Here is a 121896-nt window from a genome sequence, read left to right on the forward strand (position 1 = left end):
AGAATTATTTTGAATGTATATGAGTATGAACTTTATTTTGTCCTTACCCATGCATTTCTATAAATTTGAGTAGTTTCACAATCAGCATGCCCATGAGATTGTCTGATGGGAGAAAAAGAAAAATCTGCAGTATGCCCTTTGTTTATGGAAATCTCTCTCAGAGGCACCAACCTACTTTTGTTTTTGGATTCCTTTTTTATTGTGGTGGTGGTGCTATTATTGGTAAACATACCCGGTGGCAATTTCATGACTTGTGTACCCAAATCATGCAATAAATAATTAAAGCTAGCATTAAGTATGCTAATAGATCTACAGGGTAGTTTCTTAAAATAGTTACACAAGTAATATAAAAAGGTTACAGCAAGCAGATAGGCAAAGCAATCATACTTGAGATTTGATCTTATTTCTAAAAAATTCACAGTAGCTCTGCTATTAAAACTAGTGGGAAAACCTTCCTCTAGGGACTACTTTTGTAGTTCATTCTGTACCCTGCTAGCATCGACCAAAAAAAAGAAAAAGAAAATGGACTAAAAGCACAAGATTCTATAATAGGAGTAAATCGCAACACACCTAATACATATTTTGGGCAACTGAATATTGTATATTTTGCCAATAGCAAGCAACAATCCCCTTTTGCTTTTATTTATGCAGTTCAGACAGAATTGAAAGAGAAAGAGAATGTGCTTTATCATCTGTTGCCGAATTTCAATTTTCTCTTTCAAGTACAGTTGAATGCATTTTCTTTGCAACCCAAAGACAGAAGATCTTGATTACTGTTGCAAGAATAATCTCAGCATTTGTGTGAAGAAGATAGGAAAAATAAATAGTCTCTCTGGATGACGTGTCAGCTTGTGAACTTACAAAACAAGATATATTCTTGGAGGTAGGGAAATTAAATTAAGGTGAAATGGGAGACCCATTAAAATGACAATTGAAGACTTATTTTGTGGGCCAGGGCTGGCTTCCCAATTGTCCTTTGTCCTTAGCCTCACCCCAGGGGCACAGACAACAAAACCAGAAACAAACAGGGTCAAGACAGGGGCAACTGTCTGGAAATACAGGTCACTCAAGCTGTGGGCACTGTTGTGAACTGCTAGCTTTTTTGTAAAAATTGTTTCCAACTCCTTTCTCCCCTGCCTTCCTCTACACCACTCTTGTTTTAGGTCTTTAAAACAGAAAAGGAGGTGATATCTCTTCAGATTTCTTCTCGTTTTTATCCATGTGAAAAAGATAACATTTCAACAACAGTTCGGTTGGTATTCTTTCTCTCTGTAACAGGAAAATGCTAAGACAGAGAAATATTACTTGGACTTCTGCTAAGAAACAAAGTAGTTATTTAACCCCAGTAGTACTAGAAGACACTAGTTTAGGAACCAGCCCATTACCTTCCACTCTCAAGTGACTGGGTTCAGGGCAGGCCACCCCAAAATATGCCCCTTTGGCATACTAATTATTTTGAATATAAGTTACTTTAAAAAAAAACCAGCTAGTACAAGAAGGACACTCTGACCCTCTGTCCCCTGAAAAGCAGGAAATAAATCTCCCATAAGAAAAGTATCATCCATGAACCAGGAGATAGAGAGACATCTACATCACTAGAGATAGGGAATTCAGAGCCAAGAAAACCATACAAACAAAATATTTCTTCCTCACTAATTTACTACCCCAAGCTCAGATTTCTTCTTCTTGTCAATTCTTCACAAATTTGTTTTGTAAAGAAAAAAATGTTGCCTGTCATTCCAGTTCTACAAAGATCAAGTCATGAGCCACCGCAGCTGCCCACCAACAGTGCACCCTGAGGGACATTTAAGATGCAGAAAAGCAAAAAGCATCCTGTGCTTTGGATATATTGGCCTCTAGATACTCAAAATGTATATCTAAGGAAAAATTTCAATGACCCCATATTCTTGCATCTTCCCGTACATATAAAAGCACTAAAATCATTAACTTGAGATGTCTATTCTTTGTGATTAGCAATAATCTTTTCATGCTTGACTACATGTTTTTCCCAGCAAATAAGTTCATATGGATCCTGGCTCCTACCGTACTTCTTGGGAGCAGCTCCTCAGAGCTATTTATGAAGCTGTCTTCTGGGCTATAGTCTTCCATAAGGTCCCTAAATAAAACTTAACTCACAACTTTTTGTTGTGTGTTTTTGAGTCAACAGTTTTGGTGACTGTGAAGGGACCCAGAACAGAATTCTCTCCTTTGCCTCAGCCAGGATCCAGAGCCTTGGTACCAGCAAAGGTCACTTGTGCCAGTCCACCTCCTCAGTAAGTCCAAATGATTGGGCAAATATCTCCTAGGTCTTAGATCTCCTGCTATGGGCTGATGATCCCAAGTTTTTTCCAAGATAAATAAAAAAGATACCTGACTCAGCTGAGAGAGAAGGAAAATGTATCCAATTTAAAGATACTGGGGGGGGGGGGGAAGGGGGCAGTTGAAAGATACTGGGATTTGCTTAGTTAAAAGACACTAAGCCATGTCGACTGGGTAATTAGGTAGGAAGCTGACCAAATGCCTTTCCTAAATGAGGGGCATCAGAAAGCCAGCCTCTGACCTAACACCCCACCCAGATTCATGTACAATACATACAAAACATATTTGCAAGTACTTACTTAATTGGGAACTAAGGAACTCTCACCTTGAAAATGGCCAAGATGGGACTCTTTTTGACATTCCCAAACTGGTTTTTGTGTACACAGCTACAGAAGCTAGCCTGATAAAACATCTTTCCAAAATTCATATTTAAAGGAAGAAAAACCTTTCTAGGAGGAGCCTGCATTTCTCTCCCTATGCCTTTGAGATGTAAATGTTCTACAAATTGGTAAATTTCTAGAGAGTTCTCATTATAAACAGCTATTTTATTGGTACCTATGAAAAAAATAAATTAAAAGGTGGATACAAAGAAATATAGTTGACTAACCTTAAAAACTCCCTTATTTTAAAACAAACTAACCAAAAAAAAAAAAAAAAAAAAAAAGGTTTGGGAAGACTTTTTTGTGGTCTCAGCTTCCTTTCAACAGTCTTACAGATGTTAATAAAAACATTAGGTTAACTAATGTTAATCAAGATAATGAACAAGGTAATAGGAAGAAGTTAAGGGGAAAGTCAAGCAATTTCTTCCCAACAAGGTGGGAAGGGACTCATCCCAAAGGATGGAAATCTTTAGATGGTCATTTAAAAATGAAATAAATAAAATGGACATTGATGGGATTAAAACAAAGGCTGTGATACAACACTACCGAAGGCTGAAACGGCCAAAGGTTCCCCCTACTGATCCCCAACATTAAAGGGCCCCGAACAAGTCTGCTCTACTTAGTTCAGAAAAAGTTTAAAAGGCTGGAAGAAAAAATTACACTGAGATACCCGACCAGCAATTGCTTGGTACAAAAGGCCAATTAATCAAGTTAAAGACTGACAAAAGGGCCTGGGTCGCTTTGCTCAGCCCCTCAATGGGGACCCCAACACCTTTTATACAAAATTAGGTTAAATGGCCAGGGGATCAAAGGGAAAGTTTCTGGGACTGCTTGTAGGAATAAGACTTATTGGTGGGGTCCTAAAAGAGGCTAAAATCAAGGTATAAGAGTTGACAGAATTGAGATGAAATTTTATAAAAATTGGTGTATTTGAATGGGCTTTATATAAGACAGTTAAATCTCTCTTGCCTAATAATATTTTGGAACACACATTAAGTCTCACGGGGGAATGCTCCTCTGCCTGGTGTTATAAGACAGGGCATACAAATCTGCCCCTCAGGCAGTATTAGTTAAATATACTAAAGGAAACCAACAGGGTAACCTGAACTTATACAATATGAAGTAAAAACTGGGGACTAGTATTCAGGGGCTAATAAAGGTAATAATAGAGGGGGTTTTGTTGTTGTTTTTGGCCTCAAGGGTGAATTGCTCTGGGTTTAACTTCTGCACTTAGAAAGAGGGCCTTTGGTTGAATGCCTTGTGCAAACTTTTGAAGGCATGACAAAATGAACCCTAAAGTTCTAGAACATAGAACTGATTTACAGTTTAGTTGGAAATTCTCACTGATACAAAACAGCAAATTAAAGAAAATGTAGCTAGGCAAATCAACTTTTTGCCAGCATTTAGGCAGCAGACCAGTTCTTTGGAGAATTAAAAGCAACTGTCTTTGTCTTGCAAATCTCTACAAAACAGAAATGTAAATACAGCCCACAATGACCTGAGACAGAGCCTAGTTAACTCAATCAGGTAGAACCTGAAACCAAAGGGAAAAAAAAAAGAGGAAAAGAAGCCTTTTTAAAAGCACAAACCACTGAAAAGTCTCCCTTGCCCAAAATCTAATTCACAGTTTACTTAAGGATCTATCAAGGATCTATTTTTTAAAATAAACATCTTAAAAGTCCACAAATAGTAAAAAGCCTTAGTCATCTGAGCAAATAAATTTAACTTATTCCAACTGTTATTTATAAATTAGTAAGTTTATATTGTAATCCTTGATTTATGACTAAGTTTTAAAATGAAGCTATGAGATCTCTGGTTATGTCTGTTTATATATGTCTGTGTGATGTTATAAATATAATATGTCTCCACCTCTGGATAGCATTATCAAAATTAACTTATAAAAGAGCTCCATTTAACTGACTTAAAAGTAAGTGCTTATAAATTAAATACTTCTAAATGTAATAGAAATTAATCCAAACAAATTTCAAGTTCACGTGATCTGAGAAATAGTCAATATTAAATTAATATGTGGTATTAAAGTTTAAGTTTGTTGGTTTAGTTAATACAGACATGTCTTACTTTTATTGTATCTATGTTCACTAAAAGTCAAATAAGGTCATACTACCTCTGTTATAAAATGTATCACCAAAAAAAAAAAAATAGTTTGGCATAATGGCTGACTTGGTCTAATGTCTCATAAAATTTTCATGACTAATCTAAACATAACTGCTGAGAACAACTGAATTAAACATATAAATGGGGAAAGAGCTTTTAGGTGAACTTGTTAAGAATAATTATGTTTTACGATATGCCTACTAAAAAATAGTTTCTTCTGATATTTACTAGAGTTTTATTAAGTTAAATGATGGAAATGATGGAAACTTATTAAATACCTAGATCATTCCCAAATAAAGTAATATACTAAAACATTAATTACAGTAATTAAGTTAATTAACATTAAATTAATGTTAAAACAGTAATTACTGAACATAAGCTTCCATTTAAAGAGAAACTAAAGATATTTAGGACTATTGATAAAAATGTTTGGTGCCATACTGAAAAATTTTCCTTAAAAAAGTACATTTTAGAAATCACGGCCAACAAAAATTAATTATATTGGACTGAATGAACTGATAAATATAATTTATAATTTTATGACCTTCTGTCTAAAATATTACTGGCTTTTCATCTTTGTTTTCCAGAAAACCTTCTTATGCTAACTATGACCAAGAGCAAGTCAATATAGTATACCTTTATAAACGAAGATGAAGCATTTATCTTTTTCTCTCTACCTGAGCCCTCCAGAATGGGGCTTCTCCAGCTGGCTCCCTTCTGGACCTGATGGCTTACTATGATCCAGACTGCACCTAATTATACTAATCATTGTTTTAACTTGTTCTCTCTTTGTTGTTTTTAAGCTGTTTATGCTTTGTCTCTCTCTCTGCTGTGCTACAACCTTACTGATAAGCATTACTAGCTATATTACTTATATCTTGTCTATTTTATAAGATTGTTATCTCTTCCACTACCCATTGTGTAACCAGCCCTTCAACAGCATAATGATGGCTAAACGTCTTGAGACAACTGATCATTTACCTCTATATAAAATTAATTATAATAATGCAACGCTAGATATGGGAAGAAGCAACAAGGGAAAAGCATTTCCTGGATCATAATAAACTAGTAGGACAGATGTTCCAGAGAATTTTAGTTTATTAACAGAGCCTAATCCAGACACAGCACATAAATGGCCTATCACCAAGATGCATCCTCCCCTAACCTAGGAGTAAGTTACTAGGGCCATGGGACAAATTAGTCATGAAATGTCTCCCAAACCTTGGTCAAATCTATGACCAACAGGGGTCAGTGTAAAGAAAAAAATATTGCCTGCCATTTCAGTTCTACAAGGATTAAGCCATTGCCTTGGCAGTGCCCGCTGACAGTGCACTCTGAGAGGAATTCAGGACGGAGAAAAACAGGAAGCATTCTGTGCTTTGGATATGCTGGTCCCTAGAGAGTTAAGACACACACACACACACACACACACACACACACACACACACACACACACACACAGAAAAATTTCGATGATCTCATATTTTTTGCATTTTCCCATACGTAGAGAAGCACTAAAAACATTAACTTGAAATGTCTATCGCTTGTATTAGCAGTTATCTTGTAATGCATGACTATACATGTTTTTCCCAGCAAAAAAAAACAAAATCATGTATATCCCTTACCTCTTCAGAGCAGTTCTTCAGAGCTATCTGAGAGGCCATCTTCTGGGCTAAAGACCTCAATAAGATCCCTGAATAAAACTTAACTCACAACTTTTACACTGTGTTTTTATTTCAGTCCATTTTCTTTGCCTAAACAGTATAAAAGCCACCAGCTTTGGTCACTTCTTTGAGTCTCATCTTTGGCCCATGTATGTACAAAATTAAATTAAATTTGTTTTTCTCCTGTCAAGCTCTTTTATTTTTTCATCTTTTACTTTTTTAAAGACTTTTTTTTTTTTTGATGTGGACCATTTTTAAAGTCTTTATTGAATTTGTTACAATATTGCTTCTGTTTTATGTTTTGGTTTCTTCACCGCAAGGCATGGGGGATCTTAGCTCCCCAACCAGGGATCAAACCCACACTCCCTGCATTGGAAGGCAAAGTCTTAACCACTGGACCTCCAGGGAAGTCCAAATCTCTCTTTTATTATAGAGAGTGTCTCAGCCAAGAACCTAGAAGGGTAAAGGGAAATTATTTTTCCTCCCCTTCACAAGTATTTTGCTGTCTCAAGCACCTCTCAGGGTGTGCCCTTTGGGTGCCAACTCAGCACTGCCCTCCTATCACCACCCACACTGCTACCCACCCTCTCTCCACTGCTCAAACTAAACAGCTCATTCACAATTAACTTGACAAATCATTCTTCAATAATGTGTAATGGCATTTTAATGTGCAAATTCATATGGATATAAGAGTTTAGGCCTCCTCACTGAACACCCACCCCACCTTGGGTAATACTTTAAACTTGAAGATTAATTAGAATTTCTCAGTCCTCATTTTCTTCTACTTCACAAGAAAATTTCATGTAGTTTACCTTACCACACGTAGCGTAATCCCTGACAGTTGGGTTTTCTATTTTTTGTAATGCAAGTGCCTGACTTAAGGTTTGACTGCCCAGGCATCCACTTCAAAGAGGCATCCCCTTCAAAGATGGCTATCTCAAACACAGTCAGTCACACAGCTACATAAGGAGCCAGGCCTCACCCCAGGCTCCTTTGTTTTGAAGATCTTGGTTGATTTGGATAATTGCCCATTTGAGCCCATTGGTTTTTCTCTTCCTCCACTTTGAATTCCTGCTCTTAACTTTAAATTCACTAGTAAGGAGTGAGCCTGCAAAACCCTAGGCCTCCACGCTCAACCCCAGTAAAAGCAGAACCCCAAATCCATGTACTTGCATTGCATGCACCCTCTCTCCTCTCCCCCCCCACCATACTGTACCCTGACTGCATGGCCCCAGATGTGCCATGCAATTTCCAAGACAAGCAAGTAATAAACTTTTTTTTTTTTCAAAGTTTCCTGAGTTATTGCTGAGGACATCTTGCAATCATAATAAGAACCACAAAGGCGGTCCAGCCACAACATTAGTTATCAATAGGCTAAGAGCAGCATACAACACCACATTAACCTGACATCACAATTTTTTCAGCTTCCCTAACTATACTGGCTATGTTCTCTGACCTTCACCTTGCTGCTTCTTCTCCTAATCCTCTGTGAGCTACTTCTCTAAAATATACTCTTTAGCCTTATAACTCAGAAGGCTTACTCACTCTCATGACTGCTACCACCTTTAGGTTGGTGAATTCCAAACCTTTATCTCTTGCGTAGAATTCCAGTAACATATGTTCAGTACTTATATAGGGATTTCTCTCCTATATATAGCCACTGACCAACATTCAAATATGCATAAAGATGAATTTGCCTCTTTCTCTTCCAAATTTATATACTTTTTTCCAAATCTTGAAGCTCTGAGTTACCTCTTCCCTTCCATTCATAAATTAAGTCTAAAAGAACTGTTGATTCTTCTTTTGAATTCTCTGTTCAAAAAAGTCAAAATTAAATTAGATGTTCTCATCATTTATTGCTTAGATTATTCAACTCTTTCCCTAGTTGGTCTTCCTGACTAAGGTCTCTCTCCATTCAATTTATCAATGACCAAATTTCATTACTTTCACTTTCTGGTTTAAAATTTCTGCTGATCCCACATCAGCAACTATCTTAAACTCTTTGATCTAACCTGACAGGTTCGTTGCTGACAGCATATCTCCTTCTGTTCTCTAATCATAAAAGTAATCAATGAATCACAGTGTACTATAAAATTACTACACTGTAAAATCATGAAAAAAAGGGGGGGCTGTGCATCACTTGTTTATCGCTGTTATTTCTCTATACTTGGAGAAAAAAGTTATTATGGGATCAAGAAATAGCTTTAGTTCATATTAATTTCCATACCTGATATGCTGTCTTCTTTCTTTATTTCTTATAAAAAGCAAGGTTCAAATCCTGTACTATCTCCTCCAATAAATATTATCAATCCTCTGACCTGTATTGCTCCTTCTCCTTTTTCAAATACTATAGCTTTACAATATCCTATATTCCACTTCACCTGAAGTAGCCTTGCTTCTCTAGCTAGATATTATTGTATCCTGTCTATTTGAAAATTGTCATCATATTAGACAGGAAATAAAACGAATTTGAATCCTTATAACTAGAATCTAAAAGATGAGTTAAGAAAGGCAAATGAATAAGAGATCATCTCCCAGTTACTGGGTTTAGCTGCTAGTAGGGAATAAAGTCTCAATGCCAAATCCATTGTGATAAAGCTGTGGAGAGAAGAGAAACCAAAGTGTACTCATATGTGTATGGGGGTGGGGGGTACTCTTTCACCAAGAAGGGAAAGAAAGTGAGTTGTGAACCAAACAGTGGTCTTACTTGAGGAAAATGTAGATTCCTCTCTGCAGATTTCAAGACTCATGATAGACATCAGCCAAATTTCAACCACAAATTCATTTTGTAAGTGAAATAAATGAATTTAAAAGTAATTTCCATTTTAATGATTCCTTCTGCAACATAGATATAGGCATTTTTATATCTTAAAATAATAAACATAATAATTATTATAATAGCTATCAGTTGTGAATTATTTGCTATGCCCCAAGTATAGTATTAAAATCTTTATCCAGCAGAAATGACAGAAAAATCATGTAAGGGATGTGTGGGGAAATAAAACATTTCCTACAAAAAGTCCAAGCCTCCTGCAATATGAAAATGAATTCACTATAAAGTTAGGGGATCCTTTCTTTCATTTCTCCTAGCAACATTTTCATATATCATAGGATTAAATCTGTAGCCATTTGTTTCCCCAATGATGGTACTAAATTGCTCTGATCCATACAGATAATAAAACTTATTTCCGCCAAAGCCAAAAGGATACATCCTAGGATAGGTTCCTAAGTACTGGATGAAAGTACTGAGGGGACCATTCCTAGGTATTTACATTTCAAGGAGGAATGAGACCCAGGACTTAGAGACATCTCTCAGTATGAGGTACACAAGGCTATCTGACTTCTGGGGAGATTTTATCTACATGCCAAAGTATTATAGTTATGAATTAGGCCCATTATGTTTCCAAGGAGACTCTTTAGGGAAGGGAGGAAGACAGTTACCTCCTTACCCGTTATTAAGCAGAGAAAAAAATTTTTTTTTCATGTTTTTCGCCTACAGACAGTTTGGCTACTTGAGTGGAACAACTGACTTGGCTCTCATTGCGTCACCAGAAATGCAAGGCCAGGAGCAGATGTGGGGGTGGTACTTTAATTAGTAATAACAACGTCACTGATACACGGCATCCAAGTGCTCATTCAGAAGAAAATTAATAAAGATGAACATTAAAAACCCAGAACTCAACATGATGTGACTTTACAGTCTTGGCAGTTCTAAACACTCAGGTGTACAATACATAACTTACTTTATTTCTACATCTCACTATTTCTGCTTCTGAGAACTTAACCTAACACAAAACTTCAATTTTGGTTTTTAAATTTAGACTTTCCTGTGATTTCACACTCTGATTTCAGAAAAAGTATATGTAAAATTAAGGCATCAAGGGTGGTATGCATATGATCCTTGCTCATTTTTCTGGAGATACCTTGTAGAGATACAACTTGCATGTATTCCCTCCACGCAGCTATTAAACATATACTGCTATTGAGCATGTATTGAGTGTATTGAATGGTGATGTCCTTGCTGACTTGATTCCCACCTCAGTTATGAGGCACAATCTAGCATCTGCAATTTCAGTTCAATCACCCCATCGTCCTTATCATGTGCTTCCCACCTTGGTAGAGGTGGAGGTGAGGAAGATCAATAATTGGCAATCCTACTCAATTTCTGAATAATTAAGAAATACAAATTAGTTGGCTTTTTGGGAAGTCCAAATATTACCTTTGTGTCTGATTAAAGCAGAAGGTGGAGAGTGTGATTTATCCATTACCATGTTTGCTAGTACTGAATCCAAAATTATGCGGGTTTCCCTTTTAGTCTCAGCAATATGGTATGGGGACAGTCCTTCTCCCACCCTGTAAAATGGGAGAGCGGAGCAGCTTCCTGAAAACAGTTCAATCCCAAGAACAAGCAGAGATAAAGGGGCCCCCAGTTTCTTCTTCTCAATTCAACTATCAAATAACTCCCTGAACTATTGAGGTAGAAGTTAGGTTGAAAGGCCACACATGTTATGACAATGGATCTTACATATAAAAGAAAAATAAGAGGTGGGGAAAAAGCATTCTACAATTCCTTCCATACACCAATATTCTCCAGCATTCTATTTCTTAAACCACTGAGCTTAATCATTAAGCTTCCCCCAGCTGGGGGAGTGGCTTCCCCCCAGAGAAAGGAATCAGCAGCCTATCAAGACATTCCTGCTCCCACCCCAACTATGACTTCAGGTATCCTTCTGGAACCGCTGTTGGCTGTTTAGATTTTCAAGCCCCAAATCCTCCAAAACAGGTCAAAAATCACATTAACTAAATTAAATCTTTAGTCATTCTAAATCTAGAGCTGAATATTTATTCTCAATTCTATTTCTTATGCCAAATTTTCACCATTTCTATCAGAGGTCCTGCAATTATATCAATTGTATCAATGGCTTAAATTCTAAGAATAAAATTCTGACATTATAGACATATCCCAAATTTGAAAATAACCTCTTTAAATTATTAAACTCCCAAGGAGAAATTAAAATCCAAAGATTAGATCACCTTGAAAGTTCAAACACAAAAAACCTTAAGGTTCAAGGGAATTAACATCTATGGTCAAATTCTCATGCCTTTGTGAGCTGCAGCTTGAAAATGTTAAAATCAGACTGTTAGGAGAAAGTCCAAAACTCATGTTGACGAATTTCTTCTACTTCCTCTCAGTCAGAGGTATTCCCAGTGTCTGAAATGGGTATATTTCCTTCAGGGATTCATAAATTGTATCATACAGGTTTTTACTAGCTACATTTTAGAGTCCAAAGAATAGTCATCTGGAAAAAAAATAGAGGTGACTCTATATCATACTCCATGACCACTGATAAACTCAAAAAGAATCAAAGATTTAAATGTATGAAGGAAAAAAATGCAACCATGAAAGTACTAAAACAGACAAATTCCTTTATAAACTTGGAGAAATACATTTCTAAATATGACTCAAAACCCATAAAAGAAAATATTGATATATTTTACTATATTAAAAAAAATAAGCAGGGTCAAAACACAAATGACTGACATGGGAAAAAACATCTGAAACATCACAGGCAAAAGGTAAATCTCCCTCATATAAAAAGAGCAGCTAGATATCAAACAGAAATAAAACACTAAAAGTTCCCTAGAAAAAGGGCAAACAAGAGCCAGTTCACAGAAAAAGAAATTCAAGCGGCCCTTGAACAAATGGAAAGATTCAACTCATTTGTATCTTATTATTAAATAATAAATACAAATTAAAACAACACTGAAGTAACATTTTTCACCTATCAGATTGGCAAAAATCTCAACATTTCATAATACTCTGTTAATGAGGCTATGATGAAGCATAGTGTAAGCTGAATGCAAAATGGTAAAAGACATATGGGATTTGGCAATATATAAACAATGCGACATGCATTCATCTTTTGATCCAACAATTCAAGTTCTCAGAATTTATACTATAGGTATACCTGCCCAAAATGACAAGTATATAAGCTTATTTATTACCACCCTACTATTTTAATTGCAAAAGAATGGTAATCACCCAAGTGTCCATCAACAGGGGAATATTTAAACAAACTATGATACATTCACATAACAAAATACTACTACTACAGCTATATTTATACTTTATATAATGAGAAAGAATGAGAAGCTCTCTATATATTGATATGGAAATATTTCCAGAATATGCAATTAAAAGAAAAAAACAAGGTGCAGAATAGTGTATAAAATTTGATTTCTTTTGTAGAGAAAAAGAAAAATTAAGAATATATATTCATATTTGCATGCATTTGCATTTTAAAAATGACACAGGTAGCATACCTAATATAGGACCTACTAAAGAGTTTACCTAACTAGTCTGACTCAGACCAGACTGCTTGGGTCTGTCTCTCTCACTTACAAATTAATTAAACTCTTTGAGCCTATCTATAAAATTGGAATTATAAGAATTCTTTTCCTATAGGACTGATATACAAAATAAATGAGTTGGGGCTTCCCTGGTGGCGCAATGGTTAAGAATCTGCCTGCCAATACAGGGGACACAGGTTTGATCCCTGGTCCAGAAAGATCCCACATGCCATGGAGCAACTAAGCCTGTGCACCACAACTACTGAGCCTGCACTCTAGAGCCTGTGAGCCACAACTATTGAGCCCATGTGCCACAACTACTGAAGCCTGCACGCCTAGAGCCCGTGCTCCACAAGAGAAGCCACCGCAATGAGAAGCCTGCACACCACAACAAAGTGTAGCCCCCACTCACCTCAGCTAGAGAAAGCCCTCACAGCAACGAAGACCCAATGCAGCCAATAAATAAATAGACAAATAAATAAATTTAAATAAATAAATAAATGAGTTAACATTTGCAAAGTACATAAAACAGTACTGGGCATTTACTAAGTATTATAGAAATGCTTGTTAAATAACTAAATAAGTAAAACTTGCAGGGGATAGAACAGAAGTAAGATTTATCAACATTTTTTTTTAGTTTTTGAGCTATTACTTTTTGAGTTTTGGATGTATGGTTCAAAAACAATAGTAAATTAATATATAAAATTAAAACTGGCCCCACAGCCACAAAATTTAAATACAAGACATTCCCAGATTCTAGAATAGACAACACCCCCCCCCAAAAAAAAACAGTGTGTTCTTAAAAACCAGAATTGAATGTCATCTAAAGGAAGAAGGAGACCTGGAAATATTCTTGGTTTCAGTTTCACTGGGATACTTGTAAGTTTGTGTGAATACCGCAGATTCCAGAAACCTGCTGTTAGTACATTAATTCTGACACTATGGCTTCATGATATCTGGGAGCAAAATGAGCTTAGGATACCACTGCCTCTCTGAAAGAATGACATTTGAAACATTCCTGCCTTCCAGAAAAGTTTAAAAATTTGCAATCAAGATCACCAGATTTTATTGAAAGTACAATTTTCCCCTCTGCAACATATTTTAAAAACCTCTTCATTTCTGTTCCCTCCTTTAATTCTCAGTTTTTGGCGCTCTGGTCCTGCTGGAAGTGCAGACTCTATCTTATAAAACAAGCCCTACTATCTCCAGGAAGCAGATATTTCCAATCCTATACCACAGTGGCTCTTTCCACTGCCTCTTGTTATGGAATTGCTAAGCTGGTGAAACCTGCCTCTCAGGGAGGGCTTCTTTCTTATCCTATTTGTTTTGGCTGGAAAATCACTCTCAACAGATTCCTAAACTGAAGCTGCGATTGACGCTTCTGAAGCCGCGATTGACGCTTCTGAAGCCTGAAACCCTAGAGGCCACTGAGAACTAATACCCTTTCCATATGCTCCTGTAGGCAGTGTCTTTCATCACTGAATTGTTCAGACCTTGAAGAGTACTTTTTTCTGCTACAGATTTTTCTGCAGCAATGCAATATGCCTCTAGTTTTTATTTTCATCTATCCTTCTCCTACACCTTTCAGAAAGTACTAGTTAATTTTTTAACCATTTAATCTGTTTAAGAAGTTGAGTTTCTAATTGTTTAACCTGCTTATTAATTTGGTCTCCTGCAAAATACAAAGAATTATTGTAGTTTGCTGGAAATGAATACCTGCTTTCTTTTTTATCTTTTCTAGACATCAGTTTTTTCCTAATTTTTTCCTCTATTTCTTAAGTTCCAGAATCATTTCTATCATCAACGATGAAATCATTAACTTCTGAGTTTACTAACAGTATCTACTGTTGAAACAAATCTCTTCTCCTCCACTTCCCTGAGATGGAAAATTCCACAAAAAACCTTTTCTCCCATTAGACTGATATCAAGCCCATTCATGTTCTTGCCTTGCTCCTTTTAATATTCCTTATCTTGCTGAGCTTTCCTTGTCTTGAGTCCTAATTCTTGGGTATGTTCCTTTGAGGCACAAACTATACCTCTCTGCAAACCTACAAAGACTATATTATCTGAAAAGCACCTAATGATACAGATCTTCCTAGTTTTCTCACTGTTTAAGATTCTGTTCTAATGCATTTTACATCATTTCTTATCTGTGACCTCTCAATAGTTTCCTGTTTCTTGACTCTCTTTGAAGTCTCTTTCTCTTTTTGATTAATTTGGGACATGGGGACCCTATTTCAATCTAGTAACAACTAAACACCTCTCCCTTTTCCAATACTCTGTTGTACACCATTTAGATCCCCTTGAATCTCCATTTCTCTCTTATAGATGTCTACTGGAACTTCAAAGTGTTATTTTCTATGTCACCTTTGTCAATTCACTCCCTAATTTCTCAAGTTTTCTTCTAAAAAAAGGTTTATTTTCCTCCAGCCTATTTGTTCTTTTGTTTCCATTCTTCCATTGTTCTATATTAATCTGAAGCACAAATTTTAAATTACTCTAACACCTCAAACTCCTAAGCAAAATCAATTATTAGAACCAGAGCATCCCAAGCACAAGCCTTTTTGACTTGCTTTCTTAGCCACTATTTTTGCAATAATTTTATTTAGTTGTTTCTCATTCTGAATTTAAGAAGAAACTATATGCTCTTCACAGTAAGGGTCCCCCCCCTTTTTTTTTTTAAATTTTGATATCCATCAACCTCCTATGGGTAGAGTCACAGTTTGAATCTCAGCAGTGAAAAGTCATGGTCAGATTGTATGAAATTATCAAATTTAGAGCCACCTGAGATCAAGAATTACGAGCAACTTTAAAAGATAGGGACAAGTTACATGACTCCTCCAACGTTTCCTCTCTTGACTTTAAAGGGGACTCGAAACAATGTAAAAGATAATCAGAATTTCAGCAAACTTTCTCTGCCACCAACCTAAGCCTGGCACCAAATAAGTCCTGCAGATACTGCTGGATACAATAGAAACACTTTGAGGCCTAAAAAAAAGGCCGGTACATGAAAAGACTCTCTACAATCAAACCCTTGTCTCAGACAAGGCTACTTAGAAAAAGTAAGGTATGCAGAATTCAAGGTCAAGCAGCAACAACGATTTCGTTAGGACGCATTTAGCAAGGATATCTCAGCGGTACTGGTCAGATTTTGCTTGTTGAGCCCGTCAAAGCTTGCCTGCCTTTGCTTACAGCCCAAAGCATACAGACATGCCTCTACAGAAAAGTATTTGCTTATATAAAAACAGCCACTCTCCTGTAAACATAATCGCCATACGCTGCAACAACCCACCGCAGTCGAAAATATATGGTCAGTGCCTAGTCTAATACTCACCAAGTTTAACACCTCCCACCCTAGCCACGGCATAAGCACACACTAAGATTTACTCCATAAACACTCTACAACAAAGAATTCCTCTTTTTCGTTCTCTTTATCGCCACTCGATATACCAGACGTTGGGGTGTGAGGAAGGTCCGGTAAGTAACGTCTCTCTTTTACCCAGACAGAAAAGAAAAAGAAGAAAAGAAAAAAATAACGCAACAGGGAAACCAAACTATTTCCTTATAAACGCTAGCGAAGATGTTCAAGACTATGGTTTATAAAGGCAGGTTTGCTGATACTGAAATCCAGAATTAGACAGACTTACCAACGATGGCACAGGCAGCGGCCAACAGCAAGATGGCGCGAGGCAAATTCCGCACCTGTCAACTTCACTGCCTGAGGGGGGCGGGGTAAAGCGGGCACTTCCTAGAGACGCTCCTCCCTAAGAGGAAAGGAAGGGGTGGATCTCACGCTCTTTCTCTTTCAAAATTGACCAATCAGATAGCTGATTGCTGGCTGCACAGGAAGAAGTAAAAAGAGAAGCGTTAAGCGTGTTGTTCTTATACATGTTCCTCCGTAGTGAAGGAAACAGTCTTGGGACAAGGTGTTCCGGTTCCTCTACGTAATGCATAGTCTCTCGGGCGGGAATCTTTTCCTTTCACGTCCCAGCCATCTTTTGGCAAACTCACTGGTTCTTTCTTTCTGTTACGTCTTAATCCCATGGGGCCGCAAGGCCACTTTGAGATTGCCTGACACCAGTGAGTGAGCTGCAAGTCTTGCAGCGTGTGAAATATGTTTTCCAAACCATGGCCCTTGAAAGTGAAAGGGGGCAATAAAATTAATTAAAATTATAAATTTTTGAGATTTTATATTGGTGGATTTCTGTAGAGGACAATTCAGAATTCATTTTGTAAACTACAATTATTTTTAAAAATTAAAATTATTTCTAAAAAGCATATTTAAACAAAACTTTAAAATATCTTCATTATAATATGAACATTAAAAATAATAGAATGATGATTCTTGGCACATATTAATGTATTTTAATTAGTGTTTCAGCCTTTATCATTTGTAATACTGGTCACTAATATTTTTCTGAAGAATACATTTTTTTTAACATGGTGTTAGTGTTTTTAAATTTTTTTAATTGCCTACAGTCTTCTCAAATATGTATTTTATGAGTGATATATAGGAAATTTTGACAACTTTATTTGTCACTGTAGATGATAATATTTTAAACTAAGAAAATAAACTGAGAGAAATTATGCTAAACAGAAAATCTCATTTCTATTTTTTCTTAAAATATGTAAATTTTTCAGTCCAAATATTTTCCCAAGTACTGTCTTTTTGCCTCTACTCAAAGTAACAATCTTCACCAAACATCCGTATGACACAAGCTTCAGAAAATAAGTTTTCTATTATTTATGATTCTTTTGAAGATTTGGCCAAATTTAGATGCTGCAAATTGAAAAGACTTTAAAGTTCATTTTATTTCTCTAAGAACGTGAATTTATCCTGTTATAATAGGAGCTCCATGAAAAGATTCTTCACATGGGTTAAAATATCCCAAGGAACAGTTAGAGACTTTCAAAATTAATCTTATATTGTTAGGGAAACCACTGACTGAAAACGCCAGCCCTGGCCAGGCACTGTAGTAACCACTTGCAAGAGTTATTGTAAATAGGAGGTCCTAGTAAGGAATGTAGAACTAACAAGCTATCACCAACCAGAAGAATTTGAGAAATGTTTAAAGGAGAGAAGAGATGCCAGTCCATATGGCCTACCAAACTCCCAGAATCCTTCTTGCTGGAATGCAACTTGGCTGAACGATGTGCATGCCATCAGGAAGGACCCTGAGTCAGAATGACTGGCCAGAGATAACCTGGAAACTAATCTCATCACCATAAAACCCAAGACTGCAAGCCTCATGGCAGAGCTGTCCTCCTGGTTTCCCTTATCCTTCTGCTCTCCAACTGGGTGCCCCTTCCCAAAAAAGTCTCTTGCTTTGTCAGCACGTGTGTCTCCTCAGACAATTCATTTCCAAGTGTTAGACAAGAGCCCACTCTCAGGCCCTGGAAGGGGTCCCCCTTCCTGAAACAATATTATACAGAATTTAAAATCCACTTGAACTTGTTTAGGTTATTCCTTGATTTTTGCAGAGATAAATTTAAACATCTTCCTTGTGTCACAAGCTTTTTTTCAATAACTGCTATCTACAAAATCTTCAAAATCTGAATTTTATTAGCACATTTTTTGTTTAATTAAAATTTCTAAATGATTTTAAAACAATGCAACAAAATTCTGTAAATTTTGTTTATAAAAAATTGAACAGCTTTGTAGACCATTTAAATTTATTTGTAAGATGTATTTTTAAAGAATTAAATACTCTTAAAATCCTATTTTGGAGCAACCAAGGGGGAAAAAACATATGTTATTATGTTTGAGTCTTTTTTTTTTCTTTTTTGGTACTCAATTCTGGTTTTATCACAAAAAGTTTTGCAGTTTGGTTCATCAAACTGTTATATACAGTAGTGCCTTGGTATCAATGGGGAATTGGTTCCAAGGACCCTTCCACCCCCAAAGGGTACCAAAATTCACAGATGCTCTCGTTCCTTGTATAAAATGCCATCGTATATGCATTTAGCCTAGCCTACGTACATTCTCCCATATACTTTAAATCATCTCTAGATTACTTATAATAGCTAAAACAATGTAAATGCTATACAAACAGTTGCCCATGCACTGAAAATTTTGGAATTTTTTTTATTTTTCAATATTTTTAGTCTATGGTTAGTTGAATCTGTGGATGTGGAACCCACAGATACTAATAGCCAACTATATACAGGCATACCTTGGCGAGGTTGTGGGTTCAGTTCCAGAGCACCACAATAAAGCAAATATCAAAAAAATAAATCAAGTGCACAAATTTTTTGTTTTCCCAGTGCATTAAAAGTTATGTTTACACTATATAGTAGTCTGTTAAATGTACGCTAGCATTATATCTTAAAAAAACAATGTATGCCACAAGAGGATAGAAAGCAGTATCAGCAGTATTTCGTCTTGTGGAACTGAAAACCACAGCCACAGAAAGACAGAGAAAATGAAAAAGCAGAGGACTTTGTACCAGATGAAGGGACAGGATAAAACCCCAGAAAAACAACTAAATGAAGAGGAGATAGGCACCCTTCCAGAAAAAGAATTCAGAATAATGATAGTGAAGATGATCCAGGACTTTGAAAAAAGACTGGATGCAAAGATCAAAAAGTTTACCAAAGACCTAGAAGAATTAAAGAGCAAACGAACAGAGATATGCAACACAGTAACTGAAATGAAAAATACGCTAGAAGGAACCAACAGCAGATTAACTGAGGCAGAAGGGCGAATAAGTGACCTGGAAGACAGAATGGTGATAATCACTGATGTGGAAAAGAATAAGGAAAAAAGAATGAAAAGAAATGAAGACAGCCTAAGATACCTCTGGGACAATGTTAAACGCACCAACATTCACATTGTAGGGGTCCCAGAAGAAGAAGAGAGAGAGAAAGGACCCGAGAAAATACTGGAAGAGATTATAGTTGAAAACTTCCCTAACATGGGAAAGGAAATAGCTACCCAAGTCCAGGAAGCACAGAGAATCCCAGGCAGGATAAACCCAAGGAGAAACACACCAAGACATATAGTAGTCAAATGGACAAAAATTAAAGACAGAGAAATGTTATTAAAAGAAACAAGGGAAAAATGACAAATAATATACAAGGGAACCCCCATCAGGTTAACAGCTGATTTCTCAGCAGAAACTCTGTGAGCCAGAAGGGAGTGGCATGATATATTTCAAGTGATGAAAGAGAAGAACCTACAACCAAGAATACTCTACCCATCAAGGATCTCATTGAGATTCGACAGAGAAATCAAAAGTTTTACAGACAAGCAACAGCTAAGAGAATTCACCACCACCAAACCAGCCCTACGACAAATGCTAAAGGAACTTCTCTAAGCGGGAATCATAAGAGAAGAAAAGGACCTACAAAAACAAAAACAAAACAATGAAGAAAATGGTACTAGGAACATACATATCAATAATTACCTTGAATGTAAATGGACTAAATGCACCAACCAAAAGACACAGACTGGCTGAATGGATACAAAAACAAGACCCATATATATGTTGTCTACAAGAGACCCACTTCAGACCTAGGGAAACATACAGATGGAAAGAGAGGGGATGGAAAAAGATATTCCATGCAAATGAAAATCAAAAGAAAGCTGGAGTAGCAATACTCATATCAGATAAAATAGACTTTAGAATAAAAAATGTTACAAGAGACAAGAAAGGACATTACATAAAGATTAAGAGATCCATCCAAGAAGAGGAGATAACAGTTTTAAATATATATGCACCCAATATAGGAGCACCTCAATACATAAGGCAAATGCTAACAACTATGAAAGAGGAAATGCAAGGCATAAATAGAGATACAGATGTAGAGAACAAACACATGGACACCAAGTGGGGAAAGCAGGGAGGGTTGGGGGAGGGAATGAATTGGGAGATTGGGATACCAAATTGTACACTCTAAATATATGCTGTTCATTGTCTGTTAACTGTATCTCAATAAAAACAAACAAACAAACAAAAAAAGCAGTGTATGTACCTTAATTTAAAAAATATTTTATTGCTAAAAAATGCTAACCATCATCTGAGCCTTCAGCAAGTCACAGTAGTAACACCAAAGATCATTAATCCCAATCACCATAATAAATATAATAAAATGAAAATTTTTGAAATATTCCAAGAATTACCAAAATGTGACATAGAAACATGAAGTGGTCAAATGTTATTGGAAAAATGGCTCCAATAGACTTGCTGAAAGGAGAGTAGCCACAAACTTCCAATTTGCCACAAACCTCTACAAAACACAATGACGTGAAACACAATAAAACAAGGTATGTCTGTATGTTTTAGAGCAATATATGTGAAGTTTGACTATTACAGCCTATAAATTAATTGCAGTTTGGATGCATTTATGAATTGTGTACACACCACAGTCAATTCCAAGGATATAGTTGTTGCATACATTGTCAATAAAAATTTTTATTTTTTACTATGACCTTATGTCTTGCCCATTTAAATTCATATTAGTACAAATAACTTATTTTAAACATAATCCTTTTAACTTAATACAAAATAACATTCACATAAATAGCAGAGATTTTACTTCTGAGGAATGAATTTTCAAGTTTTAATGTGATTCCATGAGCTGAACAGGAAAAACAAAGAAAAGCATGGGAAGTTATTTAACTTAGTTTCTTCTTGAAGCATCTGAGAGCAACAATATAAAACTGGCCTTATGTAACAGCCAATGTCTCAAACTACATACACGGGAAAATTTGGGATTAAAAATAAGAAAAACTAACTAGATGAATAGTCTTTACTCTAAAGGAAAACGTCTATTTCACAATATGTACATGTATCTTCTGCAGCCATATGTGTGTCCATTTTTTATCTTCCAGTACAGTATTCTTAAAATAACTACTAACCTTTGAAGTAGATGTGATGATTCTTCTGAAAGTCTGTGTCTTCCAGTTTTCATAGTGATATCACTAACGTTATGGTGGATGATAAATAGCGTCACATATTTTGTGTACTTATTATCAACTCTCTTAAAAACAGAAATTTATTATCTAAAATCTCATTAAACGTGCACTTTCCTTCTTAAAATCTCATTGCTCATGAAAAGGCTTATCGCAAAATTGATTTTTAATTGCTATGCTATGATTCTATGACCGTCACACAGCAATTGTATAATTTCAATACAATAAAAAATGAAACAAACATTGGAATTTTGCGGAAAAAGTCATAAAATAATATGTTTTGGTCAAGAAACTATGCACATTTAAAATAATTATCTAACTATATTAGCACTTGTAAGGTGTGTTTAGTCTATGATACCATCCTTTCAGCTTGACCATCCACACAATTTTTTGAGAGATTCTATGCTTCCTGGGAAGCTTTTGTTTTTATTTCTTTATAACTGATGCTTTGCAGGTTACTTGACAGAACTGACATCTCCATTTATTTAGGTCATATGAACTGCTTGTCTAAATTTGTGATACTGCACCTCAGAAACTAATTTAAAAATTTCCTTGTTTCAAATTGCCACTTAACTGGCTCAATTGCCAGCTCACTAAGGTCTGGAGTCAATTAGCTAAATAGAGGGATGGTTAAGGGGATGGTGTAATAGCAGCAGAAGGCTATATCTCCACTGTCACAATCCCAAAGCTTGGAGTCCCTTCACTTAATTATGCTACCATTTTTAGCTAAGATTTAGGAAGAAGCCACTCTGTCCTGGTAATTCTTTTCCCTGGAACCTGAGTGACCTCTCTAATTTTTACACCCTGCTGAGAGCAACACGTGTGAACCAATTCTCTTACAATCTTGTTCCATGTGCTATAAACGTAGAGATTCGTATCCTCTATGGATTTTATTGAAGGCCGATTGTTTCTTCCTCTATGTCCTGTCCTCTGGATTGATGTTTGACTATTAGGTAATGGCAGTGCACACAACAGCACATGAAATGACACAGGTCAAAGGGGAATAAGGCTTGGGTTATTTTTTCATAGGTCGAAATACTGTACTGATTATAAATATAATTACCCAAATATTATGTTTTTTAAAATATCTCAATGTGGCGAATCTAGGGCAAATGTATCTAAATTCCACAGAGGTCATCAACTGCCAAGAAGTCATGAAATGTTGGTATTCATTAAATAGGCCACTGAATAATGTTAATATGCATGACTGATTAAAGATGGATACAATTCTTTGACACTCTTCTCATTGAGAGATAAGGTCTGAGTCCCTTCTTCTTAAATCTGAGAGGACTCTATTTTGACCTATAGAATATGGCACAAGTGCTGTATTTGTGCCAGTTTGTAAGATGAACATTAATAGATTTGCTGCTTCCACTTCCTGTTGCTTGGAATGCTTGCTCAGAAGAAAGCTAGCTGCCCTGTAAGAAATGTGATTTATGAGACTGCCATGCCATGGAAAGGCACAAGGTAGCCACATACAAAGAGAAATACCCTCAAATAGCCACCACGATTGTAGGCCTCTCAGTCCAGGCATCAGGCCTGAGGGTAAAAATAAGTTCCTATGACTCCATCCTTACCAGTCATTTGACTGCAACTCCATGACAGACTCCAGCTGAGAACCACTCAGTTGAGCCAAGAGAACAACAAAGAAAAATAATAAATGATCATTTTAAGCCACAGAATTTGGGGGAAGTTTGTTAAACACCAACTGATAACTGGGAAGAAAACCCATCATGTACTGAGCATGTAAATATGAGCCAAATACTTTTCAAAACATATTTATATGAATCAACTCATTTAAACATTAAAATCACTTGAGGTAATTATCCTTATTTGACTGATGAGGAAACTAAAAAGCAGTGAGAATAAATAATATGCCTAGCATCAAACACTACTAAGTGATAATATGAACCTAGAGCCCCTGGACCAGCACTATGCTAAGCTACCTCTAGGTAGTATATTGCCACCTTACATATCTCAGTTTGTAGTCTCCCATTTACAATATTGTGTGTGTGTGTGTGCACGCCTGCCTAATAATTTGTGCCAGCATGCATTGAACTCACTGAAAATATTTTCAGCTTCATCATATCAGATGGCAAGATGTATATAAACGATGAAAACACTATAAAGATTAAATTTAAAAGTAAAAATCAATACTATTAATACAAAAATATATCTATATCATATACATATGTTTCCATTACTTACATAGTACCAGACATGCTTCTTCCCTCAAATGAGAAAAACTGGTGAACAAGAATCACTGGTATAAGCTCCCATCACCATGTAGTCTTAAGAGTAATATTGAAACATTGAAAGTAAAATAAAATACTGGATCACATGTAGTCTGTTCTTGAAGCATTCTCAGCCAGGAGTAGTTAGAATTCCCAAAGATGAAGGCAGGCTGATACGAGGAATACAACAGTTCACTTTTTAAATTAAAAGTGTTAATTTTGTTTTTATACACCTCATACCCTCAAAGCATATCTTCCCTTACTGTTTTTATTTCCACGGTTTCTTTCCTATATTTAAATTATTCTTACATAATAATATAAAGATCAATTTGTATTCTAAGAAAGTTATTTTTTCCAATCAGGCATCAGGTAGGACAAACAACTGATTTAGTTTTGCATTTATAGCCACAAAACCAGCCAACACTAGATCAGCAACAATTTGATTGTGTCCACACCACTAAACATCTATGTTTCTGTGCAAACAATTCAGAAATAAGAACAGCAGCAAGCTTGAATATGCATCACTTTATACTAATTGAAAAAGACTCTTCTCATTCTGTTTTCTCCAACTTATTGCTGTAGCCCAAGGTTAACTTTTAATTGTATAAGACTTGAAAACTGATCTAAAAGTGGTAGAATGGCATCCCTGCTTTGTAAAGTATTTCTTTTCATTCTACTCCTGGCCAACTTTAAAAACTCTTGTGAAACTTCTTTCAAAATACTTCTTACCACTGTTTCTAATTTTTCTCACTATCTTACCTCTTTGATACCATTTTTCTCTTCCTATTCTCACTACAAGAAGAAGTTTGGTTCACACCATGAGCAATGCACTGAAGTAAGGTTTTAAAGTCAGTGTTCTGTTCTAAAACAAGTGTAACCAGTTCTATTCTATAGTTACTTATCAGAATACTTATTTCAAGACAATTTATATTGTCCGAGTAAGGCGTGATTTTAACTCAAAGAATGATTATTGTCAAAGAATCACAAATGAGCACTTAAATGGCAAATAAAAATTCTCAGGGGGTATAAATAGTTTTCAACCATGATATGAGGGTGAAGCTGATCCTTTTTATTTTCTTTAGGTATGTTCTTACCAAGTGGCAAGTGGGGAAAAAACAGTCAAGTTATATTTATTACCTAAGAAAAATATACAACCCAACAACAACTTTGAAATATATAGGTCTGAGTCTTTGTCCAATTGCTATCAACTAAATGTTGAATTATAATTATAGCGTCATGATAAGACCTTTAGTTAAGAGCATTTAAAAATGGTTGTTTTACAGATGAATGGATAAAGAAGATGTGGCACATATATACAATGGAATATTGCTCAGCCATAAAAAAGAATGAACTTGAGCTATATGTAATGAGGTGGATAGACCTAGAGACTGTCATAAGAGTGAAGTAAGCCAGAAAGAGAAAAACAAATACCGTATGCTAGCTCATATATATGGAATCTAAAAAAATGGTGCTGATGAACCCAGTGACAGGGCAAGCATAAAGATGCAGATGCTGAGAATGGACTGGAGGACACAGGGTTGGGGGGGTGCGAAGGGGAAGCTGGGACAAAGTGAGAGAGTAGCATAGACATATATACACTACCAAGTGTAAAATAGATAGGTAGTGGGAAGTTGGTGTATAACAAAGGGAGATCAACTCGATGATGGGTGATGCCTTAGAGGGTCAGGGCAGGGAGTGTGGGAGGGAGTTGCGGGAGGGAGGGGATATGGGGATATATGTATAAATACAGCTGATTCACTTTGGTGAACCTCAAAAACTGGTACAAGAGTGTAAAGAAATTATATTCCAATAAAGAGCTAAATAAATAAATAAATAAAAAAGAAAGCTGCATTTAAGAGAAAAAAAAAATGGTTGTTTTGATTCTTCTACATGTAGCTGTTCAAACTGGACTACTCTCTCACATCACACACAAAAATAAATTCAAACTGGATTAAAGATTTAAATGTAAGCCCTGAAACCATAAAACTTCTAGAAGCAAACATAGGCAGTAAGCTCCTTGACATCAGTCTTAGTTTTTTTGCTTCTGTCTCCTCAGGCAAGGGGGAAAAAAGCAAAAAGAAACAATAGGAACTATATCAAAGTAAAAAGTTTTAGCACAGTGACAAAAACCACCAACAAAACAAAAAGGCCACCTACTGAATGGGAGAAAATATTTGCAAATACTATATCCAATAAAGGGTTAATATCCAAAATACACAAAGAATTCATACAACTTAACGTCTAAAAAACAACTGAATTAAAAACTGGGCAGAGGATTTGAATAGACATTTTTCCAAAAAAAAACATACAGATGGCCAACAGGCACATGAAAAGATGCTCAACATCACTAGTCATCAGGGAAATGCAAATCAAAGCCACAGTGAGTTATAACCTCACACCTGTCAGAATGACTGTTGTCAAAAAAGACAACAGATGATAAGTGTCGGCTAAGATGTGGAGAAAAGGGAACCCTCCTGCACTGTTGGAGGAAGTGTAAATTGGTGCAGCCACTACGGAAAACAGTATGGACAATGGAATATTACTCAGCTGTAAAAAGCAATGAAACTGGGACATTTGTAGAGACATGGACGGACCTAGAGACTGTCATACAGAGTGAAGTGAGTCAGAAAGAGAAAAACAAATATCGTATATTAACACATATATGCAGAATACAGAAAAATGGTAGAAATCAACTGGTTTGCAAGGCAGAAATAAAGACAGAGATGTAGGGAACAAACATATGGACACCAGGTGGGGAAAGCGGAAAGGGTTGGTGGGGAATGAATTGGGAGATTGGGATACCAAATTGTACACTCTAAATATATGCAGTTTATTGTATGCTAATTGTGTCTCAATAAAACTTCTTAAAAAAGAAAAGAAAAGAAAACGGTATGGAGATTCCTCAGAAAAATAAAAATAGAAAGACCATATCATCCAGCAATTCCACTCCTGGATATTTATCCATAGACATGAAAACAATAATTAGAAAAGATATATACACCCCTATATTCATTGCAGCACAATTTACAATAGCCAAGACATGGAAGCAATCTACATGCCCATCAATAAACAAATGGATTTAGAAGATACACACGCACACACACACACATACACACACACACAATGGAATATAACTCAGCTATAAATTGTAAAAAAGAATGAAATCTTGCCATTGAGGACAACATGGATGGACCTAGATGATATTATGCTAAGTGAAATAAATCAGACAAAGGCAAATACTATATGATTTCATTTATATGTGGATTCTGAATGACAAAATAAATGAACAAACATAACAAAACAGAAACAGAGTTATAGATACAGAGAACAAACAGGGGAGAGGGGAGAGACATGGGGGAAAAAAGAAATAGGTGAGGAAGATTAAAAGGTATAAATTTGCAGTTGCAAAATAAATGAGTCGGGTATGAAATGCACAGTATGGGAAATACAGTCAATAACTGTGTAATATCTTTGTATGGTGACATATCTTAACCAGATTTATCACGGTGCTCATTTTGAAATGTATAGGAATATCGAATTACTATGTTGTATAACAGCAACTAACATATATTGTAGGTCAATTATACTTCAAAACAAACAAACAAACTCATAGAAAAAGAGACCAAATTTGTGGTTACCAGGAATGGGGGGCTGGGTGGAAGGGGAATAGGATGAAAGCAGTCGAAATGTACAAACTAGGTATATTATAAGATAAATAAGGTAAATAAGTACTAGGGATGTAATGTAGAACATAATAAATTAACATTACTGTATATTATTGATGAAAGTTGTTAAGAGAGTAAATCCTAAGAGTTATCACAAGGAAAAATACTTTTTATTCTATTTCTTCAGTTTTATATCTATTTGAGATGATGGATATTCACTAAAATTATTGTGATAATGATTTCATGATGTAATGCTGTACACCTTAAACTTGTGCAGGGCTGTATGTCAATTATATCTCAATAAAACTGGGGGGGGGTTTCCATATTTAAAAATGGGTTTTTTCATCATAGGACACAATCTTAAATTGGAATTATATGAAGGAACTTGTTTATCCTACTTCTTTTAAATAATTACATGTTATTTTATCAAAATGTATAAAGTGAAAGCTATTATTGGCATACTGTCCTCTTTAGCAGTCAATTAAATTCAAATTATCAAATAAACTAAACTTATAAATTGCCGAGCACTATGCTATGATCCTCAGTTTGTTATAAGGCAATGGGTACATTCATTTTAATCTTGTTAAACTTACAGGATAAAACTGAACTTGTGATCAGGGAGCATAGCCCCTTCAACGATTATCCAAATATAGTCACTTCTCAAAAAAAAATGTTATCAAATAATCATAATTTCATATGAAAGTTACTATAAAAATAGATATAGGAAATTTGGGGAGATGCCATGAATTAATTATGCTAATAAGAATCAGAAATGCACTCAGTGAGTAGGGATATTAGTGCTGTGATTTATATGAGGTCATCAATAAGACAAGAGCAGAAGAAAGGCAATCACAGCAAAGGATTTAGGTTGAAAAGACACCAATGTACAGTCTTGCATATGTCTAGAGAATTTCATGTTGTCCTGGGTGGCTAGATGGTAGAATTGGTGGAAGGAGAGAATGAAGGTGACATCAGAGTTGGATTGTGTTGGGCCCTGAATGTCATGGTCAGGATTATTTTATTCCAGAGGTGATGGAGAACCAACCAATAGCGATTTTTTTTTTAATTAATTAATTTTTTTATTGGCTGCGTTGGGTCTTCGTTGCTGCACACAGGCTTTCTCTATTTGCTGCGAGTGGGGGCTACTCTTCATTGTGGTGCACAGGCTCCTCATTGTAGTGGTTCCTCTTGTTGTGGAGCACGGGCCCTAGGCGCGTGGGCTTCAATAGTTGTGGCACATGGGCTCAGTAGTTGTGGCTCACGGGCTCTAGAGCACAGGCTCAATAGTTGTGGCGCATGGGCTTAGTTGCTCCATGGCATGTGGAATTTTCCCAGGGCAGGGCTCAAACCTGTGTCCCCTGCATTGGCAGGCGGATTCTTTACCACTGCGCCACCTAGGAAGTCCCAACCAATAGAGATTTAAAGTTAAGTGTAAAATGAACTGAAGTATTCTGACATCAGCATGTAGAATGGGTGGGGCTGGAGGGATGAGATCAAGGAGCTTAAATAAGGCTACCACTTGAGCAGAAATGCAAGGAGTAATTGTGTAATGAAAAATGGATTACATATCACTCAAACTTTATGATGAATGTCAGCATTTTTTTTTAATGCCAGCATTTTAGATCTGCTCTTTGAAGGATATAGTTGAATAATTCACTTAGCACAGTCTTTACAGGGCATTTTCAATTCTATGGTTTATTCTTAGATTGGCCAGAAGGTATTATTCTATTCACAATGCATTCTTTTCCTAAATAAAAAGCAATAGCTTTTCCCCTCACGTTTGCTTCTCTGCTAAAAGACACATTAGACTGAGTCTTACTTATGAGTAAGAATGTATTGTTCTCATTTATAGGGGAGTATTATGTATTATATGATGTATTGGTTAGAAAATTATGCACTTGAAAATATACAAAAATAGAATGATGACTTTACCCTTCTCATTTTGCATTCAGGAGAAAAGGGGGTTTTTATTCCCTTCTCTCCATGACACTGGTAGGAACACTGTAAACTATGAGGGAAGGAATTTTGGCACTCTAAGTTTACACTAGTGAGTGAGCAGGCAAAATGCAGGAGACTGAAGGAAGAAATGGCAAGGTATCAGAATGTTGGAGTAAATGCCAATTGCGTTATCTCCCTCTGTTAAGAGTACACATGTATCAGTCTGCTTAGTTTTTAACTATAAATGCATGTGGGGCATCTTGACAATAATATTATTCCACAAGCAGACTTATGGGCCTTACTTAATAAATGATACCACTGATTAGCATTTATCTTAATGCTAATGATACAGATTCCTGAATTCATTTGCCTAGAATACCAAGTTGATGAATGTTACCCTGAAGTGTTTTCAAATGAGAATATAATCCAAAACAATGTTAAATGGATGACATTATTTTACATCCTCCAGAATAAAATGAAAAAGATAACATTTAAGAACGCACATGATGGATGCATATTTGACATAAAGAAAAATACTACAATATAGTAGCAAGAATTTCATACAATTTTCCTCAGGAGAGAGATTAATTTTCAAAATGCATAGAGAATGTTAATACAGATTAGATAACATTGTAAATAAGTTCACAATTATTGAATCGCCCCAGGGTATATTTTCATAACCAAGTAGCCAGCATTGAGCTTCTGCTTCCAATTAGTCAGAAAGAATATTAACCTTTAAATATGAGCTATGTAGAAATTATTCATAGAAGATTAAGACAAATGAAACTAATATAATTTAAACAATTGATGTCATCCAATTTGAAAAGTCATAATACCTCTATATGTTCCATTAACTTATTTTTCTTACCTCTCTATTCATGCTTGTGTTTGAGAATAGCTTTGTTTATTTGATTTTGACTTCAACTTTCTTCTACATTAGCTATACTTCTCTATAATCAATATTGACAATAAAAGGCAGTTACTTTCTAACTAGTATTCAGTTCAATTGGAAATAGGATCTGGTGATCAATGAGACTTTCAGAAATTAAAAAAAAAAGCATAGCACAAATCACTACACAATAAAGGGGCTATATACTTTAAATATTAAAAATTTAATAGAAATATTTTCACAAGAGTAGGGAATTGCCTTAGTTAGTTCAGGCTGCCATTACAGAATACCATAGACTGGGTGGCTTAAGCAACAGAAATGTATTTCTCACAGTTGTGGAGACTGGAAGTCCATGATCAGGGTGCCCGCATGGTTGGTGGGATTCTTTCAGGTTGCAGACTGCCAACTTCTTACAGTATCTTCATGTAGCAGAGAACAGAGAGTGGAAGCAAGTTCACCTGACTCTTATAAAGGCAATAATCTCATTTATGAGGGCTCCACCCTTATGACCTCATCTAATCCTGTCTCCCCAAAGCCCCTTCTCCTAATACCATCACATGGCTGGGTAGGGTTTCAACATATGTATATTGGGGAGACACAATCAGTCCATAACAAGAATCATATTTAACTGAACAAAAACAAGTGTGAAGGGGACTTAATTAATATGTTGTAAAAGTGTACAACACAAAAGGAAACTACTTATACCATGTAATTTATTGGTATGCATTAATATATGAACGTGTGTGTATGTGTATGTTATGGAAAATTTGTGGTTAACTTTTTTTCTCTCAGCATGTTCTCTTTTTTTTAAAGATATAAATCAAAAAGCTGAATTTTTCTTCAGAAAACATTTGTTTTAGAACAAGAAGGGTTACATTAAAATGTTTCATGGTACATTATAAAATATTAAAAAAAATTTCATTAAAGACCATCAGAATGTTCAAAGTGCTTAATTTCATCAAAATAATTATGCTATTACTCCAAGCTAGATATTTAAAAACATAAGCTCACATATTTTTATGTTAGCATTGTTCAGTTTCTCAGAACTTTGGTTTCACAAGTTAGGATTAAGTCCTAGATAGCTGCACTTTATTAATTTTGATTCATCAGAAAAGAAATTTTATATATATATAAATATAATACATACAATTGAAACCCTTTTAGTTAATCAAAACCACATAGTTAAAGGCTTTTATTGTGCTACATCTGATCTCATGGGCCTTATAAATTTTCTTCATCCAAGTCACCCACAAAGAAATTTCCCAACCATGAGAATTTGGCAAAACTACAATGTAGATGATGGTATTGGTTATGCAGGGAATTAAAGGTAATTAAAAACAGGGCTCCAAAAGTGAAATATCATGTCAGAAATGATACTGTGACCAATGTAAAGGAAGAACATTTATAAATAGAAAAAAAATGTTCTTAAGTCCCCCAAATATTTCAAAGATATTTATGTTTATTGTTTTCAATTTAAATAGAAAAATTGCATTAGATGGATACAATGATTGTATTTTAGTGATTTCAGCATTGAGCTCCAACATATGTACCTTAAAATGTAAGTATCTGTGATTAAATTTTATGGAAATTTTAATCCTTATTACTTTAAATACTCATTCTCCAGTGGAAATTGAAACTTGAATTATTTTTCATGTTATGCTCAAGTATAAACTTTGTTTTTAAGAAGCAAAGGAAGATCATTACTACCAATAATGTTTAACATTGAGAAGCAAGGAAGTCAACTTAGAGACAGAATTTAAAAAATCATTTACTGATGAATTATTTAAAAATACTAAACCAACATTTGATAATATTCCTCTTTTCAAAATAAATCTGCCAAAACAAAGTCATAATGACTATGTGCTCTTCATTAAAATTTACCTCATTACAATTTATAATATTCTTAAGTAGAATAAAATCATCAATTTTTTGGGGGGGAGCAAATGTGATTGCTGTAAGCTCCAGAAATGTGTAATTTCTAAGAAAACTATATTCCCATGAAATCAAAACACCTGTATCAAATTTTGAACTGTTTAAATGTCATACTTTATTATCTGCTATTCTGACTGAGCAAGAACAATGAAGCTCAAAGGATTACAAAATTAGGTTTTATGATATAATAAAATATGTGTTATTATTGTTCTTTACTTTCATGATAAGGAATATTTTCAATTGTACAATTAAGCAAACAACTTAAAATTATTCAGAGGAAAAGCAGATAAGCTTTTATTCCTCGGTTTGTGCAACATTCCATTGGAAATCCAAACTATGATTCTACAGTTTTCAACATTTTTAGCAGGAAATTGTTAAGAAGATTTCATCATTAAGCATAAACCAGTGGAAAATTTAACTTCTTATTCACTATAGGCATTCAATGTCTTATAACATAGGGTATGGCTTTGCGTGAAAACTTAGGATTTTGATTCAATTTACAGTGAAACTTTCTTAAAATCATAAAGCCTTACCTCATCAACCAACAATGATTTGTACATATCTTGAAAAATGAAAGCTCTGATTTATTGTATATATGAACTAGGAAACAGTATATATAACAGTAAAATGACAAGAAACATGCTCCTTTATATCAGCAAACATCTGCAAAGATGGAATGGACTATCATTCACAAATACAAAAATGGCTGAGAAAGAATATGTCAGTCAACAGTTAACAGCAATAATATTCAATATTTATTTTCTATTATTATAGTATCTTTTCCTTCCCCAGAGGGAAATACTTTCTATCAACTGTGTTATCACAGATTTAATCCAGTTTTAATACCTGATTCCAGTGATGCCTGATAAGCAGAAGGGAAAAACCGCATAGCTCTGGTTGTCAGTAAAAGATATCAGCAAAAGATAATCTGGTCCACCTTGATCTCATGGAAATAAAAGTGACAGATGGATTCAATTTAAAAGGGTGACATAAAAGCATTTATAATTCACTCCTCTCCTATGAAATCCTTCCAAAAATAACATAATAATGAAAAATTGGGAAGAAAAATGAAAACCACATCTGTAATTACAAGTAATTGGCCATAAACTATAATAAATAGCTTTCAAATGGAAAGACATTTGCACTAACAGGAGAAAGAATATTGACTGGCACACATATCCTGATAGGATGTAGATTTCACCGAGTGTTATGGTCCTGAGGTATCCTCCAAAGACTGAAGCCTCCATGACATGGAGTGTGAAAAGGCTAGAGGAAAACATAATCCTGTCTTCATAGGCTTCCAGTTATTTACTCCCAAATGGTAGAATATAGGGGTAAAAAAATATTGCCCTCATGCCAGTTAGAATGGGTATCATCAGAAAAGCTACAAACAATAAATGTTGCAGAGGGTGTGGAAAAAAGGGAACTGTCTTGCACTATTGGTGGGAATGTGAGTTTATACAGCCACTATGGAGAACATTATGGAGGGTCCTTGAAAAACTAAAAATGGAATTACCATATGACCCAGCTATCTGAATACTGGGCATATACCCAGAGAAATCCATAATTCAAAAAGACATATGAGGGTGCCAAGGGCACAGCCTGGAAAGAGCAATGTGCTCTTGAAACCATCTGAACTGGATCAACAGGTGACTCAACCCCATTAAGGCCTCTTTATAAAGTCTTAAGCTGTAGTTGGCAGGAATGGAGGTCTACTCATCTTGCGGCCACCAAAGACAAAACTATTCTGTTCTATTGGTGATTGAAACAGAAATAGAAGCAAATCCAGCCCTCAAGAATCCTCCAAGGAAAAATATAAGTGAGCAATCATTTTCTGAAAGGCAAGAAATTTGAGAGGTATTCAACACAATTTAATGTGGATCAAACACAAGGAGGAAGAGGAGAGCATCCTATAGCAAACCGTCTTTGGACTCAAACTGCAGTGCCTCCCTGCATCTCTATCTTGTTGCCTACCCCTTAGATCTCAGACTTACCAGGCCTCCATAGCTGCATGCATTAGGAATATATCAAATGATGCAATAAATCCCACAGAAAACCAGCTGAACACTAGCAGAAGACTTTGGACACCAGAAAGGACTGCAAGCATGCCAACATAACTGGTGACCTCTGGAGTCTGGATTCCTTGACCAGAAGTCAACTCAGAGTCTCTGGGGAGGGAGCACCGAGTCCAGGATGCTAGACCACTAGAGAGTCCTCAGCCCAGGGCCAGATGGACTCACAGGCGAATTCTATCAAACATTTAGAGAAGAGCTAACACCTATCCTTCTCAAACTCTTCCAAAATATTGCAGAAGGAGGAACACTCCCAAACTCACTCTATGAGGTCACCATTACCCTGATACCAAAACCAGGCAAAGATGTCACAAAAAAAGAATATTACAGGCCAATATCACTGATGAATATAGATGCAAAAATCCTCAACAAAATACTAGCAAACCGAGTCCAACAGCACATTAAAACAATCATACACCATGATTAAGCGGGGTTTATCCCTGGAACGCAAGGATTCTTCAATATGTGCAAATCAATCAATGTGATACATCATATTAACAAATTGAAGGATAAAACCATATGATCATCTCAATAGATGCAGAAAAAGCTTTTGACAAAATTCAGCATCCATTTATGATAAAAACTCTCCAGAAAATGGGCATAGAAGGAAGTTACTTCAACATAATAAAACCCATATATGATAAAGCAACAGCCAACATCATTCTAAATGGTGAAAAACTGAAAGTATTCCCTCTAAGAACAGGAACAAGACAAGGGTGCCCACCCTCACCACTACTATTCAACATAGTTTTGGAAGTGTTAGCCACAGCCATCAGAGAAGAAAACAAAATAAAGGGAATCGAAATTGGAAAAGAAGTAAAACTGTCACTCTTTGCAGATGACATGATATTATACATAGAAAATCCTAAAGATGCTACCAGAAAACTGCTAGCTATAATCAATAAATTTAATAAAGTAGCAGCATACAAAATTAATGCACAGGAATCTCTTGCATTCCTATACACTAACCACCAAAGAGCAGAAAGAGAAATTAAGGAAACACTGCCATTTACCACTGCAACAAAAAGAACAAAATCCCTAGGAATAAACCTGCCTAAAGAGGCAAAAGACTTGTATGCAGAAAACTATAAGACACTGATGAAAGAAATCAAAGACGATACAAAGAGATGGAGGGGCATACCATGTTCTTGGATTGGAAGAATCAACATTATGAAAATGACTATACTACCCAAAGCAATTTACAGATTCAACACAATCCCTATCAAATTACCAATGGCACTTTTTCACAAAATTAGAACAAGAAATTTTATGATTTGTATAGAAATGCAGAAGACCCCAAGTAGCCAAAGCAATCTTGAGAAGGAAAGACTGAACTGGAGGAATCAGGTTCCCTGACTTCAAACTATACTACAAGGCTACAGTGATCAAGACTGTATGGTACTGGCACAAAAGCAGAAATATAGATCAATGGAACAGAATAGAGAGCCCAGAGATAAACACACACACATATGGGCACCTTACCTTTGACAAAGGAGGCAAGAATATACAATGGAAAAAAGATAGCCTCTTCAATAAGTGATGCTGGGAAAATTGGACAGCTCTACATGAAAAAGAATGAAATTAGAACACTTCCTAACACCATACACAAAAATAAATGCAAAATGGATTAAAGACCTACATGTAAGGCCAGACACTATCAAACTTCTAGAGGAAAACATAGGCAGAACACTCTATGACATCCATCAAAGCAAGATCCTTTTTGACCCACCTCCTAGAATAATGGAAATAAAATAAAAAATAAACAAATGAACTTATGAAATATGAAAATAAACTAATGAAATTTAAAAGCTTTTGCACAGCGAAAGAAACCACAAACAAGACAGGAAGATAAGCCTGAGAATGAGAGAAAATATTTGCCAACACAGCAACTGACAAAGGATTAATCTCCAAAATATACAAACAACTCATACAGCTTAATACCAAAAAGGCAAATAACCCAATCCACAAATGGGCGGAAGACCTAAATAGACATTTCTCCAAAGAAGACATAAAGATGCCCAACAAACACATGTAAAGATGCTCAACATCACTAATCATTAGAGAAATGCAAGTCAAAGCCACAATGAGGTATTACCTCACACCGATCAGAATGGCCATCATCAAAAAATCTAGAAACAATAAATGCTGGAGAGGATGCAGAGAAAAGGGAACCCTCATGCACTGTTGGTAGGAATGTAAATTGGTGCAGCCACTACAGAAAACAGTATGGGGGTTCCTTAAAAAACTAAAAATAGAACTACCATATGACCCTGCAACCCCACTACTGGGCACATACCCCGAGAAAACCATAATCCAAAAAGAAACATGTAGCATAATGTTCATTGCAGCACAATTTACAATAGCCAGGACATGGAAGCAACCTAAATGCCCATCAACAGATGAATGGATAAAGAAGATGTGACACATATATACAATGGACTATTACTCAGTCATAAAAAGGAATGAGTTGGAGTTATTTGTAGTGGGGTGGATGGACCTAGAGTCTGTCATACAGAGTGAAGTAAGCCAGAGTGAAGTAAGCCATATGGAATCTAAAAAATGGTACTGATGAACCCAGTGACAGGGCAAGAATAAAGATGCAGATGTAGAGAATGGACTTGAGGACACGGGTTGGGGGCAAAGGGGAAGCTGGGATAAAGTGAAACAGTAGCATTTACATATATACACTACCAAATGTAAAATAGATAGCTAATGGGAAGCTGCTGTGTAACCCAAGGAGATCAACTTGGTGATGAGTGATGACTTAGAGTGCTGACGTAGGGAGGGTGGGAAGCAGTCACGGGAAGGAGGGGATATGGGAATATATGTATAAATACCGCTGATTCACTTTGTTGTACAGCCAAAAATTGGCAAAATAGTATAAAGCAATTATAGTCCAATAAAAAGCTTTAAAAAATAAATATAAATATAAACAAAACAAAAACAAACAAACAAAACACACGCACCCCAATGTTCACTGCAGCACTATTCAATAGCCAGGTCATGGAAGTAACCTGATCAACAGTAATCAACAGATGCATGGATAAAGAAGATGTAGTACATATATACAATTGAATATTACTCAGCCATAAAAAGGAACGAAATTGGGACATTTGTAGAGACATGGATGAACCTAGCAACTGTCATACAGAGTGAAGTAAGTCAGAAAGAGAAAAAGAAGTATTGTATATTAAAGCACATACGTGGAATACAGAAAAATCGTACAGATCAACCGGTTTGCAAGGCAGAAATAGAGACACAGATGTAGAGAACAAACATATGGACACCAAGTGGGGAAAGCGGGTGGGGGGAGAGTTGGGGTGGGATGAATTGGGAGATTGGGATTGCCATATATACATTACTAATAAGAAAAAATTATCAAATTGTACACTTTAAATCTATGAAGTTCATTGTATGTTAATTATATCTCAATAAAAGTTCTTAAAAAAAAAGAGAAGAAAAAAATTGCCAGTGGACTCTATTTGATAGCCATGGAGCAGGCTGCTGGATAATACGGATCACTGGCATTACAGTGGGAAAGCTGGAGGAAGAGGCAATAACCACTAACAACACAGAGAAAGTAAAACTGAGTTCTACACTGTGAGCTACATTGGCCACCCAAATGTCAGAGAAATAATATGGTCCCTGGGCAGAAGATAAAACAGATTTGGGGAGGTGGGCTTGAAACCTGAAATTGAAATAGCTGCTGTGGGCTGATCTGATTCATTCTCCCACCACTTCCCACACTATAGTTCAGTAAATAGCTGGCTTCATTCAGTGATTAATAGAAAGAAACCAGCCTGGAATATAGGCAAAGAACAAAAACACAAGGAAAAACCAGATGAAGTACATATCAGGGGAAAAATTTTTTTAAGGAAACAAAGGAAAAAATTTTATAAATGGTTCTCTGTAGTCTCAAATAAATTATAGACATGATCTCATTAAGAGAGTGAGAAGCTGAAAGATAATATTTGAATAAATAGATTATAAAAACAAACAGAAATAACTGAAAAAATAAAGTGGCACAGACCAAGAAAGCAAAGGAAAAGAAGAAAACCATTGTGAAGCTGAAAATTATAGTAGAGGTTGCAAAATAGAGTAAACACAACTAAAAACTCACTTGGGTTATGATTGATAAAAGTTAACAGCAAATTTAAAAACATAAAAGTGATTATAGAGAATACTGTAAGTAGTTATGGAAACAAAAGAACATTGTGAAAAAAAATTATTCAGACACATAATAGGAAAAAAATATTTCCTGAAATAAAGACTAAAATCTGGGATAAAAAGACACAATATCCCTCAAATCTTTTGCTTTGATTAAACACTATCAAAATTTCAATAATTTCTTAAGTTTTACCTTCGTATTTTTATCTTTAATTTAGATAAAGGTAAATTTAATGTTTTTAAAATTATGTAACAGCATTTATATATGGCATATTTGGCTTCTAAATTTACAAAATTCTGTCTTTTAATCAATCAGTCTTCTTTTTAATATAAACATCTACACAAAAGTATCTGGCATGATATTCATGAAATAGTAACAATTTCTCCGTGGTGGAATTTTGAGACTGTTTTTAATTTTCTGCAATACCTATTTTTATTTTTAACAATCGCATATTATTTTTACAAATGACAATAAAGTCATTGGGACTAAAAAAAGAATTAGAAGGCAAAGATTAATTGAGAGAGAAAAGAAAAAAGAGATATCTCAATTCTTGTACTACCTCTAGATTCATGGCCCTCCATTCCATAGCTCATACAGCAATCAGATGATTTCTCTAAAATAGAAGCGTAGCATGTTCATTTTCATCTTATTATCCTGCAAGATTTTCAATAAATTGCCACTAATCCAGGGTCACATCTAATCTCTTCAGTAATTTACACCAAATTTTCTCTAAACCGTCCCAGCAGGTCTTTCCAACATCAGCAATTCTCTCTTCCCCAGGTTCACCTACCCTCCCAACACCCTGAACTATTTGTAGTAAGAGTTCCCCCTGAAGTTCCAAATCTCTGTCTCTTTTCACACTTTAGATGATGGTAAAAATGTGTTTTTGTTGCTTGTGGAAGTAGGCAGAGGGTCAAGAACTCCCAGTCATCCTACAAAATTCAGTTATTCAGTTGGTCAAAAAGTTCGTTTGGGTTTTTCCATACAACCTTACTAAAAATCCAAACAAACTTTTTGGCCAACCCAATATCTCTGTGAAGGCTTCCCTGCTATCACTCTTTTTTTTCTCCCCATTGACAGTCATAAAAGTACATGCGTCCTTTTTCTACCGTCTATACCAGTGTCATGCCAAACAATATTAGAGCCTGATGCAAAAGGAAAAATTACGAATACTGATCTAATACTTATTCAAAATTTGGGTATTTTGTTCATCACCAATTTTTGCTTACATTTTGATTTTTTTAAATGATTGAAAAGCAAGCTTTCAAAGTTCATTCCAGCTCTGTGCTTTTATCTTTGTCACTAACTTACTTCTCTATGATTCGTGTCCATCTGTGAAAGAGGGTGACTCTTCTCTGCCAACTCGAATTCAAGATTTGTGAGGTCCAATTTAAAGTACACATTATTCAAATGTTCTGTATATACACAAATGCAAGTCATTTTCAACTGTGGATTAATCATGTAAATATATTATCATCCCTAGTCATGCCTGGAGGAAACTGGAAGTAATTATGTAGCAGTTAGCGGCCAACTTGGAGTTGAAAGCTACAATACAGATCCTGGTACTGAAGAAACCAACTCTGAATTTCATCTTTAAAAGACAGAGACATACAAAAGTCCCATTCTCAACCATTCTTCTTCTTTGCAAATTGCCAGGATTTGGGCTCTCCTAATGACTCCTGTGATGTTTTCTTATGGTGAAAGTGACTGGTTTTTCACAAAAGTGTTCCATTTAATGCAGCTCTGAGTTATTGCAAAGATAGAAATGGTGACCAAAATAAAAGATTTAGCTTTGAATTAATTTGATGGAATTAAGGAAAACAAGCTATATATTTTTATTACTAACATTGTGTGCAATTGAAATATTTTCTTTTCATACAAATGATTAAACATTCGGGTCAATTTATTCCTCCAATCACCAAGTAAGAATCCTTAGTTAATTTTTGTCCTTTCTCTTTGGCTACCTGATTTATTTTAAAATCTTCTAATACAAAGGTAAGGAAAAAACTATGAATCCACCTGTATCACTGATGTACAAATCTAAAATCATTTATTTTTATCCCTTTAAAAATCTGTAAATATAGAAGAATTTCTTCTAAAAAAAGGAAGCCAACGAACTATTTCTTAAGAATACGCTAACAGACAAGCAAGGAGTATATTCCTCACCAAAGAAATAAGGTCATTTTGTTGGAATAAAAAACAATCATAGCTTCTGATCACAATTTCAAACATTGTCCTTGAGGCTAGAAATCTACTTATATTCATGAAATAATTTATTATCAGCTTTTTTTGTATAAGTACTCTTTATTAAATATATACACATATACAAATTTTACTGGGCTTCATATTACTGGCATCAATTTGTAAATGAGGGGTTTGGACTGGATGATTTCTAAAGTATTCTTCAGCCTTAAAATTATTGATGATTCAAAGAAATACCTAGAGACATAGCCAAAAAGGAGTTCTCAGATATGACTCACAATTAATATTTGGCATTTGCACATTTTACAGGTCTCATATACAACCATTCCAAGGCAATGCAACAACTAAAAAAAATCAAGGCCAATTAATTAATATTTCTTTCTTAAAAACATAAGAGATCCTGTTTGCAAGGTGGCCATTTCTATCAAAATGTTCCCCAAACATCCAGTACACATTCATTCACATACCTCAGATCAAGAAAAAAGTACACAAGAAAAATATTGGAAGTAAAGCAACAAAAAACTAGACCTAGATTTAGTGGCATAGGACTGCTGCAAGAAATTCAATTAAGTTGTTAAGCCTACCTCATGAAAAAGAAAAATCAGCACATGAAAATCCTGATAAATTGTATAGCAGAGTCTGCAGCATCCTACCCCTGGCTATAATTTTTTTTTCTTTACTCCAGTCCTTTGTTGTTCTTTTAATTTTAAAAAACTCACCTTCATTATGAAACTATACAACCCCCCCCCGCCCCAAATACACACAAAACTGCCCAGAAATAGAGTACTATGGACACAAAAACTCCCTAGAAGCTTAGCATTTCACCAGTTGAAATAGATCTATGTTGGGAAAAGCATCTAAAAAAGCCTTGTACTGAATTCCTAATTCTGATGATTCTGTGGTTCTGATCAAATTCTATTCTGTGATTCTTATCAAATTTGGGACAGGTAATCTATAAGGTCTTACAGTGCCCAGATTTCTACTTTGAGATACACAGTGCTTTTCACTTAGAGAACAACCTGTACCACATTTTCATTATACTTGGAAATCAATGGCTGAAGTTGTGCTAATGTGTACTAACCTCAAAAGTGGCTATGTGAACAATACACTTGTTATCCTCTATCAATATAGGAGAAACAAACATTTTGAAAGTCATCAGACTCTAAATAAATTTCCTCCATTAAAGAATGCAGTGTCCTCTGCTAGTTGATGGTTTGTTAGCATGCATTGACTGTTCTACTATTTGAGTCACATTGCAGGTCAAGGTGAACAAGCTTTTCTAGAGAGACAGTGTCTAGCATAGTGCCTGGAACATGGTAGGCTCTGAATAACTATATGTTGAAAGAATACATAACTGAATGAACTATTATCAAAAGGAATTCATACAATAAGTTAAACTTTGGCTCCAAGCACAAATTTTCAAGTCAACTGTTAAGTCCTGTTTGGCCAACATATGGCAGGGAACACATTTCCCCTGGTCTCTGTCTTCGTTGCAGCAGAGGTTTCACTCTATTGGTCAGTATTTGTTGTGTTCCATTTTCCTTTTTAAAATGTTTCATTTAACAGGGGAAGTCCTTTTCTCGCAGATACTAAGAGGATTTCCAAAGGTCACCGCATATCATATCCGATAATTCTGATTAAGGGCAGTGCCACTGGGAAATTTAGGGTGGTTGGTTGATATTCATAGTGTGTATTAGAAAATGTCATAGTCTGTTTTCAAATTTGAATGCATAAATATGCACCATGGATGTCTAATAGCCCTATTTCTCTTGTCCCAACTTTCCAGGATGGTCTGTATTCCGTCTAATTTGAATGCTGAATTGATTCTATTTAAATCATCTTTCTGAAATGAAAGATGGCTCACTTTCCCTTCACTGAGGAATTAATTAACTCTCCCAATGACTGGCTTGAATTTTTTAAATGGAAAAATTACATGGAATTTTTATTTTAGTAAAGAACAATCGTTTATCTTTAAAAACATTTAAAAAGACATTCTGCATGAAGTTCATCTTTTAGGAAACTACTATAGCAACAAAATTACATCAGACTTTCTGATTTCTCCATGGTGTCCTTAGATAAGTAAACAACCCAATAGACCATATTAAATGCCCCAAATGTTACTGGAAAGAGAATGCGGGCATATTTGTCTATTTTACTTGTGCCAGATCCAGAAGGTGGTGGAACAGAGGGAGCAGTAGTGGCTGACAACTTCCCAGAAGCCCCTATGCTATTAACTGTGGTTTTAATTCGCTCCAGTCTTGATCCAAACACACGCTGGGTAGAAGCAGATCCAACTGGAACTCGTCGGGGCATGTACCCAGTTCTACTAGGAGTAGAAGAAGGAGCAGATGGAATTGCTCTTGCGGCAGATATAGTTTCAGCTGCATTTGCATGGCTGAATGGGTTTGGACTGGATGCTAAGTAAGACTGTGGTGTGGCTTCAGAAGATCCTTGAGCAACCGTGGAAGACTTGCTCGAATGGTTTCCCACCTCAGTTCTGTTGCCAACATCAGATTCAGAGTGAACCAAGGCATTGGCTCTTTTTCTCATGTTCAGATTGGCATTCATGTTCTGAAAAGGTATATTAAAAATTATATTGGCTACATAATTTTATGTGGAGTTATACAAAATTTAAATGGATCAAATAATTACAAATTAGCTGTTTTCATGAAATAAACCTTTATTAATATGCTACAGTCACTCAGCTTGATGTAAAAGCTTAAAAATACCTAACTAAAAAAGGACACGTATATATTTGAAACTCTGAATCAAACATTTATTTCAAAATATTATCCATTCTTATAAAAAATTAGAATTTAAATCTATAGAAAGAAGATTAGGCTTTTAGGACTGTAAACTAGAGCTATACTTGATTTTACTTTCAGAGTTCATGATGATAACTGTACAACCTTTGTTGAGTTTTATTGTAAATAATATTCTCTGATATGCTATATACATCTCAGTGAGTTTGTACATGTTTGCTTTATAAACAGGAAGAACTATATCGATTTTTGTGTGCAGAATAAAAGCAATAATAACCATCCACATGTGTATAACATGTCCTTACAAAAAAGACAGAAGCTCCAAAACCTTTAATTTCCAAATCCCTGGGAATTATTTTCATAATCTTACATGGACATTATTATATAAAGTCTAGAAATCCTAATGCATTTTAGTTTTTCACAACAATTAATAATGCAAATACAGAGGAAAATCATTTTTAAATAAAATGTTGTATCATACACATAAACAGCAGCACTGTATCACTGCATAAATAACTGAGTTCAAACTATTTACCAATAAAGAATGTTTAAATCAAAATGGAATTCACAATTTTCCATAAAAGTATTTTATGTGCAGAACAAGACTGTATTTCATACAGATGGTAAGTATTAAAATTAATTCTTATATTTTGATAGGCATGATAGATAACCACATAGCCAACTATAGATTGTCCATACTAATGAAGGAAAGCAATTGCTCAAATGATTCCCAAAATAGTCATGTCTGTCTTTAGAAGATACTATGATTTTTTGCAACACATTTTCCTCCTTAATTATGTTAGAATATTCTAGGTTATATTAAGGGTATATCATAATTACTTTTTCTGTCCTCTTCCCCCACCATTTTATGAAATAAGTGGTGGGTGAGGAGATGGAGAAGTAGAGGAGAGAGAGGAAGAACAGCTCACAAGTGGGTGATCAGAAGGAGCCAGCCTGCAAGGAATTTTACACATAATATTATACACAACTGCGAGCTCCCTTTACCGAGAAATGCTTATTCCACAAGTAGCACTGTTTTTCAATATTACAGTTATCAAGCAGGTTGAAAGTGTTCAATCCATATCTCATACACTTGTAAATTATGGCTTCAAGTTCCCTGATAGAGAAAGAAGAAAAAGCTTCACAACATGCAGAGCCAAAGCAAGATCTGAGAGGTTTAGAAAGTATTCTTCATGGCCTGGAGTGTTCTTCTAAACAGGTTGTAGCTGAACTCATGAGAAATTGCAGTCTAACATGTGGCACCTAATTCGGGTAGAGACAAGTGAAACCAAAATTGACATCAACATAAAAGCTAAAGGTACCATTATTTACCCTGTACTTTTCCTCTACAGAGTACATTGTAAACACCACCTAATTAAACCTCAGATTTTGAGTCCCTCTTTTCAGTAGGGAATAATCATTAATTAATTAGAATTAATTCTAAAGTGTTATACACATGGTGAAAAATACAAAGAAGGATAAGGTATATCCACAGCATTTAAAGATGTTAACGATTACACTATCATTAGGAAGATAATATGCACACCCACAAATGACACAATCAAAAATATACAAAAAGTAAAATAGAATGAAGGGTCAATTTGTGGCAAGATGCTAAATATACCAAGAAGAGAAGGGAAGAGAGTAATAAAGGACCAACTGGATAAGCAGGAGAGAAATATATATTTCAAATATATTCTGATATTTGCATACTGCCTTCTTCCACCAAAAGTTGTGTTGCTTATAACCATTAAAAACTCATATTTTCCCTCAGCCTAAATTCTGAAAATTGGACATTTCCATTTCTGGCCAAAATGGAGTAATGGGGACTGAAATTACTCTCTTGCAAGAAATGCAAAAAAATAAAAACATTTGTGAAACAACTGTTTTTGAAGACTCTGGGCATTAGACAACATAGGACACAATCATTGAGAGAGAAGAAACAAACGAATTTGCATGCTGTGGAGCCGGAAAGGAGAATCCAGGAACAATCCGAAAGACTCCCTAAATTGAGGAGATGAAGTTTGGGGATGTGAGGAAATCATGGTGGTTGGAATTCTATTACAGGAAAAAGTAACAGAGAAGCTGATGCTGGAAAAAACAAAAAGTCTAAAAATCTGAAGCGTCCCCATTGAGAATTTAGCTAAGCACGGATGCATTTTTGAGTGTAACTACCCAAGGCAGAAAGAACCTGAAAAGATTAGAATAAACAGTACCTAGCACATACCAAGCCAAAAATAGTGCATGTTCCCATCAGGCATAATGGAAAATCTCAACATTCATGTAGCATTTGGTGGAGATCTCAGAAGGGCCTTGCCTCCGTAATACGGAATAATTAGCCTCAAAGACTGCTCTAATCCTGCCTAAGGAATTTTAAAAGGAAGACCTCAAAGGATGAAACTGACTCTAAGTGACTTCACTGCACCCCAGAAAGAAGCACAAGAATATTTACAGGACCCTGTCTTCCTTCCTTCCAGATTAGAATCCTTCTGGAACATCCTGAGAGCCCAACTGTGAATTATGTTCTAATATGGTTGACTGAATACAAACATGGTACCAATTTGTTCTCCCTCTCCATATTTTTTAAGCCCTTTATTGGAATATAATTGCTTTACACTGTTGTGCCAGTTTTTGCTGTACAATAAAGTGAATCAGCTGTATCTACATATATATCCCCATATCCCCTCCTTCCCGTGACTCCTTCCCATCTTCCCTATCCCAGCCCTCTAAGTCATCACCCATCATCGAGTTGCTCTCCCGGTGTTATGCAGCAGCTTCCCACTAGCTATCTATTTTGCATTTGGTAATGTATATATGTCAATCCTGCTCTCTCACTTCGTCCCAGCTTCCCAGTCGCACTCCCCCACCCCCACCCCGCGTCCTCAAGTCCCTTCTCTACATCTGCATCTTTATTCTTGCCCTTCCTCTCCATACTAATGCCCCTTGTAAAGTGAATCTCCCCTCCTTCTCCCATCAAGAGATGGACTCTGTTTCTGCACAGGCTTTCTTATGACCTTCTTTGGCCAACAGTATGTGGTGGAAGTAGTGGTGTGTTATATCTGAGTCTTAGATTTGAGTCCTTGCTTGCTTCCACTCTGTCTCAAAACACTGCCACCAACACCACAAGAACAAGCTGGGGCTAGCCTGCCGGAGAGATCCTTCAGCGCGGAGCCAGCCACGCTAGTGGGGCTATCCTAGATCACCTGATAGATAACTAGCTACCTGTGTCTATCCCTGCTCAGAGACGCTGCACTGCTGAGCCAAGCCTAATCAAGATCAACAGAACTTCCCAGGTGACTCAGATTTGAGAACAAAAATAAATGCTTTCTGTGTGTTACTGAGGCTTTATGGCTGTCTGTTATGCAGCATGATTGTGCCGCTAGACAACGTATAAGACCAATTAAATCAAGGGTCCTAACAGGAGCTATTGCCACACCTCTTGTGAGGGGAAGCTCCTCAGACATTCTGGGATAATTAGAGAGCTAGTCTGCCCAGAATTCATCAAAGACCATTAGGGGACCCTATTGCCTAACTCCATATTATTTGAAAGGGCCAAGGTATTTTGCCCTCTATAATCCCAATGTTAAAGAATAACAATACTTTAAAACGAGGAGAGATTCTAGTGATCAACTTATTCCAGTTTCTTATTTTATAGTAAAGGAGACAGAAGGGTTATAATGGATGAAAGTCATAGAGTGAGTAACTTACTGAGTGTTCTGCCCCGCTGTACAGCCTTTGCAAGCACAAATGTGGAGGAGGCATTAGAGAACATCATAAACCACACCTATCTATTGGAGTCAGTCAAGTATTTGTAATAGTCAAGTATATTGTTAAAAAATTACTCAAGACTTGGAAATCAGAAAGGAGTACAGCATGTCCCTGCAATATCATTATGGAACATTGTTTAAAAAGTCCACCCAAGGATTATTAAGTCTCTAGGGAAATATACTTGAGTTTGACTTTGCTGTTTAATATTTAATATTGGATTTGACCCCAAACACTGTGAAGTTACATATTAACTTATAGATTCCCGTTCAGTAGAAAGGAGCACCAAAGGTTATGGTTTTGATGCCCTGAAGGATATTAACTACTTCTGCATCTAATCTAGCAATCTCATTCAAGTATTCTTTTTTTTTTTTTAACTTTTTAATGGCTACTTGTAGGCATTCTTCAAAAAAGATTTTGAGCCAGTTTTACTACTTAAGTGGTCCCCTCCTTAATTAATGAGTTAGATAAAACTTTGACATAGGTTCATTCCATATTTGCATGACTGCTGTTTTTGAAGGTTTGAAAATTATATTCTGACAACATCCACTGCTGTGCAAGTTATAAATATCAAAGAAATGTAAGCATAGACTTGAAGAATATGTCTGGAGAAAACAGAGACTCCAAGTCAAAGAGAAAGGATCAGTCTAAGGTGATTGGAAAAAAAGAATCAATGAAGCACCAAACTTTACAAAAATGGAGGGAGTGGTATGAAGTGTGTCGCTAGGATTAACATCTGAAAACAAAGGTCAAATCTTTTTATTCCCAGTTTTAAAGTATTGGTGAACTTCTAGGGTATAAAACTATTAATCATCTTAGGCTAATGCACGCAGCAGGCACCTACTTCATTTTTTAATAAATTTCACTGAAATGGATATGATACAGAGTCAAGATTGTTTTTTCAAATTAAAGAGAAAGTGTCAGAAACTTTCTGTCTGACCTTCAGATTATTATTTGTTTGTTTATGTGCATATTTCTAGAATATTGCAGATAGTGCCTAAGGCGTATAAGTTATCCCGACTCGATCCCAAGTCTGACTAAGAATGTCTAAGAAGTCTCAATACTCTGTCACAACCTATACAATAGAAAAGAGAATTAGACTGATTTGAGGCTTAAATCTTTGTTCTCTGCTAGGCAGCCAAACGATATTCAAGTTCTTTTACACCGATGTCTCAAGGTAGACTGTAAAAAGTACTTGTCATTTTCCATGAAGACAAACTATAAAAGGATTGAGAAATCTGCTGACCTACCTGGCACAGGACTCCCTAGGAATAATATTCACACAGCCTTCAAGTTCTGGAACGACTAATGTGTCAGTCAGAGTGATGTTATGTTTCATACCGAGGATAGAGTGGCTCCATCAGTATGCAGCAGACACACAGTGGTTACAAACAAGGAAAGCACCTAAGCTTCATTTGAATTTTAAAAAATGATTTAGTTTGAAATCATTTTGTCATTAGTCACAATAGCCCGAAGCAAGGGAAGCTGGTGGAATAGAGATGCGAGGTGGCAGATTCAAACACTACCCACAAATTAAAGCAGCAACAGGCAAACAGGAGCAAATCCAAGCAATTCATAATCATGACTGTGATCTGACACAATTTCTAAAGAAGTATTATCAACTGCAAAAAGAAAATTCATCTCAACTTATTACTCTAGCAGCAATGAGGTAAAGTGACTACGACGAGGTTTGCAGAATGTGAGCTACTTTCACATCGCTTGCTTGAGAAGCTAATGAAGTTTCATAAAATGTAATTTAACCCTTCTAAATTAAAAACAAACAAGGCTAATAATGAACAGGTTTATCCTCTGGAATATCAATGAGTCACACACCAAAAAAAAAAAAATCCAATAATGCAAACACATTCATTCAAGGCTTGTTCTGACAGGGCTTCGGGGGTTAGCTACACATCTTATTTAATAGGAAATAAACAACTATGGTAGAGCAGCTGGGACTAAACCCCAAGGTAATGAGTTACGGAGGACCATCAGTAGTGTTTTTAAAAAATGCTACAGAACAGAAATGAAAAACATCCCCTACAAATAAACATGCTAAATATTTCATCAATTGTTACCAAGGGATTCTATCACACATTGCACAACAAAATGTAGAAATGAAAATGCCGAGTTCTCTATTTATTGTATTTCATTTCCTCCCAATGTTAGCATTTAATTCAATGTTTGTATTTCCATAAGCTACAGAAATATTACTTTCAATATCTGGCACTGGGATAAAAATTTATGTCTTCAATTTGGAATTACCAGAGAACAAGGTCTTATAGAATTCATTCATTTTGTCTTTACATATTTAGAAGTTGAAAATTTAAAATAGTAGGGTTTCTTGATATGCGATTGTGTGGTTAGTTTTGCTTCATAGTGATTCCTAGTGCTTCTTTTTATTTGCCAAGGCTTTGTATATTAAATATATGGCTCTAGGAGAAGAAATTTCTTTGTCGGAGACTTCACCAGTCAGAGCAGAAGTTCTCTTGATGAAGCGGACTTGGACTTGACCAGAATGCTACCTGGAATTGCTCCAGGAACTGTTCACCAATGCTGCCAACCTAACACTAGAGAGAGTAGAGGGCAAGGCACGCTCCACTCACTTTCTCCAAATACAAACACTGAGCTGGATAAATCTTCTCTCGCTCAATAAAGAAAGTAGCATTATAGTCACTCCAAGTGTTTATAAGAAAAACCTGGGATCTAGATAAAAACAGTCTCAGGGCCTAGTTGGAGGAAGTCTTATTTATTAGTTACACTATTGCCAGTCATCAGCAAGCAGAAATTAGGAAACACTGGCTAAATAGTTAGGATTGTGGGCCATCAAATCAGACACACCTACACTCAAATACTGAATTTACCATTTACTAGCTGTGGGATATCTGACAAGTTACTTAACCTCTTGAAACCTCAAAGTCCTTGTTGAAACAGTACTAATAATGGTACCTCCTCATAAGGAATAAATAAGATAATGCAGGTAAGGCGCTTAGTACATAGCAGGCATCAAAATAATGTTATATAGAAAAAATCCAGAAAGCAAATAACAAGATCCTGACTCTGAAATAAAAAAGTATATCACTCATGAACAAATTATCATAGACAACAAGATTTTAGAATATTTTTTCTATATTTCTATACAAATAAGGCTGCCGTTTCAAATAATCGGAAAGGTAGAGGACCACTGAAGCAAAGGGTAGTCTGTGGTAAAGTCTGTCATGACAAGGATATTGCTGGCTAAAATAAGAATAAATACAAAGAAATACAAAATGCAATAACGAAATTAAAATACATTTTAGGCATAGTAAAGGTAAGAATTAACATGAGAGTAAATCTTATAACTGATGGTGTAAGACAAACATAAAAAGCTGATCTAGGAAAAAAGCAACAGCAGCAATAATGGTTAATTTTTACTGAGTCATTCTTCTGCACCTGGCACTCAGCTAACATGCTTTTAACTAACCAGCTCCCACAAACATATGTCAAACCTACATGTAGGAAAAACTATAGCCACAGGTATTTCAATGTCCAGAAAAAATGTGGGTTATATAAAAAAAAGGCATTTCATCTATTAACATATCAAATCCCTGATCTCTTTCTGGAACTTTCCAACTATCAGTAAAGTATAGAAACTAGTAATCAGGGAAACATCAAAGACCAGAGGAACTGTTGTAATCCAATTTACAGGATGATATTCACACCTCATTATGTTATGAAAAGTCATACATATACTGGGCATATACCCAGAGAGCACAATTCAAAAAGACACATGCACTCCAATGTTCATTGCAGCACTATTTACAATAGCCAGGACATGGAAGCAACCTAAATGTCCATCAACAGACAAATGGATAAAGAAGATGTGGTACATATATACAATGGAATATTACTCAGCTGTAAAAAAGAATGAAATTGGGACATTTGCAGTGACATGGATGGAACTAGAGATTGTCATACAGAGTGAAGTGAGAAAGAGAAAAAGAAATATTGTTTATTAACGCACATATGCAGAATATAGAAAAATGGTACAGATCAACTGGTTTGCAAGGCAGAAATAGAGACACAGATCTGGAGAACAAACATATGGACCCAAGTAGGGAAAGAGGGGAGGGTTGGGGGGGATGAACTGGAAGATTGGGATTGCTATATATACATTACTAATAAGAAAAAAAATCAAATTGTACACTTTAAATATATACAGTTTATTGTATGTCAACTATATAAAACTTCTTTAAAAAAAGTCATACACAGATCATTGGCTCACAATTGGAAATTTGACAACTCAGTTTGGCTGGCCTACTTTCTAAATATTATGGAATATTAAAAAGAATTGTGTCTGTGGATATATTGGTCTGGCATTAAGTATCACTCTTTTCATTTTATCTCTTATTTCAATTATAGTAACCAAAAGGACTTTCGTACACATTTAAATTGGAAGTTGGAAATGGGACAGTGAAGGACACCTGACTGGGGATAGTAGAAGGCATCAGAGAAGGTAAAAAAGTGAAACATTAAGAGGTTTTAATCATTGCTATGGACTGAATTGTATACCCAGAAAATTCATATGTTGAAGTTCTAATCCCTCAAGGTACTATATTGGAGATAAGATCTTTATGGGAGTGATTCAATGAGGTCAGAAGAATGGAGCCCTGATCAGATAGAACTAATGTCCTTATAAAAGTGGAAGAGACCCCAGAAAGCTTTCTCTGTGAGGACATATATGAGCCTTCTCATATGAGCATACAGCAAGAAGGCAGAAGTCTGCAAGACAGAAAGGGAGCTCTCACCAGAAACCAAACCTGCAAGAACTTGATCTTGAATTTTCTAGCCTTTAGAACTATGAGAAAATAAATTCTGTTGTTTAAGCTATACAATCTATGTTATTTGACTATGGCAGTCTGAGGAGAATAAGACAATCATCTAACTTTAATAAACTTAAATTTAAGACACACGTGTCTTAAGATTTTAAAATAGTGAATGTTAACCTTCTCACAGGAGAAAAATAAACAAAACCTAAACAAACTTGCAACTCTGTCTTCTCAGATATTTTCTCTGCTTCTAGTATGTTCTCTCTTCGCTGAGTGAGTATCCTTTTCTGATAACCCCACATCCTAGGTAGAGTTAAGATACTGGACACACAGAGAAATTGAGATGTTTTGACAGGAATTAAGCATTGATTTCTTTGTAATATTTCTAGTTGTCCTTGATGAATGAAAAAACTTCCATATATCCACCAGGGGGCATCTACATCATCTTTCTAAGCTGTCCAAGTTGCCTAGATATGAGTTCTCCAGGATACCGCTTGAGTTCCTTTCAGCTTTTCTTCACCCAAGTCAGAGGGCTTCAGTTAACTGGGATTTTCATTTAACCTTCTAATTTGGACTTAACTCCAGATCCTTCTTTAACTACCCAATATCTTCCCTAGATGTTTTTGCCTCCCTTTCAAATTATGACTTTTATGTGACAGCGTGTGCACATGTGTTGTGGATTTCAGAGCATGCGTTTGTTTAAATATTGGGAAAATATTAATAGCAATTCATAACTTTTTTTCATATTTTATATTAAGAATAGGTTTTAAATCCTTAAAAGTAGGGTTAATATATGTAGATATCTGATAAAATATTGCAAAAGAAATCTTACTACATTTTTCAATTTCTAACTTGGGTGTCCAAACAAATTCATGTTTTTAAGCAATCACATCATCCTATGGAAATGATCTGTTTCAGCCTTAAAATATTCAGAAAATTATATTTGAACTTAGCAAACAGTGCTTTTTTTCTTAATATAGACTTGATGTGATTTGATCATAATAAAACTGTGCTATAATAAATAGCCATCCAGAAAAATTCAGATCCCTGCCAACCCTAGAGGAGGCTGGCATAGCAAGTAGTCTGAGTCACAGTTTTATCTGCATCAGCAAAGGCAAAGGGGGCAATGTCTAAAAAGGAATAATTTATCAAGACCAGTTCTTCAGTATACTTCTGCTTGGGGGGGAAATTTCAAAGTTCAAGAACTATCAGCCAAGTCATTTTGTAAAATCATAGCTATGCTGCATAAGGAAGCCTGTGATGAGGTAAGAACCTTATTTAAAGCAGGCTGAATTTCTTTGGATTTTTAGATAATGTTTACCTACTGAATCTAAACATTCATGATAGCTTTAATAGATTTATTTTTAGGAAAAAGGCCCAAGTCCCATGCTTTGTCTCTTGTTGCAAATGAGTAATAGAAGATCCACGTTTAAGCTCATAAGCAATGAAGGACTTATTAAAGGCACTGATTTACCCAACTAATTAATTCACTCAACAATATGTATCGAGTGTCTAAAATTTTTCAAGCTATTTTGTAGTGCACTGGGAGTATAGAGGTGAAAAAGTACAGGCCTTGCAACTTCTACCAGGAATTATTAAAAAGTTATAATAAGCAATAAATGCTATCAAGAAAAATATTTTAAATTAGGGAGTATATTATGTAGCCTGATTGCTGGGAAAGCCTGTTTGTGAAAGTGACAGCGAAGCTGAAATGTAGGGATGAGTAAGTCTTAACCAGGGGGACAGGGAACTGTGGGGGAAGGGAACAAAGTGTAGGGAAACAACTTTCAAAGATTTCTCTCAGTGGTAGAAGGATAAAGAAGGCCAATAACCTTCCTTGTCAATTAAAATTTGAGATCCCTTGAGGATGTTCTAAAATCCTCCTTTTCTTCTCTTACTCTTACATTGTTTTGAAAGGGACCGTTAAGGAAATGCTTCACATTCAGGGGCTGGTCTAAATAATTAACGTCTGATATTAGCACTTGCCAGACAGAAATCTTGAATCTTTATCAGCATCTCTACTATGTATTGGGGCTTCCCTGGCGGCGTAGTGGTTAAGAATCTGCCTGCCAATGCAGGGGACACGGGTTCGAGTCCTGGTCCAGGAAGATCCCACATGCTGCAGAGCAACTAAGCCCGTGTGCCACAACTACTGAGCCTGCACTCTACAGCCCTAGAGCCACAACTATTGAGCCCACATGCCACAACTACTGAAGCCCGAGCACCTCGAGCCCATGCTCTGCAATAAGAGAAGCCACCGTGCTGGGAAGCCCGTGCACTAGCTGTGCAAAGTTTCTCTTTTAATTAAAGAAAACTTTTCTTCAAGTTGTTTGAAAAAGGAACCACTCAAAACATGCATCTCCTATATGATAAACATATTTTCACGACGTTCTTCTGCAAGGAGGCAACTATGCCTCAACTTCCTTCCACAGACTTCTGCTTAAGTATCAATATAGAATTTTCAGATGTTTACAAAATTAGTACTCAAATATATGGAAAAACCAAAACATCCCCCCCACCCCCACCACCAGTGCATAGGACACCGCAATTTCAACTTTAATTGTAACCCAGGGAAGATATCAACATAAGCACCAGCTCTAGTTTCTTACTTGAAAATGATTCTTCAAACATGTAATTATCTACAAATAATTAAAGTTAATGAAGTTCAGCAATGCATGTGCCAAATTGTGCATAAAGTTAATGTGTGTACACATGTGTAGGTAGCAGAAAAGGACTCATTAAGCACCTATTGTGTATGCTCTTACATTTAAAAATCAATCCCCTTCCCTAGTCTTTACGAATGGAAGCACAGTCAATTGGTCATAAAGCATATGTTGAATTATCCTATTAACACAATTCATTACAAATCTCTATCTATAGTAAAACAGCATATTAAGTCCGCAGAACAAATTTATAATCTACCACGACACCAGCTGTCAAACAGACAACCCCCCAAATAGCTGAAGCCATTTTGATTTTCTCCAGGAAATAATTTGACTTGTCCTGAGGAGTAAGTGCCATGTTATCCGCTGTAGTTTCCAATGAGGCATTAGCAAAATTATTCGACATTTAATAAGGCTCTCATGCTGAAACAACTGTTCATCCAAAGGGAAAATTTTAAAACTTTCTCTGAGCCTAGATAATCTTACTTGAGCTAGAAAATAAGGTATTAGACTCTTTTGCATGTTCTACCACTTTATGATAAGAAAGCCAATTTTGCACTTCAGTAAAGGCAGATTGCAAATTTAGCAGGAATTAAACCAGTAGCTGAGTGGCAATTTATAGCAAATGGCTCCTCAGCACATTAATGTATATCACTAACATAACCACTTCAGCCGAGCAGGCCAGAAACGAAAAGACACAAATATCCCGTAGGCAGCAAGGGAGATGTGCCCTCTGTAGACATCTACAAAACGAATCCTAAAACCAAAAGCTCCCAAATAGCTATCTTTATTTTCATCCTTACTGGCAGTATATTAGGAATGAAAAACCAACGTCAGAACCACAGGTTCTAAAATCAGGTAGATTCACATTTTGGACTCTGCTAAATATTAATACTAGTTGTGTGACCTTGGGGAAGTTATTTAGCCTCTCTGTGCTACATATATCTCCTGGGTAAAACAAGGATAATAATGGTAACTACTTAGAGTTATTGATGGAGTAGCATTCATAAAGGGCTTAACACCCTACCTGAAGCATAGTAAATGATCAACACTTGTTAAATATTATTTTGATATTGTTATTCATATTTTAAGACAAAAATGTATTTAGTCCCTGTGAAATGAAATAGTACAATAGCAATTTCCATTATTTCTATACTCAGATATTCATTATGTTTTTTAACAGAACTAAATGTTAAATCAATACTGTAACTATTCACCTCAGAAAATGTTGGAAATATATGGGAACCCTACATTTTGTGCTCTCTTCAAAATTACCTTATTTCCTATTCCTAAGTGAAGATAATCAGCTCTATTCCTTGGAGCAATGCTAAGAACTATCTAAAACCCAACTTGCCCAGATCTGCCAATTGTAGGAAGAGATAATTAAGGACTCCCATTTAAAAGGTTTCCTTCTGGGCTGATGGATATTTGAAGAGAGCGTAAAATCAACAATCCTGTGGATATTTTTCTACCTTATCATATTAGCAATTTAAAAAATATTTGCACTTTCTCAACATATAACGTACTAAAATATCTCCCATATTATAAAGAAGAAATGAAAATATCAAGTCCCACAACTCCTTAACCTTTGACCCCTTCCAGCTACCACTCTTTCTATCACTTCAAGTTTAGGGAAAAATTGTCTCCATTTAATGTTTCTGTTTCCTCACCTGTCATTTACTCTTCAACCCATTGTTATTTTATTTCCCTTACCTTCTTTCCCTTGAAACTCTTTGTGGATTAATCCAATAGGCACTTTTTAAAATCTGTGTCTTCATACTGTCTTGGCAGCATCTAACACTGCTGATCACGTCTTCCTTCTTTAAATTGGTCCTATAAATTCCACAATCCAGGCATGTTCCCCTTACCTTTCTCAGTTTCCAGTGTGGAATGCTCTTCCTCTACCCAATCCTAGAAAGTTATCTTTCCACAGGGTTCAACTTTCAGACATTTCAGGTTTTTCAATATTCAGGTAAATAAATAAATCTGTCCATTTGCTTGGATTACCATCTTTATATCACTATCATAAGATCAATATCTACTTCCCCAATTTTTCTCCAACCTGAAGACCCATATATCCAGCAGGACATGCACTAGGGGCGTAAAAAACTTCTAATTTATTCATCCATGCATCCATTCATTAATTCATTTGATTAGTCAACAAATATTTATTGAGTGCCTATTTATATGTCAGGCACTGTTCTTGGCTCTGGTGGTATAAAAAATGGGGGAAAAGCCCCAAATTCTTACCCTTAAGGAAACCTCTTGACCAAAATCAAATCTATACACAAATTTATTCATATCCAATGAACCCAATATACTTATCCAAACAAACACAACCCTCCATCTGTCTGCTAGATCTTAGACACTAGCACACGATCCAGTTAACTGTGCAAGCCACAAAACTTCTATGATTCTTGCCTCCCTCTGCCTTATTCTTTTCCATCCAACTTCCTCAGTATTTTTGCAGTCTGCCTATTCCTCAAAGCCATGGAAAGGCATTCAACATTTCTCACTCAGCTACTTTCTCAACATTTTTCAATAGCACAGGCTACTGAAGTTCTCAGACCTAATATCCTTATGAACCTTCCCTCTCTCTACTCTCCTCTGAAATAATATTTACACATTATAACACCGATAATGCCGCTTCCTTGTTTAAAGTCTTTCAGTTGGCACACTATTGTTTTCCTGAAACACACACACACACTTATATGACATAACATTCTACATGACCTGGGTCCTGCCTCCCAGTTCAGCTACATCTCCCCTTTACTCTCAAACCCTCCTCCTAACCACTCTGCGTTTCCTAGTGTAGCATATGCTATGGGTGCTTAGTCTGTGTTCATTTACCCAGCCATCACTCCAGACGGGCTGATGGTGTACCACCTTTTTCTGCCCTAAGGGGTGCTCTGTCTACAGGAGCTTGATTGGAATGGGAGAGAAGGTTTGACCAGAAGTAGAAGAAAGTTAACATATCCTGAATAAACCTAATCCACAAGAGTTAAGAGTTGATAAATAATTCAACCTCAATTTCTCTGCCACCCAATGGGACAATTCTGAGGTGTGTTCCACGCATATTCTGGGAGAGCATCTGGCATGATAAGCGCACAGTGGTAAACCTGCTCATTAGTCATACTTTATTGGATTGTCATCCTTGCCATCTCACTTTCCTCACAGTGCTTCTTGGGATCACCTCAAATATAAATTGCTTGCACACAAATCCTTGCAACAGAGTCTGCTTTGGGGGAAACCCAATTAAAACACCTGGGTTCTAGCCAGGATGTCTTCATTTAGTCCTACAAGGATGAGCTGCATTATCTTGCTTATGGGTCTTGGCACATCCTCTTCTTACTCCCTTTCCTCTAACCCCTTTGCCTCCCTTTGATGTTTTCTGAGATAGTACTTAGCCATCGCTTCTTCTGAGAAGTTTAACGTGACAGCCCCACCATCTCATCAGAATCTCCCACCACAGAGACACTAATGTGGACTATGACGTCTTCACACAATATGCTAAGCTTCTTCCTAGCACGCTGCTTGAGTACCCCTCCCAGCTGTGAGTTTCTTTAGGGCTGCAACATTCTTACTATTTTCCTCTCCCCGCTGACTAGCACATTACCGAGCACTAAGAAGCATTCAATAAAAATAAATCCAATGAATAAATAATAAATAAGTGATGAGTAAACGGTATTGAAATGAATCAATGACAAAATCATTCGCTTCTGTATCCTCAAAACAGCAAAAATGAGTCTCACACAATATGTCTCGAGAGATTAGTAGTTGGCAAAGCTGTATAGCCAAAAGCAGCCCATTTAAATCCACTTGAAAACCAGATGACAGACATTTATTCTCTCCAGATTATACTTCCTGGACCACTACAGTAGTTAATGGACTGCTTAATGAGTCAATCCTGGAATATTAACTGATAACTAGAATTAAGTGCCTTTCCTCTCCCATTTCATACCTTTGCCTGTTTAAAGGTATGGCTGAATGATGGCTACAGAACATTAGAGAGCCACCTCCTGGATCCAGCCCCACCTTCCTCTTGCCCTCTGATGCCACACAGGAAATGCCTGAGGGCCACGGGCACCAACCTGCCTCTCTGGGAGCAAAGTGATGAGGTATGTGAGCCACTCTTTCTTCAGACTGCCTGAAACACGGAGCCAGTGGCTGAAATAGCTTGTTTAACAAGGACTGGATTTTTCCTCTCAATCACAGTTCTAAAGCTATCAGTTATTGAAAAGCTGATTTTCAAAGCACACACTAGAACAGCTTTTCTGTACAGCTGCAATGCTATTTAAATCTTCCATGAATATATCCACAAACCCAAGAAAATACTAAGCTAAAATATTGCTCTTAGAGAGGACATAGTAAAATAAGACTCTAGGGAGGAAAAATCCAGGAAGTGAAATCTGGTCGTTAATTTTAATACCAAAATTATAAAATCAGCCAGATGGCTTTGACTCCTCAGAGCTAGAACACCTGAAATCACTATTTAGAATAGTCAGCCTAGAAGGCATTTTTTTGTGTGTGAGGCTCTTGGGTGAACATTATCTATCTATTTCACAGTCATTCTTTAATAGGTCTCGGAGATGTGGATAAAGGCCTTAGCTTTTGCTGTGATCAGGTTGGGAGTGGATGTAGAATAAGCAGAAAAGGCCATGCTTCAGAGACACTAAATGGATTAATGAAAGGCAAGATCATCCTTGCAAAGAACTGACTTTTGAATTCAGGCTTCTGTTCCACAGTGAATCTCAAGTCCTTGTCTCTAGCACTAGCATGGACGAATTCCCAGGAGCCCATCCGTGATCCTGGCAACACTGAGGTTGTGCTTTAATCTCACGTCACCAGCTGTTTCATTCTCCTGCTGTGATCAAGCAGTCCCACTGAAACCACGTGGGCTGCCTTTGTAGCATTCTATAATGTTGATACTTTGAATTTCATCAAGGTGGAAACTTTTAGACTCTAGCCAGCTATATTGCAATCTGAAACTCCTTCATTTAAGACATTCAGTTTCATCAAATCACCCACCAAATGAAATTATATTGAACATGAGTCACTATCATAAATAATTTGAAGTCATTCATTTAGAAGCTGGTGATGAAAACAAGCTGACTGTACCTAGGAAAGTTCACCAAAATCACTGACCAAAGAAAAACCATGATGAAAATTGTTATGTGCTCCATCAAATATTGGGTAGCCATGTGGTTCATTTCTGCCATCTCTTAGCTCCGATACAATAGGCTCTCCAGGCTGGGGCTAAATCAATGCTTGCTAAATTATTGATTCACTTCAAATAAAGAACTACCATAATATCCCATGGATGTGAGAAGACGATGGTAAGACATAAGGCAAAGGGTCCACGTAACCTCAATACCCAGCACAATGCCTGGCACAAATCAGACACTTGACAAATATTTGTTGAATGAGAAAATAAATGAACGCACATAAGCTGACACCCTAATGTTTATGAAAGACCTACTACACACCAGGGCACTGAAAGTTCCACACACATGTCTGGAGTCATCATTTGACCACAAAGCATGAATAAAAAGTTCAGCAGGGCCAAAGCAAGTTTGGATCTCATCCATATTCTAAAATACTGTGGAATTAATACATGAAAATTTAATGCCATTCTGAGTTCTGGTTCTGCTGTGGAAGCCTGCTGGTTCCTTGGTTTTAAAATACTTTCCCAGCATACTAAAATCAGAACTATTTTTCTCATGTTGTTCTTTCCTTTGTTTCCATAGGAAACAGTGACTTCCAGGCATCCAAGATGACACAACATAGATTGCCAAATTGCATGCCACCCTGCAGTTGCCAAGGAGATAATGTATGTCATTCCTACAAATAACATGTTGCTCATGCCTTCATTTCCTTTATCTAGCTTTTTAAGATATTCTTCGCCTGAACTGAATTCAGATAATGTTCACTGTGAACTGACGGAAACATTTCCTTTTTTAAAGATGTGTTTACCCCTCTCCCCCAAGGCACTCAATCGCAACACACACACTGTCTGCGGAAGGTCTGAGCATATTTTATGCTGATTTTGGAACCAGTGATTCAGCAGCTTTCACTGGAAAAAAAAAATGCATCCTGAATTCTGTCTGCTTGTGTTCTAAGTAAAGGTCCAATTAAATCCACACCTGGCACTAACATATTCCAGTTTAAAATGGCCTACCATAAAAGCAGCTGCACGCTGTTGAATTTACATGGGAAGGAAGGGGAGGTAAGAAGGAAGCAAGCAAAAAAGGAAAAGATGGAAGGAAGGAAGGAAGCAAGGAAGGAAGGAAGGGAGGGAGGGAGAAAGGGAAGGAAGAGAGGGAGGGAAAGAAGAAAGGAAGGAAGGGACGAAGGAAGAGAGGGAGGGAGGGAAGGAGGGAACAAAGGAAGGAAGGAAAGAAGGAAGGAAGGAGAATGGGGTAACTCATTGATGGAGCACCTGTAGTATTCCAGATTAACATCTGTAAGACGAACAAAGAGAATTAGAGAAATTTGAGATCTTGGCTGACGTCATCTCATTAGCAGGAAGTAGAGTCAATATTTGAACTTGAGTATGTCTCACTTAAAAGATGTGTTTTCCAGCCATTTAGTGCTGCGTAACAAATCACCGCAAATGATCATGGCTTTAAACAATGGTAATCATTTAACACACTCTTTCATGGGTTTGTAGGTTGGCTGGACTCAGCTAAGCAGCTCTCATTCATTCAGCATCTCTCACATGGTTTCAGTCAAAGCAGCTGGAGCTGAAGTCACCTCCCTCACATGCCTGGCCACGGATGCTGGGATGGTCAGCCGGAATACCCTACCTGTGGTCTCTGCCTATGGCCTGGGCTTCCTTATAGCATGGTGACTGGGTCCAAGAAAGCAATCCTGAGACAGCCAGCCTCACGGTCAGAAAGCACCACTTCTACTGTGGTCATAGGTCCACCCAGGTTCAAGGGTGAGGGAAAAAAAGAGTCCACCATTCACTGTGAGAAATGCATGTGGGATGGATAGCCTGTGGCAGGGGTGGGGTGGGGTGTGGAGTTGGGGTTCTCAGTGCAGCCACCTTGAAAAATGATTTCTGGCACAACACAATTTTTGCAATATTCACTAATGTCTCAAAAAGCCTGGGAGCCAGGCTTCACAGGCTCTTTTTGTCTGCTTGGTGGAGTAATTAGGGAGGGAACAGTTACAATGATCAGTCTAAAAAGAGGACTGAAGCAACTTTTAATGTCAGCTTGATGAATTAGGGAAAAAAAAATCTGCACTTTGAAATTAAACTTTGGAATGAGTTTCTGATTAAATTTTTGTCCTTAACAGAGGGTCCCTTTTTACTCATGCAGTGTCAACTTTCAAAGCATTTGGGTATCATAAAAACTAACTTTACACTAAAACTAAGTATGTTGTGGAATATTCATTCAGGTTGGCACTATACAGTATTACCAAAAAGTGCTTTTACCTAATTTAGTTTTTTGATTCTTTTTGGTACCTGGATAACTGGGATCTTCCTACCTGAATTACAGGTATATCTGCTCAGCACAGGGAGTGCATATGTGGAAATGGTAGCACAGAACGAATTGTTGTTACAAGGGGTAACATAGTCCACTTGCACATATGTTCTTGTCGTCTTAATCTATCATCTACCATCAATATACCAGGAGGCTTCTGGCTAATGTCTTTACCGTCCCAGCACTGTTTAAAATTGTTCTAGTAGTGAACCTAGCTGGGCCTAGGCCATGGAACACACCCGGCTGATCTCAAACAGCCGTTAGACCACTCAACATCCAATTTGTACTTGAACAACTAAAGTGATCACACTTGTTTATCCTTTGGAAACTTATCAAACTATTATCATAAATAAAGAGAACCTCAGCCAGAAAAATAGGATATTAATGGTGTAAACACAATAATCAGATTGCAGAAAGCATTCAAACTGGGAAAGCACATTATGGCAAGCTAGTGGAAAAACAGTAACAAATAGTGAAAAAACAGTAACAAATTCTTTGGCCTTGCTGGCCTTGCTGAGAGTGTATGATTGTGCTCACTCTACTGTGCTGGCAGATTGGCCTGGAATAAACATATACAACGTTCATATTTAATGTAACTATTGCTGAGATGAACAGCTCTATAATAAATCAGGTTATACTACTCAGTGCAAAATCAGGTCTCTTCGGCAGAATCTCAAATAACAACAGTGTTCTATCCAGAATGTGGCAACTGGATTTGCACCTCTCTCTTCCCAGTACAAGTCCAGCATGTATTCTCATTCAGGCCAACATATACGCTGAAATTTTAGTGCTTCACAGAAAAAAAACCCTAAAAATTGAAGTGCTTAGGTAATACACAAAGCAGAGCCCAGCAAGTGACACAGAAGAAAAGATTTCTTATTCAGTATTTCTCTTCTAACTTTTATACTTCTGATTTCACCCTACATATTTCAGCCCCAAATTTTGCATCTTTCTATATCTTTTTTTTTCCAAAATGAGGAAGACACTCCTATAACAAAATCCCTGAGAATAAAGCGACAGTATCTGTTTTACATTATAGAAAAATTGGCCCCTACTTTGCACAAACAATGAAGATCTGAGATCCTTTTTAGTTCTCTGCTTTCTTCAATATTATGTGTCTTGGGACTTAGACACTAAGATTTTACATAACTTAGATGCTATGACTTCTAATACTGTGAGTGGCTAGTTCCACTTAATGGCTACAGAATGACTGGATAGGAACCAGGAAGTTACTTATAGCCAATAATTATCTCAAATTGTCTCATGAGATTCTGAAATCCCCTGTGGATTGTAATTTTAACCTTTGATTCCATTTTAGCATGCCAATTAAAATCATACATATTCAGATTACTATTTGGAAAACATTTAACTGAAATACTTTAGCAAATTTTCAATACTAGAGGAAGATTGCTTTTTTACATTTGCTCCACCATTAAGGTAACTATCCTTTCTATTGGTCAAACCAGGATACCTTTGTCCAGAACAAATGTTTACCGGTAGGTCAACAGGCATAACCTCGGGTAGTTACAGGCAAAGACAGTGTCAACCTATCCATCATACATTAATTAAAAAAAATAACAAAAATTTCTAATTTGCTAGGAACTTGAAGATCACATAGAAAATAACTGCATGTTCCATTAAAAATTTATTTTAAAATCATTCCAAATTCTATCTCATTTGATGCTCCAATATGCGTCTTTAAAGTATATGTAGTAATGAATTTGATAAAATAAATTTGGCTATGGTACAAACCCATTGCAAATGTGCAAAAGTGAGTGATTTATGGAGTTTTGAAAGATAAATGCAATTCAGTAAATAAACATTGTGGAAAAATAAGAGAAAAAGAACTTAAATATTGAAAGCTACTAAAGGAGATAGTCCTTTGTTTTTTAATTAAAAAAAAAAAACAGGATTCACCATACAAAATCCCCTTCTATTTTTATGAATTGCTCAGGGATACTAATATAACTTTCTGTCAGCAGATCAAGTCTCCATTGACCATAATCTATTTCAGTCCTGAAATGTATTCTTGTTCTGTGGATAATAGGTAACCTCCTTGGTGCCATTTTTAGATCAGCCCGTTGGCAAACATTAAGCAGAAAGCATGTTAACGTTTCTCAGGATCAGCTAAGGCTTTAGCAAAATGGGTTTCTTGCTTGCAGAAGCAGCAAGAATGAGCTCAGCACAGGGGAAAATGCCTGTTGAAGCACCTCATCTGTACAAGCCCCAATAGCTTCAAGTCAAAATCAAATAAACAAATCAACAAAACAATCCTACTGAGAGCATTAAGATGCCCACAGAGAATGTGCCCCCAACAGGCACCAGGAGTACAACTCCAAAGTTTTGACGTTCTCAGCTCTGAAATCAATCTTTGTCTTGAAAACAAATAAATGGATAAATTTTAAAATGCTAATCACTATAATCACTAGCACAATTTCTTACTAATTACCTATTTTGCTGTCAAAAAGAGGCAGCTGATAAAGCAAATTTAAAGTCAGACCTTGGCCTCATCTTCACTTTGAAAGACCATTTGTGATTTTCTAAAAATCGTTTTTAACCAGCAAAAATGGTGTTTTTACACGGTTCAACCAAATAAAACCTGGCTTTTCTCTAAACAAATCACAGGCTCCTTGCTTCATGGAAGGGGTACCCAGAGAAGGTCAAATGCCCAGCTGTCCACTCACGGCTGCTGTCGACATTTCTTCAGTTAGGGATGTGCTCTGAGACTGTAACTAGCAAGTCACTAAATGGTTGTCCAGCTGTTGCTCACTTTCCAGGGAAGCACCTTTCAAGCTCTACAGACCTCTTTTTTTCACCTTCCAAGCAGGATGCCCTTCCCAGAGCTTCTCCATTCAAACCAGCTGTCAGAAGAGTTATCAGTTAGATCCTTTTCCCACATATAACCAGAGAACAGTTTCTTGTTTTCTAGATACAGCCTCAACAGCAGAGTTGAGCAAGCCTCTCATCTCCCATCTAGTGGCTCATCTATATTAGGACACAGAGATAACCCAAACAACAAAACTTAGTCAAAGGCACAGACAATAAAAGGGCAGGGATAAGCAGCTCCTTCCTAGGGAAGAGTTCCAAAGAAACCAGGTAGTTTCGGGTTAATAAAAGTGTTATGCAGATTTCCGTCCGTAATCTCAAAGCTCTGTGTGGGCCTCAAAAATAAAAAAGCAATGCTGGAATGGGTTTATGGGAGGTTTCTCTGTTATTGTTGTCATCTAGGACTTCTCTTTCATGTCATTATTATTTGTAGTAATATTTTGCTGAGACGACATTGCATTCATTCTTTCATTGATTGACTCAGTCAACAAATATTGAAGGGGCATTTACTGGGTGCCAGGCTCTGTGTTAAGCATTGGTCTTATAGTTTGTATTCTTCAAATTGCTTTAAAAAAAAAAATCTGTTCAATGGGCTAATCCCAGATGTACACAATTGTTCATAGTTGGATAAGCTGGAGACAATAATACACTCATTTTGTATATGAAGAGTTGACTTTCTGCTCTTTGGGTACTAAGTTCTCACCACTTTCTGTCAAGAAATGCTGGAAACGTTAATACTCACGTGCCAACAACCTGGCCAAAGAAAAAGTGCAGATGTGCTAAATGGTGGGGGTCCTTCTTACTCCCTACTTCCCTCCCTTTATCTGAAATTTTCATGGTACAATTTTTTACTTTCAAGTGACCCCTCGATATCCACATTAAACTGACTGGACTTAGTAAAATCTTTTTAGGGAGGCAAAAATAGAAAGCATTCACAGAGAAACTAACCCCCACCCTCATCTTCACACCCCCATTTTCCTTGTTGAATCCCCTAAAGACAGACTTTTCTCTGATTGTAAAACCTACAACTGTCTTCAATTAGCCAAACAAAGAGTAAGTAAAAGTAAGTAAAAAAGTTTGCATTAGCCAAACTACTCCCAAAAGAGAGAGAGAGTTTGAGAGAGAAGCTAAATTCACTGGACTACATTGTTAGGGAGTCATGACGCTGGAAAGACTAAACAATGCCCGTGCTAGCTGTCTATATGAAGGCAGCAGATTTTAAAAATTAAAGCCAAAGTTCAAGAAAGAGCAAATGATGGAGAAAGAATAGAATCCTACAGATTAACTAGGCAAGAGGAATGTGAACATTCAGGCTCACTAATGAAAGCAGCAAATGAGACATTGGGAAAGAATATGATGTATTTATTATTCAAACAAACCAGTTAGGCAGGGTAAGAATCTCCTGGAAGGTGAGCTACTCGAAAATATTAAGAAAAACACACCATGCCACACAGTCTGAGTAGAAAATGCCCTCTCCTTAAACTGACCAAAATACATCATCATTTTCTTCCACCAGAGGCATTTTTATGCATAATATCCTCTGATTTATTGAAATGAAATGAAATAAGTAATACCCGAACTGATGCATCTTGAAACTTCTAGATTATCTGAGGCTGAGAGAAAAGCTGGAGATTTAGCGACGTATATTATGTTGTGGGAAAATTAGCCCCTCAAAATAGCAAAAGGGAAATTGGCAGCTTAGCCAAATAAACCAGAAGGAATGAATAATCTTACTCAGTAGCTTAGGGAAGAGAACTTGCTGGAAAATATAGCTCAACATTGGGGGAATTTGTTTCAAGTGTCTGTATATTTTTGAAGCTGACTGCATTTTTGTCCCCCCTAAAAAGAAGTGCTGGCCCACTCGCATTGACAACATAGGAAAAGATCACCAGGTTAATCATAATTCGAAACACCATTAAGAAAAATTTCAATAACAAAAATTTCACCTGGGGAAACGTACAGTCCCTTCATACAGTGTTATCCCTGACAACTGAGCCTCTATCTCAGTTATATAAGGAATGAAACCAATCAGTAGGTGTTTCTTGAGCAACTGCTATGTTCTTAGCAAGTTTGTGGCAGATGTGCCGGAGAAGGAACGCAGTAAGTGGAGCAGTGAGAAAAATTCCAACAATGCAGTAAGAGTTTATCAATTATAGAGCAATTCTAGAGTGATCCTTAAGCTAGCCCATAAAAATCACAAACCAAACTAGTGATATTTATAGCAATGAGGTGGCTCATTTCCTTGTTACTCTCCTTTATCTGCTGACCGTCAGTAAAATACCCCTCACTGCCAGGCTGAGGTCCCCCACCAGTCCTTCCCAACGTTCAGCACATTTTTTACGTCTCTTACTCCCTACAGCATACCTATTCCTCTTGATTATTTACATCAATATAGTGTCACCTGACATAGCATAAACTCATTTAGGGCAAAAACTATCTTTTGAAATTCTTTAAAATTTTCCTCGCCACCTTTACAATCGAGTTCTTAGAATTCCATAGACTTCTTTTGAACATATATTGTAAATTGAATATACTGATGCCTGTCAGATAGGTTACTTCAAGCAAAAAAAAAATTAAAGTATTTTTTTAAAAATATTTTTAGATGTTTAACATGTCAGAAAACGGGGACAACTATGGATTGGTCTATAGTCGAAATGACTGAGCTAAATCAATTGGTGATTTTGAGGCTTGAGAAAATCCACATATATTTGATGCAAAACTAGAAATTTGGAGAGTGTGGCTAATTTTATGAGACGTTGGCTTCTGTGTAAACTGAACTGCTAAGGGATACAACTTGTTTATAAATATATAAATATATAGAATTTTATGCTATGGGTTACACTTCAACCATGTGAACATTAAAGACAACCTTCAGAAAAATGAGGAATGGGGTGGGGAGTGAATGTATGGGGGGGTATGCACAGCAGAGGGTCAGCCGTGTGGTATTAGGTTATAATGCAGGGGCAGCAATTTCTAGGGGTTGTAAATCTAGACTTTGGAGCCAGACTATCTGGGTTTAAATCTTGGCTCAGTTATTTAGGAGGTGTTTGATCGGATAAATCACTCAGGCCTCTCTGTGCCTCAATTAGTCATCTATAAAATACGATGAAAACGGGACAGAATTGCTATGCCAACTATATAAGTGAATATATGTAAAATATTTAAAATACTCTGGCACATACTAAACACAGGATCAGTTGATGCTTTTATTGCTGTTGGAACAATATGGATTTTTGCTGTGTGGGTGAGCACAAAATAATCTGAATATTTCATTTAACCTGACTCAGTGACCCCAAAAAGAACCATCTTCCCTAGAATCCATTCTTATGAAAGTAAACATATGTTAAAGAGTATAAAGCAAGCTGGCATTAGTTATAGATAGTGGATGAGTTTGTAGTAACAGTTTTTTAAATTAGAAGGGAATTTGGATATAATCTTGCTTAACTTCGTCATCTAACAGCTAGAGAAATGCAAACTCAAATATTGGGTTGTGTGATCAAAGCTACACTGGGAAACCGAGAGTAGAGACAAAATCCCATGGTGCCTGCCTGTTTTCTCTAGGTGAGAGAGAGCATGGTTCATCTGAAAGCATCCAAAACACTTCACCAGGGCTCAGTGTCCTCAGCCACCAACCTCAGGGTGTATTGTGGAGATTAGAGATAACACATGTAAAGCACCTAGCGTTTTATACACACACACACACACACACACACACATATATATGGCGCATGGAAGACACTAAATAAATAACAATGATGATATGATGACCTTGGTGACAAGCTACCTTCCCAAATTCTATGTACTATGTAAATATACTTCACAGCTTCTTCCTTTTCCATGATAGCTGTAAACATAGAATACATGAAAATAAATGGACAAGTTTACTATTAACCTATATCCATATCTCTCTCTCTCTCACACACACACACACACACACACACACACAATCCTAAACTGTATTATACTAGGTTTACAAGAGGCCTTAGTACTTCCTTGAACACTAGCTAATATATCTAGCCTTCCTGATGCAGCATTGAAATTATGGCATTTCCCCTTCTGGAGGAGAAAATAGCCATTCAATTATGATGCTAATGTTGGCATTTTTCTTCCCATGTGATGTTATTACCAATAATTACCAAGATATGCACAATATTGCTTCAATAAGCTACTAAAATTGGTTGCTTCTCCTCCCTTTGTCATTTAGAATGACATCCCTTACCTCGTCACTTTTTGCGTTTCAAAAGCTAATTTGAAGTCCCAGCTTAACTTTCTCTGATATAATTTATCATGACCCTGTCTACCTCTCCTTCATAGCATTTTTCTCATTTATCATTATTATATTTAACTATCTGAAGTTAACTGTTGAATGTCAACCTCCCCACTACCCTCAGAGTATTCCCAGCCTACTGACACAATAGGTATTCCATAAATTAGCCATAAATAAAATAGGTTCCCAGTATGTAACTGGATATGTAGATTTGTATTTCAGCACATAGGTCTAAGGTAGCAGTGAATATTTGAGAGAAAGTTTACACTACTATAAGCATGTTCGAATTATTCTAAAACCAAGATTCAGATCGTACTGGTATATACTACATATAGTCAGTTACAAGATTAATAACCTGTCTCCCTCAGTAGACTAAGTTCCCAGGTTTTGTCATCTTTGAATCTTCAGTGTTTTGTTAAATTAGTCGCTGAGATTTGCTCTCTTGCCTTAGCAAAATGACGATTTCTCATGAATCAGCATGTGACACATAACAAAACTAACACATGAAAAACATGGTTGTAGATGAAACATAATTCTGATATCCTTGGCACTTAACTCACCCAGTTTAATAATTGTGCAATTAAAAAATTACTCATTGCCTAAAGAGCATTACTAACTACAGAACCTTCTGTACTGAAAAAGGTATGGCTTCGGGGAGGGACAATTTATATAAGATTCAAAGAATGTCATTAAACTTCTGTCACCAGCACGCCGAAATGTCAAATGAACTGACAGTACTTCTTCGTGTCCTTGTTCAAACTGCCAAGGAAAGAGATTTTAAACTAAGTTAAGAAATGAAAGAAATATGGTTAAAGGAAAAACGAAAATTTTTTGCATGTTAGCTTAAACTATTTAAAGCACAGCTTTTCTAAGAGGAGTTTTGAGAATGATTGAAATGAAAATCTGAAACTGACCTAGTTTGTAGAACCTGTTGGAATAGTATGAAGCTTGTGCATCACCCTCCCCGGGGAAATCACTGTATTTAACACTGGTGTCGCTCAAAGGCATTGATATCTGTGTAAGTGAGGTGACTAAAACGGCCCAAGGACAACAAACTATGCTTTCTCATAATGCATAGCTGCACTTGTGGATTTACAGCGGCTTTTCGTTTTGCTTTCTTTTGTTTTTCAAAGCATCGTCCTCAGTTCCCTGTTGTTGTCCACTAGCAAAGTCCAACTGCTGACAGGTGTGTCTCAGAGTATCTGCTGTTCTCAGTCCTCACAGAGACCCGGCTCCGGCTCTCTACTTAATATCCGCCTAATGTTCACGTTTACAGAAGAATTTTACATAAAATACAAATGGTTTTGGAAACTGTTGATAAATATATTGGTATTTAGAGGTACCACATTTCCTATCGTTCGATTCCTACAGTTGGCTCATTATAATAAACAACTGTGACTATTAAACACTATGCTCTGTGCTGTATAGGAAGACAGAATGAAGCCAGAGTCAGTTTGATCAAGGAGCTCACCATCTAGGTAGGTAAACAGAGCAATCACATATGAAGCAGTTTACGCAAAATACTTCAGGATATAAGTGATAAATTATGTGATGCATACTTTAAATGTTGAAGATGCTTAAGGAAATAAAGGATAATAATAATCACAGCTACTGTAATCATCAGGGAAATGCAAATGAAAACCACAGTGAGCTATCACCTCACACTTGTCAAATGGCTATCATCAAAAAGACCACAAATAAGGAATGCTGAAGAGGGTGTGGAGAAAAAAGAACCCTACACACTGTTGGTGAGAATATAAAGTGGTGCAGCCACTATGGAGAACAGCATGGAGGCTCCTCAAAAAACTAAAAATAGAATTTCCATATGACCCAGCAATTCCACTCCTGAATATATTTCCAAAGAAAACAAAGACACTAATTTGAAAAGATATACACACCCCGATGTTCATAGCGACTCTGTTTACAGTTGCCATGATTTGGAAGCAACCTGTGTGTTCATCAATAGAGGAATGGATTAAAAGACCCGGTACATAGATACAATGAAATACTACTCACCTGTAAAAAGAATGTTGCCATTTGCAACAACATGGATGGATCTGGAGGGTATTATGCTTAGTGAAATAAGTCAGACAGAGAAAGACAAATACTTTATATTATCACTTATATGTGGAATCTAAAACGTAAAACAAATGAATGAACAGAACAAAATAGAAACAGACTCACAGATATAGAGAACAAACTAGTGGTTACCAGTAGGGAGAGGGAAGTGGGGAGGGGCAAGATAAGGGTAGGGGATTAAGAGATACAAACTACTACGTATAAAGTGAGTAAGCTACGAGGATATACTGTATGACACAGGGAAAATTGCCATTATTTTATAATAACTTTAAATGGAGTATAATCTATAAAAATATTCAATCACTATGTTTGTACACATGAAGCTAATATAATACAGTAAATCAACTATACTTTAAAAAAATAATAATCACAGCTACTATTTACTGGGTACTAAGCACTGCACCATGTACTTTACATGCAGCATGTAATTTAATCTTCACTAGCAGTCTTTCTGGCAGATTCCATTATTATTTTGTAGATGTGGATTCTTGACACCATATCCTTGTAATCCTTAAGTTCTATCAAAATGATCCTCATCTGGGAAACAGGGCTAGAGTTTGACTTTGAAGAATGGATAATAAAGAAGGAGATTCTCATGAGTGCAGTTGAATTACTGAATCCAAGGTATATCGTGAATTATTTATATATCCTTTCTATATCATCTTTTCCTTAAAGACTCTAAGCAGAGCAAATAGCTCTTTAATTTTACAAATATCCTTGTAAGAATCTATGAACACTTTAACATTGAGAAGTCCATGAAGAATAGTTACAGTGAAATGGAAATAGACAAAGAATTTAGGTAGATGGGAAAGGAAAGGTGCATAGTGGAGAAGTATGCATGTGTTCGAAAAAAGTAAGCCGTCGTTATCATAAGATAGGAGAAAATATCCTGCTCTGGAAATTTCCACCTGTCTAAATGTGAACTAATTAGCTTTTTCATTAAACGTGCTTCACTGCTTTTCTCTCTTCTATTGGGTCTACCATTTTTTAGTTGTGTTATCTTGACTACATCACCTAACAACTTCAAGCCTCAGTTTCTTCATTTATAAAATAGTTATTGTGAGCCTGAAAGTAAGTAGCACATGTAAAGCATATCACATAGATCTGACGCAATTTAGAAGTCCAAATAATTTAGTCATTATATCATTGGATTTTTCACAATACACAAGATGCATGCATTAATGTATACTTTTGACTGAACAAGGACTACAGGATATATTTTCAAGTAATTTTTAAATATGATTTTTATTAAGAAATCTCATTTTATTTTATAGTTATTTTCCAAACCATCCTATTAATCCAAATCACTTGGTTCAGTGAGTGAGTAGATACTCTAAGAAGTAGTAAGGATATGGAAGGAGAGAACTGCAAGAATGGAGCTCAACTTAAATATTGCAAGGACAGAGTTAAATAATTATGGTGATGCTGAGCAAAAGCAAAACACCTGCTTTGCCTCCTGAGATGCCTAAAGACATACTCAAGCCACCCATAGCTGCTCTTACAGTCTGCCAATCGGCCTTTTTCCCTTGCTTCATGAATATCCCATAAACCATAAGCTTTCCAATTCCCAACGAATAAAAATGGTCACCATAAACCTCGGCCAGGCCATTAACAATCCACAGGTCACATATGGTAACAATGAATCAAATGGCTAGTGAGCTTACCCAAAGGACTATTGAATTAGCAAGTATTGTGCACACTGAAGGCAATTGCAAATGAGGAGTTTAAACACATTTTTAAACAAAGAAGCATCACTCAAATAAGCAAGTAGCCACACAAGTTGGAACACATATTAGAATAAGCAAATTTCGGCTGTCTGATTAGAATCTCTACTGAAGCTCCAAGCATCATACGATTATTAGAATATTTCCTTCCAGTAACATGTTTTAAAATTTTGCTCTTAACACACTTTTTCCCCTTCTTGATTTCCTTCTCCTTATTTATCTAATTTTTTCCTCTCTTCCTCTCTCCCTTCCTTGATTTTAATGTGTTCTCAACCTTCAAAGTTGAACTTCATACCGAAGCTATCCAATGACAACTGACATTCCAAAGCTGGCTGTGCTCTGGCAGCAATATGTACACTGGAGGATGGGTGGGCCAACCATTAATCACTGTCCTTAGAACATAGATATTCTTTAGGAAACTGCTGCGGCAATCTAAGTTATAATACATGTATGGTTACACCCTATAGAGGACATGAAACGTGATGAATATTTTGATGAGATTTATTGTAAACGCCTTCTCAACCTTTAAATACTATGACTCTATGCCCTTCACAAACAAATCTCATCTTCCTAATCTTGATTATGCCATTTGCACACAGCATGTGGCCCATGCTGCCAAGAGTGGGCTTAGCCAACTGGATGCACTCAACCTAGCGTTCACCAGTGATGCTGTAGTAGTCAAGAGATCTGTTTCAAGGAACTATTGGTTCTCATCCCACCTTTGGAAATTCTGCAGAATAGTTTTTCACCGATTAAGGGGTACTTTCAAGTATTTATAATATTATAACACTAGTGCAAGGAGTCTTATTACCTTGCAAAAATGAAAAGAGAACTACATCAACTCATTATAAACAGAAAAGAATTTTATATATAAAATATTTCCAAATGCAGATCTTTAGACTTGAGCAATCTTGGAGTTGGGGGAGTTAACAGCTACATGGAAGAATCAATATATGTTACAATTTCAACACTATTAGAAAATCATAGGTTGAAATATGTCATTTTAAAACTTAAAGATAACCACTGGTTATATAATAATATGATATATAGCTTGCAGAGTTCATGAAAAAAAAAAACAGGAAAATTTAGCAGTAAAAATATATTACAAAAGTTAATATTAAGAAAGAATAAAAATAATAAAATCAGATCAAATAGAATTCAAAGAGCATTACATGGAACCTCCCCAAAAAGGTTATTTTATAATTAATTGATAGAGTGATATGAAAATAGAGCTGTTATAAGTCTTTACATGTTGAATATCATAGCACCAAAACACATAAAACAAAAATAGTTAAAATGCAAAACAAACTAACACCATCTCAAAATATTTGTGGGAGGATTTTCCATAACTTTCTTGGTATTTGAAAGATCAAGAAGAAGTGACTTATTTAAGGGGGTGATATAATAACGTTTTAGGTAAAATTAATTTAATAACTAATAGTCAACTCCTTCTAAATTGCCATCAAACATTTATAAGCTTTTAGTATAACTCAGGGCACAATGAAAATACCAACAGCATTCAAATCTATACAGGTAACATTTCTGAACATAAAGTGATACAACAAAAAATACAATGGAGACAACTAAACAAATAAAATCCCATTTGGAAACTTTAATATTATCTTCCAAATAATTCTGAGCTTGTAGAGAAAAATAGCGGCATAATTGCAGAATATTTAGCAAATAATTAAAATAACATCAAAAGTTATGAATTATGGCCAAAGCTGTACACAAAGCAAATCTCATTGCAATAGAGGAAAGTTTATTATTAAATAAGAAACAGTGAAAATAAATTAATAAGAACAAAACTCAATAAGCTAGAAAAAAAGTAACAAAATTAACCTGCAGAAAGATGAAATTAAAATAAATCTTAAGTCAATAATCAGGAAAAAAAGTAAAATAAATAAATAAATAAAGGTAATTTTTTTAATGGAACAGTAAACAGAATTCTACCAAGGGCTCAACACGACAAAGCAAAGCAAATGAAACAACAATAAAAGGCAGAAAGGGCATAAAATTACCCATGTGGACTGGGAAAGGGAATAAAACTGTAGATAATTGGGTTTTTTTTTTTTAACTGAAAATAGTATACAAAATTCACTCTAATAATTTTGAAAATCTTGTTGAAACTGATTCCTTTGGAGGAAAATGTAAGCTATCAAAACTAACTTCATGGAAGGACAATAATTTTCCTGTCTGCTCACATGCCATTCTTAGAGAACCGGTGTCCAGAGCCCTGAGGGAGGAGAGCTATAAACCATAGGACCCTTAACAGTTCATCCTTGCCAGGGTAAATTCCTAACCTAATTTGTTCGACTGTCATCTTCTATGGGAGGATCTCCCTGACCACATGGTCTCTGAAATGAATCCCACGCCTCTCACGAGGCCCCAGCACTTCCTTCCCCCTTGGTGCTTCAGCAGTATCATAGCACTATCACCATCTAACACACCTGTTTTGCTATATATGTTTTCTTAATTGTCGGTCTCCCTTGTCTGTCTCCTACCAACACACTTAAATGTAAGTTCCATAGTGTAAGATGTTTGTCGGGGGCAGCGGGGGGGTGGGGGGGCTTTGTATACCCTTGCTTTTCAGACCAGAAACAGTGTCTGGTGCTTAGTTGGTATTAAATGTATATCTGTTAAATGAGTGAAAAAAAGAATGAATGCATGTATGAATAATCAAGGGAATGAGTCATTACCTATAGAGAATTAAATTGATGATTTATATACACTTTGATTGGGTACATGTAGATAAAAGGAGTTACAGACTACCAATTGTGGCAACTACAATAAGGTTGTGCATAAGTGACCACAGACACTTTTTTGATTCAAGAAGGAAGCCAAGTAGAGTGAGAAAAAAAGAAGAGCGAGAGAGAGTGGAGTATCAGAGGAAGAGGAGGAGGGAGGAGGAGGAGAGGGAGGAGGGGATGACTGTTTGCTTTCTCATTTTCATGATGATCTTGCTATTTTTGTACAACTGGCATCCATGAGGAGAAAGTCACTTTTTAATTTTTGTATTCGCAGAATCACTTATCTGCCCAATGTAAATTACAGTAGCTCTTATTAGGCTCTTGTATCCTTTTAGATCTGTCTCTTTAGGACAAGAATTCTCAATCTTGGATGTACATTACCTCCAACTCTGGGTCTTCTTGTTTATTTGTTTTGTTTTCTTCTTCCATACAAGGGCACAGCCCCATGGGGTTGTTCTCACGTGGAGCCAAGTTAAGAACTGCTGCTCTACTTTGTTCAATAAACTCTACTAAGATGCCTTTCCAACCCACTTAAGGATATCTACAGGTTTCTTTTAAGCACATACATAAGATTTTGCCTCTTTTTGTAAAAAATTTTTAATTCTGAAAAGAACTTTCAAACAACTAGCTCTGTTTACATTGAGCTCATCCAGAGCTGTTTAGTTTTTAAGCCATTAATCACAGTTCTAAAGTTTAATATCATGCTTATCCTTTAATATTTTTCTGGACTTTTAAATGACTTACAAATGGTCATTGGGATCTTTAACTTCTTAGCTTTTTCCCTGGCAATGAAAATTTAACCAAGATGCTAAAATCTTAAACTAAAAGATATTAAGTCAAATACCTGCAGAGGTGCTTCAGGATGCTTTTCTCTCAGCACTGGAGCAGCTGGGATTTCCTGGGGGGCTTTTGATGTCTTCTTTTTGGCTTTTTCCATTTGAACATTTGTAAAGTAGTTGACAGCAGCAAACTCAATAAGGGCCGAAAATACGAAAGCAAAGCAGACAGCTATGAACCAATCCATGGCAGTCGCATAGGACACTTTGGGCAAAGAATGCCGTGCACTAATGCTTAGTGTGGTCATGGTGAGGACTGTGGTTATTCCTTCAGAGCAAAAGAGCAAAGACAAAATACTTTATGGTTACTTCTATGCAAATAAAACAACTGAACAAAAAGACCTGGAAATTTGGAGGGGTGAGGGTAACAAAGTTTACAATAACTCAAACCAAACCATCTTTGATGTAAGATTCCAATCCTAGTGGTTCAGCAAAATTAGCACAGTCTTTGCAGTGAGAGACAGCTATGGTTCAAATCCTGGCTCTTCTAGTCACTGGCTCAGTGTGAGTTGGATTAAGTTAGGAAAACTTACTGGGTTTCATTTGATACCCACTTATTGGGTTTACAATGAAGATTAAAAGTATGTAATACACCTAACATATGTTGGGTTGATATTAGCACCTGGGCCAATGTACCTGAGAAACTCAACACACACCTAACAGGAAGTGTGACTCACTGAAGCACTGATTCTCATCCAGGAGTGGGAAGATGGTAGCATTGAAAATCGAAGCATCAGAATTCCTGGAGTAGGCATGGCCCACTGCTGTTGAGAATCTCTACCAGAAAAAGCACAAGTTATACGTACTTATAATCTTTACTTGAATATTACCTATTGAATTAAAATAATAAATTTACTAGTAAAATAGCTTAATTTATATGAAACAATAAAGGTATACTCTTGAGAAAGAGATTTGTAGAACAATTTGCCTTTAAAAATATTGGACATCTACAGCCCATCAGTTTATGGTTGGCAGGAAAATATTGGCAACAAGAATAGAGGTACTTCTCCCGCATCAGTAGGCTTCTGAAGCATATCATCTACAGAAAAGCATTCTCCTCAGCCTGGAAAAAATAATCAGTCTCCATTCTCAATGGAAAAATTCCACTTGCCATTGAAACTATAGAGAAATGCATTACTTAAGGATGCTAATATTTGTTCAGTTGTTCCTTTCTGCATCTTTGTCTCTCTGTGTATCTAATTAAGCTTGGATATTTACATGGAGATTTACCATATCCATTTAAACTCATTCTGTGTAACGCCTAGGAAACCTCTTGAATTGACACACCCAGGTGTGTCAGTGTAATGGTGAGGATGAGGATGGTGACAATGATGAAGGCATAAACTATACATCCAGTCCAAGCCAAACCCTAGCTGAAAGCCAAATAATACGTTAGACTGAAGAAATAGTGAGCCCCATGCAATAATAAAGGAATAATATTTTGATGTAGGGAGAGGTAATATTGTCTTCTCAACTCAGCACTTAATTATATTCTGCCCTGTATTGTTCCCTAATTGTTCCTTTTTTTTAAGCTTTGTTTCAACTACTTGATTGAGCACAGACTTCTTAAGGGCAGACTGTCTAACATTACTTTGGGATTTACCATATTTCATATAGTGCCAAGCACGTGATAAATGCACTGTAAATAAAAATACATTTTTCAGCTCTTCACCAATCCATTTTCTTTCTAGTCCCTTCTGAATTGTCAGTGTTTAGAACATGAAAAATTAGAGCAACTGTGTAGCTTCTGAGCTATGGATCTTTCAAAAACATTCCATAAACTATACAAAGGAAGAAAGTTGAGAATTTGGTTGATTCCCTTCTAAAAATTTTTTGTGCTATTTTTAGCATTCTGTCAGTCTAAAACAGATTTTAAAATGTGTTTATTCAGTCAAATATATAAATACCTAAATGCCTATGAAAAAGCAATAATGTGAATTTATTAAACTTTGTTTCGAAAAGAGACCTCAGGATGTTTAGGCTTCTATTTTAAATCTCAGGAAAACGGAACCATTCCCAAGCCTATTGTGAGATATGGGAATAAACCCTAAATTAATTCTGAAAAAATTTTAGCTACAAAGTTTAAAGGTAAATCAAAGTTTTTCTTCTTATTCATAACAACTTAAGTTTAATGGCCTATTAAGAATTTGAAAATGTTCTACAACTTTATTAGGTATGTTTCCTCTAATAGCACAGAAATTATGCTGAAAGTACTCAAAAATAAAACATGAACAGTCCAAATAAGAATACTACTCAGAACTCAGAAAATTTCACAGAGACCACAATTTGATAAGCAAAAAGGAAACGGAAACTCAAATATAAGCAACTTAAGATTCTCCATGTTGATTTGAACATTTTTTTGGTAATAGAACTATTTCTCCTGAATACCAGAAGTAGTGGTCTTCCTCTTCTCCTGCGGTATGAGAGGAAATTCCATTATTAATGCCAAGTACGCAGAATATTAATTCAATTATTGAGCTGTGAATCCAAAAATTACTTTCTGATTATTAAGGACGGTGGATCACCAGGTTTATGAATATGTTAAATAATGTATGTACATCAATGCAAAAACCCTGGATATGTGGCCATTTTCCATTCCTCTTTCACTGTCTAGAGTAAACTTGACTTTAAAGTTTGTAGAAGGACCCTGCAGATATTATGGTTCCTATTTTATGACTGTTGGCAAAATTAGGAAAGTAACTGGCATAAACAATTGGCTGAGTGTTTGAAGTTGCCATCCCTTTAGACATTAAAAAGCTTCTTGGCCTGTAGTTCAAATTTAAGAAAGCACTAGCACAACAGAAATGTGCTTATTACACCTGTTTTTAGGCGGAACATTTGGTTAAATAAACACCAACAAAATAGCAAACAGATGCCAACGTTTCAGATATGAAGCCATGCTTCCTCTGCATTGAGAAAGACAGTACATCTGTTTCCATATCTACCCTGAAAACACTTTAATAACCATGGAATTTTTTTGACACGTTCAAATATTGATGCCAGTCCCTGTTTTTAGAATGCTGAATATGCACCATATTGGCTGGCCCAGAAGCTGGAAGAGGACGTGTGCGAGTCGGCTAAGACTGCACACAGGAGTGAATTTTTGGCTAGCCACTCCTAGAAAATGAACTAGTAATGATGTACATATGCCAGCTGGCATTTACTCAGATTTCATGTTTTACTATACTGAAATAATTAGAAAACTTAGAGGCATACAACTTTAGAGATGGAAGGCCTGTCCAGAGAATTTAGCACACTCTACTTCTCATATTTACACTATTTTTTGCTTTTGTTTTTGCATGATTTTGAATGACATCCCTGACCCAGCAAATTCTCTCCTTGAGTGAAGAGGAAAATGAGAATTAGGAAGGATAAATACTAGCCCAGAATTAATTTTTTTTACCTGAATCTCATATGAAATAGATTGCTAATGCCCCCACAAATACTTAAAACTTAACTTCCTTAAGAAAACACTACCAAAAGCCTAAGTAAACAATTTAATAATCACCATTCTGACACATCTTAGGTCTTAGAAGACTTAATTATTGGGCATAAGTTCTGTGGTCAATCAAAACCAATATCTTGGTAGATGTGCACGATCAGAAAGAAGCCAATGGAAAAAGCTACCCACAAAGTATCCTCAGCACACAGCCATACAATTTCACTCAGCAGCTCTAGAATTCTCCACAAGCCCCGACATCCCCAGACCCCCTGTAAAAATAGAATGGCAAAGTAGAAATGGGAGGGTTCTCAAAATTAGGCAGAAATTGTCTTGGGTCCATTGCTCAAATATACGACTTTATACAAGTTTCTTATTCTCTTTAAGTCTATATCCTTATCCCTATAAATAAATGGATTCCTTATGCAAAAAATAATGCCTACCTTGCCGAGTTATTGTGAAGATTAAATAAGAAGAGCCCTAACAATAAGAAGATGGCAAATCTCATCAACATTGTTATTAGTGTTACCGGTATCCCTACCACATGCTACTTAATTTCCTTACAGCATCTCATCTGGATAGGAAATGTTGGGTGGGCACAGTTGTAATCAATGCTATCTCTCCCCATACCACTGGAAGTTTCTATTATTTGGGGACAAATGAGACAAAACAGTCGCTACGAGTTTATGATCAACCAAGAAAGCATTTAAAGCTTCTCAACCAATCACAATAACTATCAAATATGGAGAACATTCACATTAGAGTATCAAATAATGATTCTCAAATGAGAGAGATGGCAATGTGAACTGTCATAATAGTCAAAGACACTAAAAATAGTATTTACTGTCTGGTAGGCATTGTTCCAAGGTCTTTATCCAAATTAACTCATTGAATCTTCATAGCAACCCTATGTGCTGGGAAAATTTATCCTGTTGTAACACATGAGGAGACAGGCAGAAATAATTCACTGAAGGTTCACAGCTAATAAGTGGTAGACTTTGGGGTTACAACTAGGCTGTCTCGGTCCAGAGTCTGCACTTTTGACATGACCACCTCTTAATCAAAGCCATTAATGAATGGGTCAATATTTTCTGTTCTAGAATTTATTTAGGGGAATAGAAAAAAGGTTGTATATGTGTAAAAGTGGTTTTATTTTTATTTTCAATGATGATAGTCCCTGAAATACTAATATTTTTTGTACGAGGAAACGTTAAGGGACTTTGATCTGGTTCTCAGCCTCAGCAGATACTTCCTGCCCAGTCAGGCTGCCTCTGGACATGATGTGTAGACCCAAGATTAACCGAGTGCTCATTGCACTCAATGAGACCATGAACATCAAGCATTTAGCAGATTAATTCCTTGTCGGCAACACGGATGGGCCTAGAGATGATCATACTAAGTGAAGTAAGTGAGACAGAGAAAGACAAATACCATAGGACATCACTTACATGTGGGATCTAAACAACAATACAAATGAACTTATTTACAAAACAGAACCAGACTCACAGACATAGAAAAGAAACTTATAGTTATCACAGGGGTAAGTGGGGGGGAAGGAATAAATTAGGAGTTTGGGATTAACATATACACACTACTATATGTAAAATAGATAAACAACAAGGACCTACTGTATAGCACAGGGAACCATACTCAACATTTTGGAATAACCTATGAGGGAAAAGAATAGGAAAAAGAATATATATATGTATATATATTATATTGAAAAAGAATGTATATGTGTATATATACACACACACACATATATATATGACTGAGTCACTGTGCTATACACCTGAAACTAACACAATGTTGCAAATCAACTATACCTCAATTAAAAAAAAAAAAAGAATTTAGCAGAGTGTCTGGCAGTACATAATAGAGAATGCATATTTTCTTTTAAAAACAGTTAATAACCAAGGAAACCAAGTCAGAGCAAAATAAATCTTCCCTATATAATAGAGCATATGGGAAAGAGTAACTAATATGTGCTAAGTGCTCCATAAACCCTATAGTGAGTACCACACATAATTCTAAATCTTTACTAGCCTATGAAGGAGATGTGTTATCACAATTTTATGGATGGAGAAAATAAGTGGCAGATGTGGGTTTTAAACCCTGACCTGTTGGAGTCCAAAGCTTAGATGCATTTTTTTCTCTCTTTCATTTTCACACCTATTTTTAATAGCTAAAATTTATTCAACACTTGCAATGTGCAGTTAGTTATTCTCTCATTGCACCCTCGCAACTCGATGAGGTCGTGGTGCCATTACACCTGTTCACTGCATTGCTGAGGTCACACCCTGCCCCCAGCCCTGACCCTCCTCTAAGAGTTTCCCTGATAGGATTCCAAAACCTTCTTGAGTGTACCTAAAGGTGTGCGGCAAACATCCCCACATTCAGGTCCGATGAGAACACTAAGATGCCCTTATCAGAAGTTCTCTAAGATCGGAGGGGGGGATGAAAAATTCCCACTCTCTCCAGTTCCTTCTCACCAGCATCCCTTCAGCTATTTTGTGATGAGGGATATTATACCATGGCTTCTATTTCGCTTTCTACCAAATAGAAAAAGCAAAGGGAAATTGGCATCTCTTGTGAGGAGTATCCCTCCATTCCAGAGCAATTCTGATCATTTTCATTCTTATCCCACAACTGAGTGCTTTTGCCACTCACAATCAACAGAAAAAGAATAGAGAGATATATTAAACTAAATATCGTTATAACTAATTTTAATATTTAAAAGCAAGACTGATATGCAAAAGGCTTATTAAGGCTACGAAAATTTAAAACTCAGGTATCCTGGACTCTATATGGCTAAGAATATGATATATAGGAAGCCATTATAAAAGCAAAAATAATAAAATGTGTTGTATTCTAAAAAAAAAAAAAGATGTAGATAGAATATAACAATGAGCTAAAAAACGAAGCATATAATACTTCCAACTCAATGCATTTAAGCCATTTGCCTTTTGTTCCTCTTCATTAAAAAGCAAATTATTCTAAGGCTTTCATATTCATTCATCCATGACTTTTATTTGTTTCATTTTAAGTTCGGTGCATTTCATTTTAACACCTAGATATGATTTTAATTCAATTACACAGCATTAAGCTAGGAACCCAAGAATATCACCCAAAGTGAAATTATTTTCAAATTTACACTTGGTCTTCACCTACCAGTTCTCAATAAAAGAAATCTGATGGAGCCCAAAGGAAGGGAGGGACTGCCCACATCCTTTCAAGCTTTATTACTTTGTATTGGCTGATAAAAACGAAACCTTATGTGATTCTTTACTTAGCTCAGCCAGATATGTTACTGTTTAATATTTTCTTAGAGATGATATCTAAAGGCTATTCCCATGAATCACGATCAAAATGTAATGAGGACAAAAATACCCAAGAAATGAATTATAATTACCAAATACAGTCCTAGCTGGAACTGATTCCTTGTTTATCCAGAATGAAACTTGAGAAAGAATTACTGTCATGATACATGGAATGTACGTTTGAATCATAAAATAACCCATCTTCCGTCTGAGGTGAAAGTAAACCGTCATAACAATATATTCACCTGCGAATGAAACATGAGGGAAATGTGATAGGTCCTGCCGGCAATTACTCAATGGCTTTATAATCATATTTCAGATTAACAAACAGTATTCTAGGCAAAGAAAGTATCTGCTTGTATAACAACACAAGCATTGGGAAATAGGTAGTTTCCAACTAGTGGGGGAAAGATATTGTGCATCATTAGACAGAACATCTCTGCTGCATGTAGTAATTAAGTGATTTAATAAGTTGGGCTATAATTTTATAAAAATTCTTGCAGCGCTTTCTATTTTAAAGGTCTAATACTGCGAAAGCAATTAGGCTTCATTTTCAGCATTTTTAAGAGCAGAATTTAGACCTAAGTTTTATGGAAAATCACTAGAAAAAAATGAGAATACACACACACATGAAAATATAAAGCTTAATTTTAGAAAGAACTGGAATACACAGGTATGCATTATATATACATATATGCTTAGGGAAATGTTGCCTTACTGTCTTAGTTTTAGGTAAGAGCTTTATTTCTAAATGTGATATATGTGGAGAAAAATACAAAGAAATATACATAACCTAGAGCCATATGCAACATCCCTGAGTTCAGGCATGTTTTATTGGCATTTAGACAAAAACCTAAAAAAAGCTAGTAAGTAAATATACCATAAGATTTATAGTAGCTCTTGATAATATTTTTAATGTTACATTTGAAACATATTAAGAAAGTTGCTTAGGAAACAGTAGCCTTGTTCTCAGACTGTGAAGCCCAAGATTCAGAAACCTCAAATCCTCCCAAAATGTATTCTTAATCCCACTTACAGGCTGGAAAATAAATGTTTTCAAAAAATATCTTTTCCTGGTGATATGTGTATGTAAGGAATAGTTTTAGAACAAGCAATAATTGGCTGTTTTTCCCCAATGAATATGACAAAAACTAAATCTTATGTTTCTTCCCATTCACATCCCCAAAGCAAATACAGACCAAGAATCATCAAAATCATGCATCTCCTCGTGAGACAGCTTTAATATATACCCTCAATATATTTTATAATTAAGTTTTATATTTTGCTTTTACTTTTGAAAAAAATGTAGAGTAGCATCACGAGAACTGGGCAAGATAAAAGAAAAGATTTGGGGAAAGCACCAAAAACCAGGGAAACCCAATGTTCAAAAATTAATGGTCAAATTTCCCGCCTCAGAATTCTGTTGAAAATAGTTTTGATATATTTGATTATTGACTTTTGTATCTGAATAAGAAAACCAGCTCACTTCTCACATTTCACCAACTCAGAATTTATTTTAAACTAAAACAAGATTTAAAGATAAAGAAATTCTGAACTGTGATTTATGCATCAACTCTATTTCTGGAAACTTTTAGTTTTCCCCTGCAAACATGAGATATTTCAATGAAGAAGCTAGGACAAAACTCCATTGCTAATGCCAAGTAGCATATTGACTCAAATTGTTAAATGTCTCACCCGTGATGGATTTGATAGTTTCACTTGATACGGTTTGCCCAATCAAGTCATACTGAACTAAGCTGGACGACTCCTTCGGAACTTCTACTGATTTCTCAGGACCTTTTGTCCAGGTATAAATCATCTCACTCTTCGGATAGGCATCTGAATGAGAGCACAGAATGTGGTTAGGGTCAGTGCTCCTTTTCCATCAGCACTAATGGTCAACAATTAAGAATATTACACGTGTTCAAGAAAGATGGAATAAATGAAAAGAATCATTATGATTTATTCAAACATGGTTAAAAGTGAGAAAACTGTAGAGATTAAATGAATAGCCTTGCAACTGGGCATATTTCCTGTTTTTATGCCAAAGGTTTGGAGGAGGAGAGACTCAAACTAAGGCAACTAAAATGCTATGTATGCATCAGTGCACTTGGATATGTTTCCATACTAATAGGGTAAACAGTTGAAATGCAGAAATAATAAACCTTCAAAAAGTACCGTCCAACTGCTACTCCTTTCTTTCCTAACTCACTTCTAGTATTTGACCAATATCGACTTCTTCCATCCTAATGCAGCTCTGCCAATTAGAAATGTACCAGATGCTGCCTATAATAATACACAACAAAACAAAAAGAGCAAATCCTACTGTTGGGAGAGCTCTCCAGGGGTCACCCATTCCAGACTCTGCCTCTGGGCAATACCCATGCTGTCTGGGAGCCATTCTGCGGTGACAACTGGCTATTCTGTTTGTAAAGCTCTCCAGGGAATGTACTTACACAGCCAGTTCCACTACCTTCAAACTCTCACAGTCAGAACATTTTCCCTTCCATCTTCCACAAATCCTTCCCAGCGGCAATCCAAGGCCATTTTCTATTATTTGGTGTTCAGTGCAAATAGAGACCAGCTGCTTGCTTACCAGTCTACTCAGAACAGATAGCTTGGCTCCCACACAAATGAGTTCAAAAGAACCAAGATGAATTGTGTCCTACCCTCTGCAAACCTTCCTAAAATGCCTAGAGCACAGTAGGTCCTCAGTGACAGTGTTTAATTCTGCAAAAGGAAATGATACCTAGGGAGACTATCTTTACAAACGACTTTTCAAAACAAACTATAAGGCTTGTGTCGTCATTTAGCACTATACAAGTGTGTGTCAAGGTTTATCTTCTGAAGTATATTTGTTCTTAATGATACATTTAACGTCCCAGAATGCTGTGATCCTGCCCATGATATTTTAAATCAGGTATCCTACTCTTGGTTATCTTATAACCTTCCCCCACCCCTGTTTTTTTTCATTCCTATGAATTGTAAACATAGTTAAATGGTGCTTTTCTTCTTCCAAAGGAATTAAGTATCTTTATTTGCTAAGTATGATGGGCCTGTCTTTTTAGTTTCCAACCCCAAATCATCAGCTTCCAAGGAATAATTTCTTTATTTTATATTACAAACCCTGATGGAAGACCAACTATGTTCAAGTCACTCTTAAGAGTGTGTTCTATGAGATCTGGCAGGGGGCGGGATGAGTGGGAAAGGACTTTCTCTAGATTAGAGCTATCTTGGATGAAATTTAAATTCTTATAGCACAAATAGTTTTAAATTCTGGCCCCAGTAAGATCCATCTTTCTGTCCATGTATTTTTCTGTTTTTACCTTCTCTCATTAAGTCACTGGTCAGGGAGCAAAGGACTCTCTCAAGCTTCCAGTTAGCCTAACTGAATATTGTGATTACTGGGGGTTATAAAAAGAATGGTGACTGCCGAGTCTCATTAAGTTAAGCAGTGAGCAATGATAACAGCAGGCAACAGTTTCACAATCAGTGAGACTAAGAATGTGAAGCAATAGTAAAAGTCAGCATCTATTTTTGGTAGATTCTGATTGAGTCAAATTTTTGAGGCAGACACTAGAAGAGACAATCACATTTTGCTGCCATCTCTGAGAAGGCAGCTTGGGGGAAAGGAACTCCATATTCCGTCTTACCCATTCATTTTTTCCTCTTGCCTGCACTTCCACAAAATATCCCAAATCCACCTGTCTCACAGCTCCTCTGGTACCATCCTAGTCTAAGTCACCACCATCTTTGGATCAATATTAAGACATACAGCCTCCAACTCTTCTCTGCTTCTCTCTACTATTTCTACAATCCTTTCCCCATAGAAAAGCTGAAGTGAAATTGTGAAATGTCAGTCAAATTGTGAAGTGCCACACCCCTTAGTAAAACCTTCCAAAGGTGTCCTATAGCACTTGGAATAATACCCAAACTCCTTAATGTGGTCTATAAGGCACTATACTATCTTGCTCTGTCTACATATCAGACCACATCTCCTACTCTGCTTTGGTCACGCTTTGGCCACTTTTATATACTAACAGTGCAGCTTGTGTTATTCTAACCTATGTCATGTCAGGAAGCCCCGAACCTTCTTCTGCTTCTTTCAAGTCTGCTATAAAGTATTCTGCTTGTAACAGAAACTATTAAATTACAAAAATGAAAAAATCATTTATACTTTCTGTATTACACTACCAACACATGGAGTTCAGAGGCGCCTAAATTTCATCACCATCAACCTACTAATTATGAGTCAGTCTGCCCAGGCTATCAAGGTAGGCTAGGTAAGTAGGAATACGTTTTTGCTTTTAGGGGGAAAAGGGGTTGTTTTTACTTCTTTATTTAAATATATTAAATAATAGTCTCCTATAAGTCAAACCTTGGGCAATTGTTGTCATGGACAATGACTTAAATGTTGGACTATGGAAAATCAGGCACATATAAAAACATCAGCTTGCATGAACTAATCATAAATTCTAACAACATTTTTATTGTAACTTACAACTCCCAAATTTCAAAGGGCATGCATGACCATCCATGGGGAAATCCACCAATCTCATGGGACACTCTGCACTTATGGTGAGTCTGTGATGGAAAAAGGCAATTAAACAGAATCAACACTTCCTTTAAAAGTAATCTTATAGATCCCTCAATGAGGAAGCAGGAAGAAAGTAAAAAAAAAAAGAAAGACAGGAAGAAAGCAAGGGAAGAAAGGAAAAAAGAGAGTTAAAAAGATAAAAAGCAAAAAAGAAAAAAATGACTACCTCATTGTGTATAAAATAGTGCCATTCCTCATAATTCTAAAAAGCTTATTTGGAGCTGTCATATTATGGGAGACAGATTTCTTTCCATTCCTGAAGAAAGTATCAGGAGTCCATACTTTTGTTACCATCATATTGTTCAATCTCAGAATTTCAATGGGGCCATCATATTTTAGTCTTTTGTCAATCCAGGTCTGTCTGAAGAACACATCCATTGTGTATTCCTAGGGAAATTAGTTTGTGACATATTCAATCACAGATGACTACACATATATATGCAGGAAAATGCATTAAATCCTAGTCTCTTTCCCGTTCAAAAAAAGACTACCCCAAATAAAAACAAATAGAAGCAAATTTTTTTAAAAAAATCAATGGAGCAAAAAGAGTGTCAGCAATTAAAGCATGTTATGTCCATCTTGATACCTTAATTTTCTACATTTGTTAGATCAATAAATTATCTTACATATCAATCACTCAAGAATAATTACTATAATTTAATAAAACCACCAGCACCAGGTAATTACAGTTGTACTTTGTTTTAAATCAAGTGGCAAAATTAGGTAATGTGTAACAAGTATCACTGCGTAATTAATCATAAAATTGTAGGGATCTCTTTAAGACAAAGTAAAATATGTAAAAGAAAAGTTCTGTGTCCACAGAATTTATTAACATTTGCCTAGAGTCAAGGGAAAAAGTAAAGTAGTTTCTTTGACCTGGAAACTGAAAACATTTAATATTAGCGAACACAACTGAATGGACAAATTTATCCTGACCAGTGCTTGATGTTCTAAGCTCTTTATGCATGAGACGGAAGTGGGGGGAGGGGTGGTGAGCAATTGGGCCAACAAGGAATTGTAAATGCAATTAGGACTACAATATAGTTTCATACCAAAACTAATTACACTCTCTAGTTTTCTCCTCCTCAATAATCTTCTATGGGAAAAAAATACTACATACTACGTTGTACTATGGGGACTAGTAATAGGACGTTCTTTTCTTTCTTTGTTGAAAATGACTCCAAACCAAAAATACTCAAATGTTAAAGCTGAAAGGCAAATTCAACGTATTACTTCTCGTAAACTTTTCAGGCTGTTCTTTGACTTTCTAGCTCTGTATGATTACAAATAAAATATTAATTGCCCTCTTTTCTGTATGTGTTTTTCAAACCTTAAAAAGTACATTTAATTTCTCAAATACCTACCATTTCAACATCAGAAACAGGTCCAAAGCTAGTGACATATATGTCAGTTTTCACTTCTGTAACAGGACCTATTAGGTATAAAGTAAATAAGTGTGAAAAAATAATTACCAATCTTACAGGCAAGGTGGGGTTGATAATTAAAAAGTAAGGAAAGGTAGATATATCATGTTTTTACAAGCATCTTAAATTTTCAGTGAGATAATGCAGCTCTACAAAAAATGAAGACAAAAGAACAACAAAACCAGAAAGCAATGTTTACTTACAGGCAAAAAGAAACCCCAATTACTTACCAGGAACCTATTTCTTCAAAGATACATCACCCCTGGGCACTGTTACGACAGGCAGTGCAGGGAACAAAAGCTTTTAGCCTTTGTGATTTTTTATAGTCCATCATCTGATCGGCCTTTAGTAAAGAAGTGAGCTGTTAAAAAGAGGGAACTTAACCACAAGAGTGAGGAGAAGAAAAACCATAATGGCTGCAAGGAATGCATCCTTGGTGAGTTAAAGATATTGGCAAATAACTGAAACACAAAAATGAGTCATGTCACCTTTAACAATAGGCAAACCATCCACTGGTAATTAGTACCAAAGTCAAGCTCTGCTAAAAGTTAGACCCGTTTATGCTCTACCACCTACCTGCTGTGTGATTTTGGACAAGTTACTTAATTTCTCAACAGCAGAAACCATAACAATCAGGCAAGTCTGTTGATGGAGTTCAAATGAAATTGCTCCTATGAGACCCTGAACATGGCTACTCTCTCATGGAAGTACTTATCAAGTATTAGTTTCTCTTTGCTTCCAATAACAACCACTACTGAGATTTTTTCCTACGTCTAAATAAGACTGGTTCAGGAAGAAGTATATGGGTGTGTTTGGCAGAAGAGAAACATGGGAACATCATGACCACAGGACTGACACAGATTTTAGACAAAGGAAAATTGCTGCAATCTGGGTTTAGCATGATGCTTAAAATCACAGATTCCGGAATTCAAATGTGGCTCTAACACTTTCTAATTGTACGATCTTGGTCAAGTCACATATCATCAGAGGTTTTATAACTGAAATAATACATGTAAATCACTTGTGCCAGTCTCCAGAACATAACGAGCTCAATAATGATAGTAATTAAGATTATACATATCAATTTTAATTATTAATACAAATTTAAAATTGTTACTCTCTTGAATATCATTTCTTAAATGATGGTTTATAATACTATATGGCCAGGGGCTACCTATTCCATACTGGAAAAAATAACATCTGCTATCAAGATGGACTATTTCCCTTGAATACTGGTTGGGCAATTGGATTTAAGCCAAAGAAGACAAAGAACAATTGGAATAGCTTAATGCCCTAGGTCGAAGTTACCCTCCTAAAACAAATGAGAATATTTCTCCCTCTATATGGTGAAGATTGAGCCACAGAAAGAAAAATAGTTTGAAGGAGAAAGAAAATTCTTTTTTTGAATAAGTATCCTAAGAAAAATGTATCCTTTGGAAGTATAGTGAGAGAAAAAATTGAAGACTAGATCAGGCTGATCTGCCATGAGTTTTCATTTTTAAAAGATAACGCCTTTGGAAAACAGAGAGCATAAGTGTGAGATGTTAATTGAATTTTAACTTGAATGAGAAATTGAAAACAACAACAACAAAAAATATGATAGTAATGAGCTTATTAAAGCCAAAATGTTTCAGGAATAGACAGGTAATTCAGAAAGCAAGTAATGTGTGTTGAACCTTTGTCGATAGAGATTTCATTCAAAAAGATTCAAAAGTGGGAGAATTCACCCTGCTAGTTTCTTAAGGACAATTGCTAAAGTGTTAAAAACACTACTTTGGTGCAAGTCAGGACAAGGAGAGATAAGTTACTCAGAAAAATTAAGGTTGAGTAGGTCCTGACAATAGGACTGCTTGATGAGAATCTTGAAAACTCCAGTTACTCTGAAGATGAATTTAGGATACTGGTTCTCAAACTCTGGATCATAATCACCTGAAATGTTTGTGAAAGCATTTTGCTGGACCCTACCCCAGACTTCCTGATAGAGTAGGTCCAAGGTGGGGCCTGACAATTTGCATTTCTAGCAAGTTCCTAGATGCTGCTGTTCACTTCAGTCAACAGAGAGTGTTTATCTGTTCTCCAGAACAGTACTTATTCAGCAAACTGTGTCCTGTAAAATATTAATACCATAGGTGTTCTATTGAAGTGGCAGAAGGGTAGGTGAGGGAGGAATGAGGCCAATCACACTTTTCCATATACATTTATTTTAAGGTGTGTGGGTTTATGCTAATTCTTAAAGTTCTAATGATTCCATGGTAGTAATGAATCTTTTCAAATTCTTACATAATATACTATTGGGCTGGCCAAAAATTTCCTTCGGGATTTTCCGTAACATCCTACGGGAAAACCTGAAAGAACTTTTTGGCCAAACCAACATTCTTTCAATGATTCTTGAAAACTGCTTTCCGTTCCAAATTACAGCCTTGGTATTTGTGACATTACCACTATTTGCTTTATAAGATCATAAAGGCCTTTGAGATTGAATGAGATCCTAAAAACGTATAATTGGTAGAGAAATTTCATTTGGATACCCATTCAGTCAACAGCTATTGAGTAACCACCTGCTGTATGCCAGCTTCCATGCTAGGTCCTGGTGTTACAATGGCAAACTAGACTCACAAGTCCCTGCCTCAGGGAGTTAACATGCTATTGGGGGAGCAAAAGTATAAATAATAAGGAAATGAGTTAATGGAAGAATGCTGTCGTTCATAAGAGAAACAAAAAAGGCCGGGAATAGAGTGAGAGTCTGGGAAAGCCACTCTGGATTACTAAGCCACTCTTCAAAGCAGTGACTTTTAAACTGAGATCTGCATGGAAGAGCTGAGAGAATGCATTTCAGATGAGGAGAACTTCAAGGAGAAAAGCTCAGACAGAGCACCTACTTCTCTGCCCATATTCTGACAGTGGTACATTTTAAGCAACATATATATATGTTATGGTCACAGTTTTAAACTTGTAGACATCCCCGTGAGAGAGTCTGTTATGGGCTGAATTATGTTCCTCCTAAACTCATATGTAGAAGTGGCACCTAGTACCTCAGTGTGTGATTATATTTTGAGATAGGCCCTTAGAAGGGGAGTAAACTTAAAACGAGGTCACTAGGATGGGCCCTAATCTAATATGACTGTTGCCCTCATAAGACGAGGAGATTAGATCACAGAAACACACAGAAGAAAAACCACAGAAGACACAGAGAAGACAGCCACCTACAAGCCAAGGTGAGAGAGCTCAGAAGAAACCAACCCTGCTGACACCCTGATCTTGGACTTCTAGCCTCCGGAATTGTGAAAAAAAAAAATATTTGCTGCTATTTAAGTCACCCAGTCCGTGTGGTGCTTTGTTATGGCAGCCAAAGCTGATGAATACAGAGGTTCATCATTTGTCCTATGTTCTTTCCCCACGTTTTCTTCCTCTGATATGCAGTCCAGCTCTGCCTCTGTTTATAGACTGTGGAAGAAGTTTGATTTGTATCCCTTAATCATTGGAAGACAATGGAAGATTTGATATAAGGAAAATATATGATCTAAATAAATGATATGAATTACTCTGAAAGTCGTATGGACAGCGAATTATAGGGAGGCAAGAGTAGAAGAAGGCTCTTCTAAGAGGCTGCTGTACTCTTAGTAGATGTACAGTGTCCTGGACTAAGGATGTGGCAATGGGGCTGGAGAGTGGACAGATCAAGGGGCATGTATGTGTGGAACTGCTGCCAAGAAATGGGGTTCTTCCCAAAGAACAATAAGCAGAAATACTATTTATTTAAGGCCTACTATGTGCCAAGCAGGATACTAGACTCTTCATACATGCTATTTCATTCAATCCTCACAACTCCCTCCAGGGATGATATTTCATGAGAATTTTATGGACACGGAAACTGAGCTCACAGAGGTTAAATATTATATTCCAGAGCCAGAATTATAACCTCTTTGTATTGATCTATAAAGTATGTTCTAGATGTACTATGCTAATTATATCATTAAATAATAAATCAATCATTAATTACTTCCATAAAATTTTCTATCTAGTACATAACCTGCCATACCTACCTCTGCCATTTTGTTTCATGTGTAGTTTCTGAACCACATTCCTGCGGCTCTTCCTATTCATTTGCTCTTATTTTTATTACAGCCCGCTTGAGTCTTTCTTTCCTTAACAGCAAAGACGAATCTTAATCCTCTTGGAAATTCCAAATGAGCGTAGTGCTTTCCACATACTAGGTGGTGAATAACTATGTGTTTGATTGTGTTGCTAAGATCATTCCAGTAGTGATTTTAAAATCTCCCCAAAGGAAAAATTCATTTGTTACATCAGTTAAACTAAAATTATTTCCTGATTAGAGTAGAATTCGTGTTTTATTTATATTTATATCCTCTCTCTGAACAAATTCCAGGCCTTAAATGTAATAGGTTTCCAATAAATCAGTTTTCAATGAATAACGGTCGCTATGCAATTAAGAATAATTCTTAGAGACGCTTCCTCTAAGAGCGCTGTTTAGGATGTTCACATCAACCTTCCTAAGAGCATAATTACATAGAAACCAGATAATTTTGAGCTTGGAAGGACTTCTCATAATTTTATATGCATTTGTGTAACATAAAAGACATCTTTTATTTTAAAATCTTACTTCTTTGGTAATAGGGAAATAGTTTTTAATCCCCCAAATATAGTGGACAGTTCCTAAGGCAAAGGGATCTTCAACAGTCTTTGAAAGAAAGAGCCAGCACCACCAGGATCAAAATCAGAGGAATACTGCCATCTTATTAATGAATCTAACTTGCTTGGAAAGTGGGGAGGCAATTAACAATGTCTCAGATAATTTCCTACTGTTTACTTTAGCTGTAGAGACCTGGACAAAAATATCACTTTTTAATTATTTCTCCAGTAACAGGATCCAATTTGCTATCCCACCCAAGAAAAAGACTTAAGCTGTTTCGCAGATGTTGAAATGAGTCAACCCCTATTCTCTACGTTGGCTCCCCAGCTATGCACTTGAGGAAAGAATTCTGGGTTTTCAGCCACCTAAATCTATGCATCCAGCTACATCTTACAAAACACTATTAATGTGTTTCCCCAAATCAAGAGACAAAGTACTTAAGAGGTACAACAATATCAAGGAATCTTTGTGAAATATTTAAATAAATCTCTAATTCTCTTTGTCACTTACAAAATATGGAAAAACTAGCCTTCCTGCATATCAAACAGGAACAGATGTCTATTGATATTGTTGAGAAAGCAAATAACGATAGAGTTTTACTTAGATGACATTAAAGATTAGTGCTTCCTTTATGCTATGATCCTTCTATCAATCCAGCTCTACTTTTTAAATATTAAAGTCATCCAATAAGTAAATAAGAAAAGTACTAAAAACAACAATAAAATGTGAGCAAAAGATGAGAATGAAATTCACAGAAGGAAAATTCTTATGGGCAATAAAGATTTGAAAATATGTTCAACCACATTAGAAATCAGAAAAATACAAACCATTTCACATTAAAATACCATTGCAAATATATGTATATATTCTTTTCTAAAGTGTTGAAGGGTTTGTGGATCCTGAATCTCATATTCACTGTAAATGGGAGTTTGAAATTGTAAAAACTACCACAGAAAACAGTTTGGCATTATCTCATCAAGTTGAACTCCCACTTACACTAAGATCCAGAAAAATCCATTCTTGGATATATATGCAAAAGAAACTCTTGCACATTTAAGCAGGAAATTTGGGCCAGAATATTCACAGCAACACAATCTTGGAAACAAGCAAAATGCCTACTGCCAACAGAGCAGATGAATCAGCTGGTTCCTGTGCAATGGGAATATCACACAGCAGTCAAAATGAATGATCTATAGTAATATACAACAATAAGAATGAATTTTAGGAATACACAATTAAGTGAAAAAAGCATCAAAAGATCATAAATAGCATGTACAAAACAATTAAATTTTTAAAATTTCAATTTCTTTACTAAAGAGTAAAGTTGAGCTAAAACGATATTCAAATAAAGCTATGTAATAATTTAGAAAGGATTCAGAATGGTGGTTACTTTGAGTGAGGAAGACAGGCAAACAGGATGAGGGAGAGTAGAGTAAGTTGTCAAGGTTTTGCTGTTTATTTAAGTGGGTGTTTATTTTATTATAGTAAATGAATGAATAGATGAATAGGTAGATGGATAAAAAGAAGGTCCATAGATATGTGGACCAATCATGGGAGTGTGTCATGAACCAAGGGTTATTAATCCAGAATCCAATTCTGTGCAGCAGGAGCTTTTTAAAAAGCCTAGACAATAAAACAGCTCTCTGTTTAATGATACAGAAAATTCAAGTTGATGTATTTTTTCATCTAAAAGAAAACTAACATTCCAGTGAAATATCATCTAAATGTTCACCAAGTTATTAATAACCCATATTTAGATTTTTAGTGCTTATTTTAGGAAACAACAAATGCATTTTGCATATTCTTGCCCTAAAGAACCTGTAAATATATATTAGCACCAGTACATCTTTTTTGTTAAACCAAGAGTATAAGAAAGTAATTTCGTGTTCTGGATTCTACAGTCTCTTGCTGTCTCAAGGGCATCTTTCTTTCAGTTATCCCTTTCCTCCACTCTAATATTATTCTCTATTTCCAGTGGTACACAGCTTATGGTATTTCTAATCCTTTAAAATAGGCAAACTTCCCTCTTTCTCTTCTCTTTCATATTTAAACTTCTGGTGGGGGTGGGGATATGCCTACTGCCTGGAATTCTCCCCTTTTTATTCACTCCACCATCTGTTATAATCTAGTTTTCATGCTCAGGACCCACTAAAATTCCTTTTGTCAATATCATCAGTTTTTCCCTATCTACAACACTGTTTCCATAAACTTAAAAAAAAACTTATTTCTCTCTTTTTTGAAAAAGCTTGCTTGATGCCACTTCTTCCATTTACCAGCCCATTTCTCTACTCCCTGTACAAATGCTCTGAAAGAAACTCCTCCTATTCTTTCTGGAATCCAAACAATCAGACTTTCACCTTCATAGTGCCACCAAAGCTGCCCCTGTCAAAATCACTGAAAATGTAGATTTGCTAAATCTAGTGGTCCATTTTATGTTCTTATCTTTATCTATCAGAAGCATTAGATGTAACTGATCAACCCTGCCTCCACTTTTTTTTTTTCTTTACTTAACATCTGGTATGTATACTCTCTTTGAGGTTTTCTTCCTACCTCAAAGTCCACTCCTTTTCAGTCTTCCTGAGACAGAGATTCCTCCTCCTCCTTCTACACCTCTTAACACTCGGAACTTCGGAGCTCAATACTTATACCTCTTGTCTATCACCATTAATTCTTTGGTGATCCCTTTAGTTTTATGGTTTTAAATACCATATATTATTGGCATACCCAGTATCCCTGCATTCTAAGCTTATCTTCACTTTATATCGAATAAGCATCTCAAACATAACATATTCACATACAAATTGTTCAGCCATACCCCTAAGCTGCTTCTGCCATGGTCCTGGCAGCTCCATTTTTCTAGAAGTTCAAAACTCTGAAATCAGACCTGATACCTCCCTTTTTTCTCACATCCCATATTCTAGCTGTCACTAGTATACTAGAACTTTGAAAAATAGCCAGAAGCCAAACATTTCTTGCAACTTTACAAACTTCTCTGCCACCAACTTGGTCAAAGTGTCCATCATCTCTTTCCTGGTTGATCCTAAAAACCTTTCTGCAGTTGCTCTTGACCCTGACTCACCGTTCTCAATCCAGCAACCAAGGCGAGCCTTTGAAAATTAACCAGTTCAGGCCTCGCCCCTACTGGAATTCTTCCAATTATTTCTGAGATGATTCAGAGTAAAAGCAAAGTTCTCACCAGTCTGCGAAGCTTTATACAGCCTCATCCTTGTATCACACTAACCCCTTCTTACTCCTCAGCCCAGTTACCTTCACCGCAGCGGCAATTCCATGCTTAGCACGTCTGCATATAGAACTGCTTCTAACCAGAAGATCCCACCCAAATGACAGCTTATGGTCTTACCCACTTAGAATCATAATTCAAATAGCACTTCATTCAAATGTCTCCTAACTACTCTAGTTAAAACTGCAACATCCTCCCCTGCTTTGTATTACGCTAGAGGAGGTATCAACATCTGACATATTCTATATTTTGCTTATTTCTGTTGTTCCTTCTCTGTCTCTTTCACTAGAGTATCAGCTCAGGAGGGCAGAGAACTGTGTCTCTTTTGTTCACCAATATATCCCCGGTGCCATCCTAGAACAGTGGCTGGCATATATTATAGATCAACAAATTTTTGATGAAAGTAAATAAAATGAAATATCTCCATGTGGGCAGTCCTTATCTTACTTAATATCTTAGAAGAATTTGAGAGGTGTCTCATCCCTCCTTCCTGAGATATTCCATTCTCTGACTGTAACTCACACTCCCCTAGTGCCTGTCTATAACACAGTCTACCTTTTTTCATTCTCCCTTGACAATTCTACATTTTCTGCCCTTATTCAGTTGTCAATGCTCCTTGAGCCTTGGTTCTGGGCTCTTTTCTCTGCTTTCTATACTCTTCTCTAGACATCTATTCTCACAGCATTACACACTGATGACTCTGGACCAAACTCTCCTCTGATATCCGGACAAGTACAGCCACTAAGATGCCACACATGTAACCTACCCCCCTTACTGTTCCTCCTCCAATCCTTTCCAATTTAAATAACACTATCCTCTGTCCATTTTCTTATGATAAAAAATCCAGGAGTCATTCTGATGTCTCCCTTTCCTCTACCACCCATATGGAATCCATCACCAATTCTTTGTTGAATTATATCTTCAAAATATGTCTCACTTTTATCCATTTATATTCATCTTTGCTACGTCTACCATCTTATTCCCAGCCACCATTAACTTAATGGAGAGAACTAAGGAATACAAAGTTTTCTCATTGGTCTTCTTGCTTCTAATATTGTTCCAACTCCATATCTAAGCCTTTCTTTTTAATATGCAGCAGCCAGAGGGATTACATTACAATCTAAGTCACACCATGTCATTCTCTCCACCTAAAAAACTTCAATTGTGTCCAGATTCATAAAAGAAAACTCCTTTACCAAAGGCCTTGTGTGATCTGACCTCTGGTAACAACTCCAAGCTAGTCCTGTGAGATTCTTCCTCTTGCTTTTTGACTCCAAGCACAGTGGACACCCTTCACTGTCTAAATCTCTCTGATTTATTATCTACCTTAGGCTCTTTGCATTTGCTTTTTTTTTCCTGCCTGAGAACAACTTTTGCTTACTCTTTCCATGTCTGTCACCTTTAGGTCTTAGCTTAAAAGACTTCCTTGTCCACTGTATCTGAACTAGATCGCTTGCCCAATTCATTCTTTATCTCAGCATACTATTGGATTGCTCCATACCATTATCTTTAATTATTTTGTTATTTGTTTCCTTGTGATTTTTATCTCTCTACACTGCTTACCCAGTATCTGATCCAGAATTATATCTTCACAACTTAACATTGTTCTTGGCACATAACAGTCTCTCACTCTCTATTGGTTCAACAAATGAATGAATGAATGAACGAATGTGACAAATCAGAAGAGAATAAAGCTTTATTTTTCTGTTGCCCTGTGCATTTCAAGTGTTCTTTTCACCTGTATATTTTTAAAAAAATATTATCTGTCAATGTTCAATTAATAAAGCTAGCACATGACACACCAATTTAATTTTTAGGTTGAGATATAGGTCACCTGAAAAACACTGCAAGGTCATTTTCATTTCTGTGGGAAAATTCTTCCAAGTTTACCTAAGTGTATACACTCCCCCAATGCTTGCTTTTCCATTTTAAAATGTTACTAAAGCTTTAAAATAAAAGTTCTCACTGTACTCCTTTGAGGGGAATGTAGTTTTGCTTATTTTAACGACCTACTTAGTAACAAGAAGTTTACTTATGTTAATGAAAATTTGACTCATTCAGCAGAAGGATGCAAAAAAGTCTTAGAAGTGGTTGTAGCAAAAGACCAGCTGCCTGACTAAGCGTTTAAAGAGTGCAATGTGAGTTCTGGTCTTGTCAAGGGTTGCAGGGTTCTTGAGTAATCCATTGCAACTTTTCTCAGCCTCCTCTCTAACAGAATGATGATGCCCGCCCTGCTTATCTTTTTGCATTCTTGTGATAATCTTTTTGGACCCTGTAGGTGAAAATGTTTTCAAAATTGTAGAAAACCCTACTCATGTGAAGTCCTACTGTGTTGGTGAACACCCTTGCAAAACTGACCCTAGTGCTCCATTGCTGTTTCAGAGAGATTTTGGAAAGATGATCTAAGGCAATCATCCCTATTTAGACGTATCTGGAAGCATTTATTATTCCAGGTCTTGTGCCTCAAAAGACTGAGATGCACAAAAGGTTGTGTAATCCTTCAATAAGTGGAAGTGGGTACGGGTTGGCTTCCTCAGCTATCTCTTGGTGGTTAGTATCTTAGCTATGCATTTTTAAAACGGTGTATTAACAATGTTGAAAGTGGATATGAGCTCAGGGGATAATTTTCTAGCTCCTCTGTGGAATGGTTTACTGTGTGCTGCTTCTAAGCAGGTGCAAGCTACTTCCGGATGGTAGTAGGCTGATTTGTCAAAGGCTGGAAGAACTCTACTCCTTTAGATGTCCCAATCTAGCTTCCCTCACTCTGCCTCCTTCCTTCCCTTCTCACCTTTCCCCTTTCCTTCTCCATTGGAGAATGTGGGAGACAAGAGAGAGGAGATCCTGGAGGGATGAAAAGAAAGAACCATTTCAGTTCCTTTTACTTCCCCATTGCAAGCTGTGCTGCTGAGTTAAAAATATGTAATTTCATTTCCAAATCTATTTCAACCCTTGCCTGGCCTACTGAGCAATCACAAACCTTCCAATTTCAATTCTGATCTTTGCTTTTAGCTTTATTTTAAATGGAACACTGCTAAGTTGTATAAACAGATATAAAGTAAATGCTCTACAAAGAGCAGAAGTAGGATTAAAGGAACCAGGAAGTAAATCTGTATTTATAGCACACTGGTCAAAACCTGAATTGTTTTCATTTCATTTATAAAATGCCAAGCTTTCCACTAAGTACGAAATGTCAAAGAAGGGATCAGACCTGTGGTATCCAAAAGTCTCTGCTAACAGTGAGTTTTCTTATTATTTTCAATGATGTTCATTTATAACATCTTGTAAACAGATTACACATTTTCTGCAGGTGAGAATTACTATCCCTCTGTCACATTTGGAATACTATGTATTTACAGAGAATGACCCACTTCTAAAAAATGAATCACATTTACCACAAATATTTATGAGCAACAGCCCCCAAAATTGTGCTACACGGTAAATTATTAATAATTAATCAACTGCTAACACTTAAAGTGAATTCAACCCCTTCCCATAAAGCTATAAAAGAATCTCCAGGTGGGCAATGAAGATCACTTGGCAGAGACAAACAAGAGGCCTAATATTGCCCTTGAAACATTGTAGCAGTACTGCAGCTAATCCAAATCCAACAATGGCTTACATAGGTTGATTTCATTCATTTTATTGTCTATATATCATCATGGGAGAGAGTAGTTGGTAAAAAAGATGCAACTACAATAGATCCCTTCTTCTTTCTGAATTATAACTTGCTTTATAACCACCTGGGCAGATATGATTTTAATGTTCAACATTAAATAACAAAACCATATAATTTCAATGATAATTTTTCACTTTATGTTCAGGGACTTCAATTCGCTAATGAATATTTAAACTACATGTGATTTGATACTTCCATCATTTTTTTTTTTACTTGAAATGTCAAGTTTAAAAACTTTACGGGCAGCTAAATCATCTTTTATTGATATAATATAGCCTTAAATGGCATCACATCATCTGAAACCTTCTCTACAAAATTATTTTTGATCTAAAGTGATAATTTCCCAGTCACTTATGAAAGATCGTGCATTGACAAATGATTCACTTTTGTAAGGAAGGCTCTTTTCAGATTTGCATGAAGGCAAATGCAGTGCTGAGTAGCCTACCCCTCGAGAGGAAACGCGAAAAGAACCGGGAGAATCTTTCCTCCTTCTTATCCATCTTTATCACTGTCAACCTGCAAAAACTGAATCAAACCCTTCAATGACTCCCTGTAACTTTCTCAGTAAAATCCAGAAAAAAAGTGGCTCCTAATTCCAGAAGACTGGATTCCAGCCTATAGTTAATATGCTATGTTTCCCTATATAAATCACTTTCTCTTTTAAATCTTCAGTGTTCTCCTTTGTTAAGTGAGAAGAATTAGACTAGATGGATTCCAGAGACTCATCCAGCTCTAATCTATCCAATTCGCTTTTATTCCCAACAATTCTTTCTAAGCTGGGACCAAATACCTTTGAAATAATGTCTAATTCTCTCCTCTTTTCCAGGAGCATCCTGCTCCCTTTTACTTTCTATACTCCGCATCTTCTTATCTCCTAAACACCCTCCATAGGAAGCTTAAATGCCTCAGTGCTTCTAATATTATGATACTCATTACAGAGAATCTGATAGCATCCCAATCCTCACGGGTTTGTCTTTTAAATACACAACCTAATCTGGGTTCCCATCCTGCCCAAGCCACTTATTAACTGTGAACTTGGACCAGTCGCTTATCTTCCCAAGCCTCAATTTGTTCACCTGTAAAATAGGCATAGTAATAGCTTTCTCTCGGGGGGGCCTTAAGAGTAAACAGTAAGGTATCTCTACCCTTTAAGATAGAGCCTATGTCTTATTCAACTAATTTCCAAGAGGTAACTAGCTCAGAGTAGTGGAAAGAACAGGAACTTGGTGGTCAGAAGACATGGGCCGATACTTTGGGCGAAGATACGTGTTCGCTCTGAACTGGACTGAGACGGTGTTTGAGGTTAAGAATAATATCTTGAGATTTCTGTGAACCTGGTGCCTAGCACAATACTTGCCACATAGATTCTCATTACATAAGCAAAGGGACTATGACTATGAAAAAGAACAGCAGTGCTGTTATTGGATGTGCCTCTATCAGACTCTTTATACATATTTACTGAAGGAAGAAATAAAGCAGAAATACTCTTGACTCCAAAGTCTTAGGAGGGAATGAAATACCACCTCTCCAAATAAAGTAAAATCTCATCCCAAGGTAGAAAAGTATAGGAAAGGACTGGGTTCTCTAGGAGAGCAGGCAGCTTGTGCCCCAGATTCACGTCCTAGGTAGAACAGGGTCGAGGTTTTGGCAGAGGGACTGACACCACGTGGGAGGACAGGGGACTTCGGATCGGTTGTCTCAAGTACAACCTGCTCTGAGCAGTGGCCAGGTTAGGGGGAAGTCCCTTCTCAGAGTGCAGCGGGACAGCTGAGCCCCGAGTTCCCATTTTTGACTCTTCGCCTTCAACCTCCCCCGCCCAGCAGTCAGGTCCCGGGAAGTAATTAGTGTGGGGGAGAGGCAAAGCTTCTGAGGGGGCAGGGAGATGGGAAAGTACGGGTGGGGGCGGTCTTCTTGTCAGAGGTCTCATCAAAAGAGGAGAGAGAGAGAGAAGAGAGACAGAGGGAGAGGGGAAGGGAGCGAGAGAGGGGGGAGAGGGAGAGAGAGGGAGAGAGATTTTTAATTTTTGCACGCGAGGCATACCTAATGATACTCCCACAGACAGACAAATAGGCAGACGCAGAGAGAGACAGACAGGACAACTTGCGCGTTTGAAATTGTTCATACCCCCAAATCCAGGACGCAGCCTGTTGTCATAACCATCGAGTAAACTGTCCAGAATGCGGGTAAAATTTTCCGGGCATAATTTCTCCTCCTTTTGGTTCTGTCCTGGGGATTCGTTTAAACTGCAAACGCACACATACACACACACAAAAAAAACAGGGGCGGCGGGGGTCATTTTAAGAATTGATCAGCGAACAGGTGGAAACAGGTTTATCTTCCAGGACAAGAGTCTCTTGCCCCAAACTAAAGGAGGCAGGGCGGAGGGATGGGGGAAGGGAAATGGCCAGGAAAGGTGCACCCCGCGGACACGGACCCCAATACCCACACTCTTCTTGCACCCCGCGCCCCTTCTGCTCTCGGAGTCTATGGTCAGAGCAAAGCCGGGCTCCGGGCTCCTGACCTTCCAGCGGAGACCAGAGGGTCTGGTTCGCCATGGGAGGGGCGGGCGGCCAGAGGGGACCCGGAGCTGGCCGCCTCTCCACCTTCCCCTGGTGCCCAGCACCCCGGGGAACTCACCAAGCCGCCAGGCACAGGACGTGCAGGAGGGCGAAACTGGCCCCGAAGGACGTCGCGATCGCGGGTACCTTCTTGGCAGAAACCATCTTTGCAACATGCCATACTTTAAGCCTGTTCAGGTTTCCAGGCTCTCCAGATGCCCTGAGCAGGGTGCGAGGCGAGGGCAGAGGCTCTCCGCGGCGTGCGCACACTCGCGCTCACACTCGCCCGCGCTCACACTCGCCCGCGCTCAGCCAGCCCCAGCCGCGGTAGGCGCGTGTGTGCACGCGGGCCGGGGAGGCGGATGCTGCCTTTCCTCGCCCCCTCCTTTTCTCGGCGAGCTCTCCAGTGCAGGGAGAGCGGTGTATACAGTTCACACCCTTTCGCGCCCGCACCCTGAAGCTGCCGGGGTTAACCCTGGGGCGCTGGCGCGGAAAGGCTGAGCCAAGTTCTTTCCGACCTTTAACTCCCGGGAGCAGAGCCCGGGTCTCCAGCCCCTCCTGGTGCTCTCAACCCCCCACCACAGGTGTGTTCCCGCCCACAGCAAAGCTTAGCTTCCACTTCTTCCTCCCGCTGGGATTTGGATTTAACCCTTGAAGCTCCTCTGTCCTTAGGTTGTTTGCGGACCTGTTTGTACTCATTTTCAAGGCTGGAGAAGGAGAAAGGGCGACAGGGCAGGTCTTGCTGGGCGGGGGAGTGGGAGGCCGCGATGGGAAGAGGGGATCGCGTCTGGACAGACACAGCCTCTGGGACTCTCCCCCTCAGGTGCTGGGGGGCGGCGGAGGAAGGAAGATTCTTACTGGTAAGAAGGGTTGCAACTCACTGGGCAGACTCGCCAAACTCTTAGGAAGTGGACTTGAGTCTCATTCTGTAGTCAACTCCTCTCCCAAGCTGTTGCTGCAAAGATATCACATTCCTTTATGATACCCGTCGCCTCCGGGCAAGCACGTGCCCTCTGCTTTGTTGATCCATCGTTTTTCTGGAGGGCAGAAAAAAGGGACATCTGGTCAAAATCACTTTCACTTCTTGAGACATTTGACACTCTTTTTCTTTCACAACAGGGCTGACTAGACTTCCAGAATGCTTCAGCAATGGGGAAAGGATGTCTGGGAGAGGGAAAGGAGAGAAAAGAGAAAGTGTGTGTGTGTGGCGGGGTGGGGGGTGGGGGGGGCGGACAGTAGGGAGAGAGAGAGATTAAAATGGAAGGGACACCGCACAGTTCACTAATGACTTGAAAGGGAACACTAAGCACTATAACTTTAGTGTTTTATTGAAGAGAGATAAGCACTTCCAATAGAACTTTTAAAAACGTTAATTATTGGTTCCAAGGGGAAAAGGTATCTTTAACCTTAATAGTGATGCTATGGACATGCTTGTATGGTGGATTAATGACCTAAGTAATTACCATAAAGTTAGGTTCCTAGAACCAGTCACCACCAATAATTATATTCTGTTTAGAATGTTGATGCTTGGTCCAAAGTTTGATGACTGGTGAACTGATTTGATATGGACACAATCAAACCAAGGGAGGGGGGAGTTGTTTATTTTTGTTTGTTTGTTTCAATCTCCTGCTTAAAGTTTTTCTTGCAAAGAGGAAGCCTTTTCTGATTGCCAAAAAATGCATAATAGCCAGAGGTATGTACTCTCAGGATATTCTATATTTCTTCCTCCGTGGCATTTATTATACTTCATCCTAATTCCATCCATATATTCTTCTCTTAAAGACTATAATCTCCTTGAGGGCCTGGGCTGGATGATTTTTGTTTATCTGAGTTTATTTTTTCTCTTATTGCAGTGCGTGGCACCTAGTACAAGGACAATAAATATTAATCAAATGAACAATTAAACAAATTAATGAATCACCTGTTTCCAGATCCATCTTAATTAATTTGGATGAAATTCAAGCTCACACTCTTGGAAAAAAATGGAAATACTAGCATATTCCCCAAATATGCTGTGAAAGCATTTGTCTCCTCAGGTTATCCTTGTAAAAGCTGCTAATACTTTACATTATTATATCGTATTATATTATTTCTCCAATCTTAGTACTTTCCTATACTTTCTAAAACCTAATTCAGTCTTTTCTACTTTTCCTTACAATTATATATATTAGAAAAGAAAACAATGGCGTTAGGAAAAAAAAGTTCCCTATTGTTAAAGACAAATTATCTTTAAAATTCCAGTTTTGAGTATGTGAAACGAAAACCTTCAAAGGGATAAAAAGAAGATTCCTCCTCTCATCTAGCTACTTCCAATTATATTTTTGTTAACTGGTGTATAGTACTTGAGATCAGCTGCAGATAATAGTAGAGACATTTATATTTCATTTTATTTTATATTATAGCCTTTCATTTATGCTACCTTTGTACTATTAAAGAAGTTATGTTGGGTTTTACAGTTCAAAATCTTTAAAATATGTGTGTGTACATATATCTGTCTTGTTACTATGAGTTTTAAAATAAAATCCAGTATTTAAAAAAATTACAATCTACTTTAACCTACAAATATCATTAAATATGCTATTATTTTCCATATAAACTCCTATCCATTATGGCCCAGATTGTGAGTAAATTTTTTCTGTATATATCTGTGTAGAAATATGAAGGTATTAAAATTGTACCTATAACTTCCTTCTTTAAAGTTGGCATGAGTCTTTGCCATGTTCATGTGCACTACCCTCAAACATCATTATGTTAAGTCAGCAACATATTATAAATGTGTCATAAAGGTCTACATCTGATATGGTGGGATACAAATAATAAAGATCACCTTACTGCTAAAGTCTTAGGATAGACACTTTGTCCACAATGCCTATGAAACGTCCTGAAAATTATACAGAATTTTGTATTCATGTAAGCATGTGCTTTTTTTTTCTGTGTGACTCTTCATAACTGTTATCAGATTCTCAAAGGCTATGAACATCCATAGTATGGACTAATGTTTTAATATAAAAGATGACATGTATAACAGAACAGTCAACCAAACAGGCAAACAAACATTTGTAACTAATATGTGACAAACATTTCTATCCCATTTGATAAAGTTATCCATTGCCAGTTTCCGTAGATTATTATGTAGATCTTGAGTCTCCTTTGAAAGTACTCAGCCTGATTTTTATCAACTTATTAAATGGCAAGTAGATTGGTACACAAAAATTTGCGGTGGTAATAAAATGAATGACTTGAAAGAGTTCAACCTGTTTCTCTTTCCATAATCATTTTTGGTAAAACATTGAACCAATTTTAACTATTGGACGAGGGTAATGATGTGAATTACTGCTTTAAATTCTGAGGGCTTGTAGTTATAAACCTAGTTGAAATATTTCAATTCTGAGAATATAGAAGATATTGATTATTTTTACATTAATGTATTTCTCTGTCCCAAAATTTAGGATAGGTGAAAAGAATTGATTTGATATTCTGTAGCCATGCCTTTCCTAATTTGTATTAAAACAACACTCCTACAAAAATTTACCTATTTTTTGGTTTGTTATTATTGGATTTTTATCTCTATTATTAAGACATCTCAACACTGTGTCTGTTGTTTTAATGGTTACTGCATTAAAATGAGATAAGCTGGGGCACCTTACTAGAATCTACTTGAAAAAATATTTCATAATTGATTACTACTTTCAAAATAAGTATTTCTTTATTTGCCATATAATTAATGTAGATTTAGTTGTTTCAATGTGATTACTTGAAAGAAAATAAAATTTAAGCAATATGTGTATCATCTGAATAATTTCTATACATGAAATTGGAAAGTCAACTATTATAGTAAATATTTTAAATTATTAATTAAGTATTTTTGTGATTGTCCATGACCAAATTGGACATTGGGAAAAGTATAAGAATCTCCCTTGAAACCCTTAAGAATCTCTAAGATCCTACATTAATTTAAACTATAATAGGAAATACTAGCTTTCCTATATCAATCAGCTTTTGCTTCATTCGAAAGTCCAATAGTTTATAACAAGTATATTTATATTTATAATACATTTTAAGGGCTTGGAATCCAAGTAATGAATTTAATAAATACTTTAAGGCTTATTTGCAAATAACTAATGATGCACGAAGCATTATTTTATTTGTTAGACCTTGAATTCTGGAGTGAGTAGAGTGAATTCTCAGAGTAATTACAGATGTACTACTTTATATCAGACTCCAAAGAGCCATGACTGTTGTGTGTGTGTGTGTGTGTGTGTGTGTGAATGTTCTATAAACTTTATACAAAGTACTAAGTATTAGAAGGAGCATTCCCTTGATTGCATTCATGTATGTGTATTTTCAAAGTTTCTGAAAAAAAATACTATTAGATGCTGAAAAAAAAGTGATAGTTTTTTTCAGCATCTAATAGTAATGGTTAGCAAGGGCAATTTATGCATACCCAGTAGTGCTCAAAATTAAATATATTGTTCAATTTGCTGCCAAGTGCCTATCATATGATAAATATATTGTCTTGCTATTTTTTCTTTTTTTTAGCCGAAGTTAACTTTCTCTCAATTTTGGAGACTAAAAGTCTGAGATCTAGGTGTCAGCTTGGTGGTTTCTTCTGCGGCCTCTCTCTGCAGCTTGTTGGTGGTCTTCTCACTGTGTCACATGGACTTTTCTCTGTATGCATGTCATCTGTGTCCAAATTTCCTCTTCTCGTAAGGACATCAGACATATTGGATCAGGTCCACCCTAAAGACCTAATTTTAACTAAGTTATCTTTTAAAAATGTCTATTTCCAAGTAGAGTCACATTCTGAGGCACTAGGGTTAGGACTTCAGTGTATGCATTTGGTGGGAACACAATTCAGCACATAACAGTGGTGGTCTTCCTTCAACTATAACAAAATGAAAGTAATGAACATGTAATGATTTTTTAAATTCATTAAGCCACAGAGGCATATGTGATTTTCTTATGTCAAACATAATAATGATAATAATAATCTTTATTACAATAATAGCAATTATCCTTTATTAATAGATAATCTCATTTAAATCTTCAGAAAATTACATTTACACTTAGGTATTATTTCGCTCATTTTATAGGTAAGGAAACTGAAGCTTAAAAATGTTAAATAGTTTGCTGGTGGTTACATGACCAGAAAATGAAAGGGTCAAGATTTTATTGCATTTCCTTGAAGAACTATTTGATAACATTCGTTTTCGTTATTTTATTTTGATATATGTGTACATCGTAAAACGATTACTGCAATAATGTTAGTTAACACATCCATCACCTGACAGAGTTACCGTGTGTGTGTGTGTGTGTGTGTGTGTGTGTGTTAAGAGCATTTAAGATCTACTCTCAGCAAATTTCCTGTATACAATACAGTATTGTTAACTATAGTCTTCATGCTATACTTTAGGTCCTTAAAACTTATTCTTCTTTTCATGGAAAGTTTGAAATCTCTTTGATTAACATATCTGCATTTCCCTCACCCCAGCCCCTGACAACCACCAATCTACTCCGTTTCTATGAGTTCAGTTTTTAAATTCCACATGTAAGTGAGATCATACAGTATCTGTCTTTCTCTGTCTGCGTTGTCTTGTTTCAAGAGTAATACAGATTGATACAACCAATTTGGAAAGCCATTTGGCGATACGTATACATAAGTCAAGCGTGATCATAACCTGTGATGAGGCCATCCCATGCCTGTCTTATAACCCATAGAAGCTCTCAAACATATTCACAACAAGGGACCTACAAAATAGTTTATTGTTTGTAATAGTGGGCAAGTAGCAACAAATTAAATGTCCTTTAACAGGGAAATGGATACATTGTATTGTGGTGTGAATGAAGCACTATAAAGCAATTAAACTGAAGGAAATCAGGTATATATATCAATATAGATATATACCAAGAATATAATGTAAACAGAATAAACAAGTGGCAGACTAATAATACCTTCAATAAATTACTGTTTATACAAAATTTGAAACATGGAAAATAATGTTGTACATTATTAATGGGTATACATGTAGTGACAAACCTGCATGAAAAAATAAACACCAGATTAGAGATAAAGGCTATCTGTGGAGAGGAAGAAAGGACTAGAATAGGAAGAGGAACACTGGCTACTTCAATTATTTATCTAATGAAGCAAATATGGCAAAATGTTAAATATTGATAAATCTGGTGGTGAGGACTTGAGTCTTCATTATGCTACTTTTTGATATTGTTCTGACCATCTATTGCTGTAGAACAAAACATTACAAAACTCGCTGGCTTGAAACAGAAATTTATGATGCTCTCTCAGTCTTCATGGTTTGACCAGGCTCATCTGGTGGTTCTCCATGGAGGTGCCCCTCACCCTGTTGCAGTTAGATGGTATCTGGGGCTGTGGTGCCCTGAAGGTTTGACCAAGCTGGCTATGAAGAGAGCTTATTGCTTCACATAACTGACACAGCAGCTAGGATATTGGGAACAGTTGGAGGGTTGACTGGATCTCTGTCTGTCTGTCTGTCTGTCTGTCTGTCTGTCTGTCTGTCTCTGTCTTTTGCCTCCCTACTTAGTTAGCTTGGATTTCCTCACAACATGATGCTCTCAGGAGAGTCAGACTTTTTTACGTGGCGACTGGCTTCCCCAAAGCAAACACTACAAGAGCTAGGCTAAAGCTGCAAGACTTCTTAAGAACATGCCTTAGAAGTCAGAGTGTCACCAGTATTGCATTGTATTGGTCAAATCAAGTTATAAGACCAAACCATAACCATGCAAAGAGGATGCCCATGGGAACCATGGTTTATTGGGTGGCCATTTTGAAGACTAGCTATCACCATATACTTTTCTCTATGCCTGAAATATTTCATAGAACAATTGAATAGCATTTTCTATGAGTGGTGTGAAGGTTAATTTTGTGTGTCAACTTGGCTTGGCTACAATACCTAGATATTTGGTCAAAAATTATTCTAGATGTTTCTGTGAAAGTACTTTTGAGTAAAGGAAATTACTTTCCCTAATGTGGGTGATCCTCATCCAATCAGTTGAAGGCCTTAAAGAAAAAAGCCTGACCTACCCAGAAGAAGAGGGAATTCTGCCAGCAGACCTTCAGATTGAATCTGTAACTCTTCCCTGGGTTGCCAGCTTGCCAACTTATCCTACAGATTTTGAACCTGCCAGCCTCCATTATTGTGTGAGCCAATTTCTTAAAATCTCTCTCTCTCTCTCCCCCCTCCCCCACCCCTCGCTCTTTCTCGGTTCCTATTGGTTCTGTTTCTCTGCAGAACCCTAATCTGTCAAAAGTGGTATGGGGATGTAAGACTAAATGTTTATTGAAACTTTGGGGTATGACAAAAATTTAATGCTGTGTCCATTCAACAGGTATTTTCTTGCCTTTCAAATGCCATTAAATCCTTCCCCAAATAAGTGGTATGAAATTATTAGAGAATCCTGAATCTTGTAATAACTTATCTCCATTGTTGTTCTTTGGATGGGCAGTTTTTTGTGACACAGGTAAGGACTTACTCATGATATGTGAGCATATATAGATGTTAAACATTCCTGAGCCATTATTGAAGTTCTGAATGAATCACTATTTCTGAATTTTGTCTTTTTGATTTTTTTAAAAAATTTTTATTGGAGTATAGTTGATTTACAATGTTGTGTTTGTCTTTTTGATTTTTTAATCAGCCAAATAATACATGTTCGTTATAGAACTTTTGAGGAATATAAAACAGTAGCAAAGAAAATTATGTAATGGTACAATTATTCAAATAAAACACTTTTTAACTTTCTTTAAGGAAAAAAAGGGCTTAAGCCTTTGAAGAAATATCACCATTTGTTTTATAAAGTTTACAAAAAACAGTATATAGTAAATATATTTGGCAATTAAATAAGCCCAGGTAGTAAAGATGTGGAATACATTGTGTATTTCATGCAATTTTGTTGTATGTGTTTGCATTATTTTTATTTTCTCAATATTTTTACTTGTGATGTGAAGAGACTCCTACTTCAAATATATTCATAACCAGAAGAAAAATTAAATTAGCATAAAGGATTATTTATTTTCACTAATCATTGTAGACACAGATATTTTGCCCTTTCAAATTGTTTAAATAACAAAAACTTTTGAAGAAAAGCATAATGTAAGGTATTTGTATGTCTCAGTATGTTTTTTAATCCTCAATACAGAATCTAACGCACAAATCAGATTCACAGAAAGTAAATAATCAAAGTATCACAGGTGTATACTGGCTGACCATCAAACCAACACAGCATTTACAGCTAAATTTTCCAAACAAACAAACCCAGGAACACGTAACATGACACAGTGGCAATATATTTGGTCCTCAGAAGACTACGGAGCTAGGTTGCTCTTCATTACCATCTGGTGGCTACTGCATGGAGTGGCATTAACTATAATTTTAAAAGAAAGTTAGAGGAACTGAATATAATATTTAAGAATAGAAAAGAACCTCAGTATTATTGATAAGTATTAAAAATCCACCAGGATCAAGACCAAAGAAAGATTTGGACTTTCCCTACAATAAGAAAAGTATACCAAAAAAGTTATTTATTGAAAAAAATCTACAGTGGACAAAAGTTGAATGTTTGACAAATATGATCTGTGAATGGCATAAGATCTCCAAATCACATTTATTTGTTTCACAACAGGAAAAGACAATGCATTTTTTTCTTTTAGTGGTAAATTAGATGTAATTATTTTTCCGGATTTACTCAATATTTTGGTCTTCCATGTATCTTCCATGTGCCATTTGTCAAAGAAATACCTTTTTCCATTTTATCTACCTGGTAAACACTTATATATCTTTAAAACGTTACCTTAAATGGCACCTCACTTGAGAAGTCTATCTGTGCCATCCTGGCTGAAGTTTCAGTTTTCCATCCCTACAGACTGTTGTTGTTCTTCTGCTAATCATTTGTGTGATGGTTTTTACTCATGACCGTCTGAGTTTCTCAGGAGAGGGGATGGTATCCTACTTATCATTGTAAGATCCAAGTTCTAAGCATTTACTATTTAAGTAAGGAATGAATCCAGGAAGTTCATTGTTCTTTAGCAAATTTAAACCGAAGGAAACCTCTCACATTTCAGGCTTAACTGACCGTTGAAACAAGGACAGAGTGAGATTTTGGAGAACATAAATGTCCATATTGACCTTTTAAATTTCCCACTTACATCACAGAATCACAAAGCCGAACCAGAACCAGAAAATCACCTAGTTGTGCCACGAAATTTTAAGTATGAGACTGAGGCTCAGAGAAGAAGTTTGACTTTCTCAAGTTTCTGCAGCTAATAACTACTAGAATAAATACGTGAACCCCTATCATCTGACACTTCATCGGTCAGTTTTTTATTCTGCTGGTTTAATCCTTGACTTCTGTTAGGAGAAACCTTAGTTCTAGAGAACTGGACTTTAGAAATTGAGTGCCCCTTTAGGGATCTGAATTCTATACTTGATCCATGACCTAGACTTCACATATTTACAGGCAATTTAGGAAATCATTAATTACGTTATAGGACAATATGATAATTCGGATGAACCTTGAATAACATAGTGTGAACTGCACAGATCCACTTATATGCAGATTTTTTTCAGTAAATACGTTCTATAGTACTACAAGATCCACCATGGGTTGAATGTGCAGATATGGAACTGCCATATAGGAGGGCTGACTATAAAATGATAAATAAATTTTCCACTGCATGGGGGGGTCCATGCCCCTTAACCTCTCCACCCCATCCCACTGTTCAAAGGTCAACTGTATATTTAAACTTTTTAAAGTGCTTGATTGTGTGCCAATAGTTCTGGGAATTTATCCCAAGAAAATGGCAAAGTATGAATGTCAAGATTATGAGCACGATGGGAAATAGGACAACATTATTAACACTTCTGAAAAAGGATAGACTCTGATATAATTTCTGGGGTCTTTGACTATCAAGAGATATACTTTAGGGCTGAGTAGGAGGTTTTTGAAATGCTCCAAACATACCTTGTTTTTTAACCAAACCCACGTGATACCACTATGAAAACAGATGACACAGTCTCTTGGAATGTGTTTTTAATGAGACGTGCTGGTTAAAATCCATGCACCACATCATCCAGTTTTTTCAGCTTTAGAAATTATACTTCTAGGGAAAAAAAGTTTTTGGCATTTTCAGGCTTAACATTTATAGTTTCCATAATTTTGGCATTTCCCACAGTGTCTGGCACGTAGTTATTTGTAATTTCTGCTAAAGCATAAATATAAATAGTGGGTGCTGAGAGGCCAGGAAGGAGGCAGAGCCAATAACTTGGCTGGTCTAAGCCAAGGGCAGTCCTGGGCTGAGGCCAAACAGCACCTGGCTTTGTGGTTCCAGAGGTTAATGTCCCATAGCCAGACACTGTCCCCAAGTGATTAAAAGAAAAAAAAGTGGTTCACCTAAATCTTAAGGCAGGCAAGCTGCAGCGTATGGAGCTCAGTTAAGTAGTGTCTTCATTTAATTTGCCCTCTACCCAGTTTATTTACAGCCAACTCTCAGCATTTTAGTCCTTTCTAAGAGTATAAAGGTTCTCTTCTTTCCTTTCTTCTTGCTCTTTTTAAAAAAATGTATTTGAAACTTTTAAGTAGCTGATTTGGGGAGACTTTTGATATGTTTTTTCAAGTTATCTAATAAAGAAGCAATGATTTCTTTTGGTTTTCTCCTCGCTCGCTATAATCAACCTATTTTTCTGGCTCGTTTTGATGTTCTTTGAAATGGAATCCTTTCAATTGAGTTGTTTGCAACAAAATTATAATGAAAAATGTGTTATTACTGGTCCCTTCTGTATCGAATAATGACCATACATTTTGATTTTAGGTTAGGATTGGCTTCCAGAAATTTCATAAGTCTTCTTAACCCTAACAAACAGCCTGCTCGTTATATTATACTGAAAGAGTCTGGCTCTTGGAAAAGATATTTAACATATTATAATTTATTTCATTATTCCAAAGTGTATATCCCCACAAAGTTTGCAGTATAAAAATGAAAAATGTATAAAAATTACCCTGTAATAATCATAAAGATAGAACTCTGTACTTTCATCGTTCTGGTACATCTACTACACTATACTTGATCTTACATAGTAAATACAGAATCACTCCAAAGTCAAATTGTTTCATTTGGTTTTGATTACAGTGACTTTAATTATGATAAAGAATGTATCCTGCAGGCAAACTATATTATATCTGTGTTTGGCATAAGGTTGTATAATTAACATGTTGTTTTCAACATATTTGACTTTGCTTGTAACACAAAATTTTGCAATGTGTGAATCCAAGCCAAAACACAGAATAAGTGGGACAAGTAGGAAAGGTAGTAAGGTGATTGATCTAAACCCAATATTCCAATAGTTACATTAAATTTAAAAGTAAACATTACAATTAAAAGATAAAGGTTACCAGACTAAATAACAAAAATGAAGCTTAAGTATATGTCACTTAAAAAAGACTCACTTTAAAAGTAAGAACAAGAATAATTTTAAGGTAAATTATACCCCCATGTTTTTACATGTCATAATATCAGATAAAGCAAACAATCTCCAAGAAGCATCATTAGAGATAAAGGTGGATATTTCATATTGAAAAAGACATATATACACCACAATGATATAATAATTCTGAACTTGTTTGCACTTCAACCTATAGCCTTAAAAAACACTCCAGGAAACACTGACAAAACTAAGATCTCCAATCATAGTGGAGATTTTAACATACTTCTCTTGAAAACTAATGGAACAAACAGAAAAAATACATAGTGAACATATATAGATGATTTTTAACAGCACTGTTGAGAAACTGGACCTTAAAAACAAATGGGACTGCTCCACCTAACAACTGCAAAGTGTATATTCTTTTCAAATGACACGGGACATTGCTCCAAGTGACCACATGCTGGGGTTTAAAGCAAATCAAAACAAATGTCAAGGAACTGAAATCATACCAACTGTATTTTTTGACCATTGTGAAATTAAGCTAGAAGTTAATAACAGATAACCAGAAACTCCTTCTAGAGAAAGAGAAAAATTGAGGGAGATGGAACAAGAAGCCAGAAAGATGGGCGGGATCTAGGTCATGGGAAGGCTTAAAAGCCATCCTAAGGTGTTCATATCCTAACAGCATTGGGAGAACATTAAAGGATATATATCTCAGGATCGATATAATCAAGTTTGCTTTTTTTTTTTAAGTTTGCATTTTGAAAAGGTCATTCTAGCTGCGACTGTGGTGATGGGAGGTGAGGAGTTAGATTGGGTGAAGAATGGGTTAGAGTGAGGAAACTCTAGAGACAAGGAAGCCAGTTAGAGTTAGAGGCCAGCTAGAGGCCAGTTAGAGGAAACTGTAGAGGCAAAGAGGGTGCTCGCAATTTTATACATGAGGCTGGTTTTCTAAACTAGGACAGTGGCATGGGAATTGAGGATGGAAATAAGTGGAAAGATTAGAAAATATTTTGGTGGCAGGAGAGGCATTATTAGCATTTGTTGGTGACAAGAAATGACTCCCAGATTTTGTCTTGGTTAATGCTGAGGTGTGCTGCTTAATACAGAACACAGGAGGTGGGTGGGCAGGAAACTGTAGATAACAATTACAAGACATCCAAGGGGGTCCAATAGTCACTTAAGTTCAGAACAGTTTTCTGAACCTAAAATATACGTTGGTGATTTTAAGTGGTATATAAAGCCATGTGAGTAGATGAGATTGTACGCAGAGATGAGTAGAAAGCTTATGTTAGAACAAAAAGAATGGAAACTTTTAAACTTCTGATATGATCTATCATTTGGGAAAAAATAAAATATTTTTCCTTATACCTGGACTTAAAAATACCATTAATATAATATACTTACTGCATGGTTTATTTATATAATTGTAAGGAATAACACCTAAAGTTAACGTACTCAACACTATTAATCAACACCATCTACTAAGTTTAACGTGTCTGTGTTCAAAAAAGTATCGACATTAACATTTTTAAGGAGAATAAAAAATAAAACTTGAGAGTTGAGTCCAATTATACAATCGTGGTTAAGACAGTTAACAAAATGCATATAAAATGAGTGGCCCTGAGGGTCCAGATGATGTCAGAGGTCATACGCCAGTAAGCATTCCAGTTCACATAATTATGGATTTTCCCTAATCGTGCTCTGTAATTCAGTTGTAGAAACGGAAGTTAATTGGTTGAGGTGATTTAAATTAGAGGGTTTCAGGGTTGGTCCACTGGATAAGAACAAGTGAATCAAGAACATCATGTATTGACAGAGACAGGTTGGTGTAGTAGAGGCTGGGTGGTCTCCAGGATGGACCAAAAAGAAAGTAAAACCAAAAGTTGATAAGAAACTGGAGGTTTCATCTAAATTCAGTAGATTTTTTAAAAATAGTTGTGCATACTTTAAAAGCTTTTAAAAAAATAATTTGCCTAGTAGCTCTCAAGACAAGACATTTGGATGGGCTGCCCAAGCCCTTGCAGATAAACCAAGAATTATTTGGCTGCTACTGCTGACACGTTAACTGGGCTTCTGCTCACCTCTGGATAAATGTGGCTGTTCGGTTCCAGATTCTGAGTCTCAGCTTTGGTGCATACTCAAGGAAGCTTTCTCAATGAGTGATACACCCTCTCTCAACCTCCCTTTCATCAGTAACAAGACAATGTAACAGGGACTGCATTGCCCTTGCTCTTCCATAAACCCTGCAAGCATCAGGTTCACATTCCTTCCTCTGACATCATGGCTACACAAAAATCAATTCTTGCTGGGCTCTCACATGAGGAACTAGAAGAAAAGGCAGTGCTTAGTTCTGAAAGTATTGATAAGGCAAAAAATCTCTCCTTTGAAAGAGTATCTGGGGCAAGATTCATGTAAGCAGCTCCATCAGAACACCCTGGGACCAGATTTCAACTTACCATGCAGTTTATGTGATTCTGAACTTGCTCCCCAGTTCTGCCTTGTTCCCTGAGACTCATTTGTAGCTTAGACTTGAACTTGAATCCTCTCCTTTTTCTCCTTGTCCAGGAAGTAGAATCCCCCTAACACATAATTTCCAGATTTCTGGGCTGGAGTTTCCCTATTTATAGATTTCCCTGGTACAACTCTCAGCATGTCGACTTGGACCTTTGATGTTGCTTGCCTTTCAGCCTCACAAGGATGTGCCCTGATCATTCGTATAAACATACTCTTCTGGATGTTAGGTTTCACTATGATGCTTGGTATGAGTCTTCACTGAGACCAATTTGTTGTTTACACTTCCTGATGTCCGTGTCCTCCTCCTGCTATCTGGGTTTTTCTTTCTGTCTCTGCCCCTAAGCCTATTTCCGCTTCCCAGTGTCTTCTAAGCTTTGCTGCCTCATTGCTGCCAAGTGGGCTATACTTAGCCCTTTCCACTGGACCCCAGGTGCCTCACGTCTGAATACACACTATCCTTTCCAGAACTGAATCAGCGCTGGAGACCCTGTCTGAAGTGGAATGACTGTTCAACAGGTATTAGGACTCACCAGTTGGCTCACGATCAGCTGAATAATAGGGCTCAAAACTAAGACACTGAACAGTGCACATTAGGGACAAAGTCTTTCTTTTTTTAAATGCTTAAGATGTGATCAGATGATTATGTTATCAGAGCAACAGACTATAATAAAATATAGCCAAAAAACTAACAAGACCCTTTCACAGACTGTTAGAGCAGAAAGAACTTTTAAAATTATCTAGATCTATTCTCTGTCTCCTACTCAAGTGTTCCTTTAATGATTACACAGCAATCATTGTGTTGCCTACTAAGGAAGGAAATATGATAAGCAACGAAGAAATTATTTTGTTAGGATAAGTAACTAATCAATTGAAATATTGGCTCATTTCCCTCACACCATTTATTGTGGTGAAATAATCATGAATCACCATGTTATATTTTTATGTGGCAAAGTTCCTATTTCTTTTTCCCCAAAGCTGGAATATTATTATCTGAACTTTTCTAATCCTGGCTTCTCCGTTGCTTATCTGTTTGACCTCGGGAACATCACTTCACTACTCTGGGCTCTGTACTCATCATTTGCAAAACAAGGATAACGATAGTGCCATTTTATAGAATCGCTAACAAGGATTAAATGTGTTAATACATGTTAAAACATTTCTAAGAGTGCCTGGAACATAGCACTAAAAAAGTGTTACCTATGTTAATAACTAACATATTCGATTTTTGAAACTGACACTTTTTAAAAAACTCATTGCTACTGATGGAGACAAAGTCTTTCTACAGCTAGAGGTCGAAAGCTTAAAAGTGTTAAAACATTAGGGAGTTAACACATTGGTGTGAATAAGTTTTAGTCAAAGTGAAAATGAGAGCATTAGACCATCTGCAGTTTCAATGGTGAATGGAGTTCAAAGGTGGCAGAGGTACTTAAAAAATGAAACGAAATGTAACTGAGTGGGGAAGGTTTCCAGAAGAGGATGTGGGAGGCTCAGGCAAACTTCAAAGACTTTCCAGTTTGTTGGAAGAGGTCATGGGGAGGACGGGACCGCCTGTGACCGGGGCTCCTCATCCCTTCCCTGTCCTTGAAATGTACATTCTGCCCCCCGTGCCCACACTGGGAGCTGTTCCAGTGACACAGCCTTGAGAGAGTAAAGGGTTGTTGAGACCATCTGGATGGAAAATGTGACTGAACCCTGTTAAGACCTCTGTGTAAAGTGTTAAGATTCTGGGAGTCATGTGCAGAGCTCTACTCGTCTTGCAGCTGTCCAGGACAAACCTCGCACGTAAGCTCCCTTGTTATTAGCACTGCCACCTACCAATCTGGAGCACTCTGCCTTTTCCTTCAGTCTCTCCTTGCCCTCCTAGTGTGGGGCCCGGTTTGTGAACCAACACAACTGAATTCACGGCAGCTGCAGGAGTAAACCTGGAGGTGTGATCAAGGTACTCCTTTCCTGCTTGGTGGGCAGACACACACTAAGTCTGCAACTGTGGTCCCGCCCTGGGCTGAGGGGGCTACATAGGCACTCACCCCAGCTGTGAACTGCCTGGGCAGCAAATACTAAGAAAACTGGCAGCCAGACGGATGTGGAGCTGAGCCAAGGACATCTGCAATTTGTGCCACTTGCCTGGGGCTAAAAACTAGGTGCAGGAATGGGTGAGAGTAGGTCTAGATGGGGCCAAATGATCATGCTTGACTGGAAAGCAGAGATGTCCCAGATGCCGGGGCCAGACTGTTCCCAGGGAGATCTCTTTTGGGCACGCATACCTCTTCTCCGTGGTGAGTGTATTCCAACAATTTGTGCTGTGGTTATGAATCTGACTAATCCCTGCTTCACTTTGTATTTTTAAACTGTTCCAACTCTGGGGCAACTCATAGGTTTATACTTTCTAAGGATAAATACATTCCTCCATTACCGGAAAAGACATCCATTGTTTCAAGTTTTGTGATTTGTGCTTAAATCTAACTTTACAAGCTTGATGAATATGTACAAATTTTCTCCCCAACTATTCAGGATTTATAGGCCTCTCTCTGAATTCCTCCCAATCATTAAAAGTTGATTTTTGGATATTGCAAAATATAGGGAAAAAAATCATCAAAAAATCATATAGCAAACATCCACTGCTCCACACTCAGCTCTATTAAATTCTAACATTTTGTCAAAATTGACTCAGAACTTGTTTAATAAAAACAAAACATTACAGAAACAATCGAAACTTCCTGATTACTCCACTACAACTGTTGTTCCGTCTTTAAATGTAGTTCTCTTTCCATGCACATTTGTGTATTATTATTATATATGTATACAAAATAACATTACTTATGCTTTTAATATTTTTATATATAGTATGCAATTTGCTTTTTATACGACCATTATGTTTTTGAGATTACTCATTTTTATGCAATGTCATGGTAATTAACCCTAGCTTCTATAACAAACAACACACAGCATAATAAGCTAAAAGTTTACTTCTCTCTCATGTAAGGTCCAATGTTGTTTACTCATTGAAATTCTGAGTAGATTTCCTCCAGGTAGTGACTTAGGGATCTGAGCTTCTTCCATCATGTGGCTCCTCTATCTTAGACTTCTCTTTTTCTAGCTTCACTGAAGTGGGAGAAAGAGGAAAAGAAGGGAAAGCACACTAGATATTTAACCATTGTAGCCAAAAATGAACCCATGACGTTCTTCTTGACATTGTATTGCTCGGGACATGTCACAGTCACTCCTAAGTTGCAAAAAACAGCAACAAATGGTTTCAGAGCACTAATTTAGAAAGTGTTGCCATTAATTGTCTGCTCTAATTTGTGGAGAATTGTCTGCTGTTTATCAACGTACATTACAAGGCAGAAATAGGCATCAGTTAGTTTTGCAATATGTTTACCCTCTCTGATTAATGAGACAATTCATGAAGGTTTTTCTATTCATTCCTATGGCCCTTTCTTATTTTTATTCATTCCATTCTTCATTTATATAAGACATATCTTTGATCTCCTACAACATATCAAAACCAGGATTTCTGGCTATATTCTATGATAGATATTTTTCCTGGAGGACATAGCCTAGCAGGGAAAGTATATATCCTACTAACTATAGAAATTTGGCAAAAATGTTCAAATAGAGATTTTAACCAAATGATACAGCAGCTAGAGTATTAGAGAGAATTACATCTTGACATTCTCCAGGATAAGATAGGCAGAAAGGCACTGCAGTGAAAGAATCCAGCATGTAAAAGTCTTGCTTCTGTTTATACAGAAAATGGGAACAGTTCATCATTAATTAAATATCAGGTACATGGTAATGGGGGAGGAGGTCAATGAAGGAAAAACAATATAAATAATATAGGTAAAAGACAGTGTAGTGTTCCCTATGTCTCCAGATATAGCATGTTATCTTCAACAAAATATGAACCAGGCTGGAAAAGCCAAGATTCTTTTAAAATGCTTCATATTTTGTCCTATAACATTCATATTATTGGGTATTGAGTGAAAAGCCAAGCCTATTATTTCTATTACTTTTCCCACATCATTAAAAATGTTCAAGCTCTTTTAATAATGACTTCATAGAAATTTTTGGAAAACCATGATCATTTGAATTGATCACTAAATTGATATAGTGACACAGTGAACTACAAAATTACTTAACAATTTTCTGAAGAAAAGGAAAATCAAATCCAGAAATGTTCTTTACCTTCCCCTAGGTGACCAAATTT

General features: G+C 36.5%; 1 protein-coding gene across 3 annotated transcripts; it reads right to left on the minus strand.

Moving 5' to 3' along the window:
* Positions 1–40933: 40933 nt before the first annotated feature.
* Positions 40934–104043, minus strand: GABRA4 (gamma-aminobutyric acid type A receptor subunit alpha4). Of its 3 annotated transcripts, none has more exons than XM_057727313.1 (9): positions 103796–104043; positions 103283–103401; positions 89531–89598; positions 88333–88553; positions 88071–88153; positions 85265–85408; positions 83662–83814; positions 76819–77078; positions 40934–43414 (listed from the first exon to the last, which is right to left on the minus strand). In XM_057727313.1, exons 1-9 carry the CDS (start codon positions 103879–103881, stop codon positions 42881–42883), a joined length of 1668 nt encoding a protein of 555 aa, XP_057583296.1. In that variant the 5' UTR covers positions 103882–104043; the 3' UTR covers positions 40934–42880. The 3 variants fall into 3 exon arrangements, with proteins under 3 accessions (XP_057583296.1, XP_057583297.1, XP_057583298.1); XM_057727314.1 differs by having other exon boundaries at positions 103864–103892; XM_057727315.1 differs by lacking the exon at positions 83662–83814 and having other exon boundaries at positions 103864–103892.
* Positions 104044–121896: the final 17853 nt, after the last annotated feature.

The sequence above is a fragment of the Hippopotamus amphibius genome, chromosome 3 (genome assembly GCF_030028045.1).
Source record: "Hippopotamus amphibius kiboko isolate mHipAmp2 chromosome 3, mHipAmp2.hap2, whole genome shotgun sequence".
Lineage (NCBI taxonomy): Eukaryota > Metazoa > Chordata > Mammalia > Artiodactyla > Hippopotamidae > Hippopotamus > Hippopotamus amphibius.

Excerpts from the sequence above, each read along its gene's own strand:
- GABRA4 (XM_057727313.1), bottom strand. The coding sequence starts at position 103,881 with ATGGTTTCTGCCAAGAAGGTACCCGCGATCGCGACGTCCTTCGGGGCC. Across the intron at positions 88,554-89,530 it reads CTGTTTCTGATGTTGAAATG|GAATACACAATGGATGTGTT; the intron begins GTAGGTATTTGA and ends TAATTTCCCTAG. Across the intron at positions 43,415-76,818 it reads ATCCTGAAGCACCTCTGCAG|AACATGAATGCCAATCTGAA; the intron begins GTATTTGACTTA and ends ATACCTTTTCAG.